The sequence below is a fragment of the Epinephelus lanceolatus genome, chromosome 14 (genome assembly GCF_041903045.1).
Source record: "Epinephelus lanceolatus isolate andai-2023 chromosome 14, ASM4190304v1, whole genome shotgun sequence".
Taxonomy (NCBI): domain Eukaryota; kingdom Metazoa; phylum Chordata; class Actinopteri; order Perciformes; family Serranidae; genus Epinephelus; species Epinephelus lanceolatus.
This window is the reverse complement of record NC_135747.1, coordinates 39014770-39131992: the sequence shown is the minus strand read 5'-3', so window position 1 is coordinate 39131992 and position 117223 is coordinate 39014770. Positions and strand designations below refer to the sequence as shown.

The window sequence follows — 117223 nt, the reverse complement described above, 5'->3', positions numbered from 1 at the left end:
CATATGAGAGGAGGAAAGTCTGCTAGCCACTATGCTAATTTAATCAATGGGAAACATCATAGGCTTGTGTTAATAATGTTAGCATGTTGTATTTCCGGGGAAAACTATGCACATTTATGCTGTTACTTTGGCTACATGGAGCTGATAATACTTGTGTACTTTTACTGCCCCACGAAATAACATTTTTAACTCGTGTGATTTATTCTGGCTTCATATGAGTAGAGAAAGGTATGCTACCCACTATGCTAACTTATTCATTGGGAACCATCATAGGCTAGTGCTAATAACATTAGCATGTTGTATATCTGAGGAAAACGTGTACTTTTACTGCTGATACTTGAACTAACTACTTGAAACTGACAATACTTGCATACTTTTACTGCCCCACAAAATAACTTTTAAGGTCTTGTGTGTGATTTATCCTGGCTTCATATGACGAGAGGAAAGTCTGCTAGCCACTATGCTAATTTATTCAACATGAAACATCATAGGTTTATGCCGATAATGTTAGCATGTGATATATCTGGGGAAATCGTGTACTTTTTCTGCTGAACCTTCGACTACAAGAAGCAGAGAATACTTGTGTACTGTATTAGAAATCTTAAAAAAAATACTGTTACTTTTAATGGAGTATTTTCCACATTGTGGTTCTGGTACTTTTACCTAAGTAAAAGATCTGTGTACTTCTTCCACAAGTGATTAGTCCACAGTATTTGTAGTATTTTCATAAACTTTGATTGTTACAGTTGTAATTGTGTATTTGTACAGTGTTTGTGGTATGATCATGAAGGATGTGTAGTATTTTTGTGTAATTGTACATTGTAGTACTGTTGTGTAATTGTACACAGTGCTGCTGTGTCATCATGTGACAGTGTGTCTGCAGCCCTCGCCTCAGATCAGACTGACCTCAGATCAGCTGTCACGACGGGTGCTTGGCCTGCATGTCATCTGATCACAGTGGAAATTTGTCCTTGATTAAAGCACTAATCAGAGGGACCTCGCCCAGGGGGATGATGGGAAATGGGCCAGGTGGTTGGCAGTGGCGTGGTGTCACCTTGAAGGATCAGACAGAAGGTTGTTCAAAGAGCTCATATGATGTAAGTACACAACAGTAACTGCTGCAGCACTGCAGCTCCTCACAGCATCAACTCTTTAATGACATTTATTCTATAGCTGCTGTTTGGTTTCTCTGCAGATTCATATCTTATCAAATATGACACATTGTCCTTTAAATTTTAAAGTTTGTTTGTGGTAAGTATTTTTCTTTGTAATGATGAAATAGGTACTTACAGTTGAACTAAGATGCCTGTGACTACATACAGATGTTCGTGGTCTCCAGAGGATGAATCTGACTGACTTTGGTGATTCTCAGTTTTCCTGTAGCGCCACCAGCAGGTCTTCATTATCCATCTATCAACGAATCTAACAAATGTGTCTACTTGATTTAGCCTCACAAAATTTAGTTCAGACATTCGTGGGATTTTTTTTATGCCTCCATGCTAGCCATCACCAGAGGCATTATGTTTTCAGGTTGTCCGTCCACATTCATCCTTCCATCCCATCCTTGTGAACGTGGTATCACAAGAACGCCTTAAGGGAATTTCTTCAGATTTGGCACAAGTGTTCACTTCACTCAACATTCAACTCACTGGATTTCAGTGGTCAGAGGTCAAGGTCACTGTGACCTTGCATCTGTCTCATTCTCATGAACACAATATCTAAAGGAAGCCTTGAGGGAGTATCTTCAGATTTGGCACAAACAGTCACTTGGACTTGAGGATGAACTGATTGGATTTTGGTGGTCAGAGGTCAAGGTCGCTGTGACCTTGCATCTGTCTCATTCTCGTGAATGCAATATCTCAAGAATGCCTTAAGGGAATTTCTTAATATTAGGAACAAATGTTCACTTGGATTTAAGATGAACTGATTGGATTTTGGTAGTCAAAAGTCAAAGTCACTGTGACTTTGCATCCATCTCATTTTCATGAACGTGATATCTCAAGAACACCGTCAAGGAACTTCTTCAAATTTGGCACACGTGTTCACTTGGACTCGAGGATGAATTGATCGGATTTTGGTGGATCGGACACTGACCTTGACCATCATTCTTGCAAATGTGATATCTCAAGAACACCTTAAAGCAGTGGTTCTCAACTCATACAGCCACAGGGTCCAGATTTCTTTTTAGTCATCAGTTCAAGTTCCACACAGTTTAATATATTCAGTATCGTGCTTATGTTTGGGCATGTCGTCGAGCTAGTTTGCTGTCTCTGTCTGGGGAGCTGTCCATTCGTCACTAACTCTACAGCATATCCAAAAGCTCAAAGGTCAACTTCACTGTGACATCATAATGTTCTGCAGAAACTCTTCTCTGCCCATTACTCAGCGTCATATCTCAGGAACAGAAGGGGAGACATTTGGTCAGATACTGAATTGGTGCAACTGTGCTGATTGTATAGATCTTCTGTGTGAAGCATCCATGTTTCACAGACATGGATGGAAACTATAAAAGAAAGTTGACTGGTGGGCGGAGGCAAACAACCACGGGGTGATAATTCTAGTTACATCCTGTATTTTAGTAACTTTGGTGATCCTTCTTGTCTAGCTCCATCATCAGATCGACATTTTAATGTGTCCAGTATTTTATTTATGTCCTGCACTTTATTTCCATCACTCTCTTTGAGACATAGTAACACACACCATGAATAACTTCACACACACACACACGATGGCTGCTGTGCATATCATCGTGGGGTGTGAATGTCTAAAATGTGACAACAGCAACATGATCTCTGAGTGTGAAGAAAGCACCAAACCTCTGCTGCCAAACTCAGGATTTAAATCAGGATCTCTGCACAAGCAGCGAAGTCTCTGGCTCTGATTACAGAGGGGACAGGTGAGAGACAGGTGAGACATGACTGCAGACACACTGTGTTATTAACTTAAAGGTGATGATAACATGATAATAGTGTCAGCAGGTGAGTTTGAACAGATGCTAAAATTTAAATAAAGATTCAGTGACACTGTTATAAGAGCTTATTGCACAGTCAATTTTCCCTGAATAAACAATGGCTGATTGATTAATTGAAGTAGCCATATGGCAGCACAGAAATAAAAGACCTGCATTCAGAACTTAAGTAAAAGTACAAAAGTATTAGCATCAAAATATAGTTAAGGTACCAAAAGTGACTCATTTTGCAGAATGACCCATTTCAGAATCATATGTAATGTAATTGGATTGTAATTATTGATGCATTGTGTTCAGCACTTTAATGTTGCAGCTGGTGATCATGATGCTAATTTTAATTACTTTATGTACTTTTTCTTTTTTTTTTTTAATTGTACATTTTTAACAATTTTGTAATACTTCTCAGTCTGGAACTCTTATTCAATAATGCTGTCTTCATTTTTATCTTTTTCTTTTTATGTATTATTGTTGTTATTTAATAGGGGAGGTATCTTCATGGGCCATTTTTGGCTTCTAACCTCAACTGTACAATGTTTTAACTTAAAATTTCTTTTCCCTGTGTTTTCTTGACATGTATGTGCAAATAAATTAAACTAAACTAAACTAACGTATTTTTTTAAATTATAATTTAAATAATCTAATTCTGCAAAGTGACTAGTAGTCAGTCTAGTAAAGTCCAAAAACCTTAAAATTTTAAAAATAATAATACAATAATAAAACAAAAACAAACAGAAAAAGGAAAACAATAACTTTTAATAAACATGTAATCAAAAATTATTTTTTCTGTAAACTGCAGTAATCAGTAAACGATCAGTTGCTTCAGTTCATGTTATAACCTTAAATTAATAATATTAAAATCATCCTGCAGAAAATCTCAGCACAGAGCCATAAAGCCGTTGTTATCGCCTTGTTGAGTCTAAGTTCATGTTGTGCCTTAAACCTGCCATGACTACATCTCCCATCATACCTTGTGTTCCCCCCTCGCGCTTGCCGTATTTAACAAACGTCTTTTTTTTTGACAGTATTCAGACATTTTAACGTCTCAGCGGTTTAAACTCGCTGCCGCCGCTTTTTGTTTCATTATGTGACTCCTGAGAAGAAGTTAACGCGGTAGAAGGTAAGTTACGACTTTTATCTGACGATTAAAACACACAAAAACTGCTTTTATCTGCCGAAAGTGAAGTTATGTTAGCATGCTAACGTGGAAGCTAGTGGTCCGTGTATCTGTCTCCATGGCAACCGGCTCCTTCCGCCCGGACCTGGTTTGTCTTTGTGAGAGCTGTGGACGTGTTTTATGGTTTTAAATAAAGGACAGCTTGATCTAATACACCGGCTGCTGTGGAATAATATTATCTGTATGTATTAATCACAGCGGTGGAAAGTTACTACACTCACTACTACTACACTAATATTTAGTTTAGACCACTTTACTGCTACTTCTCCTCCACTTCTCAGTAGGAAATATTCTTTTTCCACAACTACATTCACCTGACAGCTTTAGTTACTGTATAAATTCAGATTTTGACACACAAAATACTTAAAGAGTTGATAAAATATGATGTTAAAGTAAAACTAAAACCCTTAGTCCAATAATTAATAAGTTAATTGAAAGAAAACTAATGAGAAATAATGTTTTTCCTATAAAATCCTGCTTTTACATCATGTCATGGGTCATCAGATATAATGGTATAACATTCACCTTTATTACTTTGATTACATTTTATTGATTATACTGACATGATTTTACTGAAGGAACATATTCAATGCAGAACTTTTACGCTATATTATTATTATTATTATTATTATTATTATTATACTCTATTAGAATTTTAATTGTGTGGTATTAGTGCTTTTACTGTAATTTTCTATTTTATGCTACTTCATACTTGAGCTTTTACTGTAATTTTTAGTGCACTACATTTATTTAACAGCTGTAGCTACTGTGTACTTTTGAGATCAGCGTTTTAATCACATAATAAATGATTATCTTATTAAATATGATGCCTTGTTATAGATAAAAGTCATTCAAACAGTTACAGTCAGTTAAACACCAGCTTAACTTGGACCAGCTACACAAAATGCTGCACACACAGCACTGATTAATCATGTTTAATTGATGTTAATAACAACAGTATTGTTATACTAAATTTACTTCCGTTTTTTAGGTTGAGGGTGTTTTCATTCACCCTCCTCAGCAAGTTCTGTGTAGAACCGCAACAATCAACTAAATAATTACCAGTCAAATTGAGTAGTAGTGAAATATTTGATGGTTCTAGCCCCTGAAATATAAGAATGTTCTATGTTTCTCTCTTTTTATCATTATAAACAGAGTTTTTGGGCAGTTGTTTGGACAAAACTGATGTTTCTTAGGCCAAATGATTAGGCCTAATCAGGAAAATAATCATCAGATTAGTTGATAATAAAAATGGCTGGTTACAGTCCTGATCCTGTCACAGTATTTTAAGGGTCAAACTTTTCTATAAAAGCAGTGAAAACATTTTACAGATCTTCTTTTCTTGGATTTCAGCCTTGGTAAAAAACACAAATGACCTCCTCATGCCAGCTGAGTCCCGACTTTTATCCATTCTCATCCTACGTGATCTGAGCGCAGCCTTTGACACCATTTCTCACAACATCCTCCTTAACATACTGGCCTCCATTGGAATCACTGACACACCCTTGGACTGGTTTAAATCCTAGCTTTCTGACTGTACTCAACCATTTCTAGTTACTACTGGTGTTCCTCAAGGTTCTGTCTCGGGTCCCCTTCTGTTTATTTTCCACTTACTTCCTCTCGGCTACATCTTCCATAAATTCAGCATCCATTTCCATTGCTATGCGAATGACATCCACCTCTATCTGTCCACCAAACCTACCTCCACCCTCCCGCCGTCCTCCCTCTCTGACTGCCTTCAGGAAATCAAATCCTGGTTCTCCTGCAACTTCCTCAATTTAACAGTGATAAAAATGAATTACGTCTCACTGGCACCACATCCACCTTAGCAAAAATGGACAGTTTCACACTTGATATTGATAACTCCTCAGAGTCTGGGTGTCACCCTCGACAGCATTCTATCATTCCAAGCTCACATCAATAATGTCGCTCGGTCTGCCTACTTCCATCTACGCAATATTAACCACCTTCGCCCATCCCTCACACCGCACTGTACTGCCATTTTTATTCACACCCTGTTACATCTTGTATTGATTACTGATTACTGTAACTCACTCCTTTTTGGTCTCCCTCTCAAGTCCATCCACAAACTTCAGCTGGTCCATTTATTTTATGTTACTTTATTCCTCACCTTGTTGACATTTTAAATCTGGTGTAATTTTCTCTATCTTTGCCTGTATGGTGACCTTGAGTGTTGTGAAAGGTGCCTATGAATAAAATGTATTATTATTTCTTTGTGCTGAAACTTTATTATTTTTCTTGTTGCAGGTGTTATGAACAACTATGAGGTCATCCGTCAGATCGGAGAGGGTGCGTTTGGGAAAGCCTTCCTGGTTCAGGACAGAGGGGGAGGTGGAGACAGACAGTGTGTCGTCAAACAGATCAACCTCAGAAAGGTACGGCTTCAGCTTGTTACTCACCAATGTTTTAAAACCACAGTTGGTGTCTGTCTGTGTTTGATTGATTATAAGTTAAAGGTGTGTTCACTGCTCAGATGTCAGCACGGGAAAAGGAAGGGTCCAAGAAAGAAGTGACGCTGCTGTCGAAGATGAAACACCCAAACATCGTCACCTTCATCAGCTCATTTCAAGGTGAGGGTGACTCCATATACATGTGATCATTGTACAGTATATGGTATACTGTGCGTGTGTGTGTGTGTGTGTGTGTGTGTAGAGAGGGGCAGCCTGTACATAGTGATGGAGTTCTGTGACGGAGGAGATCTGATGAAGAAGATCAACATGCAGAGAGGAGTCTTCTTCACAGAGCAGCAGGTGAGGTGGAGAGCTGACGTCATTTGGTTTCAATGAATCTAATAATTACACACACAGTGACGGGGTAACACTGAGCTGTGTGTCTCAGGTCGTGGACTGGTTCGTGCAGATCTGCCTCGGACTCAAACACATCCACGACAGGAAGATCCTCCACAGAGACATCAAAGCTCAGGTGTGTGGAAGGGAACACACTCACACATCCACTGCTTCCACTTTCTGAGCCAACTCAACACACTGTCAGGGAAAACTGTCAGTTTACTCTGAGAAACACTGAAGTCTGTGGCTCTAACTCCTCTGATCAACAGTTCAGGGCTGCAACTAACAATTATTTTCATCATTTAATAAGTCAGTTACTTTTATGATTAATAGTTATCATTTACTCTATAAAATGTCAGAAAATAGTGAAAAATACTGAGATAAAAGTTCCCAGAGTCCAAAGTGATGTCTTCAAACTTTGTTTTGTACGAAAAAAATATTGCTTGTCATCCCCTCTCTCGCTGCCCCTCTCACACTTAGACTGTCGTATCTAAAAAAGCAAAAAGCCCAAAAGAAAAATCTTTAGAAAATATATAAATTGTTAGAGGCACAATAATAAATATGTAGAATCTAAACTTGTCTGTTGATTTACGTCAGAAGGACTTTATTCTTGTGAATTAAACTGACTATTTTGCGGAGTTTCATCAAATTAAAACAAGCGATTTACAAAAAATTTGTGCTGTTAAGACAGTTTGATGAATCTGACTTGAAACACTCATAAACCTCACAGAGAAAAGTTTATGAGGAGAATATAAGAAAAACTTCTTATAAGGTGTAAAGTTATGTATCTGTCTGTGCGCAGTCAGCTGTATAAATAAAGTTTGGAGACCTGGATTTGACCTGATCACAGCTGCTGTTAGAAGCTTTTCACAGCTTCCTCTCAGGCCAAGATTTTGGGCGGACTGTGACTTTAACTGGGTTATGAGGCTGATGCAGCATACAGTACATCATGCATTCCTGGTACAACTTGTACATGTATACAACATCACCCACAGAGCCCGAGGTTTAACTTTTTAATTAACGAGTGTTATTACAGCGTCCAGAGGATTGTGAGGCTGAACCGTCCAGAGCTTCTCAACAAAGAGCTCGCTGTGTGCCAACTCCCAGAATAACTGCATCTCTGTTCACAACCATCACTATCTTTCATCAATCATATCTGTTTCCTAACACACACACACACACACACACACACAGAGGAAACATGCACAGTCACTGTTTTCCTGCTGAACACAGACGTGCTTTCATTCCTGCTCTCCCTCTGCTGCAGAATATCTTCCTCACCAATGGAGGGTTGAAAGCAAAGCTAGGGGACTTTGGAATCGCAAGAATGTTGAATAAGTAAGTCAGTGTCATCTTCACACACACACACACACACACACACACACACACACACACATACACAGAGGGCAGCTGTTAATCACTGAGTGCTCTGTAACACATGGAAAACCTCCGAACAAGTCATTATCATTCCATAAACTGTCGACCGGGACATGTAAACACATATGTTGTGGAAATAATGGTCGGCCTGCAGAACTCCACAGATCTGATTTGTGTCCTGTAAATACTGAGTACACAGGTCCTTTTAGTGTTTCTTGATCAATAAGAAAAGATAGTACAGTTGTGATGTACTTTATATGAGCGTATTCCTTTTATGTTACTTTATATTTCTGCTCCACAACATGTATCCAACAGCTGAAGTTAACTGGTTTACCTTTAAGATTAAGATTAAAAAAACACACAATGAAACTATATGATAAAATAAAATCAATTTATTTAACCAGCAAAACCTCGTGAGATTAAAAATCTGTTTTCAAGAGTGTCCTGGTCAAGACAGGCAGCAACATAAAGTTACGGACAGACAACATAGAACAAAAATACAGAATAAAAATGGAAAGCTCTAAAACAAGCAAAATAAAACACAAAGTAAGAACACTACAAAGAAAAGCCGAAAGTATGTTAATATATGCTATAGGTGAACCATAAAAACACAAAAAGGGCAACTACACATGATGACAAAAACCAGCTACGATACACCCTGACATTGGCATATAGAAGACTGTGTACAAAAGTCCTGCAGCAGTGTTTTGAAACAGCCGAGAGGAACCACTGAGTGCAACTTTACGTCCTTCTGCAGAGGATTCCACATATGAGGAGCAGCAGACATAAATGCACGCTTGCCAAACTCTGTATGTACCCTGGGTACAGACAATAAAAACAAGTTCTGTGAACAGAGAGCAGCCATCCTCAATTTTCTGCTTAATGTACACACATAAATATGCTGAAGTAGGTCAAGAGCAGCTCTGTAAACAAGAGAATACCGATGAAAAAGTCTATGAAACCGAGCAAACAGGATACAGTGATGAGTTAGAGGCTTACAGTTGGTAATAAATATTAAATATTAAACCAGTGTTTCCAACCTGTTATGCTTACGACCCCTCACACTGAAGCAACATCTAATCTGGGCTCCTTATCACGTCTCAGATGTCTCTGAGTTGTCATCAGTTCAACCACAGAGACATTTCTGCTCATACATTTCCACATAATTTTATTCCAGTAGCTGTTCAAATGATCAATATTTTACTAAAAGTCAAAGATGAGAGAAAAGTCCAGAGGGTGAAAAATCAGTTGTATGTGTTTATCCGAAAATGAGAATTGGTATCAGGGCCGGTCTAAACATTTCTTAACTGACTGGGATCTGCTTTATAGAGCCTGATCTGATCCAGACTGCCGTTTGATGTTATTCTGCCAGGAAAGATGTTTTTATCTGAGCACAGAAAGGTTTTAAATAGAGCTGCACAATATACGGAAGGTGTTTAATATACTTTAACCTTCTTGAGTATCATGATGACAATGTTACTTGTGATAAATAAACAGGTATTAAAGTGTGCTCAGTTCTGGATTTAAAGAAAAAAGAAAGAAATATATATATATTTCAGTTTTTGCAGTTTTCTACTCATATCCTCTTTCAGCTCACTCAAAAAATCTGAGTGAAAAATGTGTTTCGTGATGTGTTTATCTTGCAAGTTGACTCCGTAATGAAGATAAAAAAAAAGATATATTGTGCAGCTCCAGTTTAAAAGCCTCATATTAACACTGATAAATGTATGATTGTGCACTAACAGTGACTGTGGGTGTTTGGAGGCATGTTCGGAAGGTGTCTGTTGATATCTGGTATAAAGAGAAGGAGTGATTTTACATGTTTATGTGACGTTACATGTTAAACCCTGACTGAGTGTGTGTGTGTGTGTGTGTGTGTGTGTGTGTGTGTGTGTGTGACCTGTGTGTGTGCAGCACCATGGAGCTGGCGAGGACCTGTGTTGGGACTCCGTACTACCTCTCCCCAGAGATCTGCGAGAATCGACCCTACAACAACAAGACGTATGTGCATATACAGACTAACAAGAAAAAGTCAGACTTGACTGAAATAAATACAATTGTTTATCTAATTATTGTTGGGTAGTTCTTTCCATTTTATTTTTGTATTTTTTTATCTGTCTGATTTTATTTGCCTCCTGAAATGTTAAATCAATGTTTCTACAGCAGCCTAGAATGGACAAACCAAACACCAGCTCTAGATAGGAACATTCATGCGCCTTTCCTCACACTTTTGCTCGAGTGTTTTTAGTTAGAAAAGGAAGCCTGAATGAAGAATATCTCTGTGACAGCAGCACCATACACACTGCTTCAACACCGCCTGCTGTGTCTGGTGATTGTGTCTGAGCTATGATTGGACAGTTACTGCTTGGGGGAGGGGCTTAGAGAGCTGACCAAGGTCAACGTGAACTCTGACCCTGTGTGCAGAGAGGAGCTTCCTCTTTTTTATTTTTATGGTTGAGATAAGAGCACATGGTCCTGTACACGCACTCATTGCAACAACATGTACACACACACACACACACACAGATACAGTCGCTGACAGGGAGCTCAGACGTGCAGCAAACACACACACGCACACTGATTATCATCCTCTGCCCTCTCTTTCGCTTTCTGCGTGTTGAGACAGATCACTGCTCTGTTCTCTGCTCTCTTGTTTTGATACAGTCGAGGTCAAAGTTACTTCCACTTTCCCACACTCACACAGACGTGCTCACACTGCTGTACTTGTGAGACTCTTATTCACATCATACATGATGCCTGAGCCCCCACCTCTAACCTCCACCGCAACCTGAGTCTGAACGTTCCCCTCAAACCAAGTCTAAACTCTCAAACTATGCTTTGAAGAATTAAAAAAAAAGTCTTTAATTTGATTCTCAAACTCTAAAACTTCAGCCGGACCTCACAAAGACAGAAATACAACAGCACACATGCACATACTTGCTTCCCTGCCAATAAGGCTCCGTGCCAAAATCTGTTGTATGGGTCCAGAAGCAAAACTTTTTTTATGAGATGTTTCTGTAGGGATCTGCGCTCTGACTGGACGCCTCCCAGCTCTGGGTTTTGACATTATGGTTTAGTTTGTGGTGTGTTTATGAGTTTAGCTCAGGGGGACAGAGGGTAATGTTCAGCCTTGCCCCAAAATCATGTTCTAACAAGACATTTGTTGAGTTACACAAGATGCAGCGAAGAAGCTGCTTCATGGTGACGTCATGAAAACACTCCCCGATTCTGTTTCAACACAGAGCTGAGAAGACATCTGGAGGTGATGTCACAACATCAGGGAGTTTGTCTGTGAAATTATTACAGTTAAATTATTGTCAGATTGTATTTAACTTCCCCTTCATGTGTGTGTGTGTGTGTGTGTGTGTGTGTGTGTCCTCTCTGCAGGGATATCTGGTCTCTGGGCTGCGTCCTGTATGAACTCTGCACCCTGAGGCATCCAGTGAGCTGCACCACACCCAGCACACACACACACACACACACACACAGCTGGAGTCTCCAAGGCTTTGCTAACACTGAGCTAATGCTAACATTAGCTTTGTAGCAAACTTCATGAGTGCAATAATATAGGTATGAACTAGAGCACTCGGAGAGCGCAGACCTCCGCCAAGCAGCTCAGATTTCCCGCCATTTTATTATTTTATCCACTTCACTTCAACCGATCACCACCAACATTTTATCATCTGTTCCTTGTCCCATTATCAACCTTTCCTGAAAATTTCATCAAAATCCGTTAAGAACTTTCCGAGTTATTTTGCAGACAAACAGACCAACGCCGGCGAAAACATAACCATCTTGGTGGAGGTAATAACCTGTTCGTGGTTTGTCCTCTAATCAGAGAATCGGTGGTTTGAACCCCCGGCTCCGCATGTCAAAGTATCCAAGACACTGAATCCCCAGTTGCTCCTGATGGCTGTTCCATCAGTGTGAGAGCTTGTGGGTGGTTACTGAGTAGCAGGTGGCACCATACATGGTAGCCTCAGCCACCAGTGTGTAAATGGGTGAATGTGACGTAGTGTAAAAGCATTTTGAGTGGTCTTAAGACTAGAAAGGCGCCATACAAGTGCAGTCCATTTACCATAAAGCTTATCCCAGTTACAGTCATATTCCGGATATGGCGTTTACATGAGCATGGAGAAATATGGTCATCCATATTCCCCAGTTTCTTTCAGAGTACTCCAGCTAGCATATTTGGGTTTCTCATGAACGGAACATAGGTTAACACGCTCAAACACATAAACGGGGTTCTCCAAAAACCCGATCATAAACAGGTTATTCATGACCATGAAAATGCACCCAGTGCTCTTAAATTACTGTTAAACTGAGATGACTTCTCTTAATGGGATATTAATCATGGGAATTGAAGTTTTTTTAGTTTTGTTTTGTTTTTTGTCAACTTTGAATGAAGTGTGTTTTATGATGATAAAATTACTGTTTATCCAAATGGAGTCTGGTGGGTGATTTAGGCGCTGTGTCTGGTGAAACAAAAAGGATCTTACTCATTAACCAAAAGGTCTTTATCTGTAGGGGAACATCTCTATGATGTTGTGAGACACTAAAAATAACAATCTGAGCCTCTCTGTGACAAAACAAACACTTTTAGTGGACGAACACTGATGGTGTGGCCATCCTGTTTCACAGCTGCCAGCTGCAGCACTGTCTTTTTCTTAATACTGGACCAGTTTCAAACAATGTTGTTCCCATCGGTCACTTAGACACAAAAACATGGAAAATAGGAGCCAGGTTGAAGGATACCAAACTTACCCTTTAAGTAAAGGTTTCAGTGCAGGACTTATATTCTGTCTACCTGCAGTTTGAGGGCAGCAGTCTGCGGCAGCTGGTCAGTAAAATCTGCAGGGGGCGCTACAACCCAGTGCCCAGCCACTACTCCTACGACCTTCGCCTGCTGGTCACCCAGCTCTTCAAGGTCAGACACTCTTTATTTATTTTTCTTTACAGTGTGTGGATATCAGAGAAGTGTCAGAGGTTGCTGGTGTATCTAGTGCTGGGTTCAGACTACACAACATATTTGTTTGTATGTCAGATTAGGTGATTATGAAGTCATAAAATCTTGCCGTGACAGACTACATGTTGATCCACAACCAATCAACGCTGGTCATCTGTCACAATGTGCGTGATGTTACGGGATTATTCCTGTCATATTTTTATTATTATTATTATTATTACGTCAGTCACTGTGTCTGTGCATGTCCCAGCCGAACTGTTTTTGTAGTAGTGTAAAAAGTGCCACCAGATGGGCGGAGCTACATTTGAAGTACCGCATGAAAACTATGACAGTCAGTGAATCCTCCACCACAAGTTTCTGTAAATGTTTCACAACAAAAGCCTTTTTTATAACATGAGAGGATTCTCTCCAATGAAACAATAATGGGCTTTTAATTTTAACGGATACAGGAAATGCTGAGTTTGAAACGACGGTGCGATGCATCAAATTTAACAGGGCAAACAGGAGCGGATTAAAAATGAAAATATAAAATACAGGGGAAATGAGAAATAACGGCGGTTTCTAATGTAGTGTGTTTCAAATTAAGCTGGTAGCCTCTGCAGTTGTGTTGAGTAAAAGCCCACACCGTATCTGTGAATTTCATTTCTTTATATCCTCCCTTATGAAGAGTTAGTTTTCTTTGCTAGCCTGATGCTAATGGCAGTACTCAGCAGGTTGATGAAGTGCCTCAGCTGTTTCACATCATTATTTTCCCTTTTTACTCTGTGTGGTAACATCCCTACAGGAAATATCAAATAGGCTGGACTGTTGTTGCCTTACAGTTTCCACGGCAGCAGATCGCTCTGTCTTTCTATTGTTCAAAGTGACGGCTGTGACGGGAGAAGTCGTGAACGACAAATAGAAATAAAACATGCTAGACTTTCTGTCGGGACGTCATGAGATGTCTCAGACGCAGCATCGGTTGTCGTCTACTATGACACACTACACGAGATAAAACAATGGATCATCGCTTCTGACACTCACTGTACGACGCGTCAGGCTGTTATCATGTAGTCTGAACCCGGCGTAGGGGTCGTCTGACATATTCCAGACAGATTTTTTATATTTTACAGACGTCTGAGGTGTTCCTTTAAAGTTCTCTGAGTTCAAACTGCAAAACAAGTATTTCTAAAGAGGAAAGTGAAAATGATATAATGTCAGGAAACTGTTAGAGCAGCTGCTCAGGATATCAGCCTGAGCTGCATGTTAGGAAGCTCCTATTGTCTGCTGCAGACAGTCAGGCAGATAAAACAGGCTGCCAGTGGAACTACATCATTCACATGTTTACAGGAACCAGTCAGTGAACAGATCCCTCACATCCACCAGATAACCTCTGAACAACCACCCCACTGCTGTTAGTCAATGTATACAAAGTGTCTGACAGTGTGTTACATGTAAAGTAGCCATGATACTCATCACTACCTGTGTCATTATACAGTCAGTAAGTGACTCTGTTGTTGATGAGGTTTATTTTTGGGCTGTACAAATAATCATTAATTGATTGAATTATTATGAAATTCAGTGTTCACGTTTATTCAACACTCACATACACTGTTTTTTTAGGTCAACCCTCGGGACCGTCCCTCGGTCAGCTCTGTCCTCAGGCGTCCCTTCCTGGAGAAGCACATAAGCAAACACCTGGACCCACAGGTAACGAATCTGATTCACTCGTGTTAATTAAATTGTCAACACAGTGAGAAGTCTCATGGAAATCCACCAGGCTTAACAGCACAGACGCACTGAAAGTGATACGGACGCCACTCAGTTGATGCTCCAGTGGTGCATCAGGCATCAGATTTAAAATGCCAACGCCACAGAAAAGGTCACTGTTTATCTCTCTAAAACAAACAGACCAGATAATTTAAACTGGTAGAAACACTGAATAAACAGTTTAATGTAACAAATCAGTGTTTCTCTGATGCTGTTTGGCACGTCTGAGATGGACAGCTCTTAAAGCACCTGCTTATCTGTGCTCACCTTTTTACTCTGATTACTTAAGATCCACCAGATGTTGAGGAGTTTTTTCCTGGGAGTTGAATTACCCACAGTCTCTTCCTCTCCAAAACAAACAGACCAGCTGATTTAAACCAGAAAAACACTGAATAAAGCAGTTTCACCTTAAAAAATCTGGTGCTTTTCCAGTGTTTCTTGACACATAGGGGCTGCTAACCACAGTGGCTGACATGAAAACATGAAGGTCCCTCTCTAGAATCAGTGTTTGGTTTGTCCGTTCTGGGCTACTGTACAAACATGACAGTGCAACATGGTGATCTCTGTAGTCAAGGAAGAGCTCCCTACATAGATATAAACAGCTCATTCTAAGGGAAAGAAAGCACACTTCTCATTTTCAGGTGATTATACACTAAAGAAAACATACTGATTATATTTCTGACAGTATATCCCCCTAAATCCTACGCACTGAACCTTTGAGTTCTACATTTAAGAAGATTGTAAGCCAGTTTTTGTTGGCACTTTCCAAGAGGTGTTAATTCAACTGTACGATGAATACTGAGCTCACTGTTCGTGGTAAAGTCGAACTGTGCTCCATTATATTGCCCCCCCCCCCCCGTGTATACATGGACAAAATATTAGAAACATTTAGGGCAGTATTGTGTTTAAATGTAGTATAGTATTTGTCTCCATAAATAAGGGTTCCTCAGAAGTATAGATTTATAAACATGTGTATGTGTCAAGGTTATTATAGTTTATTAAAAATAAAACTAGTTGTGAAAAAACAGTGTAGTTCACTGAAATAAAAATAAAAACTAGACTAACTGAGACAATATTGTTTACTTACAAAACTACAATAAGATAAAAATATATCAGAATCAGAAAAACTCTATTTATCCCAGAGGGGAAATTATGATCCTTTACAGTCGCTCCAATGTAAAGAATAGAGAATTATGAGAAGTAAGAATTAATTAAAATAGAAATATAAAGCAGTAAATAAAGTAAAGTTGATATGAAATGTGCATTAAGATAAGATATACTTTATTGATCCCCCAGGGGGGGAATTCAATTCAGTTTCATTTTAAAATGAAAATAAAATGTGCATTACGCTACTGTTTCTAACACCACTACTTAAGATACGATAAATTCAAATATTGAAATAGAATATATATCATCACTGTGCTGAAGCTGTGAGTGTGAAAATGTAACTACAATATATACATCAATAGAATAAAACAAGAATAGAATGAGAGTAACATAAGAAATATGTACAGTTATGTGCACTGTATGTTGAGTATATACATTGAAGAGGCGATAAATACTGCACAGGATATTGGAGATGTTTTTAGTTTTAGTTTGTCAATTTGGTGACATTGGTCAACACAGCAACATGAGGAGGTGTTGGTGCACTCAGACTGGGTTGTCTACATGTCTGTGACTCAACTGCCCTCACAAAATGTTGTGTTTGTGTTGTAACACCTTCTCTGAACTTCTTAGTTCCTTCTTCTGACAAACCCTCCATGTATTGAGACAAAAACAGACTAAACTAATAATGAAACTAACAAAAACTAAACTGAAAACATAAATTAAAAGCAAAATAGAAAGAAAAACTAATGAAACATACAAGACTAGAATAACTCTGGTGTGTGTGTACGCGTGTGTGTGTGTGTGTGTGTGGTTTCCTGTGTGTGCAGGTGATGCAGGAGGAGTTCAGCCACACGGTGCTGCATCGAAACAGATCGGCAGCGTCTCAGGCTGCTAAACCCGCAGCAGCAGCAGCAGCAGCAGCAGCAGGTAACACCACACACACATTGAAACAGCAGCAGAGACAGAAACTGAACCTTCAACTGGTCTCAGGTCTGATCAGATGTGTTGAACGTGGATTGTGGCGCCACCTGGTGGTCGTTCAGTGACCCTACACCAGCCTGATCCCACAGTGTCGCTGCTGGCTCCGCTCCAGCTGCCATTTTTCAACACTTGTGATAAACTGCAGGGAAACTGACTCCATCCTCGGTCGTATCGCTGAGTCCTGATTGGACCGGCCGATGGCGTCACGCTCTGGCACACTTTGTGTTTTGGTAACATCAGAACACAAAGTCTTGAATCATTGAGGGAGTGTCTGCTGCTTAACAATGGTTACGTAACTCATTTATCTTCATCTCTCTCTGCTCTGACAGATCACATGTTCTGCATCTCTTTTATTCCTCTGAACAATAAACTCAAATGAGTTCATCCAAACTTTGAGGCATTTTTAAACTGTTTCAGACAGAAGAACACGAGCAGGAAGAGCAAAAGTAAACAGGAAACTCATGCCACCTATGGGTGCACATGTCAAGTATTTATACAGCAGCCTTTACTCCAGTAAAAGTAACAGCACTGCATTTAAAACCTTTTCCTGCTGCATGAATGTGTCATTTTCCTGCTGTATATGTTTCAGGTTGTGCTCATTTGAACTCCTTTACATACTGTTGGGTAGTTTATCTACAGCGATGCCTCAGATTCTATAAGATCATCACATGTTTGTAGCGTGGCTGTCCTGTGAGAACCACGTGTCTGTAAAAAGTCAGAAAGAGAGCCTGTTTTCAGCTTTGTGACAACAGATTTTTCCAGCTGGTCCAAGAGTTTTAAAGAGTTTATTTAGCAGCAGATAGAGGAAGACTTCATCCTTCAGTTTATCGCAAACATTCAACATCAACACATCTGGAGATACGTGGTTATCACTGGACAGGAAGGAGCAGAAAGCGAAAGTAGTGGAAATTCAAAAGTAAAAGTACCTGTGCACTGACAGGAGACAAAGTGACTCTGATTATTTTTGGTTGTTCTAACTTGAGCCTCGTCTTTTCTCCAGAGAAGAAGCAGAAGTTTGGAGCAGCAGAGAGACCTGGAGCTGCTGCAAAGAGACTTCCTGCTAAACCAGACTGGAGGGTCCCACTCAGAGTCTACAGCCCTGCCCCCTACAAAGTAATAATAATAATAAGAGTCAAACACCACAAGTACCATATATACAAACACAGTCCAGGATTCGGACCCTCTGGTTGCTGTTTTTTTCCCATGTTTAAGTGTATATGGTACTGGTGCAGTGGTTAGCACTGATGCCTCACAGCAAGAGGGTACCTGGTTCAAACCCCAGGGTGGAGGAGCCCTTCTGTGTGGAGTTTGCATGTTCTCCCTGTGTCAGCGTGGGTTTCCTCCAGGTGCTCCAGCTTCCTCCCACAGTCCAAAGACATGCAGGTTAACTGGTGACTCTAAATTGTCCGTAGGTGTGAATGTGAGCGTGAATGGTTGTCTGTCTCTATGTGTCAGCCCTGTGATAGTCTGGGGACCTGTCCAGAGTGAACCCTGCCTCTCACCTTTCCAACTATGATCCATTTCGGTCTGAACATTTCTAGACAGTCAAACACATATTAAGAGAAATTTATTGACACAATATTTTGGTAATATCACACTGCCATTGGCATTTTCATGACCATATGTCTTTTTCATCACAGTAAACAAAGTGATGGAAATAACATTCTGTCACAATTTAAAAAAAATCCCAGGCTATGTTAGCTTGCTGATATCTGAATACACACCAAGTACACAATATAAAATGTTGTTTTTCTAATTATCTGTACATTTAAAGGAAAGATGAGCTGCATATTATTGATTTAACAAAAATTTATCTTGATTTCATCTTATTTTACTTTCCTCTGTGGAACTAACTGTCCTTTGGCCACGTGCAGTCCTGTCACATGACTACTGCCGTGGTCATTAAGTAAACAGACTCTTAAAAAAAATGTATTTCCCAAAATTTGAAAGAATTCTTATTTCTCAGATATCATCAGAGGGTGCATCAGGTCACAGCTCATTCATAAATCTCTCCAAAATCCTTTAAGCTAGCAGTTAATGTTTAAGGTTATTGAGTTTGTCAATAAGTCTTGATTTAATTGAGAAATTAGGAACTTTAAGTGTGTACAGTGTGCTGCAGAGACGTTCAGGAACAGCTGAAATCATAAATGTAAGCTCTTGTACAAAACTAAGCTGCCAAGTGTGTGAAATTATGATTATTGATCTGATCCATTTATTTATGATCTCAGCCTTTTTGTCACAGAGCTGCAGACAGAGAAGCTGCAGCGCTGCAGAACCAGAGGTGAGTCACATTCAGACCGTCTCACATATTCAGCCTCTTCACTCCATGAATGAAAGTCTTCCTCAGTCATCAGTGACGTCATGATGACCTTTACATTCGGACTTTGACCTAAAGCTAATCCTGATGCAGGTTTAATGGACAGCAGCCGGTCAGCCAGTACAAGCACTACTACGCCCAGCTGGACGCCCTCCAGAGGAGGAAGAAGGAGGACGTCCTTCCTCCTCCTCCTCCTCCACCTCCTCCTCAGGAGAGAGAGAAGGAACGATGTGAAGACCATGCTGTGGAACCGTACATGATGTGAGTGACCTGCAACTAATGATTGTTTTCATTATATATTCATCTGTGGATTATTTTTTATCTTAAGAAACTACTCGTCAGAAAGTAGTGACAAACGTCTAGTGTTGTAGTCAAGACCGCACCAACCGAGACCAAGACATTACCGAGACCAGAGAGTACCGAGACCGAGACAAGACCAAGACATTTAGAGGTCGAGACCGAGACAAGACCAAGACCATATCAAAGGAAAATCATAACAAAACATCAAAATGTGAGTTTTTTTAAATTTAAGTTTGCTTTTAAATAAATATAACAACAAAAACAATATCTGCTCTGTTGTTGCAGAGCACAATGAAACAAATCTTAGAGTTCACACAGCCTCTCCTCCTGCCGTCTCCATCCTCTGTGTGCAGGGGGCATGTCAGTCACTCACACTGACACCGGGCAGATAGCAGCTGCAGCTGGGGGAAATCTTTATGCTACCAATGATTTGAAGTTATTAGCTGTTTTTGAGATGGTCTTTTTCACTCTTCTCAGTAAAGCACAGACAAAAAGCATCAGTGGTGGTCTCGACCGGTCTCGTTCAAAAAACCTGAGTCCGCCCAGTCCGAGAACAAGACAAGACCAAGTAAAAATACCCTCGATTCCGATCTCGAGTACTACAACACTGCAAACGTCTTTCCCAATTTCTCAGAACTTAAAGTTACATCTTCAGTGTGCTTGTTTTGTTTGATCGACGCTCCAAAACTCAAAGATCTTCAATTCGTGATGATGTAAAAGAAAGAAAAAACAGAAATTCTTCATTTTTGAGAGGTGGGAATTATGTAATATTTGGCTAAAAATGACTAAATTTATGGATTAGTCATCTGATTAATTTTCATAATTGTTTCAGAGCTACATATACGAGGATATCATCATGATAGTTGGATAGCTGAGTCTCATTTTTATCTTCCCAGCAAACTCATTGCCCACCAGTCTACCTGCAGCTAGCAGCTAACTGCTGCTGTTCATTTGTTTGATTTAAAAGTAAAGTTTAACAGTTTTTTTGTTTTTTGGTTTTGTTTTCTTGCTGGATCGCTACCATACTTATATCCAATGATAAGAGGAGATGTTAGCTTTGCTTAGCTTAAAGGCTGAAAATGAGGTAAACAGCTAGTCTGGCCAAAGTAAAACAAAAAGCCTACCAGCATCTGTTTCCCCTTGTTTCCAGTCTTAAAGAGATGGTTCAGATTTTTTCAAGTGGGGTCGTATGAGGTACTTATCCATAGACAGTATATTATTTACAGTAGATGTCAGTCAGCACGCCTCCAGTTTGGAGAAACAGGCGGGAGTCTGACATGGTAGTTAAGCAATGTACTGCTGTGGAGGGGTCAGCAACAGAACGTATTTTAGCCACCCTTAAAAACTTACGCCACTGAATCTCCTTAAATCTTACACACTGGACCTTTAAGTGTTTTCCCAATATATTAATTTCTGATTTATTGTCATCATGGAGTTCAAGAACAGTATGTCAATAACAATTTTAACCACGTCTCTGTTTGTATCTGTCAGTGTGGCTGCAGCTCGTAATGAATACATGCAGAGGAGACACGAGGCCAACCTGTACAAACTGAGAGCAGAGAAACAGCTGGTAGGAAGAAGCTCAGCAGCTTCACCATCTCACACATACTGAGTCTGCAACACGTTTCTGATCACTGAATTATCAGATCTGTGATCTTAGCCTTAGTTTAGATAAATCCCACACTGTAGGAACACTTTAACTCAGCACATGTAATAAGACAAGTCATAAATGTGTTTGAAGAATAAATCCATCATGTCTGGATTGAGAGAGAAGACGGAAGACATTTTGTTGTTGGAGGTTGCTCTTGTTAAATCAGCAGGTATTTTAATGTCGGTTTGTTCACAGGATCATGACTCAAACCTGTAAACATCATTGGGGTCGCACAAAACCACAACAGGAAGTAAACTTACTGTTCACACTCAGAGTAACATTCAGAAACCTGTGAAGGAGAAAACTAACTGACACATGACAGCAGTGATCACAAGACTGCAGCATTAAAAAGAGACGTTAAAAGTCACTGTGGAGAATTTGAACGTGCAGATAAAATAAAATAAAAACAAATAAACTCTTGGTGTTGGTGGTAATTTCCCATCATGCCAAGCTCCAACACAGCTGTAACCTTTGACCTTTCCTCTTTGATCGCCAGGGTTTGCGTCCGTCTACAGCTGAACGTAACAGGAAGCCTGGAGGTCAGGAGCAGGAAGTGAGACCATCTGAACACCAACACACACCTCAGGACAGGAGGCAGTATGGACAGCAGGTAGGACACACACCAACACAGGAGGCAGGATGGACAGCAGGTAGGACACACACCAACACACACCTCAGGACAGGAGTCAGGAGGGAAAGCAGGTAGGACACACACCGACACACACCTCAGGACAGGAGGCAGGATGGACAGCAGGTAGGACACACACCAACACACACCTCAGGACAGGAGTCAGGAGGGAAAGCAGGTAGGACACACACCGACACACACCTCAGGACAGGAGGCAGGATGGACAGCAGGTAGGACACACACCTCAGGACAGGAGGCAGGATGGACAGCAGGTAGGGCACACACCAACACACACCTCAGGACAGGAGTCAGGAGGGAAAGCAGGTAGGACACACACCGACACACACCTCAGGACAGGAGGCAGGAGGGACAGCAGGTAGGACACACACCGACACACACCTCAGGACAGGAGGCAGGATGGACAGCAGGTAGGACACACACCTCAGGACAGGAGGCAGGATGGACAGCAGGTAGGGCACACACCAACACACACCTCAGGACAGGAGTCAGGAGGGAAAGCAGGTAGGACACACACCGACACACACCTCAGGACAGGAGGCAGGAGGGACAGCAGGTAGGACACACACCGACACACACCTCAGGACAGGAGGCAGGAGGGACAGCAGGTAGGACACACACCGACACACACCTCAGGACAGGAGGCAGGAGGGACAGCAGGTAGGACACACACCGACACACACCTCAGGACAGGAGGCAGGAGGGACAGCAGGTAGGACACACACCAACACACACCTCAGGACAGGAGGCAGGAGGGACAGCAGGTAGGACACACACCAACACACACCTCAGGACAGGAGGCAGGAGGGACAGCAGGTAGGACACACACTGACACACACCTCAGGACAGGAGGCAGGAGGGACAGCAGGTAGGACACACACCGACACACACCTCAGGACAGGAGGCAGGAGGGAGAAGTAAAGCACATTTTAAAAAACAACTCACGTTGACCAAAGTGCTGAACATATAAAAAATAAAAAATGAAAAAATACAGAAGAAACACAATAACACAAAAACCAGAGTCATAGCAGCAACATACATAAATACATAAATCAAGGCACAAATAAGCACAGAGTGGGAGATTAAAATATCATGTCAGAGGGATACAAATGCTTTTGAGAAGAGGTATGTTTTGAGCCTAGATTTAAATGAGTCAGTGGAAGGGGCAAATCTGATAGAAGGGGGGATGCTTTTCCAGAGTCTGGAGGCTGCGACCGCAAAGGCACGGTCACCCCTGTGTTTAAAATTGGAGCGTCATACCGCTAGGAGCCCTAGGTCAGCCGACCTGAGGGATCTGGAGGTAGTATAGGGGGTTAAAAGTTCTGTGAGGTAGGTGGGGGCCAGACCATTCAGGGATTTATATACAGACAGAAGCAGTTTAAAATCAATTCTGAATTGAACAGGTAGCCAGTGGAGAGAGGCCAGGATGGGGGTGATGTGGTCTCTCTTATGGGTTCCTGTTAGAAGTCTGACTGCAGCATTTTGTACCATTTGTAAGTGGGAGAGAGATGATTGATTGATTGATTCCGGTGTACAGTGAATTGCAGTAATCCAGGCGGGTGGAAATGAAGGTGTGGATGACTTTTTCTAGGTCCTTGAATGTGAGGAATGGCTTGAGTTTTGAAATGGTGCAGAGTTGGAAAAAAACGGCTTTAACTACTGAATTGACCTGTTTATCACACTTGAGTGGTGAATCAAAAATGAAACCAAGGTTTTTGACATGAGGTTTGATGAAAGTGGATAGGTTGCCAAGACTGTTGGATATCAGGTTGATGTTGTCAGAGGGGCCGAAGAGAATGATTTCTGATTTACTGTCATTGAGTTGAAGGAAGTTTGCTGCCATCCAGGACTTTATTTCATTAATGCAGTTGTGGATGTTGGTGAGTTTGGACCGGTCATTAGGTTTGAGGGGAAGATAAAGCTGGGTGTCGTCAGCATAACAGTGGAAGGAGATGTCGTGTTTTTGAATGATTTGACCGAGGGGGAGCATGTATATGGAGAAGAGAATGGGACCTAGGATTGAACCTTGTGGGACACCACGGGAGAGGGTAGCTGAGGGGGAGGAGAGTGAGCCAATGTTTATGGAGAAGCTTCTATTGTTGAGGTAGGATGTGAACCAGTTCAGAGCAGTGCCATTAATACCAGAGCCATGGTGGAGACGGTCTATTAGTATGTTGTGGTCTATTGTGTCAAATGCTGTGCTGAGGTCGAGGAGAATGAGGATGGCACAGTTACCGGAGTCGATGGAGAGGAGCAGGTCATTGTGGACTTTTAACAGAGTGGATTCTGTGCTGTGGTGAGGCACAGACAGGAGGCAGGAGGGACAGCAGGTAGGACACACAGGACACAGGAGAGTTTTGAACCACATGTTGTCTTTAACGAGGTGGAGAGCTACTACATACATCTAGTTAAGTACTGTACTTCAGTACAACTGTAAAATGTTTTTATTTATATTTGCTGTAACTTCATACTGTGTCTCTGTGGACAGGAGTACCTGCGTCAGCTGGACGCCATCAGACAGCAGTATCACCAGGAGATGAGACAGATGAGACTGAGAGCTGAAGTAGAGGTACGAACACTTTATTCCACCTCAGGTGTTCGTGCAGCAGTCTGATTTTAGAGGACAATATCTGCAGCCCTCTGTATCTCATAATCTGTTGCATGGCAGGTGACCTGTACGTGGATTTGTCTGGATGGACCTTATAGGGATAGTTCTGTTTCTCCACAGTCAGTGTGTTACTGTACATATGCTGACTGACACCCGCAATTTGGAGAAGCTGGCAGGATTACCACAACAGAAGCTGAACAGTGCACTGCTGTGGACGGGGGAAGCAGCAAAATGTATTTAAGGCTCTTAAATAATCGACTACAGTTTAAGTGTACGCTAAATTTAGAATATTTTCACCACCACCTTGACGCTCACTTCAAAGCCAGACAGTACAGTATTACTTTGCCTCCACGCCCTGTGAGGTCGTAGTCTTTGTCCTGCAGAATGTCTGTTACTGTCCATATCCTGTTATTTCTTTGTGGTTAAAGTGTCATCCTGAAGGATGAGCTAAATTAAACAGGAACACACACAATACATATTTCATCCTCCTCTTCCTGTCATGTTAACCTGTCTGAATCAACACACTGAGAACAGACGTCATCAGCTCCTCCTGTCAGCTCAGAAAACACCAACCCTGTTCATTGTGAATTTATTCCCGACCCGACAAAGTGAAACGCTAACATATGTTCATTCTGTCATGTGTCAGCCGCAGCCACAACACAAACATGGAACCTTTGTGGTGGAGAAACCCAGAGAGCAGAGAGCCTCACCTGTACAGGTAATCAGCTGAGTCACACCCATTCTGACCTTTAATACTCCAGCAGTACATGAATAATATAATAAACTTTATTTATACAGCACTTTTCTTAACAACGACACAAAAAAATACTTCTCTTATACTTCTTCTTTCTAGATACTCTTGAAGGATTAATTTGTTATTAATAAGACCAATAATAAATCATTATAAGAGGTAAATTATCGTGCTGATATTTGTGAAATAAAAAAAAGATTATCACTGTTTTGATTAAAAGTTGAACAGCACGTCTGTTGAAATTTTTTCAATAAAATTTAAAAAAAGTTTTTAATTGAAAGCATGAGTAAGCAAGCTCTGAATCCCCCGAACAACAATCAATTAAAAACTAAAGTCTCTGTTAGCGTGTCTCGTTCCTGCTGCAGGACGTAGAAGCAGCTCTGAGGCAGATCAGAGAGGAGACCAGAGATCAGAGGAAAGCGCTGGAGAGGAAACACAAAGACAAGGTGAGGTCACACTAAGGGTGAATCCCAATTCTCTTTTTTAGCCCTACCCCTACCCCTTGCCCTTCCCAACAGAGTGTCAATGGCTAGGGGCTTGAAATATCCCCCTAAGAATTGGGACACCACTTCAAGCCGGCACACAGATATTGTCAATAGTTTGTAGTTTTCATTGATGCACACAGAAAATGTCTATAAGCTTGTCAGGGATGTGTAAATGTTTTATTGTTGTTTTTTTGCACCAGAGTGACTAGATTATTTTACAAGGGTTTGTATTTTTTCCCACCCAATTTAGTAGTATTTTCTTTTCCTCAAATAAATCATCATACTAAAATCTTGTTTCTGGCATTTCTGTTCTGTTTTATATTATATATTATATTATATATTATTAAATATTATTTTATATTTATTTTAAAGTAGGACGTAAGTGAACGGGAGGTACGCTGTAAGAAGCAGCCTAGTTATACTGTAAGACACGGGGAAATACGTGCAGGAAGTGAGTGGGAGTTACACTGTATGTCTGTGGAAGTTGGGGTAAAGTAGGTGGTAAGTGAACGGGAGGTACACACTAAAGACACGGGCCGTACAACTTTTTTGACACGCTTGTTAAAAGTAAAAGTTCTAAAATACACTGAAACAACATAAAACCAAACTAATTCAGTGGTTGTCGCAATTTTTACACCTTTATTAACAAAGAAAAACTTATATTTGTGGGCCTCTTTTCACGCGTCTCTCACCATCATTAGCCCTCCGTTTGGAGTGTGGGTCTGGAAAATCTCCGTTTGAAGGCGTCAATGCGTATGGCAGAGTCTTTTCTCTCTGATTATATTATTTGGTGATTAATCATCACTAAGTACCAATAATATTAGCATCAGGGTGCCACTATCAGGTGCGCTCAAAATGTCATGAGAAATTTTCTAGTTTTGTTTGTCATCTGTTTGTTGTGTTTGTCATTCCTGCAGAAGGGAATCATGTTTGAGATCCGGTTAGATGATGAAGGCGTGAAAGAGGAAGCAGAGAAGGAGGAGAAGAGAGAGGAAGATGAGGAGAAGGTGGGTAATGGAAGACAAAAGGAGGAGGAGGTGAGTAGTAACTCTGTCTGTTTCTCCTCTCCTTCACACCTCATCTTGTCCCCGACTCCTCACACAGGAAGTGGACCCTCTGAACCAGACGCTGAGCTTCCAGGAAGGGGAGGAGTTGAAGCTCAGGGATTGGTCGGAGGTGAGGAGGGGGTGGAGCCAGAGGACTCCTCAGACTCTGCTGGACGCACTTGCCAACATGGACGTCAACTCCGTCTTCAACACAGTGGTCGAGGCTGAACAAGGTGCAGTGCAACGTATTTAAATCATATATTAGTTAGTTAATTAATTCATCAATGAATCTCCTCTGTATTTAACTTTTTACAACAACCAGAGCTTCACCACAAATTTAAAGTTTATTTTCTTCAGTTACACTATTTTTCTGATTTGTGCTGTTCTCTGCTTTCCTCTCTTCTCTGACTTTGAAGGAATATGAAATTGACATTTTGATAAATATTTGCTTTCATGAAGAAATCCTGTTGAGAAACTTGACTGTTATAGTGCAGTGTATGGGACCCATATATGTCTCCTGACCCCGCCCCCCTCAGGTGAGGAGGCAGCAGGTCGCAGGCAGTGGTTGGACGGCCCCCCCAACACCCTGCTGAACGCTCTCGCTGAGGCTGAACTCACTTCATCAACTCTGGACTCAGTGACTGCAGGTCAGAGTTCACTCACACTCACATCTGACTGATCGACAGTCGGCAGCAGTATAAACCCAACGTCACTCCTAAAACATCTGACACACTGAACTGTGTTTACTGTCAGACTCAGAGGACAGAGCAGAGGAGGAGGAGGAGGAAAAAGAGGAGAGGAAAGAGGAGGAAGAGGAGGAGGACTCTGATGTGGAGATGGATGAAGAGCGTCTGGAGCCGAGGTCAGACGATGACGACACGTGAGTGAACACTCCCCTCTGTTCACTGCTCTCTGTAGCTCGTAGTTTCTTATGGATATATTTATAACACCATCATTTATGTCAGTGTCAGTGAGGATAATGTTTCACTGATACAGCTGTTTAATACACAGATTTTAGTGTCATCATTACTCCTCTTTTTCATTAAACTCTAATTGTTACTTCATCAGCAACAAGCCCGTTTCCTCACCAAAGCCTTCATGGTCGTCGTTGTTGCTTCTTGAACTTTAACAAGACCATTTTAATTTCCTGTCTGTCATCAGGAACTTCGAGGAGTCGGAGGACGAGTTGAGAGAGGCCGTGGCAGACTCCATGAAGAACCTGTTTGTGATGGAGGACGGGAGCTCGGACGAGGCAGAGCACACAGAGGAGACGGCAGCGGTGGGTGGTGATGGGACGGAGGAGAATGAGGATGGAAGTGCAGCGGCGAGTGCTGCAGACTCACAACAGATCCAGCCGGAGGTCGAAGATTCACAAGCAGACAATGTTTCCTCTGAGCCTGAAGAACGAGACGGTCAGTCGGACAGTTCAGACAATAACACTGCGTCAAATAAACAGCAGCAGACGAGTTGAGTGATCACAAACATTGAATCCTTTATTCTGAGACAGTGACTGGAGTCCATTTAAAGGAATAGTTCACCCAAAACAATATATTAGAAGAGCCCTCCTTCATGGGAAATGTTTCATTTAGCCAAAGTTTAGAAGAAACAGTAGTTTGGATTTCCAGAGCTGAACACATACAAGACAGCTGGAAAATGCTGCTCAGAAATGTCCAGAAGATTTAATTACCTTTTCTTTTGTTCATCTTCCATTGAAGTCTGTTTGCACTGATGTGTTTTCATGTTTCAGGCGCTCTGCTCTGCTTCACACCATTAGATAGAAAACTGTTTGTGTCTGAGTGTCCAGTCTTTAGTTTAACTGTCTGTTGATCTGTGTTTTAACACCTAAGTCTGGTGTTATTTTACATTTTTTTATTGTCTATAAATGCCATGAAAAGAACAAAATCAACAAATACTTTAGTTCGTCTTCTCTCAATCGATGATCATATGTGCTGTGTCTCAAGTCAGAAACTTCTGTACTCAAACTTACTACTTTGAGTGTGTGAGTGCGTTCACACTGAGAAGTATGGTGAAAAGCAGAGATCTAAGACTACCTGGATGATGCACTCATGACAGTCAGTGTTAGGTTGCACACTGTTAATCTTTAATGGTCGCCATGTTGCCTACATAACAGAAGGGGCGGGACCACAAACACATTTCAAACTTGTGAAATGACGTTAGTCTCCTAGCGAGCTAACAGCATCACATTTTGTCATCAGGCGTGAAGGGTAAGATATACTAGCTTAAAGAGTAAGTTATTTTTGGTGTTTATGCATTTTAAATTATACAGGTCCATCCTGAATGGACTCACAAATGTGTCAGGTTTGTAAAGAACACACTTTATTTTGAAGTACGGTGAATATCCGGCACAGAGATTTTATTCTGAAGTGCTGTTTCCTGCTGTAGAGTGAGTGACTAACGGGCAGCTAACTCGACGACATGGCCAAACGCCAGTATGACGCTGAATATATTAAACTGTATGGACCTTGAACTAATGACTCAGGATAATTCTGGACCAGTTGGAAACCACTGCGATAGAGGATTGTAATGTCAGATTTGTGGTCAGATGCTTGATGAGTTGTAAATATTTATAAAATGCAGCAGCCGTCACTGACAGTATCAGCCACCGACATATATATAGAAACGTGCTGTGAAAGCTCTTTTATTTTTAACACAATGAGTAAATAAATGCAAAGACAAAGGAGCAAACAGGCAGATACAGCAATCATACATTCACTCGAACATTGACGAGAGATAGTCATTCAGGTGATGATGCTCAGCCTGGCTGCAGTTCACTGAGCAGAAGGAAAGCTGTCAACTGCCATGTTTGATCTGAGACAACACTAACCTGTCAAAATTCAAGCACTACACAAGTAACTACACAGTGAACACAGTGTTCTAACGGAGGTATCTGATTTGAGACACTGCAACAGTTTCATCAGTAATGTCGTCACAGCTGCTCACTGTAGTTTTTAATTTAACAAACAGGAGGAATCAGTGACTGTGTAGGGGACTATTTTCAGCGGTGGATTAATCCACATTTGGTGCTCCAGTGAGTATCTGTGGCAGCAGGACGGTTTATGTAGGATTGAATCTTTTTATGGGATTTTGTGACATTTGGAAAAAGCTGAAAATCAGCAGACGTCTCCTTTAACATCAGCTTCAGTGTGACTTCTGATTTTAATGCTTCACTCTGGCACAGAGCAGTTATATGGAAGATATTGTTTAACAAGCAGCAGTAATGTTTGTACCTTTCTGTGCTTTAACTCTGTTTCACACACATAACAGACAGTTAATATGAAGTGTTGATGATTGTATTTATTGCAGTATTTGAATCTTATTTCTACATAAACAACCTTAAACAGTAACAATGTCTCTTTCAAAATAAAGATTCCTTAATATTTCACACACTTTCACATCTCTGTGCCTCGACCTCGTTACAAACAGGAATGCAGGAAGTGAAACTACATTTAAATAAAGATTGATTTCGCCGTCACCTTAAACCCAAACACACTTAAGTGCTTCTTCAAAGTGCATAAAAAAATGTCTTCATTCAGTGACTCTGTCAGGAAAACTAACATCACAAACCCTTTCACATCTATTTAGGAATCATTAAGAATACTACCATCTTCATAAATTACTATAATTAAAATCTGAATAACTTCACACATCAGTGGTGTCGAACAAAAAGATATTTGGAATGTAACTCTCAATTTAATTAAACACCTTAAAGGAACATTTGGGAAGTGAATATGCTTCATAGTCTGATGAGAAGATTCATTTCCAGATATGTCCAACATGTGTTAGCTTAGCTTAGCACAAAGACTGGAAGCAGGGGGAAACTGATAGCCGAGCATAATCAAAAGAGCTGTCTGATTAACATGTTGTATCTTACGTATTTAAACACAAGTAGAGATAGAGAAGCTTCTAAACCTATGAAGACAAAGTGTAGTTAAGTTGCTGACTGTGCTCACTTTTGTACCTGTAAACAAAATGATTAGGGGCCATGTCCGCCAAAGCATTTTTCTTGAGGCCAGTGCATTTTGCTCAGGCCATGTTTACACGAAAACGATCCACTGAAAACAGAATCGTTTCTCATTTTTGTTTTGAAAAAAGTTCCGCGTTTAGACGACAACGTTTTGATAACAATCATCGTGCACACGGATTCACAAAAATGACCAAAAATGCTGCAGTATACATGCCAGGCCAGTAGTTGGCGATGTGACGCTTCCTTCTACAGAGCATAAACAAACAAAATGGCAACCACACGAACGTCTGTCTGGACGGACGACGAGGTGGAGTTGCTACAGTAAATCTACACTATGATGGGAAAGCGTTGATAAATTCAACAGGGTGAGCAGCACAAACAGAGCTCGGGAGTCCGCCATCATTGCTGTGATTGGTTGACTTTCTCGCGCATGCCTAGTGACTGGAAGCGAAACGCCTCTGTTTTCAGAGGAACTGCATATTGCAAGTTTACATGACAACGGAGACGGTGCCGTTTCCAAAAAAAAAAAAAAAAAGCACTCTGGAACCCGTTTTCAAAACATTGTGTTTTCAGGCACCTAAAATGCCGTTGTCGTGTAAACGATCGGCCACAACGCAACTTAAGTTTACCGTTTTCAGTTGAAATCGTTGCCGTATAAACGGGACCTAATTCTCTGCAATGGCAGCAACACAAATTTAGAAATCTACTACAAACACCAGCGGGGCAACAAGGCTTTGAGTGCTGCGTCTTTGGTGGTGTTTTTTCTGGTGACCCAGCCGTCCAATCATAGTAGAGGAGTGACAAATACCACAAAGACCAACCATCACTACTTACGTCAATGGAGGAGAAATATGTTAATACATTGTGTATATATTAATATATGTTTCCTCTCATGAACCCACACAGACCAGTGGCTCCATCTGCTCTCCCCACGTGCTTCAGCACAGATAGATTGAAGATGAACTTTTTCTCTTTGTATGCAGGCTGACAGTTTCCCTCTGCTCACAGCCTTCGTGCTAAGCTAAGCTCAACAGCTCCTCTACCAAGTATAACAGAGATATAAAGGCAATGACGATATTCTCATCCAGCTAAGAAAACAAACTCCTCAAATCTCAAAGTACTTCAACTTGGAAATGTCACATCCCACTGGTGAACAATGTGATTTAACAGAAAGTTTCCTGAAGCTTGAGATCTCTTCTAAGCTTTTGGCTGAAGTCACTTCAACACATAAACAAAGACAGTTTGATGGTGAACACATGTAACGTTTATGTTTTACATTTAAAGTTCAGGATCTGCTTCTCTGAGTCTCTGGAGCTGCAGCAGAAACTCACCCCGTTTACATCCTGACAGACAATCAGCCCTGTGAGCTGTGTGTGAGCAGAGGAGCCTCCGTCTCTGCTGCTCCTCCATGTTTCTGTTTGTTTGGTGAACAGTCGTTGTGAGTTTGACACATGCAGAGTCACTGGAAATGTATTCTGTGTTTGCTGATTGATCACAGCAGATATGAAGAACATTTTATCTGTGGGCGTCCACCAGGGACTCCTCTTTATAACGTCACCTTCTTTCTCTGTTGTGTGTCACACTTCATGACCTCGCTGCTTCAGTACAAAAATCTGTGCTCAAGAATGCATTTAAGTCCTGGTCCCTGGTGGACGCTGGGCCTCGTCTGCTCCTCTTCATCGCTCCAGTTTACCCATCAGAGACTCCATGGCAGCGAGGAAACAAGCCTCAAACTCCTGGTCGGAGAATCGCTCCACAGAGCGCCGGGCGTTACGTCGGATCTCCAGTCTGGCCGATGGAGACAGCGCCAGGATGGTTTCCATGGAAGCGGCGTAGCTGTCCTCGCTGTCGGCCAGGAAGCCCGTCTGTCCGCCTTCGTATGGCACCACGATGTCCAGCTTCGGACCTCCAGACTTATGAGCGAGAACGATGGTGCCTGCAGCCATACACTCCACCACACCTGGACACAGAGAGGAATTTCACTCCTGACGTATCAACAGCTGAGTATCATTTTAAAAGTAACGACAGCAGTACCCTGACAGTGATACTGATAGAAAACTTCATTTGATACCTATCATGTGAATGGAAGCATTTAGTTACAGGCCAATGTGTGTGTGTGTGTGTGTGTTGTTTTCCTCACCGATACCGAAGTGTTCGTTCCACATGGTGTGCAGACCGATGGTGGCATCCACCAGCTCTCTCTTCAGCTCTTCAAAGGGCACGTTGAGTTTGAAGTCGACGCGGTCGGTCACGCCCAGCTCCTGACACAGACCCCGCAGCATCAGCACCCGCTCCTCATCCTCCTGGTTCCTGCATCCACCAATCAGCACCAGGCGCAGAGACTCCCGCCCCCCGGGCCCGCCCTCCTTCCTGCCCAGCAGTTTGTGAAACGCCCTGATCTGCAGCCGATGGTCCTTCTCTGGCCGGAACTGACCCACCGACACGATGGAGTGGCACTTCCTGTCCCTTCCCTCCTCTTCCTCCCGTCCGAGCTCCTCCCAGCCTTCCTCCTCCACCTCCTCTTCATCCTCCTCCTCGTCCAGCGGGATGTCCAGGAAGGCCCTGACGTCGCAGGGCGGGTAGACAATGCTGGTGCGGCTCGGCGAGCGCCACAGAGCCAGGATGTGACCCAGCGTCCAGGTGGAGTTCACCATGATGACGTCGCTGCAGGAGCCGGCCAGGCCGTAGAGCAGGGCGAAGCAGCAGTAGTACACCACCTTCACTGCGCTGAGCACCGGGTTTCTGGAGATGAAGTCAGCGTTGTTGAATCTGGAATCAAACAGGACGAAGACAAAAGGTTGGTGTGTGTTTTATAAGAGAATGTCCAAACTGAACCTGCTAAACTAAAACTATTTTCTCTCAGTTTCAGATTTACACTCAAACTAAAATGCTTCTTTCTTCCCAAATATAATTACAGAAGCCTCTGAGGGACATGCCGACTAACATCTACTGTAGGTAATATACTGTCTATGGATAAGCACGTCATACAACCCCATTTCTTAAGATCAAACCATCACTAAGTCCCGCCCACAGCGTTTTAAATGACAGGTTTTCGTGTGCAGCGTTACCTGGGGTTCCTCTCTCTGACCACAGACAGCATGTCGGTGCTGACGGTGGGATAGTGAACGTAGCTCGCCACCTTACAGCCTCCCAGGTAGCGGAAGATGGGCAGAGTGAAGGCGTAGCCCATCGAGTCCACATACAGGTCGGGAACGAAGGCCGTCAATGCCTCCCAGCCTACAACACACACACACACACACACACACACACACACACAGTGTAACTGTAACTGAGCGCACGATCTCCATCTATGTCAGAATTTACTATAAGTCACATGTTGTGGCTTGGACTCACCGAGGAACATGGAGCCGCCACTCTGTCCCAGCAGGGTGAAGTGAGGGTAGGAGCTAGCCTCCACCAGTGAGCGGTGACGCAGGAAGACGAAGGTGACTGATCGAGGCAGCGTGATGTTGAAACGTTGTCGGGCTCCCTCCAGAATCTGCTCGCCGGTCACTCCCTGGTCGCCCGTGTAAACCACGAAGGAGATGCCGGGGTAACTGAGGAGAGGAAGAAAAACATGAATCAGTTTCAGTCATTCATTAGATTTAAGCCTCAGTTGGGTACTGTAAGATTTCTACTGTTTCTGTTACCTCTTAGCTGATGTTAGCTAAGTGACAATATTTTTAATTGCCGTTGAATAAATGACCTTATTTCCACAGTGGGGTTGCAACGGTGTGAGAGTTTGACAGTATGCTAACAGTATCAGGAAATATCACAGTATCATGTTGTAAAGGATTAAACAATTACTATTATCATTTGGTTTAACAAAATTTTTATTATGACCAAAACCTGAAACTAACTAATGTAAGTATGTGTAAAATGTTGACATGTTCAAATTTACAGCAGAAATAAACACGTTTACAGCCTGGTACAAAAACAGTTTGGTCTCTGTAGCTAATTTCAACATTCATGACAACTGTAGACGGCTGATTTTTTATATAACTCACCTGTTTATGTTTTATTAAGGTTTATAGTTACTCATAATTAAGTGTGGAGCCCCTTGAGTGACAGGCTGTCTGTGGGGCGTCACCACAATCTGAGTCAGATCCACCCCTTGCTCCTAAAATATGGTCACTTATGGCTCCAAAACCAAAATGGCAATGGGTGAAATGCCGAACTCGAGGCTTCCACGCCCCCAGGAAGTGAGCCAGGCTGTGAAGCCAGTTTTTGTAGTGGCCAAACAGTGGTACTGCAATTTCTGCTGCCCATCCCATGATGCTATGGGGCCCAAAAAGACCTTCTTCCATAGACTTAAAGTGAAAGAGACATCTGTAAATAAGTGGATACAATTTTTTGAGCACCACAGCCTCTGCAAACTGACTTGTTCTGATCAGGATATAGTCATTTGGTCGGATAACATTTGGAAAGTCTAGAAGAGCCACAAGATGAAACCATTTTATCCCCACTGAAGTTAGCAGAGCTAAACTGGAAGTCTTCCCTTTAGCCTCTATGGGCCCACTGATGTGGAGGCAGCACCGATTATTCCGATAATTTCATAGTAAGAAAAGCTTTTTCAGGTTAATGAGACACTGGCAACTTCATACAACTTTCATAGGGATGAACAGAGTCCTGCCTCCAGCACTGCACCCAGGTCTCAAAACAGGAGTCCACAAACCAACTTGTGGCGTCACAGTAGCTACGTCTGTTATTTTATACAGTATATGCTCTTGATCTGTTGTTGCCTGTTACTAGTATTTGTAAACTCGTTATTATGCAAAAGTATGTGGACACCTGACAGTTACAATCACGTCAGATATAACATGAAAATCTTCATTTTTGTGCTGTAATATTAATCTGTAATAATGCATTATTAATCTATCGACTGTGTTTTCTATTCTTAATCTGAATCTGTTCTGTAACTAAAGCTGTCAGATAAATCTACTGCAGTACCAGTATCATGTAGCAGAAAATACTCAAGTACAGTACAAGTACCTTAAAACTTAAGTAAATGTACTTATTAACTTTCCACCACTGACAGATAGCAGTATAGACTGTACCGGTGCATGAGGGCCCTCAGGGAGCACCAGAGGACCCGCTCTCCGCCTCCTCCCGCGTTGCAGTACGGGTGGAAGAAGGCCACCGCGGGTCCACCGTCCCGAGCCCGGCGGGCCTTGCGGCGGCCCTGCAGCCACATCCGGACCCCCAGCAGGAGCAGCAGCAGGACGAGGGTCAGGAGCAGGCTGAGGTAAGCGCAGGGGACCACCAGGGACCACAACAACCTGAGGAGGGGGACATAGAAGGCTGTGAGCGGGCTGAGTGACACCACCGGGCCGTTAACCACCGGACTTTAACCGACATACTGTAGTTTACTGTAACTTTGAGATTAGCCACCTAGCTGCTAATGAAGCTAAAGTTAGCATTGAGCAGTTAGCTCGTGTTCATGAGATTATTTCTTTAACTCTCCGGTTTGATAACATTTAATCTGTTCAGCGAAGCAACGAGACACCGAGAGGAGAAAGTTTTACCTCATTAAATCACAGAAACACAGAGACAAGTGGTGATGATGTTCGTGTCCTGCCATCTTGACAACACAACACTTCACCGGAAGCTGTTGTCAGCTGACCGAGCTGTCGCTCTGTGATTGGCTCAGCGTTTGTTTACCTACACGTCATCAACACATGACTGTAATTTATTTATTTTTTACAACACGTTAAAAGTGATGTCAGACAAATATACGCACAAAAGATAAGAAAATAATATAGATCAAAATTTACAAAAAATATTTTGTGTGTTTTACCTTCTTGTTTTAGTAGTTTGTAAAATAAAAGAATAATAAAAAATATAAATATAAAATATGTAGTTTATAAAATCCATTAAAGACACGATAATATTCAATATCCACCCCACACCTTTAAAATGAGAGTTTTTATTTATCTATTGCAATATTGTCTTATGTTAAAATAAGAGTAATGTCAGGCAAGAAAATAACATAACAAATTTTAGGAAACGATTTGTTTGTTTTTTTAATAATTGGTAACATAAAATAAGTGTATATACATAATAAAATAATAATGAGTAACATAATATAAAATATATAGTTTACTTGTATAATCCATAATAGCCCTAATATTACTCAGTCAATATCCATCTTTAACTCCTCAGATTATGTATTTATTTATTCATTAATCAGTTAATTAATTTATTACAGCATGTGTTAAAATAATAATGTGATGCGAGGCAAATATTAGTTAAGACAATGACTTAGATTAAATTTTACAAAAAGATTCTGTTTGTTAACCTTCTTTTTCATGACTGTTAATTAAATATATTAAATATAATTTATGTAGATTACTTATATACTCCATAATATTTTTTTATGACAACACGTTAAAATAAAAGTGATGCTAGGCAAATATACTCACATACATACTCAAAAAATAAATACATTTTTCAAAAACATACGTTTACCTTTTTATTTTTGGTAATTGGAAATAAACCTGTTATCCAACCTAAAACCCCTCAAATGAGGGTGCTTTTATTTATTTATTTATTCAATTCATTATAACACACATTTGAAATAAAGATGTGATGCCAGGCAAAAATAAACACACACATATAATAAATAAATAACATGTTGTTGGGGTGGATGTTTTAAACAGTTACCTCTGTTTGCCATGTGGAGGAGCCAACGTTCAACCAAGACAGTTACTCCCTCCTGAACTCTGGTTATGTGCTGGATTTAGATTTAGGCCTTTGAGACAAAGTTTTATATATATATATATATATATATATATATATATATATATATATATATATATATATATATATATATGTGTGTGTGTGTGTGTGTATATATATATATACACACACACACTTTATTAATCCCCCTGAGGGGAAATTCAATTTTTCCACTCTTTTTTTTTGTCATTAACACACAGATCCGAAAGACACACACATGCACAAACAGGACCTATACATGCACAAAGTGGAGAGATGTCAGAGTGAGGGGGCTGCCATGGTCAGGCGCCCCGAGCAGTTGGGGGGTTCGGTGCCTTGCTCAACGGCACCTCAGCAGTGCCCAGGAGGTGAACTGGCACCTCTCCAGCCACCAGTCCACGCTCCGTATATGGTCCGGACGGGGATTTGAACAGTTCCCAACCCAAGTCCCTATGGACTGAGCTACTGCTTGAGTATTTAATTCAGCTGTCTTAAATCATCACTTTGTTTTTGTTTTTTTACCCCCCCCCCCCCCCACACACACACACACACACACACACACACACACACACACACACACACACTTGGCTATCCTATTCATTAAAGGCAAAATGCCCCAAAACCTATCTTTAAAAACAAAAAAAAAGAAAAGAAATTAAAATAAAGTTCTGTGGCACTGGATCATGCTGAGTTTGTATAATGACTAATCTACTAATCTATTTTTGGCTTTGTCTGAATATTTTTAAACTATTTTCCTCAAACTTCTGCAAAACCTAACTGTGAGTAAAGTTAACATTACAACACAAGTTCTTCCTGTAGATATTCAGAGCCTCCTGTGAATCCATGTCCTGGCTGCAGACCTCAGTGTGTGGCTCTGGTTGTGGTCAGACTGGAGGTGACTGGGAGCTGTCCTGGGCACCATTATGGCTCTGAAGGAAGTCACTGAGGCAGAAAGTTGGTGGCGGAGGAAGGAAGCGCTGATCTGTCAAAATACAAGTTAGAGTTAATATGAAAGTGAAATTTTCAGTTTTGGACGTGATGATATTGAGTCTCACCAGAGTGAAGGAGCGACAGCAGAGGGTTGCTGGGGCGGAGGCGTGGCAGTTTACAGGGGAACGCCTCAGTGATTTTGTCCGTCAGCAGGGTGGAGGTGTTGGGCTGCAGAGGGGTGGGCGGGGCTGCCCTGGGGGCGGGGGTGTCAGCTTCCTGCCTGCTGGATCCCCTCGGACCTGCATCACCCTGATCCAGGAGCAGTGACTGCACGGCTGCACCTGCTGAGGGGAGGAGTGGAGGTCGGCTCAGCTTGTTGCTCTCCGTGGACACAACAAACCCCTCAGACTAAATAACATCTGTTTGTAAAGAAACCTGAAGGAGCACTGGGACATACAGAGGAGTCCTCTCACACATCTGACATCTGTGGCAGGAGATTAATAACGTTTCAACAACAGTGTATCTTCAGTTTAAATCGTCTGTCTGCAGAATGTGAAGACAGTGATGGAGGAGGAGCAGCTTCAGCTCACTAAACCTCAGTCCTCCTCCTGAGTTGGGCCACTGACTGTAACTTCCTCTTTTCTTCACTTCCAGCAAACGTTTTATGAAATAATTACAACACTGTTCATTGTTGATTTTCCTTCTCTGCTGCTGATGTGACGTCCTCATCATGTGCTAACCACTGACTCATCAGTGTGTTTTAGTGTCAGTGTCTGACTGCACTGTGATTCATTTAAACGGAGCTTGAGACAGCATATTTTCAGACTCACTGCTGCATTTTTAAAGAGAATAATTTGACATTTCTGGAAATATTTGCCCTCTTGCAGAGAGTCAGATGTTCAGCTGGTTAGCTTAGCTTAGCATAAAGACTGGAAACAGGGAAACAGCCAGTCTGGCTCAGTCCAGAGGGAACAAAATCCATCTTCCAGCTCCTTCAAAGTTAACTTACTAACATTCATTCATTTTCTAACCGCTCCATCCTCTTGAGGGTCGCAGGGGGGCTGGAGCCTATCCCAGCTGACATCGGGCGAGAGGCAGGGTACACCCTGGACAGGTCACCAGACTATCGCAGGGCTGACACATAGAGACAGACAACCATTCACACCTACGGACAATTTAGAGTTATCAGTTAACCTAGTCCCCAATCTGCATGTCTTTGGACTGTGGGAGAGAACCCACGCTGACACGGGGAGAACATGCAAACTCCACACAGAAGGGCTCCCATGCCCGGGATCGAACCGGCAACCCTCTTGCTGTGAGGCGAGAGTGCTAAGTATAAAACATGTTGCTGTTTTTTGTGAGGTAATGTGCTGAACTATTTCTTAGCCTGTTGCAGTGATTCTCTGGAGTCTTGTTGTCACTGTGAGGTTTTTACATGTGTGTGGATCACTCTAATGAGATATAACACATTATTTAGTGAGCCTGACAGGGCCAGGCAGGCAGATTTCAGCTTCATCAAGTGAGGAGTTGCTGCTTATGTGGTAATAACTGCAGCCCATGTGTCAGAGAAAGCAATGTTGGCAATGTATGTTTCTGTAAACCATGTTACATTTGCACGTTTCCTTCATCTTATAGCAACATCTTTTAAGTGATGTAGTATTCATTCTTCAGGTCAATTTCTTCACTCTGTGGCTTTAAGATCTGCATCATATCTGACATTCATTCTGTGTTTATAATTATTTATTTTAAGCTATTTTTCCTCTTTTCCTCTTGTAAATGTTTCATTAAAAGCATTTTTTTTTTCATTTCTCTCTGTCTTCTCCTCTGGTTTCTTAAATTACAGGTTTGTAACTTCATCAATCTGATGACTCTGTCTGTCTGCGTTTTCATCTTGTAGCAAAGAGCTGACCATCTTAACCAGATTTACGTCCATTTTGTTTTCTATTCGAAGACTTATGACTTGATGGACACATAATCACCGTCCGTTTAGCCAAAATAATTGAGGCAATTTTGTGGTGTCAAAGGAATTCAAAGGCAAACGAACGTGAGGAAACATACTGTCTGTCAAATCTGCTCAGTGACCGATCAAAGTCTCTGCAGCCTGACGTGTCTGTGTGACCCAAACTCCAAGAAAAGATGTGAGCAATTTACTTATTTTACTATTTGGCAGCAGAAATATCAAACAAACGATGCATCTTTGCTGAGGACAGTTGTGAATCCCCACAGACATATGTTTGTGTCAATCTGTAATGATGAGAAGTGAGTGTACCTGACACTGTGGGAGCAGGAGAGGTTTTTACGATGGGAGGGAACCTTCTGGGGGGCAGAGGCCTCCGGAGAAGACAGATGTGGTCAGACGACATGATGAGACTGTGTCTGATTCCGCTGAAGGTGAAAAACATTTAGGTGTTTCTGTGCAGCAGATGACAGGATGTACACATACAGCAGGGTTCTTTAATGACAGGTATTTATTCTTATGAGGAGCACTGGTTGTTCAGGTAAATCTGAGGGGTTTTTATTTGGACCTTGAATTGTTTCAAATGTACTCTGTGTGCTTATCATGTGTTTTCTTTAACACCACACCTGTCAGATGTAGTAGTGGGGTAAAAAGTACAATATTTCCCTCTGAACTTATTGATAAGAAATGCATAATAAATCCACGTCCACGCACTCAGGATGCTTTCAAAACTACAGCTAGGTTAACACGTCATATATATATTTTAATTAATGGCTAATGCTAGTTTAAGATCAACGAAAATTAATTTAAAGACGATAATAATAAAAAAATCTAACTGCAAAGACTTTGACTTTCAGTTTCCGGTTCAACAGACACCTTGGAAACGGTCATTAACCAGAGTTAGTTAGCTCTATGACTCATTAAAACTACAGCTGAACTTAATACGACTTGATATTTTAATAACTAATGAGTAATGCGAGTTTAAAACCGAGTAACAAAAGACGACAATTATAAAAAAAAATCTAACTGCTGAGACCTTTACTTCCGGTTTCTGGTTCAACAGACACCTTATCAACGGTGATTAACTAGTTAGTTAGCTAGTTAGCCGTATATATGACTCATCAAAATAACAGCAAATGCGAATGGTTAATGGCTAATACTAGTTTGATTTCAACTATAATTATTTTAAAAAGGTCATAATACTGTAATACCTAACTACAGAGCCTTCACTTTTCAGTTTCTAAATTAATAGACCCCTTAGCAACGGCCATTAACTAACTTAGTTAATATGTTAGCTCTATGACTCATCAAAACTACAATTAGGCTAATACGATTTACATTTTATTAAGTAGTGGCTAATGTTGGTTTAAATCAACACGAATTAATTGTAAAAGAAAATAATAATATAATATCTTACTGCGGATACTCTTCAGTTTCCGGTACCGCAGATTCCTTAGCAACGGTCATAGCAACCAAAACTCTCATTCACTCAGTCATCTCTTTTCTCTGAGTGTGTGTGTGTGTGTGTCTGTGTCTGTGTCTGTGTTCCTCTCACCTGTGACGGACAGAAATCCGACCAATCAGCTCAGCTCAACCTCCACACCTGCTCCTGATTGGCTCAAAAAATCCTCAGGTGAACGTAACGTTACTGTTAACTTGTTAGCTTGTTAGTTAGCATCTGCTCCGGAGCACCACAAACACAACAAACAAGATGGAGCTGTCCAAACGGGTCACTTACCGGGAAAAAGCGGGCAGAAGATCATGTTACCGACACTTTAAGGAGTTTTTGGATTCATTCGGGACATAAACAGAGACCCACAGACCGGAAGTTTGACCAGGTAAGATGTAGTTTAATGCTTTCACCTGGTTTCATGTAGCTGGATGAGACAGGCTGCAGGGTTTATGTCACACATCGCTAGAAGTGAATGACTGGTACCTCTGTGTGGCCAAAAGTAAGTGGACACCCCCTCTCCACATACCTCACTGTGTTTACGGTCTGTTCCACTAATATTAGTATCCTGCCCCACGACAGACAGGTGCATGTCTTAGGTGTCTAAAACATGCACCTGTCTGTCTTCCCCTCTGTTTTTGTCTCCTTCATCTGTCTGTCTGTCCCTCCAGTGTGTCTCTCTTCACCCATCTGCCTTTCTTACTAACTTACCTGTCTGTCCTTGGACTACCTGTTAACATACCTGTCTGTCCCTGGACTACCTGTTAACTTACCTGTCTGTCCCTGGACTACCTGTTAACTTACCTGTCTGTCCCTGGACTACCTGTTAACATACCTGTCTGTCCCTGGACTACCTGTTAACATACCTGTCTGTCCCTGGACTACGTGTTAACTTACCTGTCTTTTTACTAGTATGTCCTCATATCTACCTGTCTGTCTCTCTATTTTCCTTTCTTGTCTGGCATATCAAACTACCTGTCTACCTGACTACTACTCTTTTCTGCCTGTCTGTTTCTGTGTCTGTCTGTCTTCCCTCCCCCTTTTTCCACCAGCCTGTTTCTACCTATTGGTATTTCAACCTACCTGTCTGTCTCTCTAAACACCTGTCTGTCTTTCTACATACCTGATTGTCTCTCTAAACACCTGTCTGTCTCTCTACATACCTGATTGTCTCATTAAACACCTGTCTGTCTCTCTACATACCTGATTGTCTCTCTAAACACCTGTCTGTCTCTCTACATACCTGATTGTCTCATTAAACACAAGTCTGTCTCTCTAAACACCTGTCTGTCTCTCTGAACACCTGTCTGTCTCTATACATACCTGATTGTCTCATTAAACACCTGTCTGTCTCTCTAAACACCTGTCTGTCTCTCTACATACCTGATTGTCTCATTAAACACCTGTCTGTCTCTCTAAACACCTGTCTGTCTCTCTACATACCTGATTGTCTCATTAAACATCTGTTTGTCTCTCTAAACACCTGTCTGTCTCTCTACATACCTGATTGTCTTTCTAAACACCTGTCTGTCTCTCTACATACGTGATTGTCTCGTTAAACACCTGTTTGTCTCTCTAAACACCTGTCTGTCTCTCTACATGCCTGATTGTCTCTCTAAACACCTGTCTGTCTCTCTACATACCTGTCTGTCTCTCTGAACACCTGTCTGTCTCTCTAAACACCTGTCTGTCTCTCTAAACACCTGATTGTCTTTCTAAACACCTGTCTGTCTCTCTACATACGTGATTGTCTCTCTAAACACCTGTCTGTCTCTCTTAACACCTGTCTGTCTCTCTACATACCTGATTGTCTCTCTAAACACCTGTCTGTCTCTCTACATGCCTGATTGTCTCTCTAAACACCTGTCTGTCTCTCTACATACGTGATTGTCTCTCTAAACACCTGTCTGTCTCTCTAAACACCTGTCTGTCTCTCTACATGTCTGATTGTCTCTCTAAACACCTGTCTGTCTCTCTACATGCCTGATTGTCTCTCTAAACACCTGTCTGTCTCTCTACATACCTGTCTCTCTCTCTGAAAACCTGTCTGTCTCTCTAAACACCTGTCTGTCTCTCTGAACACCTGTCTGTCTCTCTAAACACCTGTCTGTCTCTCTACATACGTGATTGTCTCGTTAAACACCTGTCTGTCTCTCTAAACACCTGTCTGTCTCTCTATATGCCTGATTGTCTCTCTAAACACCTGTCTGTCTCTCTACATACGTGATTGTCTCTCTAAACACCTGTCTGTCTCTCTAAACACCTGTCTGTCTCTCTACATACCTGATTGTCTCTCTAAACACCTGTCTGTCTCTCTACATGCCTGATTGTCTCTCTAAACACCTGTCTGTCTCTCTACATACGTGATTGTCTCTCTAAACACCTGTCTGTCTCTCTAAACACCTGTCTGTCTCTCTACATGTCTGATTGGTCATCTATACACCTGTCTGTCTCTCTACATACCTGATTGTCTCTCTAAACACCTGTCTGTCTCTCTACATACCTGATTGTCTCTCTAAACACCTGTCTGTCTCTCTACATACCTGATTGTCTCTCTAAACACCTGTCTGTCTCTCTACATACCTGATTGTCTCGTTAAATATCTCTCTGTCTCTCTAAACACCTGTCTGCCTCGTTAAACACCTGTCTGTCTCTATTGCTTCTGCACCTACCTTAATTTTGCAAAAATGCCTAACAGGATAAAGTGATGAAGTGATGATGTCTTATACCTAAAAGGTCAAAGGTCAGCTTTACTGTGACATCATAATGTTCTGCAAAATCACATTTCCAGCCATTAGTTAACATCATATTTGAGGAACAGAAGGGCAGACATTCTCTTCAGATTCTTCACATGGAATAATAATAATAATAAATGGAGCAGGGTCCTTGCACCGAAATACTTTAGTTTAATTGACAGTTGATCAGATTTCTGAAGTGGTCTCAGTCTCCACCTTGTTCTGCATGTGACAGAAATTTAACTGAAGCTCTCCGTCCTGTGACACCTGAATCTCCCTGACGGTGCTCTGAATCTTGTAAAACACGTCTCCAACATCCAGAACCTGGCACTGGGGGTCACCTTGACTCGCAGCCAGCGTGCATTGCCATATAAAGACAAAACGCCTTTCATTCCTGTTTCTGAAGTGTTGCATGTCACTTCCTTCCTCGTAGATTTGAATAGATGCGTTGTCGACTCAGTGCGCTGCCTGTCAAGCAGTGAGCAGCACAGCAGCCAGACGGAGCAGAGACTGATCACCCTCCACGCCTAGAGATCACCAGCCGTCTCACCTCACCTCTCAGGTAACCAAACATGACATCAGGTGGCCTTGGGTCCATGCAGGTGTTCCTGAAGGCATCACTGTGAGCTGAGAGACACTCGAGAGGATTTCTATTTAATGCTGTTTGTTTGTGTGAAAATGGAAAGGCAGAAAAGACCAATAGAGGAAGACATGTGTTCGTTTTCTCATGTTTTTGCATATTGCACACATTTTCATAGTCCAGACCCCGAATGTTCATCACTGCAGTCCAGGTTTGTTCTCATGAACAATCCCACTTCATAAACAAACACACAGTAGCAACAGAAAACTAAACCTGCATCGCTCACGTTGTTTATAACTTTGTGCACGTTTTACACAAAAATCATTTCAAACCATTTTAAAGAGCTGAAAAGATTCAGAGCAGTCGGAGGCAGAGTGAGGCCTTCAGGGGAGAGGAAGGAGAAGTTGAACCACTGCAGCGAGCTGTAAAAGGAAGTTTGCGGTTAGCTCCACTTCAACTGCAAAAGAAAAAAAAATCCCTCCAGAAGCAGAAACTCATGTCAGCTCAGGCCTCCGAGTTTCATCAGGCTTTTACTCTTTATGTTGGATAATGCCGTGGATTTAGTTAATGACACGTGTGAGGCATGCTGATGAGGCTCAGCACATGCAAATCTGCTTTACGCACGCCACGCTGCTCACAGGCGGCCCTGTTTTAGTGTCTTAACGTGATTCAGAAATGTAGTGACAGCCAGCGTTGGAAAGTACCTAAGTACATTTACAAAAGTGCTGCAGTTAAAGTCAGGTTTTTACTTCTACTTTCTGCCACTTTGTACCTCAGTCTAATTCATATCAGATGGAAATATACTTTTTACTCCACATTTATCTGACAGCTGCATTCAGTATTTATCTCACAGATTGTTCCTACAATACTTAATTTAATCTCATAAAGTATTTCTTGATGTACTTCTTTAGTAATAATACTTGTGTATGTTTACTGAGGTGCAATAACTCTAGACTTTTCCTTGTGATGGAGTATTTTTGGTATTGCAGAAGTGTAGACTCGAGTCACATGACCTGAACTAGAGTCATTAAAACCATTTAGTTGATCAGATTGATAGATTCTTAAAGATGGATTCACATCACTGTCTGTGTCTGCTCCTCAGTAACTCACTGTGGGAGAGAATTTGCATGAAGTGAAGTTGTGTCTTTGTGGTTGTGACAGTTTATTTCCATTAAAAAAAAATTCACGCTTTTAGTGATCACAGTTAATCTTTCATGTCTAAACAGACCAAAGGATCTGTTTGTTTTGTCAGTTTGAAACCAGAAGTCCCCAAAAATTTATTTTGCAAGTTGCATTTTCAACTTTCTGTTTCGTTGTAGCTCCTTTAAAGCTCCAGTGTGTTGGATTTAGTGTGATATGTTGGCAGAAATGGAATATCATATAATAAGTGTTTTCTTTAGTGTATAATCACCTGAAAATAAGAATTTTTGTGTTTTCGCTACCTTAGAGTGAGCCGTTTCTACAGTAGCCCAAATGGGCCAAACCAAACACTGGCTCTAGACAGGGCCTTTCACTTTTGCAATTTCACATTTTCACGTTGGCCACCATAGATAGAGGCCTCTCTGTGATGAGCAGCGTCAGAGAAACACTAATTTGTAACATTAAAAAGCTTTATTCAGTGTTTCTAGAGGTTTAAATGACCTGGTTCACTTGTTTTGTAGAGGAGGAGACCTCTGTGGATTCAGCTCCTGGTAAAAACCTGAACAATGAACACTGGATGAATTCTAACCAGGAGAAGTTTCAGCTGGTTGCAGTCTGCAGTCCTCACCACTAGATACCACTTTATCACCCTAAATCAGTGGTTCCCAACTGGTGGGTCATGGGCCCATTTTGAATGGACCGCAACTTTATTTTTAAGTACAGTGAATTTTCAGCACTGAGTTTTTATTTTGAAGTGCCTGCCATAGAGTGAGTGACTAACAGACAGCTACTTAACAGAGACAGTAAACTAGCTTTACGACATGACCAAACACAAGTATGATGCTGAATAAATTAAACTGTGTGGACCTTGAACTAATGACTAAAGAGAAATCTGGACCCCGTGTCCAGTTGGTAGCCACTGGCCTAAATCTCACACAGTGTTCCTTTAAAATATCAGAGGTGGCTGATTTCTGTAAAACCTGAGTGGCTCCAGGCTGCAACCAACGATTAGTTTTGTTATTGACTAATATTCCAGTTATGTTAACCCCTTCAAATGTCTCATTTTGTCTGAAGTTTACAGTGTAAAAAAAGTCGAAAAAAAAACAGCAGCTCTTAAATTTAAGAAGCTGACACCAACAACTGTTTTTTATTTTTACCTAAGTTGTGACACAATTATTTAATCTGTCTTGTTTAATCAGAGCAAATGAGAATCTGGTTTGTTTTCTCAGTTTGAAAGCAGAAATCTCTAAACTTTATTTTGCAAGTTTCATTTCTAACATTAGACTTTCTGTTTCGTTGTAGCTCCTAAAAATATCAGAGGTGGCTGTGACAGAGTGGCTGTGGAGCTGCAACCAGTTATTCTTGTAACTGATTGATATCACAGTTTTTTGATTAACTGACTAATTGTTTAGTGTTTAAAACGCCCCCAAAAATGTAAAAACTGTCCTTTCAAATTTCCTCGAGCCTCTTCCTCTTGATGTGGTTTCTATGGACAAATAAGGTAAAAGTGCAGCAGTTTTGCACCTTAAAATGTCAGACTGAGTCATGTCACTAAAATCAGCTCAGATAGAGATGAAGAGAACTGAACGTTCATTTTAGGTGCTTGGTTTCATTTCTGCTTCTGCACCTCAGACAGGACAGAGCTGCAGGACTCACTGCAGACACGTGTCCCTGCAGTCAGAGCTGGGAGACACTAAATGTCTCTTAAAAACATCCTTAAAAAGGTGTCAGTGGTCTGTTTAAATTCAGGCTTCCTGCTTTCTTTTAAAGCTGAAACTGAGCTTTTAAATGTCCTAATAGTTCATGTGAGGGCAGAGCGAAGAGCAGAAGTAACGTCAGGGCTGATTTGTGATGCCACTGGACTTAAAGACTTGTTTTGTTCCCCAAACACAAAGATTAAAGAGATTATGTTATAAAGAAGTGTTCAGATAATGAGCTCATCATCTTCCTGATGACAGATATACTGCATCAGTCTGACAGCAGCCAATCAGGGCGCAGGAGCAGGAAGGAAAGTGTTTCAAATCATTGTTTGAATCCTCCATTTTATGCCTTATATCTCAACTATCTCAGCTTTTTTTGTAGCTATTATGTCTGATGTTACTGCGACCTACATGCTAACAGAGTGGCTTATTGTCACATCAGTTTACACATGGCAGATGCAAACACTTCGATTAATTGAGGATATTTCTCCATGAAGCTTCGATGCCCAAAAAATATTCAGGACAAACAGATATCTGATCTGACAGGACTAAATCAACACATAAAATCTTCACAGCTGTGGGCTGCTGTGGTTTGATCTTTGTCTGATGCATAAGAAATTTTCATATAGGAAATCAGTTATATTTTATCATTAAGGCTGAGCTGAGAACAAACAGGAAACAGTCGACTCAGCCTCAGCCTCAGCCTCCAGAATCTGCTGCAAGAAATCACACATTGCTGCATCTTGAACTAACGGACGTGATGCAACATGAATGTGTCAGATGTAGAAGCAGGTTGAAGACGAAACTGTTGCAGCTCAGCTTGTTTTCAGTTAGATTAAGACCTCATTGATTTGTTGATTGACAGACAGGTCTCTTAGGTCTCCTGACCAGGGCCCATCAGCTGTCCCCCGCTCTAGACGTGAAGTGGCGGCTCCACTTCTATGGATCTTTCTTCCATCAGGCGCATGGTCGTCAGTCTCCTTTGAAACTTTTAACAAACAGCTGAAGACGCTTATTTACAGTCAAAGTACAAAAACATCCCACTGTGAATTAATTTGAATTTTATTGTAAGTTATAAAATGGTCGGATGGTTTTGGCCCACCGGCCACAAGTTGAGTATTACTGGTCAACTGCTTGTTCCTTTGTGTGTCTCTTTGGGTCCTCAGTGACCTGTGTTTGCTCTGTGTTTTATAGTCTTTACTTTTACTTTCAATTTGTTGCCTTTGATTTTATTGATTGATTGTTTTATTGTTGGTCTGTTTTATTGTTTTATTGCGTTTTTAAAGCACTCTATGACTTTTATTTCTGTGAAAAGTGCTATATTTAAAAAAATGTTATTGTTATAATTATAACTTACAGTCCAGACATTCAGGAGGTTTTTACCAGGAGCTGAATTATCCGCAGATGACTCTTCTTCTCCAAAACAAACAGACTAGCTGATTTAAACCACTTAAAACACTGAAGCTGTTAAAAGATCAGTGTTTCTCTGACACTGCTTGACTCAGTGGAGACAGGTCACTAGCCTATCACCTAAAAAGAAGAAAAGTTTCTAATGCTTTTATTGCTGAGAGGCTGCTAACTATAGTGGCCAACACAAAAACACGAATGTCCCTATCAAGAGCCAGTGTTTGGTTTGTCCATTCTGGGCTACTGTAGAAACATGGTGGTGCAACATGGTGTTCTCCAGAGATGAGGACCTGCTCCCTGTGTAGATATAAACAGCTCATTCTAAGGTAACGAAAACACTATGATTCTTATTTTCAGGTGATTATACACTAAAGAAAATATACTCATTATATTCAATTTCCACCAATATATCCCCTAAATCCACACTGGAGCTTTTAGTCCTCATCTCCTCCACACTCTGATGGATAAATGGGTCAATATTATCTTATTGTAGATATATCCATAGCTGAGTTGACCAAAAATAATGACAGCATGGAGTTATCAAATATTTGTCAGCTAGTTCGTCTTTATAACAAATTAAGATAAAGTTTTATCTGCTCAGTAACACCTGAACATTGTTTCATGGATTTTTATTTCACTTACAGCTGTTTACACCTGGTAGCTTCTCATTTTGACACCAAAGGAGTGTAATGAACCGTTAAAGTTGCAGCCAGTGTGACTTTATACTTTTGTGGCAGAAAAGGAAGTGACATGTCACTCTACTCTCCTCTCATTGGTTCCACGGTCTACAGATGTGAAGTCTTTGAACTGTGAAGTAGGACAAATTACATGCACAGCTGCTTTTTTCACTGTTTGTTAGTTGGAGCTGTTTGAGTCTGTTCAGGTCGACCACAGTTTGATTCAGGTTTAATTATCCTCTGGTTTACTGTAGACGAGGGCAGACGAGGTAAAGACTTGGAGAAACACTATTTAATTTGTAATTAAGTTTGCAAGAAATTATAAATGAATTCTGAGTGATTGCTGCCTGGATCAAGTTCACTGATGGCATTTTGTCCAGAGAAGGTGTTTGTTTGTTGTTTCATGCAGAGGTGGTCAGGGTGAACGGTGGGTGTGAAAGCCGCAGGACTTTGACTGCAGAGACCACTGACCACATCCTGAGACCAGTGTGAAGTTTTCGTACATTTTAAGTAACAGAAGCACTTTAGATAACATCAGGGGAAAATGTGGTTTTGTTTAAATGTTCATTTTGAAAGACAAACTGTGTTTAGGTAGTTGCAAAGTGTTGCAACAATGTTTGTAAGAGATACTGTTTCCTTATGTGGACATAAAATCTACATTTCTTTTTCCTCATTTGATTGAACAGCACAGACCTGTCAGTATGTATGTTGTGCACATATATGACTTTATAGTGTCGTACTTCCTCTCCGCATACATCACCATCAGGGTACGTTTCTCTCTGAGCGGAGCAGGAAGTTGAATCACTCGTCTTAAAGGTTGAAGTCAGTCGTCGTCTTTGTGGTTTGAAGTGTAACACACAGCAAGTCTTTCTTAACGGCCTCCTCCATGTTCACATTTAACTCCATCTCCTAAAAAGGACACACACACACACACACACACACACACACACTGACAGTGAATCACCACAGACTGAAATAAAATGCCCTTTGTGTCATGTGATCACCTACTTCTCTGAATCGCTTCACTCTTCCTCATCTGCAGCTTTGTCTTTTCTGCAGACTCAAAACCTTCACATTAGAACACATAATGTAGAAGTGTGGAAGTTAAAATCAATTTCTGAACCTCAAATTACCTGCAGTGCCTCCTTCAGAAGCTTTAAAGGAATAGTTCAACATTTTGGGAGCGTATCATAAAACTTCAATTATTAGCCCGGGCTATTATTTGCTTAAACCACTGAACTAAACCGGCCTATATTTGAGACAGGCCTTTAATTCCTTCCACACAAAACTGATCTCCACAAAGTTTTGTTTTGTTTTATATTTGAAGTTTTATGGTATTTGCTTTCTTGTGGAGATGCAAAGATTGATACCACACATGAAGCTACAGCAGCCCGTTAGCTTAGCTTAGCATAAAGACTAGAAACAGCCGTCCTGGTTCTGTACGAATGAAATGAAATCCACCTGCCATTCTCCTCGAAATCTCACTGATTAACATGTAATATCTCCAGAGGATGCTTTGTGTCTCCGGGTGTGGTGGAGTTTTCCTGCACGTGTTTATAGTAGTATAAATCTGGAGCTGTGTGACGTCCGATAAATGTCCTCGAGTGATGTCACTTGAGTCAGCGTCGGTTGAAGACGACAAGTTTGAAAAGTAAAAAAAATCTGGAGGTGTGGAGTTAGAAAGAAGTGTGATTGCCAGACCTCTGCTGCTAACAACATTAACACACAAACAGAACTGTTGGTGAATGAGCTGCATTATGGGTAATGTAGGCGTAAGGTTGTGACAAGTTTTGATTGGGTGGAATAACAAATAGTTTATCTCTGATTCTGCTGCGTCGATTTTACTCATTTTTAAGGTCAATAGTGTGTGTGCATCTGTCATCAGACACCTGTGGGACCAGCAGATCTTATTACAGTACACACAAAGAAATGCTTCTCTGTCCGACAGGAAGTTCAGCAGCAGCAGCAGCAGGAAGTTGAAGGCAGGCAGAAGTGAGAACTGTGAGCAGTTTTCATCACAACATCAGGAGATCCTAACTTCCTCCTGCTCTGCTCTGCCGCACACGTCTGCCAACCGGTCCTGCAGGTTCTCACTTTACATTTAAGGATGTTTCTGTGCTCTGTCTCAGTTTCAGGTTCCCAATATGGCCGCCCCAACGCCGATCTCTGCGGAGGAGCTAGAGGAACTCAGAGAAGCTTTCGCCAAAATTGGTAAGTGAACCAGCTGTCAGTGGTTTCTGTCATTTCCTCTTTGGATTTTGATTCAGAGTCTGGTGCCCCAAAAACATGTCACACTTTGGATGTTTTTGATTCGACCTTTTCTGGAACAAGTTTATATTTCTGGAATTGTGTCAGTTTGTTTTTTGCATCACCCTGATCTTTATAATTATTGTTTATTTTTTATTTTATTTCGTACTGCAGCTGCTGCACAACAGTTTCCCTCTGGATAAATAAAATTATTTATCAATTCTTTGTACTTGATACTGGGAAGTTTTGCACTTCCTGCACACAAACAGATGTGTTTTTATGTATTTCTTATATTTTTTCATATTTTCTTTTGTAAATTTTTGTTAATTATGTTTCTGTTACACTGTGTTTGTTATGCACCAAATCACAGAGACAACTTCCTTCTTTTTGCAAAGCTACTGGGTTAGATGTGACATTTTCTCCATTTTGCTTAAATAAGTCCAAACCAGTCTGCCCTATCTGAGTAATGAAGATTTAAATTGCCAGGAAATATTTTAAACAATTATTTAAACTTTCTTAAAACTATATATTATTAATTGTTTTCAGAATTTTACATCTAAAAACACCAAACTAAAGGAGAAAAAAAAACAGAAATTATTTTGTGACGCAGCAGAGTTCATTCATCTGAGTGAAGTCTGTGTAATTTAACATATTTGGTGTTTTAAACATGAGAGTAAGTCTCTCCAGCAATTAGCAAGAAAAAAACATTACATTTTTGTGTCGATCCTGAATGAAAATGGTGTTAAAGTTTCCTGTTTTTGACCTCTGACCTCTCTGTCCTCCACCAGATGTGGACAACAATGGATTCATCAGTAAAGACGAGCTCACGGAGCTTTTCAGAGCTGCTAACCTGCCGCTGCCGGGATACAAGATCCGAGAGATCATCCAGGAGCTGACCAAGACCAGTGACCAGCTCACCTTCGATGAGTTCACTCAGGTATGTCTGCAGGTCAAAGGTCAGACAGAGAGCTTCACAGTGTGAACAGAACATACAGTGTTTTGTTCACAGGCAGGATGAAGCTGTTTCCTCCAAATGAAAAAAGACGTTCATACTGTCAAACTATCAAATTTAAACAAGTAGATTTTAGTTTAATTATTATAAACATAATAAAGAAATCTGACTGACTGTTAATAAAAATATAGACTGCTGTAGAGATTAATGACGCCAGATTTAATATATTAGAATGTAGTTTTATCTGAAGCAAAGACAGAATATTGCCCACTAATGGTGACTCATTGTGCTCACATCTCCAGTTTATTTTATTAAACTTTATTTCAGCTTTATTTATTTTTTTAACACCTTTCATACAGACATGCAGCCCAAACTCAACTGAAATAACACAGACAAATAAATAAATAAATAACCAATAAATACAAATTTACAAGAGTAAAAACGACAAAATAACGTGTTAAAAATCAGTTAGGTCAAAATAAAATAAATGGGAAAAAAAGAAAAAGAAATTTTGCGAGACTAAAAATTCAGAATTTAATTTTGAAAAATGTAATCAATTCATATCAATCAATAAAATAAAATTAAACAAAATAAATAAACAATAAATATTAAATCATGCAAGTCAAAAAATTACAACAATAAAATGTTAAAGATCAATAAATGTAAAGTCAATGAAATAAAAAATATGATTTTTCAAGACAAAGAAATACAACAATAAAATGATAAAAATCAATAAAGAAAAACCCAGGGATAAAAAAAAAAGAAAAGAAGCAAAAACCAATGAATAAAATGAATGTATTACTTTGAATAATTGCATGTAATGAATATTTGTAAACTCACTGTTTTTCACTCGCTGTACTTTTTGAAGTTGAACATATTTCCTTTGTCATGAATAGATAATATTTTCCTTATTGTGTATTGTGTGTCAGATCGTTCACGGGCTGAAGAGCAGCGAGGTGGCGAAGACCTTCAGGAAGGCAATCAATAAAAAGGAGGGAATCTGTAACGTGGCGGGAACCTCAGAGCAGTCCGGCACTCAGCACTCATACTCAGGTATCTCAGAGTTCAACATTAAACCCTGTGCCGGGGTTTTAGAGGTTGTTTTTCGGGAGGTTAAAATTATAGAGACTTGTTGATTTTCTCTCTGTGATCTGACATGGGATTTCTTCCCCCTGCAGAGGAGGAGAAGGTGGCCTTTGTGAACTGGATCAACAAAGCTCTGGAGAAGGATGCCGACTGTAAACACGTCCTGCCAATGGATCCCAACAGCAACGACCTGTTCACTGCCATGGGAGACGGCATCGTCCTCTGGTACCTGAAGAAAAGCTCTACCTTTTAATAGAGCAGTAGTTTGACATTTTGGGAACAGGGTTCTCACGGTCATGGAAAACCTGGAAAAGTCATGACATTTTGTTGTGTGTAATGACAATAATTGTTACAGTAATCTTTAACCTTCATGAAACGTCACCTAACAACAAATTTATTTTCTGTAAGTTAGCTGTTGACATAACGTCGCTCTAATATGCGTCAACGTAGGGCTGCATGATACAACGTTTCAACGTGGACTTCTCCTTCATGACCAGTTATGAGTATGTGAGGTAGTGTGGTGGCATTTGCTACAGGAAGTGAGACTCTCCTGTGAATGTGTAGAAAGTAGTGTAGGAGGAGTCCCATACAAAGGCAGCGTCCCTGCCACAGCGACCACAGGCTCAATTCTAACCTGCAGCCCCCTACTGAATGCATGTCCTTGAAAGGTCGTGGACAAGTTTTGACATTTTTGCCATGAAACTGAGTGAGAGAGAGCTCTGTGAAAATCTGATTTTCTCTTTCTCTTGCAGAGTCACATGGTCCCTAATTGTTGAATTCATTTTTCATGCAAAACCGTGATATTTCCTGCTTCTCAAATGTGAGGCTTTGCTGCTCTATTTGGTCTCACATGAGAGTGAATTAATTGGTTGCACCAAACTGTTCCTGTAAAGTATGTCACAGGTTTTGTTTTGTTCTTTATATGTGTCGTAACTGTTAAATGTTGTCTCCTGTTAGTAAGATGATCAACCTGTCTGTCCCCGACACCATCGACGAGAGAACCATCAACAAGAAGAAGCTCACACCTTTCACCATCCAGGTGAGACAGGAAGTGTCAGATTCTGTCTGATCACTCTACGGGCATTTCCCAAACCACCTCCTACACCCTCTCCCCCACACACTGTCACCACACTGAGTGCTGTCACAAACCAACTAGTGAGGACCACAAACATGTTTGTAGTTGACCTCACTGTGAGTGTGTTTACATCTTGTGTTGTGTCGTCTGGTCTAACAGGAGAATCTGAACCTGGCTCTGAACTCATCATCAGCCATCGGCTGTCACGTGGTGAACATCGGAGCTGAGGACCTGAAGGAGGGCAGGCAGCACCTGGTCCTGGGTCTGCTGTGGCAGGTCATCAAGATCGGACTGTTCGCCGACATCGAGCTCAGCAGGAACGAAGGTGTGTGTGTGTGTTTAAACCAAGGATGTTTCTAATATGATGTGTAAGTTCAATGTGTCATATTGGTTTTAAATGTGTGTGTGTGTGTGTGTGCAGCTCTGGTGGCTCTGCTTCGTGATGGAGAGAGTCTGGAGGATCTGATGAAACTCTCCCCTGAGGAGCTGCTGCTGCGTTGGGCCAACTATCACCTGGAGGAGGCTGGCTGTGGCAAGATCAACAACTTCAGCTCCGACATCAAGGTGAACACACACACACACACACACCCATGCATGTAAACACGCTGACCAACAAACAGTGATGTTAAAAGAACTTTGGTTGTTGATGTGAGAACAGAAACATGTGTTCAGTCAAAGAAAAGATGATTCACAGTGACAAAACTAATAATGCGGCTTTTCTATCTGCAAAACAATTTAAAAAACGACATATTAATATGTTTATTATTTCCTCTGTTAAAGGCCAAATCTCTTGACTCTGCAGTTGTTTGTGTGTTTCAGGACTCCAAGGCGTACTACAACATCCTGAACCAGGTGGCGCCCAAAGGAGACGAGGAGGGGGTCCCCCCCATCGCCATCGACATGACAGGAATCAGGGTGAGATGCTCCCACAACTTTTATTGAACAGCTCTAATTTGAAAGCTTGGGAGATGTGGTCGTTTAATTAGTCCTTTATTTTACCTTTTATTTTATGTTTATGTCGAGGCTCTGAGGACAGAGAGGGATCGTGTGTTATAGGAATAAAGTAGGGATGCACGATATCATCGGCACGTCATCGGTGTCCACCAATATCTGCTTTAAAATGAACTATAAGAATCAGCCAACATGCTTTTTCTTATTTTGCACAATGAGTGAATATTACATACACTGAAAAGTATTGTATTTCATGTCTCCATCTGGTGGTGGGCCGTCATGATAAAAGTATTTATGCATAACATGATGTTAATTCCACTACAGAAGAGACTTGATGATCACTAACATTAACTGGGGAAAAAAGTGGATATATCAATATCGGTTATTGACCGAATGAGCTGTTATATATTGGCATATCCAATATTAATCCTCTTGCTTCTTATAATTCTTTATCTTTTACATCAGAGTGACAGATCAATAAAGTATTTCTGATTCTGATTCTGACGTCGTCCTCGTCGTCTCTCTGCAGGAGAAAGACGACTTGAAGCGGGCCGAGTGCATGCTGGATCAGGCCGACCGGCTCGGCTGCAGACAGTTCGTCATGCCCACAGACGTCATCCGTGGCAACCCCAAACTGAACTTGGCTTTTGTCGCCAATCTGTTCAACAAGTACCCCGCTCTGAAGAAACCCGAGAACCAGGACATCGACTGGAGCTCCATCGAAGGTGGATGAAACTTTCTTCTTCTTTCTTTCTCACTCCAAAACCTCTTTATAAAATATTTTTCTTTGAGATGTCGACAAGAAAGTTTTTCCTGCATTGGCTTTATTATCTTTTCAAATAACTTCAGGTAACAAAGCAGCAGGTGTGTTCTCATCAGTGTGAGGGAGAGTATCAGAAGCACACAGATTATAAAAACTTCCTGTTGATGTTTTTCCTCCAGGTGAGACCAGAGAGGAGCGAACCTTCAGGAACTGGATGAACTCTCTGGGCGTCAACCCTCGTGTCAACCACCTCTATGCGTAAGAACGCTCTTCTTCTTCTTTTCCTTCTTATCTGGCTTTTATTTTACCTGCTTCACACTTCATGATAATGTGGAGCCTCATGCACCAATAATGATCCTGATGGTGGCGCTACAGGACAGGTTATAACGTGAACTGCGTGTGTTACAGAGACATTGACGACGCCCTGGTGATCTTCCAGCTGTACGAGAAGATCAAGGTACCAGTGGACTGGGACAAAGTCAACAAGCCTCCCTACCCCAAACTGGGCAGCAACATGAAGAAGGTACGACAGAAGAGTTCATGTCTGTGTCATGCGTCAACATCGTGAATGAGGCAGAGTTTTTTTCCACTGTTTAATAAATGTATAATTTTTTAAGAGTTTATTATTATCAAAAATGACAGAATACAACAAATTGTGCCAAAAACATGGCAACATAAATGAATCGGGGATCACTCTTGTTTTTTATTTTACTCTGAGGGTTAAATGAGACAGTTTGTGTCATTCTTGTTCAAACAAAATCTCAAGAACACCTTGAGGGAGTATTTTCAAATTTGGCACAAACATCCACTTTGAGTCAAGGATGAACTGATGACTGTAGATTTTGGTGGTCAAAGGTCAAAGTCATTGTGACCTTGTCTGTCACACTCATGAATCCAGTATCTCAAGAACAGCTTAAGGGACCTACTCTCGAGGTGATTTTTGTTCTGCAGTGTTAATTAACTGTTCATTGCTGATATGGCCATAAAGTTAAAAAACAAAACAAACAAAAATATTAATGATTATTGGTCAAAGGTCAAGGTCACTGTGACCGTGTGTTTATCTCATTCTTGTGAACATGATATCTCAAATGCAGATTTTTTTGAGGATGAACTGATTAGATTTTATTAGATTTTGTTGGTCAAAGGTCAAGGTCACTGTGACTTTATCTGTGTCATGAACACAATATCTCAAAAACACATTGAGGGATTTTTTTTTTTTTTTCAAATTTGACACTTACGTCCACTTTGAGTCAATGATGAACTGATTAGAATTTGGTGGTTGAAGGTCAAGGTCACTGTAACCTTGTGTCCATCTCAAGAAACTCTTGATGTTTTTTTTTCTTCAAATTAAGCACTAACATCCACTTTGAGTTCATGATGAATTAATGATTTTGGTGGTCAAAGGTCAAGGTCACTGTGAGCTTGTCTGTGGCATTCTCATGAGCACAATATGTAAAATACACTTTGAGGGATTATTTCTTTCAATTTATCCCAAACATCCACCTGGAGTCAAGGATGAATTGGTTAGAATTTAGTGGTCGAGGGCTGAAGTTCAAAGGTCACTGTGACCTCACAAAACATGTTTTTGTCCATAACTCAAGAATTCATACCGTAATCATGGCAACATTTCTCATGACACATCTCAGGAACAGAAGGGGAGACATGTGGTCAGCTGACACTAATATTGAAACTGTGCTAGAATTTATTTTAGTTTTGTCCAGCTGTGAGCACCATCCTCTTTGTGCACTGCATTGTGGGAGAATCGTGTCTGACAGCACACTCGAGAAATCAAACATATTTAGTTTGCCTACTTTTCATACTTAATTGTGTTGCTCTTCAGTTTTGAACACACAAACCTGCTTAGAATCAGTGTGTAGTTTGGATTTGGGACTGGCTGTGAGAGCAGAGACAAACTGTTTGTGTCGCTCTGTGAAAATCAACAAATACTCTCAGCAAATATTTCTTGTCCTTTGTGCAGATCAGCTCAGCTGTGACTGAAATATGACTCTTCTTTCTGTTCCAGCTGGAGAACTGTAACTACGCAATCGAGCTGGGAAAGAAGGAGGCCAAATTCTCTCTGGTGGGAATCGCAGGTCAGGACCTGAACGCTGGGAATCGAACCCTCACCCTCGCTCTGCTCTGGCAGCTCATGAGGAGGTAACAACTCTCCTGTGTTTACAACTTTTCATTCTAAAGTCTTTTTATTTAAATTTAATTTAAAGCTTTTATTTTGAAACCCCTCCTCTGACCGCTGTCTGTTCCCTCAGATACACACTGAACATCCTGGAGGACCTGGGCGATGGGCAGAAAGTAAACGACGACACCATTGTGTCCTGGGTCAACGACACGCTCACACAGGCCGGCAAACCAACCATCTCCAGCTTCAAGGTAACTGAGACACACGGAGGGTCAAAAATATGTATGGTATGGGTATGTTTGAAGGTTTTTGTTACCCAGAAATGATGTGACATGGTGTTGGGGCTACTCAGAGTTGAGGCTTTTGTGTTAAACCTCAGAATATGAACGTTTCATAAACCAAATCATATCAAAAACTATTTGGAAGCAAAATCATCCTGTACATTAGATCACATAATGTTCAAATTATAACTTTTTTTAATACTGTATTTACACAAGGATTTAGGTCACAGAATCTGCCTCCTGGACATATTGTATATACAGTTATATCCTCTAAGTATTGGTCAAAGAAATAGTTTGACTGTCAGTATGTATTGTGTGTGTAGGACGGATCCATCAGTAGCAGTATGCCAGTTCTGGACCTGATCGATGCCATCCAGCCTGGATCAATCAGATACGACCTGCTGAAGACAGAAGACCTGACTGAGGAGGAGAAGCTCAACAACGCAAAGTATGGACACATTTATTCACTGATTATTTCACATAATAATTAGTAACAAAAGAGAAATCAAAGAGAGAGATGGAGACAAAAAGTCATTGTGTAGTATACCAAATAAGTGTCATAGTTCTATATGTCATTAAAAATACATGCAAGATGTCATGGTACATGATGTCATAGAAATGTCATAATATAGTGTCAAAAAATTTGAATAACAACTCATAGTATAGTATCATTAATATTTATTTATTTTTGACGACATACTACACTATGACGTTTTTTCGTGATTTTTGACGACATGCTATACTATGACGTTTTTTCGTGATTTCTGACGACATACTATACTATGACGTTTTTTCGTGATTTCTGACGAAATACTATACTGACGTTTTTTCATGATTTTTGACGACATACAATACTTTGATGTTTTGTTGTGATCTTTGACGACATACTATACTATGATGTTTTTCACAGTTTTTGACGACATACTATACTATGACGTTTTTTCAGTATTTTGACGACATGCTATACTATGACTTTTTTTTTTTTACAATTTTTAATGACATACTATACTTGGATGTTTTTTCACGATTTTTGACGACATACTATACTATGACGTTTTTTTTTTTAAATTTTTGACAACATACTATGCGATGATTTTTTTTCGTGATTTTTGACGATATGGTATACTATGACGTTTTTTCACAATTTTTGACGACAAACTATACTATGACTTTTTTTCTTGATTTTTAATGACATGTTATACTATGACATTTTTCAAAATTTTTGACAACATAATATACTATGACGTTTTTTCGTGATTTTTGATGACATACTATACTTTGATGTTTTTTCACGATTTTTGAGGACATGCTATACTATGAAGTTTTTTCGTGAATTTTGATGACATACTATACTTTGACGTTTTTTCACAATTTTCACAATTTTTGACTATACTATGATGTTTTTTTCACAATTTTTGATGACATACTATACTGTTTTTTTCGCAATTTTTGACGACATACTATACTATGATGTTTTTTTTCACAATTTTTGACGACATACTACACTATGACTTTCTTTGTGATTTGTGACGACATACTATACTATGACGTTTTTTCTTGATTTTTAACGACATACTATACTACGACGTTTTGTCATGATTTTTGACGACATACTATACTATGACGTTTTTTCTTGATTTTTAACGACATACTATACTATGACGTTTTGTCATGATTTTTGACGACATACTATACTTTGACGTTTTTTCACATTTTTTGATGACATACTATACTATGACGTTTTTTCACAATTTTTGATGACATACTATACTATGACGTTTTTTCCGTGATTTTTGACGACATACTCTGTTTTTTTTACAATTTTCAATTACATATTATACTATGACGTTTTTTCACTTTTTGACGACATACTATACTATGTTTTTTCACTTTTTGACGACATACTATACTATGATGTTTTTTCGTGAATTTTGACAGCATACTATACTTTGACGTTTTTTCACAATTTTTGACTATACTATGTTTTTTTCACAATTTTTGACGACATACTATACTGTTTTTTTCACAATTTTTGACGACATACTATACTGTTTTTTTCGCAATTTTTGACGACATACTATACTATGATGTTTTTTTTCACAATTTTTGACGACATACTATACTATGACGTTTTTTCGTGATTTTTGATGACATACTATACTTTGATGTTTTTTCACGATTTTTGAGGACATGCTATACTATGAAGTTTTTTCGTGAATTTTGATGACATACTATACTTTGACGTTTTTTCACAATTTTCACAATTTTTGACTATGATGTTTTTTTCACAATTTTTGATGACATACTATACTGTTTTTTTCGCAATTTTTGACGACATACTATACTATGATGTTTTTTTTCACAATTTTTGACGACATACTACACTATGACTTTCTTTGTGATTTGTGACGACATACTATACTATGACGTTTTTTCTTGATTTTTAACGACATACTATACTACGACGTTTTGTCATGATTTTTGACGACATACTATACTATGACGTTTTTTCTTGATTTTTAACGACATACTATACTATGACGTTTTGTCATGATTTTTGACGACATACTATACTTTGACGTTTTTTCACATTTTTTGATGACATACTATACTATGACGTTTTTTCACAATTTTTGATGACATACTATACTATGACGTTTTTTCCGTGATTTTTGACGACATACTCTGTTTTTTTTACAATTTTCAATTACATATTATACTATGACGTTTTTTCACTTTTTGACGACATACTATACTATGTTTTTTCACTTTTTGACGACATACTATACTATGATGTTTTTTCGTGAATTTTGACAGCATACTATACTTTGACGTTTTTTCACAATTTTTGACTATACTATGTTTTTTTCACAATTTTTGACGACATACTATACTGTTTTTTTCACAATTTTTGACGACATACTATACTGTTTTTTTCGCAATTTTTGACGACATACTATACTATGATGTTTTTTTTCACAATTTTTGACGACATACTATACTATGACTTTCTTTGTGATTTGTGACAACATACTATACTATGTTTTTCCTTGATTTTTAACGATATACTATACTATGACGTTTTGTCATGATTTTTGACGACATACTATACTTTGACGTTTTTTCACATTTTTTGATGACATACTATACTATGACGTTTTTTCTTGATTTTTAACGATATACTATACTATGACGTTTTGTCATGATTTTTGACGACATACTATACTGACGTTTTGTCATGATTTTTGACGACATACAGTACAGGCCAAAAGTTTGGACACACCTTCTCATTCAATGCGTTTTCTTTATTTTCATGACTATTTACATTGTAGATTCTCACTGAAGGCATCAAAACTATGAATGAACACATGTGGAGTTATGTACTTAACAAAAAAAGGTGAAATAACTGAAAACATGTTTTATATTCTAGTTTCTTCAAAATAGCCACCCTTTGCTCTGATTACTGCTTTGCACACTCTTGGCATTCTCTCGATGAGCTTCAAGAGGTAGTCACCTGAAATGGTTTCCACTTCACAGGTGTGCCTTATCAGGGTTAATTAGTGGAATTTCTTGCTTTATCAATGGGGTTGGGACCACCATTGTGTTGTGCAGAAGTCTACTATACTATATGACGTTTTGTCATGATTTTTGACGACATGCTATACTATGACGTTTTTCTACAATTTTTGACAACTTATGACATAATATATGCCTTAATATAGGATGTCATGAAATGTCACGGTATAATATATCACAGTTTTTCATGAAAAATTGTCGTTGTTATAGTATGCCATTAAAAGTGATGCAATGAAAAATATCAGAAAAAAAAAATTAAGTTTTATAACCCGGCTCAACAGCTTCAACAAGGATTGGAGGCAAAACAAGTTTACAAAAGGGGAGAAGCAAATTTATTGACAAAAGTAATTATAAATAACAGAACAGTCATGGAGGTCAGTAATCAGTCATGTCATATGGGTGCATGGAAATATCTACAGTAATCCAAAACCACAGCAGCTGCGCCCACGATGGAAAAGAGAGAGACCTTTGAAGGGGGTGAGCTTTCATGTCATGAACCACATCCGGCCCAGGTGTGCCTCCTTAGGTTAATGACGACCCTCTGTCTTGATCCAGATCCTGTGAGAGAAAGAGCCAAAAAAGCAGGCCGAGGACACCTAGTGGAGCAGAGGGGTCATCACAATACTAAAATACATACATACATATTAAACATCGTATAATAGTATGGTATGTCGTCAAAAATCTGAAAAAATGGAATAGTATAGCATGTCGTCAAACTTTGTGAAAAAATGCCCAACTATAGTATGTCGTCAAAAATCACAAAACATCATACTATAGTATGTCGTCCAAAATCCTGAAAAAAAAAAAAAAGTCATAGTATATTATGTCGTCCAAAATCACGACAAAACATCATAGTATAGTATGTCGTCCAAAATCGTGAAAAAAAAAGTCATAGTATAGTATGTCGTCCAAAATCACGACAAAACATCATAGTATGTCGTCAAAAATCGTGAAAGAAAGTCAAAGTATAGTATGTCGTCAAAAATCACGACAAAAAGTCATAGTATAGTATGTCGACCAAAATCGTGAATAAAAAGTCACAGTTATGTCTTTAATTCAAAAGTCATGGTGTGAACGCCATAAAAGCCATAACAGTCAGAGCTTTTATGGTGTGAACGCCATAAAAGCCATAACAGTCAGAGAGAGATGTTTTTCTCACCACATGCTGTTTGTCATTATGTGTTTCCAGGTACGCCATCTCCATGGCGAGGAAGATTGGCGCCCGCGTGTACGCTCTTCCTGAGGACCTGGTGGAGGTCAAACCTAAGATGGTGATGACGGTGTTTGCCTGCCTGATGGCGCGCGGCATGAAGAGAGTCTAAAGACCACAGCAACCTAAAATACTGGATATGTGAAGTTTCCAACAGGGTTCAAGTTAAAACAGCGGTGACGTTTGAGAGCAGAGACACTGTAAAATGTACTTTGGTAAAACCACTGCAGTCTGTTAAAAATATTCATTCCTCTTATGTTTACCTTAGAAAACTTCAGGCTTTAAACTCAAACAGGACTTCCTGGAGCTTCACTCTACAAACATTTAAATAAAATAAATTCTCTGCAGCAGTAATGAAGGTTAATCATGATCAAGATGAAGGTTTTCACTCAGAGCTGCCATGTTCCTCTTGGTGTTTACTGTTTGTGTGCATTACCTGCTCAGGTTTTTCACTTGATCACAAACGTGTTCTAAATCATAAACTTTATGCCAAATGTTCACAACAAATAAACAGATTTTTGTATTAAAAATTGTGTCATCTGATTGTGTTTTTTGAGAGATTGTCCTGTAACAACCACATTACATCACTATCATTTAACTGGACAGATGTAAGTCTTGTCTGTGCTGCCCTCCGGTGGTTCAACATCTCACCTGGCTGCAGTCATGTACAGGTGTACTCCAGGACACTGTGACATCACTGTAGGGTGGTTACAGGTGCAGCCACAGACTGAAACTATGGAACGTGTAAGGGCTCTTAACGTTTGGACATTTGTATTAAGTCAAATTTGTTTAAACGGGTAAAAATCTATCATTTTAACATGCCACATGCCAGTTAAAATGACAGAAAATGTCCTGTTACATTTGGCATGTACAGATGGCAGACTTAAATTAGAGTACACTGGGCTGAGTGATTTAATTCTTTAATATCACATAAAAATGAACGGCTGAAGTTATTTGTTTTAGCACTACTACTTTATATCACCGATATTATGTCTGCTGCCGAACTTCAATTAAATGAGTCAGCAGTGACAAAAATGTTTAAACTGTTTCATTAGGCAGATGAGCGGAGCGTTAGCTGGTAACATGTTTATTCACTTTACATGGAGCTGAAATTAATACTGAATTAATTAATACAGTAATTAAATTGTTTGACTCATGTTACTGTCTGTTGAGTTGTAACAAATCATAAATCATATTTTAGGAGTTGATGTTTACTGTTAGTTAGCTCGGGCTCTTAAATTTAACAATATGCTAACGGAACAAGGCAAGTTAATCGCTAACATGCTTGGTTAAGAAAGAAACAAATGTTTTGAGACGTCTGTCAGAGACACCAGAGGTATGATCACATTACTGTCTGAGGTGTAACAGGAGGTGTGTTCAACGTTATATTTCCAAATTGTGTCAGAATACAGGATTAGCGTACCGTTAGCATACCGTTCAACACTGTTACAATACGAAAACACTGGTTCTGATTCAGCGCCAGAAGCCGTGCCTATAATTCACTCGAGGTGTCATGGGGGCGAGGAATAAGGTGGATACAGAGCTCGGTTTTCCTGAGTAAAACAACACGTTTGTGTTTAAGAATCATTGTGTATATAATTAATCCTGGATTGGTAACGCACATTACGGCCACAGTGGCTTTAAAGCTTCCAGAGAACATTTGCTCTCTTCAGTCACAAGTTCCTGACAGGACGCATGCCGTTATTTTGACAAGTAGGACACGTTCCTCGATCAGCATCTCACACCAACATTGCAATCAACCAATCGCAGCCCTCTGACATCATCAGTCTGCTTCTCCTGGGCTTCTTTCAGAATTCCTTTGTGCTTCTTCTACTATGCTACATTTCCCAAATTGGCGTTGGTTAGATTTAACAAAATCCTTACATGCTACTGCAGGGTTAGCAAATTAGCTTGCTAAGTGGGTAGAGTATGCTAACGAGTGAACTTGCCAATAAAACAGAATATCGTTCTTTAACAAACAGAAAGGATGATGTTATTTTTCAGTTGCAAATACCTGTGATCAACACACAGTCCCTCCTTTTTTATAACCTATAATAAGCTTTTGTTTTGTAAGATTGCAGCACTCATGTTGATCTAGCACCACATGGTCATGTTGACCCTGGATCATCGCCACATGGATTTAGGATAATTTGGCATCAACATAGCAGTGATGGTTCTGGATCAGTGTTAGCAATTCTAGTCAGGATCAGCATGGTCCAAGATTAACATAAAAAGTAGTGGAAAATCGTAGGTCTTTGCAACTGCAAAATTACATTTTACTTTTCGTGTTAGTGAACAATATTTTATTGGTAAACTTACTCGTTAGCATAGCCTTCCTAGCTAGCAAGCTAGCTCACTAACCCTTGAGCAGCACACTGATGATGTCAGAGGGCTGCGATTGGTTGATTGCGATGTTGGTCCAGGAACATGTAACATTTGGCAAAATCACATTGACAGAATTTATCCTCTCGCACAAAATGGGCTGTCCCAAAAACTGAAGTTGTATAGAAGAAAGGTGATAGGCATGTAGCCAAACGTACCCACTAACAGGAGCCCTCATTGGTCAATGCAATCGCTACGTCAAAAAGGGGCGGGTATGTTGGTGCCAATTAATGGCGTGGAAGCTTTAATGTTTTAAGTGTCTTAGAACATCAGCAATGTTCTTGTTAACAGGACATGTTCTGTCCTTTAAATGCGTATCTGACACGTCAAGACGTTCTATTTTTACCTGTTAATACACACACATCTGACTTATTAATACAAATGTCAAAATTGACGTTTGGAATACTTGAGCATTATTATTAAACTTTCTACCAGAAAGGGCCGAGAAACATGTTAATCTTCAGGAATAGTTCAACATGTTGGGACATTCACTCCCTCCATTCCTCTCTGACAGTCAGATGTTCAGATTGATTCGACTCATGTCTGTACAGTAAATATGAAGCTACAAACAGCAGCTGGTTAGCTTAGCTTAGCATACAGACTGCAAACAGGAGCAAACAGCTAGCCAGGCCGCCTCCATCAGTCTGAACATCTGACTTGGAACACGTCACCCTAAACGTCAATCTGATGTCGACATGTGAGAAAGTTTTCAGGTACTCACCGCAGCTGTCAGAGGTCTGTGTTCATGATGAGCGGATGGGAGCAGTGATTAGTTTCTTCCAGGTGTGAACATTAACAGCTGTTACAAACAGGAAGTGGACGACAGACCTGATTAAAAAACATTAATGAAATCACAACAACAAGATTCAACTAAACAATCTGTTTAATTAGAGAAAAGGAAAAGATTTCCAAAGGAAAAGAGCTCTGGTAGAAAAATGAAACGGTGAAGTGAGTTCATCCTTTTGTTGTTTGACTTCTGGAAAATAGAGACGGGAGGATGAGACAGAGTTCAGAGGCAGAACTGAGGATGACGTCACTCAGAGTTGGGTCAGTTTCCAGCACGGTGTACGAGCTCAGACCAGTTTGATTTTATGCAAACCAGCTGAACCGGCGTTTGTCGTTTTAACACATTGCAAATTAAAAAGTCGCCTAAATCAGCAATCTGTGCTGACGGTGTCACAATGGAGCTGAAAGTTCCCGATGAGCTAAATAACTCTCGTTAATAACAAGCTAGGCTACTTGCTGTCGACCAAACTGTGCGTCAATCACAATATAAAATGTGTTTTCTGTTTTAAAAGGTTTACAGAGTAGGACAGCATGTAGGCTGCTCACTCATCTTTTACGTGGTTACGTCTCCGGTCTGATTTCGAGCAAACAGCTGATGTTTACCTGGTTTGTTTACATAAAGTAACAGAAGTGCTTCTTTAATGGTGTTGATATTACGTGATGTGACGTAATAGTCGCTAGTTTTCTGTTGAGACACAGTGTTTTTATGTTCCTCTCAGGGGTAGCGACACCTGGTATCATTCAGCGTACCAGTCCAGTCTGGTGTTTGGCCTAATATCAAACCAGTTTGAACACCTTTACACCGCCCTGACCCTGACGTCACCACATATTTACAGTATCAACTGCACTAGTTTCTGCTCCTGTGATGTTCAGAGTCATGAAGCGTGTTGCACCAAACCGTGTCCCTTTGACTGTTTGATAGATTTATTTTAGCAGCTCAGACCACGACTCCAGTCTGTCTGTGCACTGTCTCTGTGAGGATCATTATTTGGCAGGTTTGGCCTCGGCGGGGTTTTCTCCGGTGTCCAGGGTCTTGAGGAGGCGAAAGAGGCCCGCAGCTTCTCGGATGCGGCTGAACTCGATGCAAAAGGCCTGCACCTCGATGAACAGGTCCTGAACGTTGATGATCTTGTTTCTGATCAGCGACTGGAGGAAGACGCACACCAGACGGACTAGACGGTTCTGGAGGAAATGTCAAATATTAGAAACAACTCTCTGTAAAATACAATACAACCTACAGCCTCCAAACTAAAACTGACCTCAAGAACATAAACAGGGTGTCTACAGGTATCAAACACCTAAACTTGTTTTTAAGACCTTTTCAAGATCATTTTTAACCACATTTAGGACAATATGGTCCCGAGCAGAAGTAGATTTATGTAGACATATGGTTATTAGAGTGAGTATGTCTCCAAATGAAAGTAAAAATAGTTCAGGTAACAAACTGCATGAAAGCACACGTATAAAAATATGTACATGCAAACTCTACATGCATGCAGTGATTTATTAATGACTCCTTGAGGTCCACAGTTTTTTTTTTTTTTTGCTATATGTGAATGTGTTAAAATATTGTTTTTAGCACATTCACATGTTTTTGTCAGAGAGCAGGTCGACTACACTCCGGCCTTTTTAAAGGATCGTTATTATCAAAGTGTTGTTCTGTACCTGCATGTACTTGTCTTTGATTTGCTCACAGGTGGAGATGCAGTTGGAGATGTAGAGGTGGATGAACTCTGGAGGTAAGTCCACCGCTGTGGTCAACCTGTGAACGTGACCGGATTTAACAATCATGAACACTGAAAGAAGAAATGGTCACATCAGCATTATAATTATCATTACTGCTAATATTTAGGTAGTTTCTTGTTAAGCTGTTTGTTGCCTTCTTCTCATGTTTTTGAGAGACATAAAGTAAATCTGCTCAGGTTTTAAAGGGTTAAGCATGAAAACTGTCAGATGCAGTGCAGAGCACAGCGTCCTGACCTGTTGACGACCTCCATGGAGTGCAGTGACATGTCCATGTTCACCAGCACTGAGAAATACTCAGTGATCTGGCTGCTCTGCATCAGCTTCAGCAGCATCTCGATGGCCACCAGCGGGTTGTTCTCCACCAGATCAGGGAGCTTCGCCGGAGACAGACCGATGTGGTACACCAGCTTCGGGTCCTTCTCCAGCTCCGCCAACAGCTGCACAGAGACAGAGAGGGAGGGAGTTTACAGCCTGATGACTCTTCTTCCTTCACCGTTGTTAAAACACATCAGTGAGTCACACTGTGTCACCGACAGGTTCTTTCATCACCACAGACACACACTGTAGTTTATTCTGACTCAGTCACACACACACACCATCCTGCTGACACTTATACTCGCTACAGCACCAGATGTGGATTAATCCGCAGCTGAAAATAGTCCCCAAAAAAAGTCAAAACTTTATCCTGTCACGTGAACCGACACAGCGTGCCATGAGCTCACCTGTGACTGCTGCTGAGCCGACAGCGAGCTCTTGAAGGCCTTGGACATGATGCGTTTGATCTCCACGCCGGTGCTGTTCTTCACACACATAGAGCGATCCCATTGGATGCTGTGATCCGGCTCAGTGGGGTTCAGCCACGCCAGCTCGTCCTCACACACATGGAGGGGAGGGGGTGGGCGGATGAACTCGGGGCGGAAGTGACCTGAGGACGGAGAGGGGGTGGACGTTCAGATGATCCACTATCATACACTAAATAACTTTATTCAAAGTGAAACTGATCCTCTACAAGTCTGAAGAAGTCTGTGGGTCAGGAGGCGCTATGACAAAGTGACTGGGCATGTCTCAGTCCGCCTCCCTACCCTGCCCATTTTTCATACTTTTTTCACGTTCCAGGGAGGAGGCAAAACTCTGGGGTTTAGTTAGTCTTTCAAACATTAAAATCAGAAACACTTACTCTCCAGTGGAGGGCGGGGCCCTGTGACCAGAGACTCTATGATCTGATTGGCCACAGAGCTGTCGAATCCTGAGTTAGAAGAGTCTGGATCAGGGTCGTTGAGGATGCTGGGGAAGCTGGCTTTACTCTGAGTGGGCAGCTCCGACTGACGCTCTGCACAACAAAGACACAAAACATAGAACCATTAAAATAAAATTTAAAAAAAAAAAACAATGCAATAAAATAACATAAGATTAAAAAGTAAAATAAATTGCATAATAAAAAACAGACTAAAAATAAAATAAAATAATGTTCTATTCTGCTGTCACCTCAGAAATAACAATATAGAAACCTCCTCGAGTGTCGCCATGTTTACTGTTTACATCATGCAAATCTGACAGTTCTGTATGGTCCTCTGATGATCTCCAGTAACACATGTAGTACAGACACAGGTATGTGAAATATTCTGTTCATGATGCAGCCAGTTGTGTCTGCGAACATGTGTTTTAAAAGACTCCAGCTAATGTTCCCGCCTGACACTTGAACTAAAGTAATATTTTATATATTTTAAGTTAGAGAAGGCCAAACTTTGTGTCTTAGAACCAAATACAGAACAATAATAAGGAGTCATGAAAATAAGATACACAGCATGAAAATAAGTGTGTCTCTACCAGAACGTCCATTTGCCCCAGACGATCTTGTATCTTCAGGTCCACCGCCATGTTTACTGAGGTAAATGTTTTCATTGACTAGTCATTAATAATTGTTGGTGAAGCAGAGACATCTAGTGTTCATCTTAAGAAGTGCAATGGCAGGGCTCAGTAGTAGTAGTTCCAGATTACAGCAACACTGCGTGTGAACTCAGCTGTGCTATATATATATATATATATATATATATATACAGTAACATTAATTAGAAATATGCTCAAGCCAGATTCTAGTTTCTTTTCAAAAAGTCACTGTGGGCCATTTAAAACTGTAGGCCATAGTTTAGCCACCCCTGCCATCAGCTATTCTTAAATTTCAGCCTTTAAATGTGAGTGCTGTCACTTTTGTGTTGGTGTACACTGACCTGCTAACGCCAGCTGCAGCCCGCTGATGTCGATGGCCTGCGGCATGTTGCCGACATCCATGCAGGACACCTGTCTGGGCGTCTTCTTGAAGAGATCCCTGGGCGGCGCCAACATCAGCTGGGACAGGAAGAACTTTTCAGGGTGCGTGATGGGAGGCAGGAAGCCTGGAGAGAGGTCACATGACACAGAACGATGTGGTTGAAGAACATGTGCTGATACTAGGGCCGCCACTAACGATTATTTTCATTGTCGACTAATCTGTCGATTATTTTGTCGATTAATCGTCTAATCATTTCATCGAAAAATGTGTTAAAATGTTGAAAAATGTCGGTCTGTCTTGCCCAAACCCCAAAATTACGTCATCTAATTTCTTGTTTCATACTCACGCCAAAGGGTTTTAGTTCACTGTCACGGTAGAGTGTGTATAGCTGCCAATATCTGAACGTAAGAAGCTGCAGTAAGAGTATTTGGGGTACTTTTATAGTGCTTTTCTATGAAAAATGACCGATTAGTCGACTACTAAAATAGTCACTGATTATTTTAATAGTCGATTAGTCATCGATTAGTCGACTAATCGTGGCAGCCCTAGCTGATACACAGGTATTATACAGCTGATCCAAGAGGGTTTGAAAGAGCTGATTGAGCTTTAAGAAGGAGAGTTTTCTCAACACATAAAGGAACACTTCATCCTTCACTTCATCACATTCAACATCAACTCATCTGGTGATACAAGGTTTTAACTGGACAGGTGGAATGCACCTTCTTGTTCAGGTACGATCATCTACATCTGCATCCACTTTTAAAAAACATTTAAATACACATTTTTAGTACAAACACACTTCCACTGCATTAGATAAACCGTGGAACACAGTGAAGAAAATCCAGAACAACAGTGACGTTACCAAGAACTGGACGTCCCTCCATAATTGATGAAAAGACAAAACAAAAACTGGTCAGGGAGGCTGCCAAGAGGCCGACAACAATGCTGACCGAGCTGCAAGAATCTCTGGCAAGAACTGGTTGTGTCCTACATGTGACTACAATCTCTCATATTCTTCATATGTCTGCACTGTGGGGTGGGGTCGCAAGATGGAAGCGTTTTCTTACACAAAAAAACATCCAAGCCTGGTTAAATTTTGCAAAAAGATGCATCAAATCTCCCAAAAGCATTGTGGGAAAATGTGCTTTGGTTGGATGAAACCAAGGTCGAACTTTTTGGGCATATTTCCAAAAGATATGTCAGGCTCAAAAACAGCACTGAAGCATCATGCTTTGGGGTCATTTTTCTTCAGGTGGAACTGGAGATTTAGTCCAGGTGGAGGGAAGAACTATGAACAGCTCCTGATGTCAGTCAACTTTGGCCCAAAACCTGCAGGTGTCTGCTAGAAAGCTGAGGATGAAGATGAATTTCACCTTCCAGCACAACAATGACCCAAAACATATGAACTAATCAACGGAAGAAAATTAAAGTTTTGGAGTCCAGACCTAAATCCAATTGAAAATCTGTGGGGTGACCTGAAGAGGGATGTGCACAGAGCATGTGTGTGTATGGGTATATTTATGTAGGTGACTATTTGTGTAGCTGTATGTACATATTTTATTTACTATTTGCAGACACCTCATTGTTTATTCTCTTACTTCATTTAACTGTTTTTATGGTCTCGTGAAGTATTTTGTAACATCTGTTTTGAAGGGTGCTATATTAATAAATGTATTATTATTATGTTGTATTATTATTTTGGGACACACAGGGCCTTACCTGAGAGCACCTTCTCCTGCTCCTCCCCGGCAGGTGCAGGGTTCAGCAGGTGAGCGAACACGGCAGCGAAGGGGTTCGCAGCCAGCGGCTCGGTGCGGTACATCTCCCAGAGCAGGTAGAGGGCGGTGAGCCTCTGCGGGGAGCTGGGCAGCAGGTCAGGCTGCTGCAGGAGCATGACCAGCACCGAGCCCACCCTGAAGTGCTCCGCTTTCCCGAAGTAGTGATGGAAGTGGGTGGAGAGGCTCTCGAAGGTGTTGGTGCATGCCTCCTCCGAGATGATGCTCAGCAGGTTGGACAGCTCCTTCGGGGCGAGGGTCATGGTCTGCCCGCCTCGGTCAGCTCAGCTCTCTGGAGGTCGGTGTTGTTATAAAACGCGGTGTTTTCTGTTGATACAGTTCACCAGAACTTAAATCATGTCTGCGGGAGAAAACCAAACAGTCCCGAAGTCGTTAGCTGAGAGTTAGCTTAGCCTAGCAGCAATGCTAGCTAACAGAAACCGGTGAAGTCATGTCACAAACTGAAGAGTCCGCCCATTAAAACCGGCTCTGACCGGTCCGGTAGCTACATAACAGTCTAATAAACCCGACAAACACAAACCAAACTCAAATATTCCCAATTTATTCCAGTTTAATGAAGTGTTATCCGGACTGTTAAACACTGCTCTGCTCTGTTAACGTTAGCCGTTTAAATTCTGACCCTGTGGGCGCGGTGCATTCTGGGTAGCGTAGTTTTTCTTCCGGGGTTCCGCTTCCGGTACGGCTTGGCTTTTATAAAATTAACATTTAACGATATTTTATGACAATTAAAACTGTTTAATTCCACTGTCGATTAACCGTTAATCTTTAAATCAAAAGTTTCAAATGTGAAACTGACCTGAAATAAACGCTAACTTCACCAGCTAACGCATCTTTACCCATAAGCACTTGCAATGTACTTCCGGTGTGTTGCGCTGTCAAAGTAAAAAGTTGTAACTCGTGGAGTGGTGGAATGTGAGCAAAGAGGTTACGGTATATAATAAGCTATATATATAACTACTATAATATTTATATTAATTATAAATAAAATACTATTTAAATTATATTATGAATATTATGTAATGTCACTTAAGTACTGTACTTCCATTTTGAGGTAGTCCTACTTATACTTTACTTGAGTATTTCCATTTTCTGCTACTTATACTTCTCCTCTACATCAAAGAGGAAAATTTTAAAGTTTTTACTGCACTACCTTTTTTTTGGATAGCTTAAGTAACTAGCAGTGGTGAAAGAAGTAGCCTATTCAGAAGTACTTCTTCACTTAATAATAATAATAATAATAATAATAATATAAACTTTATTTATATAACACCTTTCATACAAGAAATGCAGCACAAAGTGAAATAACGGCAGTATAAGCAATGACTGCTTCACATGAAAATAGGCAGAATGAACATAAAACAGAACTGAATAAAATCATAGAATTATAAAACTATAAATCATAAAATCAAGTAAGATTTTAAGAGTTGCAGCAGCATGAAGTATAAAAAGAAAGAGTTTCAGACCTCTATCATAAAAGTCAGAGCTAGTTAAAGGCTAAAGTGAACAGATATGATGAGTAAAAGTAGAAATACTAGTCAAAAATATTGTATTTTAAGTAAAAGTACTGGATTAAAAATGTTAAGTGAAAGTGTTATCAGCAAATGTACTAAAAGTAGTCAAAGTAAAAGTACTCACTCTGCAGAATCCTCCTTTCACAATGTTACACCTGTTATTATAGAATATTATATTGGTTTTTTTTTATCACCAGTGAATACATGTACGAACATTTTAATGTTGGAGTTCGTCAATATGACAATTGTACATACTCTGTGTACTTCTGGGTAGATTAGTAGTATAGTAGTCATATACATAGGTTATATATAACATTTCTTTATTTTGTAAAAGGTAACTAGTAACTGTAAGAGTCCGATAAAAAACTACAATAACTGTCTCAGGGATGCAGCGGACTTAAGTATAAAGGTAAAGTATAAGTATTGTGAAAATCGTACACTAGTATAGTACGGCACATTTAGTTACATTATACCACTGGTAACTTGTTACTTTGCAGTCATGTATTTCTATGTAACTTAGAGACATTAACCCAGACAAGCTGTTAAAACATTTATTTAGTAATTCCACTTTTTTCTTTCTTACAAACGAGCGATGTGCTTTCAGTCGAGCTTCGGTTTGGAAAGCAGAGAACTTCTCCAGATGTCAGGTTTTACCAGTAACACACTGCAGACTGACAGAAGGGTTTAACAAGTCACTGCAGGATCAAACTGCAGCTCATCGATCGACTCTCAGATTTAAGTCTACAAATATAATCCAGGTAAAAGATTTAATCTCTTACTGTTGAATTCACTTCAATAAAAAGGTGCAAATTAAAGATCTGATTCTTTCTGATAAAACTTGTTTCTCAGTGACCTCAGACACAAGTTTTCCCACAAAGATCTCGTGTTTCCTGTTTAGTTATGACTGTGAGTTGCTCTTCACTGATAAGTGACAGAAGATAAATGATCTCAGTCGATTTTCTTTAGATGATTTTGTGTATTTAGACCTGAGTCTGAAATCGTAGGTGAAACATCTGCAGGGACACTGATGAGTTTCTGGTAAAATCAGCCTCAGAGAAGTCGCCTGTCACATTTCATGGATCGTCTCATTTCTTAATTCACTCTCTGTGTTAAAGGAAAACTGCAGGCAGAACAAAAACCAGAGCGCCTCGACTAAGGGTGGATTATGAGACGCTGACATCTCTCCTACACTGATCACACCTGGTTGGCTCGTCAGGGTGAGGGGGTCTGAAGCTGAAAGACCCAAAACCCCCAATGACCCCTGGTACTGTCACTGATGATGTGTCCAAGTGCATCACTAGATGTGTGTCTCTACCTACTGTAGACCAAACAACTGATCGATTAATCCAGAAAATAACTGACAGAGTGACAGTGAAAGTCCTCATTAGTTTGCAGCTCTACACTGCGACTCTGTTAGTGGCAGTAAAAGATTAATCTTCCTCTGAGGGGTCGGCACTCTCTGGTTTTTGTGCCTCTTTAATATCAAACTGTACAACAAGAAAAAAAAACCCACTGTTTCAGGTCCACTTCAGTCCACGAGGGAACGTTTGGTTCATACTGCTTCACACACACACTGTATACACACACTCCCACACACACATCTGTTTATATGGCACAGAAACATCCAACCTCCACCTGAGAGTCCAAACACACAGGACGTCTTTTTAAAGGGCTATTACAACCAAACAGCACTGAACAGAAACACCACCACCTCCAGCTGATCAAACACACACACACCATAAATCAAAAAAGAAGAAATACAAAGAGTATGAAAACATCATGAATAAAAATGTCAGTTATTATATCAGGCATGCAGGCAAACACACTGTAAACTTCAACACTGGCAACCAGGCGCTTTGCTCAGGTCCACTTCACCACACGAGAACCACATGGGAACACGACGACGACAGGCCTAGGCTGCAACACCACCGGGAGGGAAACACACGTGTCTGAATTCATCTTAAATCTGACGGTTTTCTGCTGGAGTTTGGTGTGAAAGGATCAAACCTTCACTAGAGGAAGACCTCGTCCTGATCTGATCCTGTCAATTTAGATCAGAATTTAGTTTTCTGTCTTTGCATTGGGGATTCAGTGTTGAGTTTAAAGCTTTAAAAACTCTTCAGGGAACCTCATTTTGATGCTCAGGTTTGACTTTTCTTCCAAACTTCAGGTTTAAATCACATTTTCAGTTAAATTCTTTAAAGTGAGAGTAAAAACTAAAACAATAAGACCCAAGCTGGGCGAAAAAAATCCCAAACTATCCTTCAACAACTGTCTTCATCTGCACAGATCACAGAATGTATTAAAAGTAGTTTCTTTCTATGTGGTGAAACGCTTTTCACCACAGCTCAGCTCAGCTTTAAAATAAAACACAGAGGCTCAGTCTACAGACTTCACATCAGAGACGACAATGATTATTATTTATGGCACAAAAGTCACTGAAAACTGTCCGTCATTCACTCCTCTTCACTGAGTTTGATATTTCTGTCTTCTATTGCAGTTTGATTATTAGTGTAAATATTTTAGTGTCTTTCTTCTCAGTATCTTTATATGGAAGCCCAGTAACAGAAAAAAATAATATGAAGACTTGTGATGAAAATAAAAGATGCTGCAACTCACTATGATGAGAAACCTTCTCAAAATGATTTAGGGTAGAAAATCAATGATGTACAGCATCTAAAAATATTATTATTACTATTTTTCGAGATATTAAGTTGTTATTTCAAGACAGCTTTTCATTATCGTTAAAGGTCTTTGTAATACTCCATTTTTAATGAGTTGCCGTTGTGTGTAAAAATGCCAACATAGTTCTCTATGCTGACGACACCACTCTGTTCAGTGCCGCCATGTTGGAGCGAGCTGTGTCACTCTCAGTCATTATTTCAAGAAAGTTTTTCATTGTAATAACTTACAAAGATGCTTTTGTCCTTTTGTCCTTTTGTCCCTCCATACTTTTAACACTCCATTGATAATAATAAGATGAAGATAATGCTCTTGAGAAAGTAAGGAGGGTATTTGTTGAGGCCAAAGGTCAATGGGACGAAGAGTTGGTTATAAACTCAATAAAATAAATCCTCCTGATGCAGTGAAAACACTCAGGAGAGACTGAAACTGGTTTGAACACTGATTCGATGATGTGGTTCGTTGGTTTAATTGTCTGATCTTTTACATAATTAACACGACAGCAGGTGAGGATGAGGAGAACGAGGAGGATGATGAGATAAAGAGAGGAAGACCAGCTGCAGTATTAAAAAATAAGAGGGTCTGTTTTTGTTTTTGTTTTTTTACGGAAACTTAAAAAGATAAAATGCTTTCAGTGCTTGTCCTAAAAATTGGATCAAAAAACTCCTGCTCTGAGACGATGGATAAATACGAGTCTGGTCTTGTGTTTTCGAGGGATTTGGAGGACTGGAATTATTTACAAAGATAAGTCTCTGGTGCTAAATTTGATTCACTGTTTTCTGTTCACTCTCCTGCAGCTGACACAGAGCTGCATTAAACTGCTGCTGATGCTAACATGATGTTTCCTGTTGCTGCTTCACATAAAAAAAAAATTCTACTGGCAAAAAAAGCGGTTGGCTTTTATTGTGAAGCCGTCACAGGAAACAAAACGTGTTAATCAGTGACGCAGACTTCAGTATTTGTAAAATTAAAAAGTATTTTTTCTTGATTAAACACTGAGAAGAGAAGAGCTATAGGTAAATGTTAATTTATCAGTTTTTGCAGACACAATGAGTCGTAGTGTAAAAGTGCTTCAGAGGAAACAAAGAAAGAAAGAAAATCTCTGAATTTGGTTTTTAGTGTAAAAGTGTCTTTTGCATAGCTTCATTTGATTCTGTCTTTTTAATCTCTGGGATCAGAGCGTCACATATTTCTTCTGTTAACACTAAAAATAATCTCAAGTCCTCACTTCAGGGGACGGACTGTGATCGTCCTCTGCTGAGGGTCGGGGTGAAGGGAGGAGAGTGCACAACTAGAAAAAAAATTCTTGTGATCACAAGAACTACAAGATATAAAAACGTTTTCTCTGACCTTCTGTGAAAGAACGGGAACGTTGGGATCCATCACACCAACACACAACATGAAGACGCCTGAAGCTCTGCTCACTTCTCCAACAACAGAACTCATTAAAACATAATCTGAAGCCCTCAGTGCAAGGCCTTATGGGTAGACAGAGACGATAACAAACTCCAGCTCTGATTCTGTCCAATAAACACGATAAAATATTAGTGAAACTCAAATTCTTTGATCTGTTTGTGATCGATTAATGTGAGAAACTAAAAGGAAAAACAGGAACAGAGCCGAGTCATCTTTTCCCTTCTGGCTCAGATCGGAGACACTGAACTGGTGTGAGACGCCACACGTCCACAGACACACGTCCACAGACACACGTGAACACAGAAGTGTTGGTCCTCAGTCGGCGTAGTGCATGATGGACTCCACGTAGTTTCCAGGGAAGAGGCCTGTGGTGGCGTTCATCACGCCTTCGTACCACCCGTCCTCGTTCTTCTTGATCACATAGATGATCGCTCCTTCCTGGAACGACAGCTCGTCCTCCTTGTCGGCCGTGTAGTCGTAGATGGCCACCACTGGAGGGCGACAAAAATGATACCACAGATAGTTTGTCTTTATTTGACAGAGACGGTACAGACGCAGACACGCAGAGAGTAAAAAAAGGACTTGTGCTGCAGGATCAGATTCACTGTGGATGATTTGGGACACAGCTTTATGTTTCTGTACCTTTCTCCATGTAGGTTCTGGGGGCCCACGGTGGGTCCTCCTCAGCGTACGGGTCGCTGTACTCCACCACTGCTGACTCCTCCTCTTCATGTCCATCCTCCAGTGGCTGAGGAGTCGGTAGGGGCTCCTCAGGCGCTGATTGGCTCTCTGCAGCTGGGTGAGGTGGAGGAGGGACGTCTGAGACTGGAAGTGAGGAAGGACATTGTACACTCAGAAACATACTCATGTGCTTTACACCAAAACCTCCTATACATTTGATTTACTAAAATAAAACACTGAGGTTCGGTGTCTTGCACAAGGAAGAGGCGAGGAGGCGAACTGGCACCTCTCCAGCTGCCAGCCCATGGTCCGTACTTGGCCAGAACCGGGACTTGAGCCTCTGGTTCCCAAGACAAGTCCCTGTGGACTGAGCTACTGCTGCACCCACTACTGCTACATTTATGCCCAGCGTCCACACTACTGAAACGAAAACATTTGCTTCTCTGACTGGGTAGCTAAGTCTACATACCTTTTGTGATGTCATCCTGCTTGTAAGAATGCTCCCTTCCTTTCCCTTCCTTTCCTTTCTTTCCCTTCCTTTCCTTTCCCTTCCTTCCTTTCCTTCTTTCCTTTCCTTCCCTTCCTTTCCTTTCCCTTCCTTCCTTTCCTTCCCTTCTTTCCTTTCCCTTCCTTTCCTTTCCCTTCCTTCCCTTCCCTTCCTTTCCTTCCCCTTCCTCCCTCTCCCTTCCCTTCTTCCTTCCCTTCCTTTCCCTTCCTTCTTTTCCATTCCTTTCCCGTCCTTCCTTTCCCTTCCTGCCTTTCCTTTCCTTCCTTTCCTTTCCTTTCCCTTCCTTTCCTTCCCTTCCTCCTCCTTCCTTCCTTTCCTTCCCTTCCCTCCTTTCCTTTCCTTTCCTTTCCTTTCCTTCCCTTCCTTTCCTTTCCTTTCCTTTCCTTTCCTTTGACTGCCTTAAACTCACATGTTCCACCTCATTGTCAGTCCAAGCAAACAACATCTTTGTAGTAACTAAGCAACCAACCACAGAGTAAACAATCCTCTTCCTCTTTACACTGGCACACACAGGCTCAGTGTATGTGAATGGTCGTGTATTATGTGTTTTCAGGTGTGTGTGCCTTAATGAGACTTACTGGACTCTTGAACTCGAGCGACGAAACCCATCAGAGGAAGCTGAGGAGTGAACTGGAGGAGGGAGGGGGGCGGGGGGGACGCTGCCAACACACACATGAGAGTTAATCAAGTTATAGATCAAGTTATAGATCATTTTATTATACTGATAATTAAAGTAAGAGTTCAATGAGGAGGAAAATATCCCCTGAATAAATCAACTTGTTCTGTTTCAGATTGTGTGTGTGTGTGTGTGTGTGTGTGTGTGTGTGTGTGAGAGACAGTGTATAATACCTGGGCTCTGGTTGTAGTATGGACCCCCGTTGACCTGGTTCTGTGTTTCGATTGGCTGACCAGTCACAGACGGGGGGCGACGGTACGGCAGCGACCCCCCAACCTGAGGAGCCTGCTGTCGGGGCTGAGGCCGGTTCATACTGAAGAACTGAGGGACGATAGGACCTGAGACAGACAGAGGACAGACAGAGGACAGACAGAGGACAGACAGAGGAGAGGGAGGATCCTGGTCAGAACTGGTGATTCATGTATTTAAAATCAAAAGATTTAACAGATCTTTTCATCACCTTAAACTTTGGAGAAATGAGGTTTTGATTGGTGAAAAATAATCCACACTCTGTTAACTGGCTCTCGGTACTATTAATACTTCGATCAGACAGGCCTCATCAGTCACTAACTACTTTTCCACCTCTTATTTCAGTCCCAGAAACATTCGGTGTGTTTCATCTCATATGATACTAAGCAGCCTCCTTCATTCATAGCTCTGATGATGTCACTCGTCAGTAACACACCTGCCTCTTTCACATGAACTCACTCGTGGCTGGATAGGAAAACCCAGAGCTGACTGAACTAGTTGATAACCAGCTTTGTACTACCAGTTATACAGACGGCCAATGTGACGCGTTAGTCAAACCAGATAACGAGACAATATCCTACAGAAGTTGAACTGGCTTCATAGTGCAGGGCTCTGCTGTTGTAATCGAACCCCAGGGTGAGACTTGAGACAGAGGGAGGGTACAACTGTGGAACAACCTTCTATTGGGAATCAGACAAGTCACCTTACTGTCCTCCTTCAAAACTCATTTTTACGAACTGGATTTTGACTAAAGGTTTTTTCGTTTGTGTGTGTTTGTTTTTTGCTTTCATTAATTTCCTTATTGTCACATTTTTATTCATTGTCTCTTTTATTTGTTTCCGTTTTTAGCTACACTGAAACTTGTAAACTTGTTTTTGAAAAGCACTAGATAAATAAAGTTTATCATTATTACTATTTTTAAAAAACACTCTGGACTGATCTCAGGCTTCAAGGTGATAAAAACTACCAAATATAAAAAGCTGTGTCCATGTTCCACACTGACCGTATCATGTACCCTGTGTTACTGTGAAGTTACTGTGAGAGAGCAGCGTGTATTTGACAGTGAACCAAAAAACCAAACACATATAAAAAAGAAGGATGTGAAGATGAACAATGAGCCAAATGAAGACAGCTGTATGTTGTGTGTGCAGGCTGCTGAACGAGTCTCTACAGTCAGAATTAAAGTTATTATGTGATTGCTGTGACTCTTGTGTCTGTGCAGCTCCTAAAAATAAAAGCAGAGCAGACTGTGTGTAATCAGAGGCTCAGTCTGTGGGGTCTGAGCTGCAGAACATTTTATTGAATCTGAATCCCTCACAATCTTTTTAGGTTTAGTTTTCAACATTTAGACGTAAACAAATTTAAACTAAAGATGGTCTGAGATCAGATGAGAAGGCAGGATATGAAATGTTGATTAAAAAAGTATCTGACAGACGGAATTAAAGGAACAGTTTGAAGATTTAAGAAGATTTAGTGGTGTCTGGTGGTGAGGACTGCAGATTGTAACCTGCTGAAACTTCTCCTGGTTAAAATTTCTTCAGTGTTCAGGAGGTTTTTTAACCAGGAGCTGAATTAAAACAGAAAAGAAGAAGGAAATGAAGGATGGAGGAAGGCAGAGCGCCAACGACAGAGGCGGTGCAGAAACTCACCTTCAGCAGGTGATGATGAGGAGGAGGAGGAGGAGAGTGGAGGAGGAGGGGCAGGAGGAAGGAGAGGAGACAGCTCTACGTCGGACGTGCCGGGGGCGGGGTTAGAGGTGTTGGCGGGTGCGTTTGATTGCGTGTTTGTCTGAGGAGGTGAGTCGGCATGTTGTGCGGGTGAGTTTGGTGGTAAGGCTGCGTTGGGTTGTGTTAAGGTTGTGGTGGAGGAGGAGGAGGAGAAGGAGGAAGGAGTCGGGGAAGGGGAGGGGGAGGAGTTAGGAGCAGTGGAGGAAGAGCTAGCTGGTCCAGCAGTCGGGGAAACTTCGGGAGAAGGACAGCGGAGAGGTACATTTTAAAATAAATGTTAGGAAAGGAAGGGAATTAAATTAATCGTTGATTTATTAGGATCATTGTTAGTTTTATTAAAACAGAGTGAATATTCTTCCTGGCGTCTAATCACATCAACAAACATTAAATCAAACTCAAAATAAAAATGAGCTAAGAGTTTCTATTATTCTATTAAATCAGGAAGGTCGGAAGGACAGAGAAGGAAGGAAAGATGTTGTAAAGTGTAAACGTGTGTGCGTTGCTTGCATGTGTTACCTGGGAAGGTGGAGGGCGGGGACGGCGTCGGCACGGCAATAGGAATGCCCACACTGCCGCTGCCACTGTTCTCCCTGCTGCTGCTGCGACTGCTGCTGCTGGGATGGCTGCCACCACTGCTACCACTGCACACACACACGCGCACACACGCACACACACACAGCAGGATTATTAATGTACTGTAAAAGTGTTCAGGTCTAGAAAATGTGTCTACAGCTCAACTTCGCCTTCTTTAGCCTACATGGGCTGGGACTGAGCTACATCGCTAACTCCCTTGTGAACTATTTGTCTCCATGAACACTGCGATCATCTGCTGCTGGTTGTTAGCTGTAGTTATTGGAGGTTCCCAGAAACAGCTGGAGGAAGATCAGGGATGCAGCCTTTGTCAGTGACGCCCCAAAACTATGGAACATACTACGTATAAATCAGGGAAGCCAGCTCGCTAAATATTTTTAAAAGAAAGCTACAAACATGCTGATACAGGTCTGAAACTCTTTTTACGCTTCATGCCACGTGACACATCTCCTTCATGACACAAGCAGATAATGAAGACAGGAGAGAAGAGGATGTCAGAGCAGCTGATGAAGTGATGAAGATTGATAAGGCAGAAAGAGAAGTAAGTCAGCTGCCTGCAGAGAAACTTCAGAATAAAAGCAGAGTGGTAGCTGTTAGAGCAGCAGCAGTGAGCAGCACAGAAGATATGAAGCAATGAAAAGCTGCAGACACAGAATCTGATTGGCTGACGGCTCCAGACCAGCACAGACAGAGATGGTGATTGGATGGGAAATGGTTTTCCCATCCAGAGCATCAACAGGCGGCCTGTTAGAGGCTCACACAGGTGGATAAACTGCAGAGGAGAGACAGTAAAGCTGCACACTGAATCAATGAATCAATGAATGAGAAGAAAATCAGTTAGTTGATGCTGCGAGGATGAAAGCAGGAAGTTAGTTTGTGTCCTCTGACTACACTCAGCAGTGATGCTCAAACAACACGACTGTCAGATGCACTAACAGGAAGTCAAATCAAAATTAAAAGAAAAATGTTGATATCAGTGAACAGGATTTTAGCCAGTTAAAACTGTGACATCTGTTAGTGAGTGATTGTCTTAGGAAGCAATATAAGACTAAAGATCATAAGATGAATACCTTTGCTTAATATGTGTTACATTTATGTTTACTATTTAATATTGTTTATCAGTCAACTTGAATGTTTTTATTCACTAATTAATAACTACCCCTGTTTCACTGCAGTAACCATGAGACATATTTTAGCACAAAGCTGCATTTTAAATCAACTATACAAACTCCCTGAGCATCACTGCTGAGTGACATCACAGAGGAAACACTGGACAGCAGCAGAGTTTGTGATGAAGCAAAGTTCAACAACGAAACAAGAAGACAGGTGAGAACTCACGAGCAAAGGTTTTGGGAATCATGTAAGAGCAGATTGCTCTATTATTTTTCTGCATTGTCCACACTCATTGACCATCCACAGAGACGCTCCAGGGGACAGGTCAAAATCTTATAAAGGTTTAAAGGTTCGGCAGTTCGACATGCTGCCGTGAGAACACAAACCAACTCTGGGTCGATTATACAACTTTGGAACAACATGAGTCCCCGATTCAGACCAAAGGAGACAACTCTAGGTCTGAAAGCACCATCACTGTCTGTAAGAATGCAACTCATTTCCCAAAATGTTTAACCGTCCTTTAACCTAAGCTCATCTGAAAGGAGTGTTTCCTGTCTGTGTGGAGGGAAACTCTTCCTATAAGATTAAAAAAGTTGTTGTGGTTGAAGTTAACATTTTGATCTTTTCTCTTTAAAAACTGAACTCCAGGTTTGGGATCATTTTTCTTGGTACGTTTCTCGCCATGTGACATATATGACGTTCAAAGTATTTGCTCATGCTCGCTCACCTTGTTAAAAGTGATCAGATCAGCCAAGAATGAAAGCATGAAGTTAATAAAGCACACTGAGAAAGAAGGACGTGTTGAAAGGATGCAACAATAGTAGTTAGTCAGGACTTTATCTTCAACACATCTGTCAGTCTAGATGAAATGTGTTTGTCAAACATCGCTATTAAAATAAAAGTACAATAGTGATACACTCTGTGACTCCAAAGATTTCTAAATTTGGAGTCCCACGCTAGACTTGCAGATGTGTTGAAGATCTGCCTTTCTGTGATCACATAAAAACATCGCCATGAGAGGGGAGGAAAAAGCTCTCAAGTCGCACTCTGGCAGCCATGTTTACACGCCAACCCCTCTACCTGTATGTTCGGGGGCGATGGTTGAGGGTGGCAGTGCGGGCCGGACTGGGAAGCTGTCCGACAGCCATATTGTTCCTGGTGGGGCTGGAGACGTAATCGTTGGGCACCACCGGGGGGCGCACTGGCTCCAGTGTCCTGTAGGGGGAGTTCTTCCTGTACATGTGGGAGGTCAGGGTGGAGAAAGGGTTAAGGGGTGGAGTCTATTTCTGATGACAAAGTCTGACAGCAGCATCCTGTTGGGAAGTTTGCATTTCCTAGGACAGAGAGGGAATGACCCGCCTTATTTTGATTTACTCTGCCTCTGATTGGCTCATCCTGGCATTCTTACCCTAAACCTAACCAATACGGCCACTGAAGGCAACAAGTACTAGCCAGTCACAGGGAGAGTAGGGCGGGTCATACCTTCCCTAACCTAGGATTCACAAATTTGTGTTGTGTAGGGCGACCACTTCCTGTACAGCACCTGAGAACCTGGAAAAAGTGGTGGAGTTTGTTTGATCAGTTTGCCCACATTTATTTTACTCTGCATCTGGGACTCAACGTCAGAAACACGAACTTTCATACTGGGTTCAGTTGGGAAAAGGTGACTTATATTAGGTCATGTATTTCATGCACCAATCAGAGTTTCGCAACATCAGTTGATGAGTCGTTTTGAGTCGACTCTGATCAAACCACACAGTACTGAAGATCATCTGAGTTTTTGTTTATCTCTTGAGAAATAAAAACCTAACCAGGGCTGCTCCTTGAAAGCCACAGATTGGAATCATCAGTTGGAGACCCCTCAGTCGACTTTGACTGTTTCAAGTCCTGTGGTCTATTTTTTTTTTTGGGCTAGTCAGTGAGCTGTGCAGTTTGCTTCTGGGGCCGTTTTGGCAGTATCAGTTTTCAGTTGTGAGCTGTAATTCAGCTGTAACGCCAGGGCCACACTGCCAACGAAGTGCTGCGAAGCGCAGTGCATCGAAATTCTTGCGCAAGCCGGAGCATTTCCGTTCACATCAGACGCGCATTTCTCCACGCTGGTCGACAAGCGCTTCTGCTCCCAGCTGTTGTCTCTGTCACATTTGGGTCTGTTTTTCCATCATGGGTAAGTAAATAACCTCATAAAATTATACGGCATGTTTTCCTAACAACTGCACAAGTATGTCCACTTCTTAGTAATGAGTATATGTATATAAACACACACATATATACATCGCATCTGTCAAATGGGGTGTTTTATTTTGAAATTTGTTTTATTCTGAAAATTGACTGGATGCTGTTGTTGTTCCTTTGTTTGACTTCCTGCCCGGCTTGACACATTCGCTCGCGGCTCGCGCAGAAAATAGACCAGACGCCGAAACAATCGCTGCAGCAATGGCTGTTAGCTGTTATCTCCACTTGTTAGCCGCTGAATGGCAGCAGAGCAAGCAGCCACCTACTGCTGGACTTTGACTAAATCTATTAAGGATAAAAATGACTGTGGACTCAAACTAATCAGCATTTTCATCTCAAGACTAAAACTAACACAGCTGCCAAAATGAGCACTACGTTTGGGCCCCAGATTTTGCTGTGGAATAAGCGTTCTCAACGTTCATGCTACTCTTTAGTACAAAGAGCTGTGGACATAATGCAGCGTCACAGAGGAGGAGCATCTCTGCACCTTAAGGCTCTAAGATAACATTGTTATCGCTCTTCTTCTTGGAAGTGGTGAATTTACAGCTCACAGATACTTAATACGACAGTCTCTAGTTTTTGTGTTGTACATTTCTGATCCGTCGTTAGCGCAGTTAGCTTGTTTACTACCTTACACGAATGCTGCTGTCCCACTGAACATCCCACTGAGCCCGATTCAAATGTTTATATGAACAAAAAAAAATCTCAAAAGAATAAATGAATATTTGCATTAAACATCAGAATCTGGTTTGACTGAATCAGTCTGTCGGGTACAGCCCCAAACCTAAAAAAATGTATGTTGTGCAAACTTGATTTTGAAATTGATTGCTGTTTATTACATAATGGACATTTAATGTTAGAAGAAATAAATCACAGATAATGACTGTATAAATATAAACAGATAAATACATAATAATTGAGAGTCTTGCTCATTTGTTAATGTCTTTAAGACAGGTTTTCTCACTTAAATTAATTAATAAACATCCATTACTCATCAGATTCCTACTTTAATAATATTTAATGAAATACTCTAAATCAAAGGTAATGTGGGTGAGGAGCCACAGGAGGGCGCTGCAGCTCTCATCTGCTGTAGTATCCAGCAGTGAGCAGACTATACTGTTAACTGTCATCTCTGTGAGGCCTTAATTAAATAAAACATGACATTAAAAAGTCCATTTCAAGGCAGTACGGTACATAAATATAGCATCAGTACGTTTATATTATTTCTACGTTAAATATGAGCTGATTTATTTCTGTAAACAGAAATCTGTTGAGGCCATGTTTAAAGGTCACGATGTATCTTTAGAGAACTATGACTCCTCGAGCATCAAAGGCTGTGAAGAAGAAGGACAAATGAGCATCATCATCATCATAACAGAATAAAACCCAGACTGAAGACAAACAGGGGTCAGTCTGATACATTCAGAGTGAAAAAATCAACATTAATAACATCAGTTATTTCAGCAGAAACAAACACAAACACGGTAAAACTCTGAAATATGATCCGTTACACCTCAACAGAGTAAAATCAGCATGTTGTGTTGTTTAATGTGTCACAGCTTATAATGAATAATCATATTTTTTGTCTGAGAGACGAGTACGAAGACACAAAAAGAAGGATTATACAAGAGGAGAGATGTGAAGATTATGTGTGAGCGTGTTTCTGGGGTGTTGTGTGTGTGTGTGATAAGACAGAAGGACTTGGCCTGTGGATTGCAGCGTGATGCCAGAACACACTGCTGTGTGTGTGTGTGTGTGTGTGTGAGCGACTTGGCTTTGTGACCAAAGCTTCAGTTCCAACAAACTGCTGAGCTGCTTCTGTTCGATCCTTCCTACAGACTCAAACACTTTAAACACACTCTCCTCTTGTTATTCCATGAATTAAAATAACAATCTTTAAATAGTTTTGTTTCCATGTTCCCGTCAGATCATGTGGTACTTTGACACTTTCAGCGGGGAGACGATCCTGCTGTCTAATTAAGGTTTATTGTGCACAAACAGGCGGCTGATCAGCAGGTTACACACGGGAAACAGGAAGGAACAAAATAACAGGAGGTGACAGACCAGCTGGCTACCTGGCTACACACACACACAGCGTAATATAATAAGATATAATAAGTGTAATAAGCACTGGTTTAATGCTCCAACATGAGAATTCTTACAGAAATAGTTTCAGATTTTGGGAAACACATTTATTCACTTTCTTGTGATGTGACATCAAACCACTCTCATGTCAGTAAGTCAGTTCAAAGCTACAGGCAACAGATGGTTAGCTTAGCTTAACATAAAGACTGTAAACAGGAGGAAACAGCGAGCATCACTCTGCCCAAAGTTAAAAAAAAAAAATCCTCCTTCCAGCTACATTAGTCATGTCACCATACCAGAAATGTAGGAGTCGATACCAACACCAGTGAAATTCCACAGTTCTCTAAAGCCAATCCTATATACAGGTACTTGTCTTTCAGATACAGTGCAAAGCCTCCTACAGTCTGTGAGATTTTAGCAATCTCATCAGTTTAGTGCAGCTACACTGTGCGACATGGATCATATATACTGGGGTATGACATAAAGTTTGATGTATTCAGACTGTACGATGACAGCGCCTACTAAATCGAAGGCTAAAGGCCTTTGCACACTGTTTTTTTTTTTTTTTTGTCCGAACTTGTTGTACATCTAAAGATAAATACGACCTCCTGAATGAGTCCTGAACTCAGTCATAAAAATTTTCAGAACAGGTTCAATTTTCTGCGTTTTTCGTATCGGTCAGAGCCTTTAGAGACGTGTGACTGAGAATCAGTGAAGAAAATGTGGCAGCGGGAAACAACGGCGACAAGACAGAGGAACGGGGCGCACAGAATCATTTCATAACTCAGATACCTCACGTTCAAAGGAGGAGGATGTGGCAGCTACGGTGCCAAATGAAGGACAGGGAGGGAGTGGTGACAGATAGATGGGTAACTCCAGTGGAGAGAGGCAAAGGAGGAAGTGTCTTTTCACTTTGTCACGTACTGTCACCAATTTGCGCACCAAACAGAACAATAAACGCAACGGTATCAGTGTGCAAGGTTTCTGTGCGTAACGATTTTGTACAGATGACGTATTAAAAGAATGCATCCGAAAAAAATTGACTCAGTGTGCAAAGGCCTTAAGAAAAATGACAACATGAATCGAGCTCTCACTATAGCGGCAATTACGTATGTCGAAAAAGTCTGAAGAAGAGGAAGAGGAGGAAAATGTGGACGAGGTTGTGGCTGGAGAAAGAGGCCCTCTTGGCCAATTTTGCAACAAGAACTCGAAGTGTATTTATTAGCATCTACTAGCATTTAGCATTGTCGTGTTGATCATCTCATGCTGCATTTCTATTGGTTGGTTAGTAGACATAGATGGTAACAGCAGTCACACAGTCAGATGGTCATCCCAAATTTCATGCACTGTCAGAATTTTATCCCAGGCTCTATTCGACTGCAAGACCATGACGATCTTTGAACCTCTCTCACTGTGTGACGTAGGACCACCATTTTAGAGCCACAATCAAAGATTTCACCACCTTTCGTTCATGCTTGTCATCTTTCGTCTGGGACAGCCCAAAATCACACAGTGTAGACTGGGCTTAAGGTATGTGTAAGATCTAACATGTTAATCAGAGCTTAAGAGATGCTGGAAGCTGGAGTTTGTAACCTTTGTTACAGAGCCAAGCTAGCTGTTTCCATCCGTTTCCAGTCTTTATGCTAAGCTAAGCTAACGAGCCGCTGTAGCTTCATATTTACTCTACAGACATGAGGGTGGAATCAATCTGAACATCTGACTTTCAGATAGCGAATAAATCCATTTCCCAAAACACTGAAGTGCACCTTTAAACAAACACAAACATGACCTTTGACCTCACAGTGTTTGGATACTGCAGAGGAGAGATGTTGGAGAGGAGGGAAAAGGTGTGATGAGGGAGAAGAATGAAAGATGAGAGTGAAGGTGAGACAGAATTGAAACAGGAAGAGAAAAGAGAGGAAACAGAGTGGAGATGAGGAAGAGGAGATACAGCTGGGTGACCTAGATGTCTGAGAACACAACAAGCTTTCACAACGCATGACGTTACTCCTCTTCCTCTGAGCACCGTGTGTGTGTGTGTGTGTGTGTGTGTGTGTGTGATGTCATCCCCCTCTGCCGGGTCTAATCTGTGATAAACTCGCCGCAGGACCCTCCGTCCTCCCACCAGAAACAAACACACACACACACACACACACACACCACTTATTTTAATGTTAGCTCAAAGAACGACACATTTGTGATTCTGTGAAGGGAAGAAGGTTTAAGGTTTACATTATATCTGTCATTGTTTAAACATGTCACCTTGTTCAGACGTCATTCAGGACAAATATTAGAGTCACTGAAATAAAACCATGAAAACAGAAAAGCATACACACATGACAAAGGATGAGTGAATGTCACTGTGTGTATGAGTGTGTGTGTTGAGCTGGGTACATACCCTAAGATGCCCTTGCCCGCCCTCGGAGGGCTCGGTGGTTTCTGGGTGGGGGGGTTGGACCGGGACAGACCACCTCCGAGTTTCATGTTCTGCTGGCCGTTCACCTGCAGAGAAACAGACACACAAAATCAGAGTTTAGCTTGAGATCGTCTCAGGAGAGTCCCCAGTGTGCAGAGTTTTTTAACATCATCATATCTTCTTTCAAACTACCTCATAGTTTTTCTTTTTAATCTGTAGAAAAGGTAAAACTTGGATTGGTGGTTTTGCTTCTGGTTTCCTAAACAGGATAACCCTTATTATTGCAAACAAAAGCTATCCTCCCCAGTTTCTGATGAGGTGGACATGATAACACCTTCTGATGTTTGATTTGGATGTAATGACAGAATGCAAGGGAAACACGCAGAGAAGGAAAACCAGACAGAAGTAGTAGATAATCTGTTGAGTGTTTAATGGTTAATTTCTGATTTAGAACATTACCACCATGAAATTACCAGAAAATAAAGTTTGATTTCTCTTGTTCACTCACTCATTGGATTAGTCACCGGCATTTCTGTATGTACCTTTATAATGGCAGTTTTTCCTCCCTCAGTCACACGTATTACTTGCATTGTTCAGGTATCATGTACAGGTGTGTTGTGCATCCTTACCTTGAACCTCAATAACCACTTAACGCGTCAGTGAAAGCAATGGGAGCAGGAGGAAGAAGAAGAGAACAGTTGTCTAGAGGTTAGTGACGGAGCAACAGCATCATGCAAACACTGAAACAAGAGGCAGAAATCAAACCCCAGATAGAGACACAGATGAAACAGAAGAGAAACAGAGTCAGCTCTAACAGTGAGGACAGGAAGAAAATGTCAAGCTGCACTTAAATCAACAATGACGACATCATTAAAGCCACTTTTACACTGCTGCAGATGCAAACTATCCAGTGCCACACACACACACAGCAGAAACAACCATGCACACAAACATGCAGGTTTAGATCCCTTCACCTTTCAGCGTCATGGCTTTGTTCTCTTCTTCTTCTTAGCATTGCAATCTCTTTTCACAGCTGTGGAATATTCTGTCTTTTGGTTTGTCTTTGCTCTACGTGGCTCATCCACCACACAGATATCTGTTCTTGTGGTGTTTACTAAAGGTTGTAAAACATCATCTCCTCAGGTTTGTAGCGCTGACTGTTTGTATGTAACTATATAGTGACACTATGTGATTTCTACTGCACTGTAAACATCTATAATCCTTTCTGTCATTATTATTCCCACCTTGACTCCATGTCCGATGTCATCCAGGACGCTGTAGTCGATGGGCTTCCTGATGTAGCGCACTGGTCTCTCTGGATTGCCCGGAGCAACTATTTTATGTGAGCGGGACGTGTTCTTATTGGTGGTCAGGATGCCAATCTCCCGCCTCGCTACCTTCTCTTTGTGGATGTCGACGGTCTGAAAAGAGACACAGACAGAGTGGGTTACTGGCTAATTCAAGTGCAGGGGTTTTAATGTTAACGTGATTTATCAAAGCTGAAATTATTGTCACACTGGTGTTGTGGGAAAAAGAGTCTGTTTAAACGTCAGGGAAATTAGGAACACCCCTACATTAATCACAGTCTATTAAGGAGTCTGTAACAACTTGCAGGAGCCCATCCGTGCCCTGTACTGATGTCTTTGTTTGTCTGACTAACAATCCAAATCCTCTAGATGTATTCAGTGAGCAGCTTTCACACTGCAGATATTTCTGGTGTCGTACATTTTAATATGTATGACAACCTGTTCTCCGAGCCGCCAGACAGGACGCGTGTTAATCGTGTTTTCGGTGGTGCATCAGGAGATTCAGGTGTGTTTACTCAGGTGAGATGAGAGAGGTGACAGTTCTGAAACATCACAAAAGGTTTTCATTAACAACAGTGAAAATAACTGAGAGGTGACAAGTCTGCAGCTGTGAATCATCTGCCTGTGTTTATGAGAGTCTAGAGAAAACATCTACAGGCCTGGGTCCACAAAGCTTATTTTTCTCAGCGTTGGCATCGTATTTCAATTGTTGTCTATGAGGATGGTGTATATGGTCACATGCAGCCGCCTGGAGAGAAAGCGTCACGCCCGGCGTCTTGTTTCAGAGTGCTCAGACTTTTTTTGTGTGGCCGCTCCGAGCGCTTTTGGGCCTGCGTCCTCAGAGCATTTTTCTTCAGCAGAAAAGCTGTGGCAGGGCGCTGGGGAGGGGTCCATGTCATTGGTCCGACAGCCCATTGGTCCGACATCCCATTAGTCCGACGGTCCGCGGTGCTGAACGGCTCCCGGTGGGCGTATTCCTACCTTGATGGTGCGCCGTAACCGGCTCTGGGTGAGCTGGGAAAGGCTTGAGGCGAAGCAGGCTCACGGCTTATGTGTTTGCCACTTTCTTTTTCATTTTAACCTACACCATGATCTTTTCCTGACCCTAACCAAGTGGTTTTTGTGCCTAAACCTAACCAGACCTTAACCACAGGGCATCATGATGATTTCGGAACGGACTTCGGAACAATGGGTTTAATATGGTCGGAACAATGGGATGTCGATGTCGGAACAATGGGCAGTTCCCCTGGGGAGTGCCTCATCCAAGCACTTCTCTTATTGAGGTGCTTTGCATGGGTGTGTTTCTATTAAACAATATCTTGACACTGACGTTAGCTAGGCGGCACGGTGGTGTGGTGGTTAGCACTGTCACCTCACAGCAAGAGGGCTCCCGGTTCGATCCCGGGTGTGGGAGCCCTTCTGTGTGGAGTTTGCATGTTCTCCCCGTGTCAGCGTGGGTTCTCTCCGGGCACTCCGGCTTCCTCCCACAGTCCAAAGACATGCAGGTTAATTGATAACTCTAAATTGTCCGTAGCTGTGAATGTGAGCGTGAATGGTTGTCTGTCTCTATGTGTCAGCCCTGTGATAGTCTGGCGACCTGTCCAGGGTGAACCCTGCCTCTCACCCGATGTCAGCTGGAATAGGCTCCAGCCCCCCCGCGACCCTCAAAAGGATGAAGCGGTTAGAAGATGAATGAATGATGTTAGCTAGGTGGCTAATGCAATGCTACATTAACAGAGGGTTAACAGTTAACTTCAGCAAAGAGAATGGTGTTAAAAGCACAACACTGACCAGAAAGATTCAGCGTCCAGCGGGCGATCTACTCGCAGAAATTAGCTTTTAAGTCTTTGTTGTGACAGTAGATAGTAGCAGGCTACTATCTACTGTCACAACAAAGACAGAAAAATAGGGCTGCCCCCTAACAGTCGACCAAACGTCAGTCGACCAGAAAGGTCATTAGTCGCTTAGTCACAGAAAAATAAAACAGAACATAAAACAAACAAACATGAAACTCTGTCAGGAGCTGCCCCTTGTCAAAATAAATCCAAACCTATATGACTGGACCATGTGTGAATTTACTTTGAAAGGACAGACACAGGAAGTGTCCACGCTCAGCAGTCAGACAGGAGTCAGGTTAATTTCCAGGGCTGGTACCTGCGGTTATTCCACAGGCTAGTTAATAACATGTCGGGCAGGAAATCCAAAGTGTGGGATCATTTTGAGAAGGTGAAGGACGAACCCAAGGTGATATGTAAACTCATCTTCATTGGTCGACTACAAACATGACGTATCATCTGAAACATGGAAGTAGCTACATGCCCATTAGCCCACAGCGTCATTAACAGGCGGCTCGCTCAGTGTGTGACGTGCACTTGTAGATAAAATATAGGCCTATATTAATGAAGGTTCATTAGTACGGTTTGTATTTCTCTGTAATGTAGCACAGTGTTAACAATGTTACTGATACTATTCTTTCTCACACCTTCAACTCAAACCACCAAAATATATCATTTAATCATTACGCTCATATCAGAAACATGCAGGAGACTAGTCCACTGATGGACCTCAATGATGACTGTTGGTCGACTAGGAAAATTCTTAGTTGTGGGGGGGGGGGCAGCCCTACAGACAAGCCGATTTTTTGGAAGCAGATCGGTCGGTGGACTCTGGATGTTGCTGGTGAGTGTTGTGCTTTTATCACTGTTAGCTTTGTAAGCTTGAAGTTAACTGTGTCAGCCGTCTGTTAATGTAACGTTACACACGGCACGTTAAAAAAAGCGCTAGGGTGAAGAGTTCCCCATCTTTTCTGCCAAAAAAAAAAAATTAAAAAAAAACGCCATGTGGACACGGGCCCTGAGAAAGAAGAATGAGTGCGTCTGAACTCATCACACAGACACACTGTGCATTTGTTTCATCTTACAGGACTCGGCTGTTGGCTGATTTCTACAGCATGAAGTGAACGCTGAAATGTGATTCTTTATGAGAGGGAGCCTCGCAGCACGAACCGCTCGCCTACATAACAGATGTGACTGTGTCTCGCTGAGCTGAAAGCAGTAATTATGACGTGTAATCACAGTCCTGGCCTGACATGAGAAGCATCTCATTATTCCTGCATGCAGAGTTGATTCTGATTACACTGATGATTATTATTACAGAGGTCTGAGGAGGAGAATGGATCCTCTGTGCTGCTGAAAACTGCAGTTTGATTCCTTTAAGTACTCAGCTTCTGTGTGGAGGGACTGTTGTGGATTTCAATGTTTAATGAATGAAAATCCTTCTTTTTCCTACAGCTGGTGTTAAATAATGAATCTGAACACAGAGTGCATGCAGCCACGTGTCAGCTTACTGAGTATGAATGATGTGTGAGTTTGTAGAGAAATATGAAAGTGCTGGACAAAGCTGCAGAGTTAGAGACTTATACCATCGACAGGAGATTTGAGAGAGCTCAAAACCAATTTGAGAACTGCTCAGAATCTGTTGTGTGCCATTCTTGGGTGGTATCACAGGACATTCAGATATACAGATGTTTATCTTTCTATTAAACAAATACAGAGATGCTGTGTTGAGGATGTGTTGTATGTAGTGCACAACATTTGCCACCGGATGTCAGTCTCTCCTGGTGGAACAGGCAGCTGAACTGACAAACATGGCGACTGTGAGTCGTGGGGAGCGTTACAGGACTGTAAGTAGCCGGTCAGCAGCAGCAGAGATTCTGATTTTCTGCTTGCCAACAGTTTTTGGAGCTCCCCAACAGAAAGGCTCAGATCAGAGGCATACTGGTGCTCCAGCATTTTGTGTAAACTCCATCCATCCTTTTTCATCCGCTTGTCCAGGGGCCAGGTCGCAGGGGCAGTGGGCCAAGCAAAGTACTCCCGACATCCCGACATCTTTCCAGCTCCTCCTGGGGGACCCCAATGTGTTTCCAGGCCATGAGATATGTAATCTCTCCAGCATGTTCTGGGTCTGCCCCGGGGCCTCCTACCAGTGGGACGTGCCTGGAACACCTCCAACAGGAGGCGCCCAGGAGGATCCTGATCAGATGCCCGAACCACCTCAACTGACCCCTTTCGACACAAAGGAGAAGCGGCTCCCTCTGGATGTCCGAGCTCCTCCCCCTATCTCTAAGGCTGGCACCCCACAGAGGAAACTAATTTCTTTCTGAGATCTCTTTGATTTGGTCACTACCCAGAGCTCATGACCATAGGTGAGGGTTGGGACGTGGATGGACCAGTAAAACAAAAGCTTCGCCTTCTGGCTCAGCTCCTTCTTCACCACAACTGTCCGGCGCAGTGCCTGCATCACTGCAGAAGCTGCACCAAACCGCCGATCCATCTCACCCTCCATTCTACCCTCACTCGTGAACAAAACCCCGAGGTACTTGAACTCCCTCGCTTAAGGCAGTAACTCTCTCCCAACCTGCACAGATGGCTTTTATCACTTAGTCATGTATCCTCTTTCTTATTTGTTTATAATTTGCTGTTCACTATTGATCTGTCGTGCTGATGATGGCTCTTTAGCTGAAACATGTCTGTGTCTTTATGTTTTTGTCCATATTAAAGAAGTGAATTCTCACTGGGGATTCCTTCTGGTGAAACAATTTGGGCACACAAATACCATCATATGCCGTTCACCTGGGTGAAATGCCAAGAAAGTATAGAGGTCTGAATAAATAGATACCGCCTGAGCCTATTTTGTGCTCTCTGAAATCTTTTGTCATCAGTAAACTTCCACACAGCGTGGTGTGGTGAGATGTGTGGGTGCAGAGTGTTGTGTAAGCCTGATCAGACCACAGTGGTGATGCTTCACACCTACAGACGGTTTTATTTGTCTGACCAGCTGACAAGAAGAAGAGCCTTCTTTTTCTTCATCTTCGTAGACTCTACACTTTACTGCACTGCTCTGGAGTAACCCGATACTTTAGATATCATGTAAAAAAGTACTGGGTCTCCTTGAGTCGGCAGTGGATGAAGAAAAATCCTCCTCCTCCCTGACACGAAGCTAAATCTAGCTTCATGCTGTTATTAATAAGATCTGTTACAGAACACGGTCCACTCCAAACACACATTCATCACACTCTCCTGTGCGCAGGATGCAGAGTGGAAACACAGAATAGATGTTTCTGCACCGGAGCCACTTATCACTGTTTATTCATCTCTTCAGATTGTTACTGCAGCGTGCTTTGGGATTGTTCTTCTATGTTTTTAATGTGTGGTATCTTCCTGAGATGAGTTCAGCGAGGAGAGCTGCATCCACAGAGCAGTGAACAGAAATGAGCCTGCATGCATACATGACTATATACTGTGTGCTTTCACCCATGAAGCCTCCCACCATGAATAACACAGCTACACTGCACCCATGGTACGGCTCCACGCATGCTGACAGACTAATTTTAGGTTTTAAAAGCATTTTTTTTGCCCGGAGTGGGTGATTAAAGAAATGTGGGTGGGTGAAGTTGAACTGTTATTTCACAGGAGTAGAAGGGGGCTGAATCTCAATTTAATATAAAGACAAAAAGCTGCTTTTAAGCTTCAAGATTTATAGATTTTCTATGATTTACGAAGTAGCCTGCAACGGGAGTTCAGAGACATCACTGTGCAGTATTCTCTGATTACTGAACCAGTACTGGGTCAGACCTGTGAAATGTGGTTGACGGAGCTCTCCATGCGGCGCAGCTGCGAGGCCTGGATGTCCAGCATCTGCAGCACGTTGTTGGCGAGCGTGTTGATGAGGTAGGCGACGCTGGCCAGAGACTGGGTGGTGTAGCTCTTCGTCTCCTCCAGCGCTCGTTCCTTGTCTGCCGACTGCGGGGAGAGAGGAGACAGATTCAGGACAGGAGTCACATCAGTGCCACCATTTTATGTTTGTATATACGCCAGAGAAAAGAGTGGAGGCAGAACAGATTAACACATTAATACAAGGGACGAGCAGCTGCTGTATTTATATAAAGCTTATTTATCATGTCATATTTATTTATCATCCACACTGGTAACCTGTTTGTGTCATTGTAAATGTTGTATGTATTGCACTGCACCTTACTGTTAGCTACTTTTATAGTTAGTCTGATATTTGCTATACATGTGCTTCTTCTACTATGTTACTTTAGTCCTTGTACACTGCGCACTTTGCACTCCTCTAACTTTGTATTGCAACTGCTGTGCTCTCACCTTCTCTCATCTTATTGTCCAGGCAGCCCGCTACGATTAAAACAACTCCCACCCAAATAGATTTTCTATTTTGGAGCTGGACTGTTCGCTATTGGAATATAGTATCTTTCATTTGGTTATTTATAGCACGGCAGAGACAGAGCAGCAGAACGTTGCTTTGAAAGCATTCACTCGCAGCAGCTGCTCCTCTTATCCATTACTCTGATTAGATCAGAACAGACCGATTAATCAATTATCCACCCAAGAGTCACAACCTGCTGCTGGGGCACCTGGTGGTTTAGTGGATGGAGCAGGCGTCCTATATACGAAGGCAATGTCCTTGCTACAACAGCCAAGGGTTCGATCGTAGCCTGTGGCCCCTTGCTGCATGTAATCTGCCCTTTCTCTCCCCCTTCACACTAGACTGTCCTATCTAATAAAGCCAAAAAAATAAAAAAAGGTCAGTAATTTATTCAATGTTTTAATTCCACATTATAACTTTTGTGTAGTAGGCTAGGCTGCAGCACCCGCAATTGTATTTTCTCCACCAAAATGACAGACGTCAAATCAAATTATACATCAAGCGTCTCTAAAATACCATGGACGAAATGCAATAATTAAAATTAAAACAATTTAGAGGTCAAATATTTTAATATGGTGGCTGCTAGGGCCATAACGGTATGTTTATTTGTGTCGAACCGTACGGTACGCGACTTTCAGTTCGGCACGACCCTGTTCCGAATTATTGGGCGCAGGATATTATTTTATTTTATTTTGTTTTGTTTTAATTCAGTTTTTGCGAGCTGAACCATTTAAAATATCTAGTTCCCCGACGGACATAACTGAGTGACAGACTGAGTCCGACCGTAAATCTCCGCTTTCACTTTGTGCAGCGCATTCTCGCATTTGGACAACTTGGCAAGTGAGCCTGACAAACCTGAAGACCCACCCGCAAACCTTAAGTCCTCCGTTCGGGAACACTTTGGTTTCAGGGTAAAATACGAAGATGGAAATAAACAAGTGGACAAGACAAAAGCAGTGTGCCGACACTGCAGAACAGCAGTCATGTTTCCAAGTACATACCCGACCGCTGTTACAGCTGCACTGTACTTTTTTTTTTTGAGTAAAATTGTTTAAACAGAAGTTTATATTTATATTTTTTATTCAAAACGTGTTTAAAAAAACAGCAGGACTTTATTTTTCACTTTTATATTTCTATTTTTCATTCAAAAATGTGTAAAATAAAAAGCAAGATTTTATTTTTTAAATTTTATATATTTCGATTTTCAATAAAGTACAAGATATTTAATAGTTGTCTATTTTTTTTCATTACTGTACCGAAAAAAAAAAACGAACTGTGACTTGTGTACCAAGGTACGTACCGAACCGTGATTTTTGTGTACCGTTACACCCCTAGTGGCTGCTGTTAAGTCATTTCTTTATTACTTAATCTTTATTTTTTGCTGTATTTCTTTGAGGCTTTATTCCCCTCACATTCTCCTCTAATATCTATCTTTTCTTTGTCTTTCATTCTCACGTCTCTCTACTCCTATTTCTTCAGCAGTAAAAAGTAAAACTGTTTAATGTTTTTTCCAGATTCCATTGTGTTCTATTTCAATTTTCTGAAGACTGTGTTTTATTATTCAAGCACATTTTGTCTTAGAAAAAGCATCTAATCATGTGCGTGGATGAATAACATTTTAACAAATAAAAAAGAAAATTGAATAAATATAAATATAAACACAAGACTGCATTCTTGTTGAAGTGTTTCAATACAGTTTTAAATTTCATATTTCATCCTTTTGTAAAATAAAGTACACGACATCTGAGCTATATGTCGCTCTGCTCTAAATGTAGCTGTTAGTGTCTAATTCCTCAGTTTTTTGGATGACTGCAGGTCAAAGAAAAATGTCAATCTCATCCCAGCATCAAAGAATAAAGTCATTTCCCTCACAAATTAGTCAGATTCCTTCCTGTATAAGGGTCACTGGTCACATGTTTTAACTTCCTGTGTATAAAACCCAATTATTCTTACTTTCATACATGTATTTTTACTGTGTTAACACCTTCTTTTGAAAAGCAGATGTAGTCATATGTGTGTTGTTTCAATACATTTACAGGTGGTTTGACTACAGAGATGTGAGTGACGACTGGTTTGACACAGGAACATTAGCCGCTACCTCCCAACCACCAGAGAAGCAAAAGTGGACGGGATTCTATCAAGCTTTGCTAAGCAAGAAAAAGACGTTTTCTGTTCCTCGCATCTCTGCGGTCAAATTAGTGTTAAATTTGGGGACAGACACGGACAGAGCAGAGCGAGGTCTCAGAGTGTAGAGCAGATGAGCCTGATCAGCTGACTGATTAAATTTACTGTCCAGACTTATCTTTTTACACCCACTATGTGGAGGAGCTGAGCCTTCCACTAAAACATGTTACAATGCCTTAATCTTTATGAACAGTAACTGTTATAATATGACAGACAAATGGACGTCAACTCTACCGACCCTAATTACACCCTTCCACCTCTTTAATGTCATAATGAAGATGGCAGACAGCATGATGTCAGAGTGAAGCTGTTAGCTAATGGATACAGATACAGAACGATAATGAATGGAAATGCTCAAATGTACATCAACATGTGCAACCATGTGCATGAGCACCTTTATGTGTGTGTGTGCAACATGTGTACTGTATGTGAGCAAGGGACAGTAGGGACAGTACAGAGAGACACACTGATGTTAGTGTGTGTGTGCTGAAGCATGATGTAGGTCAGTGTAAACTCATTCATGCCCGAGGTTGACAAGAGACACACTGACACCAATGTGTGTCTCGCTTACACACACACACACACACACACAAAGGTTTTGTGAATGCAGAGCTGTCAGGTTTTCTCTGAAGGAGCACTCGTCTCTTGTGTCAGTTTGACTTCTGATACAGGAACAGAAAGATGATGATCGTTTACAGTGTGTAGTCTCAGCTGTGCGACATCCTGAAACACTACAACACCTCCGGCACCAGACACGGTGCAGTATGAAACATAAGTGACGGTTATGCTAACAGGTCTTGATGAAGATCACTACCTGACGGGACAAAAAAGAATGAGAGTTTGTATCCTGCAGAAGGAAAAAAGTGTTTACAACATCACGTGTGGAGAAACATCGTCTCTACTGCAGCAGGGAAACCACCATTCTGCATGATACTGTATTGGTGCAGATCTTTAGACATGAAAGAGGGTATTGTTACTTTCATCACCGTTCTGTAAAGCGATGAGGTACCATGGATGTATAAAGAAAACTGGATACAGTGTTGGAGGCAGGGCGGAAAGTTGTTCAGTGGTGCATGAAACCTAAAGAGTTTGACATCCTGGGTATGACATTACCTAGATATTCTGCATCGTTTGGCCCATAAAGCAAGTGCCCTACAGCCTTTTGCAAGCTGAGCAGCGCTCCACTAACTTGAATGAGGATAAAATGACTTGATCTTGCAACTCTTCTTGACTTACCAAATGTTATTGGACAGAATGGATTACATTCTGATAGTGAAACGAGTCACTTTGCAGGGGTTTTGACACTCAAAATAAATGTATCCAGCGATTTACATACGTCACTTTCCCGATTTAAGTCGAGGGGAAAAGTCTTTTTGGGCCTCATGGCATCACGTGAAGGACCCTGACGTTACAATTACATTATCTGGCGACTACATAAATTGCCTCTGAAGTCTGGCGCACATTCTGGAGACCTGTGAGCTACATGTCATTTGACTAGTTTGTGTGCGCTAGAGGTTGGTAAAATAAGCCTCTGGCTAAAGGCTTGCTACGTATTCACACTATGCTCATTTTGTAAAGCTAATTATTAAATTATAGAAATCCTAAATACACCTAACTGCTTGTCATTATTGCAGATGAACATGAGTGCGTGCACCATCCAGCTGCTGCTGTGCACTCATTGTTGAGTTCTACCTTTTCAATCTCGTCAACTTTATCAATGACTTCCAGATATCTACTATGTGAATCTGTGAATTTAAAATCATTAAAGATTCGACTCTTTACTTCTACCGCACTACATTTTGGAGACAAATATTCACTACACTTATTTAACAGCTTTAGTTACTTTGCAGATTGAAAAATATAATATATATTTAAGGAAGAAAACAAAAAAGAATATAAAGCCAATATATCAACATAATGTGTTTAATGTCTGAAACTGAGCAGAAAGAAGTGAATACTAACCAAGATTTTTTGTTATTTTATCAATAGGGTTGCAGCAATATACAGGTTTTAAGGCATATTGTGATATAAAAGTTGATGGTTATCATACCATGTACGCGTGCTTATCTACAATACTGAAAAATAAATGCAACTGGACGGAGATTCTCCCCTTTATTTGAGTTATTTTCTGTAGGGAGACCTATTACACAAACTTCCATTACGAATATGGTTTCAAGTTTAAATTATAGTAATAAAACATTTATTTATACAAAAAAATAACCCTTTCATTTTCATTCCGTCAAGGGTCGTCCTGGCTGATCCTGATAATAATAATAACTCTGCAATATCGTGATACTTTCTGAGACCATCATCGTACCGTGAAAATCTCACACTGTTGCAACCCTAGTTATCAATAAACTAAATATTTAACATGAATATTCCAATTCTTCGCATCAAAACAACCAAATCAAATGCAAATGAAACATAAAAACCCCAAATAAATTATGTTTTATTAATTTAATAATAGTTGGCACAAAACATAGCAAAAAAACCCCAAAACAAAACAAAAAAAATGCAACTTTTCTGAAATTTTCACTGTCTCCTGCAATTTTTTCACAACAAATATGCCTAAAACATCGCAACTTTCATCGCAGTTTTTCAGAAAAGCTGCCGTGAAATCAGGCATTTAGGCCGTAACAATCCTGAAAAAAGCCTGCGAAATCCTGGAGGGTCCAATTTTGGATTCAACAGTCCCAATCATAAATCAGTCTATTAACTTTTTATCATTTATTTCTAGATTCCTTTAATCCACTGATCTCCTTGGCACATTTTTGATTTGTTTTCATTTTTTTACTCATATATTTATGTGTCTACATGTTACTGTATATCACGTTACAGTATGTGTGAAAGGCAAGCTGTGGTGGGATCAATAAAGTTGTCTGAATCTGAACAACCCATCATTATATAAAGTCTCTAATATTAGCTCCACCTTTAGCAGCTCCAACATTAGTGACGAACACATTAATACATCAATAATTATAATCCAATAACATGATACATATTATTCTGAAATGGGCCATTGTGCATGACTACATTTGCTTTTGGTACTTTAAGTATATTTTGATACTCAGTAAGAATTTAAACGCATGACTATGACTTCTAACAGAGTATTTCAACACGGTGTTGATACTACATTTAGTAAAGTAAAACTCTCGACACGCACAGGTGCAGAAACACCTGAACTAAAACTATAAATCTTTTCTTTCCCAGTTTAACGTCTCTTTCCTCCCCTCCCTCTCTTCATCACATCCTCCTCCTCATTACATCTCTTATTTTCTCCCTCTCCTCTCTGTCAGCCATCTGATGTCCTGTTAGCTGTGACCTAGTTGGAGGGCTGCCTCCTCTGGCCTGAGGACAGGGCAGAGCCACACACACACACACACACACTCATATTACTGCTGTTTTTTTTAAAAATGTACGCGGTTGATGATGACTCAGATCAGATCTACATGAAATCAGATGCACGCTCTGATTCCTCTGACCCCTTTTTTAATGAAGACACACTGTGGGTCACATTCCTGCTGTTCGCTGTTTCTAAATTATCCTGAAAATATGAATCGAGCTGACAACATCAACATGGAGAGAGCTTACAACTGCCTGAAGGTGTGGTGGCAAATTATACTCACAGATGAACACATTTCAACAAATGATGTTTGGAAAGAAAATACCCAGGTTTCTCTTTCTGTCTCCCTCATCTCTCTCTGTTTTGTCGGCTCTCTCAAATGTTTAGCATTTCAGTTACTGAAAGTTAAATTAATCTTTGCTAGTGAATACATACTGTATGAGCTCACTGTTTTATCTTTCTGGCCTCAACGTTGGTGTCCTTCTGGAGACATGAAAAATTTGATCAGTCTAATATCTGCGTGGGTATTAAAAAGTAGTTTGTAACATAATTTCGGTTCCAACAGATACAGACAGCTAACATGCTGCAGGTCAATACTGTTTCTATCTATGATTTGAGCGTGCTATGCTATCAATCCATCCATCCTTTTATCCATTCATTTTCATGCGCTGACCTGAGGCCGGGTCGCAGAGGCCGAATAATCCAATATTTACAAAAACAGCACAGATTAGAGAAAGATCCAAACACTGAAAACAGATTTTCTTAAGTAATTAATTATCTCCTAACCCCTCACGTAACAAGTAACCAGCCACCAGCTTCAGAAGGTCGTGATCAGCCCATTAACTGGTCATTATTGGTTGTCAGGTGGCTATCTCTAGTGGCCATGCTAATCATGACGGGTACAAAGGAGGAAGTCACGTGACATAGTATTAAGGGCAACAAAGTCCTCTCAGGGAGGAGGTTTGGGTGGATGGATGGGGCAAACAAACACAGGACTTTCACCCAGGAGACCGCTGTTCATGTCCCATGTGACACCTTAAGTCAACGCTGAGGTAACACACTTAACATGCGTAGGTTAAGTTGCATAACAGACATACTTATTTTAACCCAAAACCACAATCATCTCCTAAACCAATCAACAGCAGCCATTCATTTTCAACCACTTATCCGAGGCCGGGTCGCAGGCTGAACAAAGTACTCAAGACATCCCTTGACGCTTTCCAGAAACACTTTCCAGCTCCTCCTAGGTGATACTGAGGCGTTCAAGATGTATAACTCCTCCAGTGTGCTCTGGGTCTGCCCCGGGGCCTCCTACCAGTGGGACAAACCTGGAACACCTCTAACAGGAGGCACCCAGGAGGAACCTGATCAGATGTTGAACCACTTCAACTGGTCACTTTTGACATGAAGGAGCAGCGGCTCTACTCCGAGCTCCCTCAGGATGTCTGAGCTCCTCCCCCCAGGCTGAGCCCAGACACCCCACAGAGGAAACTCATTTCAGCCACTTGGTTCCGAGATCTTATTCTTTCAGCCCCTACCCAGAGCTCATGACCATGAGGACTTAGACGTAGATGGATCAGTAAATCTAAAGCTTTGCCTTTTGGCTCAGCTCCCTCTTCACCACAATGGTCCGGCGCAACACCACTCCAGGCCGCCTGTCCACCTCCCACTCCATTTTACCGCTCACTCGTGACCAAGACCCCGAGATACTTGAACTCCCTCACTTGGGGTGTAGCAACTCTCTCCCAACACAGTGGGGCAACCCATCATTTTCTGGCAGAGAACCATGGACTCAGACTTGGAAATGCTCTCATCCCCACCTCAACCTGATGTATATCTGCAATCCATTTTTGTAACTGCAAACTTTTGATGTTTACTTGTGCAAATCTTTATGTGCTCACACACTGGAACTGATTTGTGCAAATCTTTTTCATTTGTTGACAAAATCAAATCTATTTGTTCATATTTTTTTTACACATTCCATAGCTGATCAAAACATTTTTCCACGTTCACACATTTGACAGTATTTATACAAAATGTTTTCACACATTGAGATGTGGTGATGCACAGTTACAAGACTTTTGACCCTGTTTTGTTTCCATACAAACAGACCTGAGTGTGTGTGTGTGTGTGTGTGTGTAGCATCTACATCTGCAAATTACAGACATGTCAGTCACACTGCCTCTGCTTACAGCCCATGCATGGCAGTGTGTGACAGAGGGGAATGTGTGTGTGTGTGTGTGTGTGTGTGTGTGTGTGTGTGTGTGTGTGTGTGTGTTACAGCACGGTACACCTCATAAGTGCCTCTCTCTTTGGCTTTGAACTGGATCCAACATGTCCCTGAACCACTCATCTAAAACACACACACACACACACACACACACAGGTCTGTTTGTACCTTCTCTCAGCAGCTTGCCTTTACCTTACAAGGACAGGTCCCTCATGTTCTACAGAAGGTGTTTAAACCTCTGACACAGATAAAGTATTCTAAAAGAAGAAGTCTGGTATTTTGCACTTTAGGCCCCATTTCTGGGTTGTTTATGATGAAATAGAGTGGTTAAGACCAAAATAGTGACGACTGCTCATTTTCGGAGAATTTGGCTTTCCCCTACCTGGCTTAACACTGCTGCCTATGGCCACGTGTGAACCTGTCCTAAAACCACCCTAAACGTTCGTTTTCGCACATAGCACTGTCGAGCCGGCACTTTCGCTGAGCTAAAAGACTACAATGACTACAACCTTGTCGTAAACAACCCCCTTTCCGTTTCCAGTGGCAGATTACTACCAACGGACAATGAGGCTTCTATAGAAAACCAATGGATTAGACAAAATGTCAAATAAATCATCACGGAAACCACAGTTTGCTACGATTTTTATGTCAGACCATCAACGAACACCACTGAGCACTTGGTGAGTTTCATGGCTTTGAAAACGAACATTTAGGGTGGTTGTAGGACAGGTTCACACATGGCCATAGGCAGCAGTGTTAAGGCAGGCAGGGTAAAGCCAAATTCTCTGAAAATGAGCAATCATCACTATTTTGGTCTTTGCCACTCTATTTCATCATAAACAACTCAGAAGTGGGGCTCAAAGTGCAAAATACTGGACTTCTCCTTTAAATAGAACTGAGCTGCCAAACCATAGGGTTTTTTTTGTGCACTTTTTTTGACTGCAAACTTTTGATGTGTAACATGCAATCCACCAGACCGACCATATCAAAAATCAACCCAACTATAAAGGGCAAATCTGCCTGAACCATGTTGACTCTGCATTTTATCTCTTTCTAGAGCTGCCATTTTTCACCAGTGCTCTACAGTCACATCCACTGAAGACGAGGAAACACAAAGACCTCTAAAGCCCAGTTCAGACCAAAGATTTGCGACGAGGTGAGCTGAAACAGGCACAATAATGTAAGCAAGCAGCACCAATGTCTGAAACCAGCACACCATGAGGACGGAAACAGACGGCTCAGTGGGGACGGAGCACCTGCTGCAGCGCGGTCGTTTTGACTTGACCAGCGGACTTCACTAGCTGATTAGCTGTTGAAACAGGTGACATGCTTTACGTTCTAAAACCAGCTGCCGTTGATTTGACCAGCTGAGCTGCAGGTGACACCATCGTGCAACTTTTCTCTGCAACGTTTTAAAACGGTTTTGTCTCGTTGCAAATCTTTGGTCTGAACTGGGCTTAAGGGACGCCCAAATTTTGCCATAAACCAACATGAGTGTCTCAGTGACCTGATTGAAGCCACACCTCTAGGTTTGGTAAATCCATTACTCAGACTGGCTGTCATCTGCAGCCTCTCCCCTTTAGTGCAACCATGGGAATATATCAAAACTGAAATTACGACTCTATAAATGACCAAATTTAAGTCACATGAGTGTGTTTGGTGATTTTATTCCTTCAAACAGGACGTCAACTGGTCAAGTCATCTTTATTTATGCAGCTTAATGTGACAAATAACAAATTTATCTCACAGGGCTTCAAAGTGTGTCCACCCTCTGTCCTCAGATCCTCATTTTAGATCAGGAAAACCCGTGGAAAAAACTCTAACAGGAAAAAAATGGAAGAAGGCTCAGGAGGAGCAACAGAGGAAGGATCTCTTTTAAGGACGGACAGACAGGAAATAGACTGAGATAGTAAAGTTACACTACAGACTACCAGGATGTCTGTGTGACTGACTCATTGTTTCAGAGCTGTTCTTTGGTCCTTGTTTAAAAGTATTCTGGGAGGTGTCGTAGATGTAGGCAAGGCAGGTAGTGTGAAAGTGCTCTGGTGCCAAATAACTGCAGGAGTGAGCAAACATAAAACAAACTGTGAACATTAAAACTGAGTTTTTCCTCCTTTTAAACTGTGAAATCATCATGTGACCTGCTCTCCGGTCTCAAACTGCCAAGCGTTGGAGAAACAAACCCGTCTTTCCAAACTCTCAGCTTGTGTCGCCCCCGCAGGAGCTGTTCCTGGCAGCGACACTGAAGGTGGAGGCTGATACTCCTTTAACTGGAAAACCAATCACCATGGTTTCTAACCCCAAACACACACACGACCAGCGTCCACATCCAGCCTCCTGCAGTGTACCATGTGTTTTCAATGAGCAGCAGGAGGTCGAGTTACATTATGACTACCTCTGCTCACAGCTAACTAGTACCAGCTGTGGAGGACCCAGAGAGGGTCTGAGATGGGTCTGCACATGCTCAGTAGAGGCCAGCTCAGGGGCTTCACTGAAGAGTATGCACTAATGTTTATGAAAGTGAATGTTGATTAATGGATGCAGAGTTTTGGTTTGTCTTCCTGCTTCAGTTCCCTCAGTTTCATATCATGGTAGCTTTGATCACATGTTGCCAACAAGCAGTAACGCAGCATGTGTACGGCCCTGTAGGCCATCAAAAATGTACTTTGGCTATTAAATTTAGGGGCCTGGTGGCCTGTGGGGCCAGTGCTTAAAGTATTCCTGTCTATCCCTGTTTTAGCCTGTTTTTCTCTCGCCAAAATTAGCCTTAGCATTATCAAAGCTAACCATACCTGTTATGCACAGTGCTAACCAAGCTAGCAGCTAGCATTAGGGTTAGCTTCACCCTCTTCACCCAATCCATGAAAATATGCCTCGATCAGTCCAAATACCAATCTTTAGGTTCAGTCCAGCTCACATTTTTGTTTTACACATTGTGCAAAAACAAAAATTCTGATTACTTTTTTAATTATTAATATTACAAATACAAATTACATTTTGGTAGCCTATTAGAGTAATAAAATCAACCCCTTTTTCAGTCCACCGGCTGCAATTTGCTGCAATAAAAATGACTGAAGTGAGAAAACAAACTTAATCGTAATATATATTACGAGGGGTGGGAATCATCAGAGGACCCACGAGACAATTTTATGGCAATATTACTGTAAATATACTATGATATGCTGAGTATTACAATAAAATATATATTGTGATATATATTGCGATTTGTTCCCTTTTTTTCCAACTGCAAATTATTTCCCCAATGGAACGTCTGAGTTGGTGAAAAAACATCATAATAGAGTCACATACCTGGGTTCACGTGTTTTTAGCATGTAACAAAAGCCTTCATTTTCAACAACGCTGTATGGACGCAGATCTTTGCACATGAAGTCGTTGATGAACTGTGGTATTTTCTTTGCTCTCTCACAGTTGGATAGTAGTTTTGTCGAGCTAAGTGTGTCCAGGGTTTAGTGTTAGCTTGGCCGTCAGCGGCTAACGCTATTTATGTGAGGTGAGCCCTCATGGTCGTATTTTATTCTCATATGACTGCTTGCAAATTTTGCGTCATATCCGAGTCCTCCTTTCCTTCTGTGTTAAAAAACGACATAAGTCAAGCTATAATTTAAACATCAATGGCGCATTTCTGGTTCCTCCGGTGCCCCCATATTTGTTTTGATGAACTTCCTGCCAAATGCCGCTGACTGACACCTCTGCTGACCTCACCAGGAAAAAAATGCCATCAGCACCATCTAGTGGACCAAAAAAGCAACTGATTTTATTATTCTAGCACCAAAAGTTGTATTTAAGTGTGCAAAGTAGTGTTGTCACGATACCAAAATCTTTGTTTCGGTACCGATACCAATATGAATTTCGATACTTTTCGGTACTTTTTCCTAAGGAAAAGTCCTTTTGGATACAAACCTTTAGAACAATAAATAGTAAGGGTGTAACAGTACCAAAAAAAAAATCACGGTTCGGTAAGTACCTTGGTACGGACGTCATGGTTTGGTTGCTCAAATGTTTCACCAAGTTGGTGTTGTCTCGTGATGTCTCCCTTTGCGAGGCAGACTTTCTCTTGCCTTTTTTCACGTGTGCCAGCTGCGAATGTTGATACAGGTGTTGTCATACACACCACTTGCGCAATCTGTGCTCCAGTAGGAACAAGGAAGGCGTTTGTGTGCATAAATGAATTAAATAAATTAATGAATTGAATCAATTTAAAAAGGACCGGTATTTTCCAAATGCAGTATAGTACCGTTTGGAATACTCTAGTATCGCGGTATTATTTTGGTAGCGGTATACCGTGCAACACTAGTGCAAAGATGATTGATGTATATATAAAAAGATCAATACTTGGTGTTAGTGTTGTCATGATACCAAAATCTTTGTTTCGGTACCAATACCAATATGAATTTCGATACTTTCCACCAAGTTTGTGTTGTCTCCCTTTGCGAGGCAGACTTTCTCTTGTCTTTTTTCACATGCGCCAGCTGCGAATGTTGATACAGGTGTTGTCATACACACCACTTGTGCAATCTGTGCTCCAGTAGGAACAAGAAAGGCGTTTGTGTGCATAATTGAGTAAAATAAATTAACTAAGTTTATGAATTTAATCAATTTCAAAGTACCGGTATTTTCCAAATGCAGTATAGTACCATTTGGAATACTCTAGTACCGCGGTACTATTTTAGTGATCAGAGTAGACACAAGAAAACAAAATGACCTGTCTGACTGTGCACGCTCTGCCTCTGCACTGTTTGTTAAAATGAATATGAACATTATTCTTATTGACAGTATAACAATGAGCGGCTGAGACAGATTTAATCCCTACAGTGTCTGATAGCCCAGGAGGGGGCCACACAGGGCCAAACAGGACATGGGTCAACCCTAAATCCAAATATTTAGCCCATAAAACAAGATCAACAGCTCAACTGTTGGATTATGTAACAGCTCACATCATCTGCTGGCAGTGGGAATGTAGGCCATCCAGTGGGCACTGAGCTAGGCCCCATTACGACGTGTCGTATGAACAGGCTAATGAAGTGGAAAAGAGTCTTTTTATTCACAAAGACGTGGCACTCAGAGGACAACGCTACTGCTCACAGAGACAGAGAGGAGTGTTAGGAGTTATTCCAGTGAAAGAAAAGGAAGGAAGGGTGAAAGGGCACGAGGGAGGAAGAGACAGAGAAAGGAAGGAAGAGGGGGGAACTTTGAAAAGGAGAATTTGAAAAGGAAAGTGAGACAGTCACAGAGAAAATGAGGTCAAAATAAAGAAAAACGTAAAGGGTGAAATGATGAAAGAATAAAGGAAACAAAGAAAATATGGATAAAAGATTCTTTAATTATTAAATATTTATCTATGGGTATGTAAACCTTAGAGAAGACAGACTATACGCAGCTCATCCTGTTGATTGACGGCCGCAGGAATGTGATGAGGATGAAATCTGGCGATGAACAGGTGTGTAATAAAGCCAACTGAGGAAGAACAGTTGTCCATAACAGCTTTGCCAGCCCACACACACACACACACACACACACACACACACACATCTCCACTAAACAAACACAGAGAAACATGTCAGCCCAGTAATCTGATATCTAACCAGCTCAGAATGTAAATAAGAAATGGCCCATATTTCTCTGGATGTAAAAGACGAGCAGATCTGAAACGATTAGCTGATCAATAGATTAATCTGAAAAGATTTTGATAGATGATCATTTAAGTCATTTTTCAAGCAATCATGCTGCTGAATATCACCTGGTTTGCTGCATTTCCTTGTCCACTATAATAATAAAGTAAATATCTTTGCGTTTAGGACTGCTTATCGGACAAAAAATGCAACTTAAAGACGTCATCTTGGACTCAATTTCACTATTTTCATGTATATTTTGGACTAACTAATTGATTAATCCAGCTTGGTTACTGTGGAGCTCATGGTTGCCATCAAGGCAATGTACAAATAGAGCCGTTACGAAGTCCCTTCTTTATGTCTCCTTTGCATTTTTACTTCGGCTGTAAAAATAGTGCATTAGTTTTGATCAATTAATCACTGGAACTGTTGATAGGAGCACCGTTCTCTGCAGTTTCTGCAGTAAGGACTTTACGTACCATACTTCAAGCCTGAAATACACACAAAGTATTTAGCAGCGAAACTGGAGGTCCGAGCTAGCACAGCCTCTGATGCTAGCGCTAGCAGTCAGCCTCGTCAGGCCACATTTGACCAGGTGTTCAGACACAAACTGAGTCAGTCTACCTGTGACCGACTAACTTACTCCTTTACAAAATGGACTGCAGAGTAGTTTGGGTGGTAGAGGACGGGGGGACAACTGTGTCCAAAATACAGCAGCTTTACTACGACACATCTGACAAAATTTATTTGAATTAAAATAAAAAAATTAAATTCTTTCACAGCAAAAGTTGATATATGTCAATCAATCAATCAATCAACTTTATTTGTAGAGCGCTTTTCCTGCACGGACATGCAACACAAAGTGCTTTACAGAATTAAAAGCAATTAACACAATTAAAGAAAGAAAAACAATTACAAAGAAAGAAAGCCCCTCCCTCCCACCCTTCATACTAGACACATATACACACATACACACACACACACACACACACACACACAATAGGGAGACATTGCATGGCACTGAGGATCAAGGAAACGCCACCTTTGGGGCCGTCCACAATGGGAGGAGCCGCAGGCCGTGCCACTGGGGGGGACCAGCACCCAGGCCCCCCGACTCCGACAGACAGGTGGACCCCCACATCGAAGGGAGGAGCCCCCAGCCGGCCGGGCCGAAGGGACCCAAGGACAGCACCCCCAGTAGCAGACCCGACACAGCTCCCAGTGTGGAGGACCCCCCTGAGGAAACACTGGAGTTAAAAGCTAAAGACTAAAAGCATAAAATAGGACTAAAAGAATAAATAAAATAAAATAAATACAGTACCAAAAATAAAATACATACGATTATAAATAAAATAGAATAGATACAGTACCAGTGATAAATAAAAACAAAAAAATTTAAGATTAATATCATCTTAAAAAGCAAGATAAAAGCAGCAACATAAAATGGGATAGAACCAGATAAGAACATAAGAAGAGTTTAAAATATTAGTTAAAAGCCTGATTAAAAAGGTGTGTCTTTAATCTTCTTTTAAAAATATCAGCAGTCTCTGCAGTCCTGAGGCTCTCCGGCAGGCTGTTCCACAGGTGGGGGCCATAGTGGCTAAATGCTGCCTCACCATGGGTTTTTGTTCTGGGTTTTGGTATGGTTAAAAGGCCAGTGCCGGAGGACCTCAGGGACTGCGAGGGTTGATATGGTAAAAGCAGATCAGATAAATAAGATGGCGCAAGGCCGTTAAGACATTTAAAAACAAGTAAGAGAATCTTAATATGTGATTAATTTAGATTAATTAATCACAGGGCGTCTAATTAATTAGAATTTTTTTTAATTCGCTTGACAGCCCTAATTTTTTCACAGAACCAAATAATGGCTTGCTGCTCTAGTGTGTGATTTTAGACAGCATGCCAGTGTCCTGGAATCAAAAGAGGCGTGATGGGCGTCAAGTGTAAGGGGCCGTTTTTACAACAACGATTTCAGTAAAAACGGAAAAGTCTGTCCTTTGCGTTTTAAAAAACTTCTGCGTTTATATGACGACGTTATTGAAACGATCCCCGTTCACACGGAGCTGCAAAATCTACTGGAAACACTGTAGTATGCACGCCAGGTCAATGGGTGGCAGTGTAAATTTTGTTGCTACAGTAACAGATCTACACTTCACTTCAAATCAACAGGATGAGCAGCACAAACAGAGCTCAGCATTGTTGTTGTGACGGTCGGCATGCCTAGTGACTGGAACCGTAATGCGCATGTGCGAAAAGTCTCCGTTTTCAGAGGAACTGCATATTGCACGTTTATATGACAACGGAGACGCTGCCGTTTCCAAAACGTTGCACTCTGGAACCCGTTTTCAAATCGTTGCGTTTTCAGGCACCCAAAACGCCGCTGTTGTGTAAACGATAGGCCAAAATGCAACTAAAGTTCACCGTTTTCAGTTGAAATCGTTGTCGTCTAAACGGGGCCTAAGACAACAGCGTCGGTCTCTAGTTCGACATAAAACATATGCATCGGCTTTATAAACAATAACAATGGCATTACCAAGGCAATAATAATCTGCTCGGAGGGTAAGGAGCACCCAGACCTCAATTTGTGGACATTTTTGGCTACTATTCTTCTTTGAGTTAGCTGCTAACTGCTAACAGCTACCTTTAAAATCTCTCACAGTGGGTCACACGCATAACACGTCATCAAAATGCCACACCTGTGCTGCTCATGATCCTGTCCTGCTGGCTGTCACTTTTATACAGACATAAGTTTGATGCTGTTACTACCACAGATTCCGGCTTCATGGTGAGACAACTCTGTCCCCGATGCCATGATTGTACCTTTTATACATAACAGCGAATCGGAATAACGGCGTAAAAATTCCACCTTGAAGGTGCAGTATGAAAGGGGCTAGGGACTTTACATATTTGTGTATTTGTTTATGTATTTGGATTAGCGTTTACTGGCACAGCAGCTACTCTCGCTCTCTCAGGAGCACTAAAAAATTCATCTACAACAATTTAAATAGTCAATTAATTATTTAATTGACTTATAAAGCAAACAAGCCAGAAATTAACTGAGTCTTGATTCAATAATGTTAATATTTGCTGTTTTTCTGATCTTAAATCACTTTGAATAAACTATCTTTATACTACCATTACTGGTCAGAAACTGTGATGAGCATTTTTTCACTGTTTTCTGATATTTACTAGACTAAATAATTGATTGATAATTCTAAATAATGTTATGTTATGTAACCTTTATTTAAACTCGTGAGTTTAAATAATGATGCAAATATGTATAATACCATTAAACTATGTAACAACATGAGCACATTACATAACGCGGGTGGTAAAACATTATGATTAAACGTTTTTAATTCATCAGTATTTTTTTGAAGGTTATTGTATTCAAATGTACTCTTGGTTACATCCCACACAGCCATTTTCTCATATCATTACACTGCCAAATGAAACTGTTTGGCATCATTGCACATCCATTCTGCTTCAGTAAACTTGAATTTTCTTATAAGATTTTTTTAGCTTTTCTAAAGCTGGGAACACACTTTATTTAGTTATGGCTATTTTTAATTAACAGTAATGTAATCGTTTATATTTTCCTCTTCACAGACATCTATACCACTACAGTAACTGGTCTGAAACTGGATTAAAAACAAATTTGTGTTTCTAAACTTGTAAAACTACAACTTGTAAAATGAAATTCTTTATTCAACCTGTCTATATTTAATAAAAATCAAAATTCTATGTGATTATTACAATAACACCGTGTTAAAAGAGTATTAATTTAACAGTAAAGTTCACTTTTAACTGGGCCATCCTCTTCTATTGATGGTGCACACTCCTATTTTCATTTTCAGTGCATCACTACTGTAGTTTTGCTCTATGGGAGAAACGTCACACCAGACTCCCATTGAAATATCCCCATTTAAAGATTCCCTGCTTGTCTACAGATGCTACACACATTGTAGAATATGCTTTAAGACGTTTTTAGACTAAACAACAGTCGCTCTTTGATTCGGCATACATGTAATAAACCAATTCAAAGCATAAATATGTAAAATGTCAACTTTAATAAATAAATAACTCGCTCTCATATGACATTCTGAAAGTCACGTTACACAGTTATAAAAGTTTAATTTCCATAAAAACAGACGTGTTTTCTGGAATATTAAGAAGCCGAATTAACTTTAAGGTCCCAGCTGTTCGATTTTATAACAGATCATTTTAAACTCTGAATTCATTGTGACTTTTTATCTTTCATAATAAAGCCATGGGTCACATAACGGAGCCTGGTGCTGTCACTCCATCACTCCCCTCTCCAAACCGCCCACTCCCTGCTGCTGTGCCTGTTTTATAACTTAAATAAACACCTGGTGAACAAACACCGACAGGTACCTGGACATAGTTGCTCTCGCAGTACTCCGCTACTCTCTCCAGGTTAGTGTAACTGTCCAGTAAAGCTCTCCGTCCCGCAGGAATTTCCTCCTCCAGCAGCATTTGTAGCTCCGCCATCTTTACATGCTTCTACTACTAACGGCTGCGGCGCGCGCTCACTGGATGGATCCCGCTGCCTTCATGGAATGTGGGAGAAATCACAACACCGGGCGAGAAAAGATGGAAGAGTGGGAATTTTGTGTCTCACTCCAGCCTCTGAGAGCGGAAATTAAACCAAGGCATGCTGATTGACAAATGACATCGACCCTGACAGTGATATCTGACAATAACAGGAAAAATTTGAACAGATAAATAAGAGAAAGTAGTCTAATTATTACGATCTACTCAACTCCATCAGTTTAATGAAGTGTTCAGGTGCACCTCGTCAACAGAAAAACTACCACAGGATGTAATTGAGACAAACTTGATGAATTATTAGGATCTTTTACTTGAGTAAAAAGTAACAATACTACAGTGTAAAAATACTTAATTACAAGTCCTGCATTCAAACCTAA

General features: G+C 41.0%; 5 protein-coding genes and 1 long non-coding RNA gene across 9 annotated transcripts; 2 read left to right on the top strand and 4 right to left on the bottom strand.

Moving 5' to 3' along the window:
* The first annotated feature begins 3975 nt into the window (after nucleotides 1–3975).
* Nucleotides 3976–30336, top strand: nek5 (NIMA related kinase 5). The gene is made up of 24 exons (XM_033613764.2): nucleotides 3976–4085; nucleotides 6411–6538; nucleotides 6637–6733; nucleotides 6816–6913; nucleotides 7002–7085; nucleotides 8217–8287; nucleotides 10241–10327; nucleotides 11714–11768; nucleotides 13140–13253; nucleotides 14895–14981; nucleotides 16976–17075; nucleotides 18130–18242; nucleotides 19358–19410; nucleotides 19540–19707; nucleotides 21238–21316; nucleotides 21894–22007; nucleotides 24532–24612; nucleotides 25298–25369; nucleotides 25768–25848; nucleotides 26805–26894; nucleotides 26992–27166; nucleotides 27470–27580; nucleotides 27687–27813; nucleotides 28095–30336. The coding sequence occupies exons 2-24, from the start codon at nucleotides 6416–6418 to the stop codon at nucleotides 28402–28404; spliced, it is 2490 nt and encodes an 829-aa protein (XP_033469655.2). The 5' UTR covers nucleotides 3976–4085; nucleotides 6411–6415; the 3' UTR covers nucleotides 28405–30336.
* LOC117249389 (GDP-Man:Man(3)GlcNAc(2)-PP-Dol alpha-1,2-mannosyltransferase-like) lies at nucleotides 30229–36545 on the bottom strand. The gene is made up of 6 exons (XM_033615017.2): nucleotides 36444–36545; nucleotides 35976–36197; nucleotides 34273–34475; nucleotides 33987–34155; nucleotides 33059–33687; nucleotides 30229–32878 (listed from the first exon to the last, which is right to left on the bottom strand). The coding sequence occupies exons 1-6, from the start codon at nucleotides 36497–36499 to the stop codon at nucleotides 32595–32597; spliced, it is 1563 nt and encodes a 520-aa protein (XP_033470908.2). The 5' UTR covers nucleotides 36500–36545; the 3' UTR covers nucleotides 30229–32594.
* A 2041-nt stretch (nucleotides 36546–38586) lies between these two features.
* Nucleotides 38587–42354, bottom strand: LOC144466877 (uncharacterized). The gene is made up of 3 exons (XR_013493293.1): nucleotides 42078–42354; nucleotides 40835–40950; nucleotides 38587–38909 (listed from the first exon to the last, which is right to left on the bottom strand). It is a non-coding gene; the product is annotated as an uncharacterized LOC144466877 (long non-coding RNA).
* Nucleotides 42355–45140: 2786 nt separating this feature from the next.
* Nucleotides 45141–65019, top strand: lcp1 (lymphocyte cytosolic protein 1 (L-plastin)). Its single transcript, XM_033617504.2, has 16 exons — nucleotides 45141–45269; nucleotides 52341–52422; nucleotides 53247–53395; nucleotides 54340–54463; nucleotides 54589–54721; nucleotides 55454–55535; nucleotides 55731–55896; nucleotides 55993–56135; nucleotides 56391–56486; nucleotides 57052–57247; nucleotides 57465–57543; nucleotides 57694–57808; nucleotides 59309–59442; nucleotides 59553–59673; nucleotides 60027–60151; nucleotides 64469–65019. The coding sequence occupies exons 2-16, from the start codon at nucleotides 52356–52358 to the stop codon at nucleotides 64599–64601; spliced, it is 1863 nt and encodes a 620-aa protein (XP_033473395.2). The 5' UTR covers nucleotides 45141–45269; nucleotides 52341–52355; the 3' UTR covers nucleotides 64602–65019.
* Nucleotides 65020–67736: 2717 nt separating this feature from the next.
* Nucleotides 67737–74106, bottom strand: cnot11 (CCR4-NOT transcription complex, subunit 11). The gene is made up of 7 exons (XM_033617505.2): nucleotides 73392–74106; nucleotides 71632–71796; nucleotides 70581–70733; nucleotides 70126–70328; nucleotides 69638–69840; nucleotides 69323–69419; nucleotides 67737–68839 (listed from the first exon to the last, which is right to left on the bottom strand). Exons 1-7 carry the CDS (start codon nucleotides 73708–73710, stop codon nucleotides 68642–68644), a joined length of 1338 nt encoding a protein of 445 aa, XP_033473396.1. The 5' UTR covers nucleotides 73711–74106; the 3' UTR covers nucleotides 67737–68641.
* Nucleotides 74107–75516: 1410 nt separating this feature from the next.
* LOC117251225 (abl interactor 2-like) lies at nucleotides 75517–116943 on the bottom strand. 4 transcript variants are annotated; one of them, XM_078174704.1, is made up of 12 exons: nucleotides 116670–116865; nucleotides 98296–98463; nucleotides 92600–92776; nucleotides 91985–92002; nucleotides 91338–91441; nucleotides 85703–85855; nucleotides 83435–83559; nucleotides 82841–83152; nucleotides 81116–81280; nucleotides 80845–80925; nucleotides 79720–79902; nucleotides 75517–79568 (listed from the first exon to the last, which is right to left on the bottom strand). In XM_078174704.1, exons 1-12 carry the CDS (start codon nucleotides 116784–116786, stop codon nucleotides 79393–79395), a joined length of 1779 nt encoding a protein of 592 aa, XP_078030830.1. In that variant the 5' UTR covers nucleotides 116787–116865; the 3' UTR covers nucleotides 75517–79392. The 4 variants fall into 4 exon arrangements, with proteins under 4 accessions (XP_078030830.1, XP_078030832.1, XP_078030831.1 ...); XM_078174706.1 differs by lacking the exon at nucleotides 82841–83152 and having other exon boundaries at nucleotides 116670–116940; XM_078174705.1 differs by lacking the exon at nucleotides 91985–92002 and having other exon boundaries at nucleotides 116670–116866.
* Nucleotides 116944–117223: the final 280 nt, after the last annotated feature.

Coding starts and splice junctions, on each gene's coding strand:
- nek5 (XM_033613764.2), top strand. CDS start 6,416: ATGAACAACTATGAGGTCATCCGTCAGATCGGAGAGGGTGCGTTTGGG. Junction 18,243..19,357: donor ACAGCCCTGCCCCCTACAAA/GTAATAATAATA, acceptor TTATGATCTCAG/CCTTTTTGTCACAGAGCTGC. Junction 25,370..25,767: donor AGAGAGCCTCACCTGTACAG/GTAATCAGCTGA, acceptor TTCCTGCTGCAG/GACGTAGAAGCAGCTCTGAG.
- LOC117249389 (XM_033615017.2), bottom strand. CDS start 36,499: ATGGCAGGACACGAACATCATCACCACTTGTCTCTGTGTTTCTGTGAT. Junction 34,156..34,272: donor TGGCGGCTCCATGTTCCTCG/GTGAGTCCAAGC, acceptor TGTGTGTTGTAG/GCTGGGAGGCATTGACGGCC. Junction 32,879..33,058: donor GAACGAACACTTCGGTATCG/GTGAGGAAAACA, acceptor CTCTGTGTCCAG/GTGTGGTGGAGTGTATGGCT.
- lcp1 (XM_033617504.2), top strand. CDS start 52,356: ATGGCCGCCCCAACGCCGATCTCTGCGGAGGAGCTAGAGGAACTCAGA. Junction 54,722..55,453: donor GGAGACGGCATCGTCCTCTG/GTACCTGAAGAA, acceptor GTCTCCTGTTAG/TAAGATGATCAACCTGTCTG. Junction 60,152..64,468: donor GAGAAGCTCAACAACGCAAA/GTATGGACACAT, acceptor ATGTGTTTCCAG/GTACGCCATCTCCATGGCGA.
- cnot11 (XM_033617505.2), bottom strand. CDS start 73,710: ATGACCCTCGCCCCGAAGGAGCTGTCCAACCTGCTGAGCATCATCTCG. Junction 69,841..70,125: donor CGGCTCAGCAGCAGTCACAG/GTGAGCTCATGG, acceptor GTCTCTGTGCAG/CTGTTGGCGGAGCTGGAGAA. Junction 68,840..69,322: donor TCAAAGACAAGTACATGCAG/GTACAGAACAAC, acceptor CATTTCCTCCAG/AACCGTCTAGTCCGTCTGGT.
- LOC117251225 (XM_078174704.1), bottom strand. CDS start 116,786: ATGGCGGAGCTACAAATGCTGCTGGAGGAGGAAATTCCTGCGGGACGG. Junction 98,464..116,669: donor GCGAGAGCAACTATGTCCAG/GTACCTGTCGGT, acceptor CTCTCCCCGCAG/TCGGCAGACAAGGAACGAGC. Junction 80,926..81,115: donor ATACTACAACCAGAGCCCAG/GTATTATACACT, acceptor GTGTGTTGGCAG/CGTCCCCCCCGCCCCCCTCC.